Below are 144179 nucleotides of genomic sequence, written 5' to 3'. Positions count from 1 at the left end.
AGTAGTTTGGGTTTGGTGGTGCCATGGGTGGGCTTCCCTCCCATAGGTGTGAAAAATACTTCACATCATTCAGAGCATCAAATTCAATGACTTCACTAAAATTTTCAGCATCACAGACTTCCTCTTCAGCAGTGAGTTTTGTTATCTCATCCAGCATTTCCTGCAGTTGTCTCCGTACCTCCATGTTTTTCTCTTTAGCTGTGATGTCCGAAACATTCTGATGCACAAACACACAGCTGGGATTCAGTCTGACTTTTTTCATTCTCAGGAAGGCCCGAACAACAGACTCAAGAATGTCCTGCATTTCAGCTGGATTTTCTCCAAAGATGTTGATCAATGTATGGTTTACAAGACCAACAACAAATGTGGCCAATTCATTGTCATGATTTCTTGTTGATCTTCTAGCCGGTTCTAAAGCATGAAGACCCTCGGTATCAACAACCAGAATATAGTCAAAGCTCATCTGTGCTTTCATCTCACTTGACACTTTGATCAGATGCATGAAAGCTCCTCTGGTGCATCTGCCAGCACTGACAGCAAACTGGAGTCCAAACATGGCATTCAGCATGGTGGATTTTCCAGTGCTCTGAAATCCTAAAACTGACAGCACAAAGACTCTCTGGTTTCCCAGGGCCTTGATGAGTTCATCTAGAACAGCAGAGATCCAGTCCAGAGGAACATAAGCAATATCTCCATCCATCAGCTCCAGTGGGAAACCAGAGATCATCATCTCTGCTGCAAGACTTGTGAAAGAAGAGAAGTCAATCTGCAGGTCTTTCTTGTTCTTCTTCACTGATGAACATGATTCATAGATCTGACCGATCTCCCTCTTGATGTGCTCCAAACCAAAGGATGCAGCTTGGAGTTCCTTAGATATTCCCTCAAGTTCAGCTGTCAGTTGTTCATACTTATCACAATTTTTTTTTAATTTTACAACTGTTGACCACTTTTCATCATATTTGTGAAGAAGACCAGAAATTTCCTTTGATGTATATTCATTCAGGAGGATTCCAAGCCATTTAAGAAAATACATCTTGCTAGCAGCAAGTGAATTTATGTGATTAATAAAGAGATTTATGAACTCACTGATGTCATAATCATGCTGTTGTTGACGGATTTCCATCATTTCTGACTTAGTTTTGACTTAGTTCTTTTTCTATGTTGTCTGCTTGAGGTTGATGTAGTTCTTTGTTCTTCTGACACCACTGATGCCACAGTCTCCCCTGATGAGGCAGAAGTGATTCTTTGATTTCTGACAGATCTACCTTCTTCAGTAAACTCATCATCTGCTCTGCAGCTTCTTTTCCTTTCCTGCAGTCATCATCATCTTCCTCATCTACTCTGATGTCTGAGTGTTTGGACACATCTTCAAGTCTGAAAGTGGAAGATGATCCAGTAGGTAAAAGACAACTCTCTATAGCTTTTCTAAGTTCTTCAGATACATCTGACTGATTTCTGCCTTTCAAACCAATCTTGAATTTTCCTTTCCGTGTCTCATTGAGAGTTGAAAAATCCTCAGTAAAAATACAAATGAGTGGCTTTCTGTTACTGTACAGGCTTTGGATTATTGTTGTGCTTTTGTCATTCCTGCGAATTTGTGGTAGAAGAACAACATTGACCGAGGCCATTTCAGTGAGGATCTGCAGCTGTTTCTCATGGACTTCTGCATCACCATGTAGATTACAGAAAGCAACACAGTCTGTGAATTTGTTATCACATGTTTCAGATGGGCAGAACCAAGCGATCTCCACCACTCCATCCATCAGGACTCTGGTTTTGCTGCTGCCTGGGCAGTTTCTGTGGAAGAACGTGTTGTGTTTCTCATTGATCAGACTGTTCATCAGCTGAGACTTGGATGAGGACACAGAGCCAAACCTAAAAAAAGACACCAATGGAGTTTGTGCTTTATAGACCGGATGGGTTTCACTGATGTTGGCGTTTCTCATTTTCCAGCTTTTGTTGATTTGTCTAAATGTCCAGAGAGGGAAGTTAATCTCTTGTGTGAACGGGTCAGGAACAAGCAGAGGCAGAGCATACTGACACTGGGACAGTTTAGTCACCATCAGCTGCTTTAGGAAACTATCAGCACAATGAAACACAGCCATCTGAACATCCATCGGGTGAACGGGGTCGGTTTGACTTGTTACTTCATTACTGCAAGACATTTCTGAGAAAAAATCACAGTCATCTTCATTTGGGTCACTATCTGATTGTTGTGTATGAACCTGTACATCAGCTTTATTAATGTATCTTGCTTTGTAGTTCATCATCAGTAGTTTTTGTAGGAAAGTCTGAATCTGCTCCTTTTCAGCACAGGATTCATGAGACTGCAATGAATATTCATTTAACTGAAGAACATCTGCAAGTCTCAGTTTATCGTGTGTGCTTTGAAGATGAAGTCTGTGAAATAGATTCTGTATTTCTTCTCTTTCACTGATTTCCTGGTTCAGATACTGAGCTGGTCTGATCATTCCAAAGGCTTTGTTTTCCCCCTGTAAATAAATAAATAAATAAATAAATAGACAGTGCCATTCTAAATTAACAAGGGTAATCACAACACTAGATTTTTTGAGGAATTGTTATTTCACTTTATTGCAACACATCTTCAAAGTCTTTAAAATTAGGACTATTAAAGTAATAGGAACCTGTATGTATGTATGTATGTATGTATGTATATTTATTTATTTATTTGTTTATTTATTTATTTAACCCTAGAAAAGAGGGTTTCATTTAATGTCACATTTTATATCATCTGGACTTAAGTAAAACATATTCTAAGAAATGTTTGTAATACTTGTTATATTTTTGATTTATTAGTTGTATCTCCCAGGCATTGTACATTGCCCTATTAGGGTATAAAAACAGCCCAAGTCATGAATAATTCTATGATTTTTTTGATGCAAACAAATGTGTAATATTCAAAACATGCTGTATGTATGACATGCCTAAGTGTCCTAAAATTGAGAAACGGAAATTTCTTGTATTTTTTTTTTTTTTTACATTTCTGAACGGTCTCATCTTCATTCTCAGGGGTGTGCGATTCCACCCCTTAAGGTCCACTATCCTGCAAGGTTTAGCTCCATACCTAAACAATCATATAATGTAATTTATGTAACAACATATTATTTTTATGTTTCCCTGAAGACTTTAGTTAGATTTTTCAGATGTGTTTGATCAGTGCCCTGGCCCTGGAATGTGATTTTTACTGGGGGCGATCCACTCCCCTTGATGCAATTCATAATCCCGTCCACCCCCATCCTACCCCTCCGAGAGATTTTATTTATCAATGGGTTTCCTCTTGTATTGTATGTGATGTCTGTGATTACTGTGTAGTTTCTTTATTTATAGACTAACAGCTGATTTGCATTGTTTTGCTGAAAAAAGTAAGATTAATATACGTCTACTTTCTAGAATTTCTGAATGTCCAGCCCCATGGCCATACATGGTTAAACTGACAAAACAAGCAAAGAAAATTTGAACCAAGGCATGTAACCCCCATACTCCAAACAACCTTAACTATAATAATGATAACAGTATTGGATGAAAAATACTTCTTCGTGCCTCCCACAAAAGACTAAATAATATGTATCCCATGGTGCACATTGCCTGTTTAAGGGTTAAAAATGTTTTAAATATTGCATGGTTTATCCAAGATTCAGTGTTAAATAAGTATAAATTATTATTACATTCCAAACATTATTATTTGGAAAATAGCATTAGCATGTTAAAAACCTGGTGTCCAACATGCAATTTCTCTAAATGACACATTTTGGCTGCCTTTTCCAAGCACAAAGTTTGTGAAATAAAGACTTATTCTGCCATGATGCATAAGCATCATGGTCATTACTACAACATGGGATATTTGTTTCAATAATGAGAAACCATGCCACAGTGAAGAGGAAAGATTTCTTTTTCAGTATTTAAATGGTGGTGGTGGTGGTAGTGGTAGTGGTAGTGGAGTACAGTGCATCCGGAAAGTATTTACAACACTTTTCCCATTTTTTTCTTCACATTTTGTTATGCTCCAGCCTTAATCTAAAATGGATTAAATTCAACATTTTCTGATGGAGAGAAGGGAGATGTGTGTTGTATGACGACATATGGGGGATCATACTTGGGAGCCCAATCACCTCTGAGAATATCAGAAAAGGCGAATGAAATTAGCGTGTGAAATCTGCATCCGAAGCCACGCCTGCACGTGGGCATTTAAGACTGGCGTGTGCAGATAACACTTCTGCATTGTTCTGAGGAGCCGAGGTAGCGTTTTGGCATGTCAGCAGTCAATACATGGCTGTGACCGGAGGGACACAGGTCTCTGTTCCCTCCAACAGGGAACGAGGGGTTACCATAGGTAACCAGGATGTTCCCTTTCTGTTGTTCACTAAGACGTGTGTCATATGACGACATATGGGGGTCTCTATACTAAACGCCACAACCCTACTTCTTAAAAAGGAGTGCTACTCACCTAGTAAGAGGTCACTGCAGTTGTGGCCTCTTCTGATTCTTTAGAAAGGCATAAGCATATAGCTTTGAAGAATAACACCTGGTTGATAACATTGGGACACATTCTCTTCCTCACAGGGAGAGGAATGCTACAGAACCACACCCTGTTCGAATGGAGATGACGTGTGGAAATACACCTAGAAACTCACCAGTGGGGAGTACTGACCTAGGGGAATCTCTGTGGTGGGCTCCAGCAAAGGGGAAGGCTACCAATTCCACAGAGACCAATGACAGAGCCAGTTCTGTTGCGGGGAAGACGCTGGGTTCACTAAAGGAGAACTGGACAGTGGGAACACAACGTATGGGGTGGCCACTAGGGCATCCAAAACATACAGAGTATTAGCCACATTACAAGGGCTCATGGAAAGGGGCAGCAGCTCGAGTAATGGGCTTGGTAAAGAGTTTCTCTGCCAAACTCAACTATCATGCTAATTGGAATAGAGGCCTAGGGTTCACCATACCGGGGAACTGAACTAGACAAAAGAGCGTACTTTGTCACCTGGTCAGGCGCTGCACAACCACTACACCCAGCCAGTTGTCAAGGTTTTACTTCTGGGAATCCAGAAGGAGACCCATTAATGGCCACATTGTTCAGAAATGCCATTATTGATGCCATGCCACAACCAGTAAAAAGCAAACTAGAGGACGTAGTTGGCTTAAACTCCAAAACACATAAAGAGTTTTGTGACCATGTAGTACACGCAGTGGAACAATATCAACGAAATGAACAAAAATTTAAAAATCAAGAAAAAGAACTGCAGAAAAAATAACAAAAATAAAAAAAAAGATTCAAGCCACAGTAAAGGGAGATGCAGTGGAACAAATGACAGTAGTAAATACTGCAAGTGCTTCACCATCAGCAGTTCAACTGACACAACCACCAGCAGTTCAAATGACTCCACCTGCTAGAATCCCTCCAAATGCATGTCAGACCCTGACACCTATTATCCACATCTATGCACAACAGCCGGGAATGATGCAAAGAGAAAGGAAAATGGTCCAAGTAAACCAGACAGGCAAGGGCAAATCTGCACAATGGTCTGAAGAATGCTGGATATGTGGTCAGCTGGGGCACAAAAGTAAGAGATGCCCTTTTGGTTCATGGACACAGCCAGTCGTGATGGGAAGGGGAGGCTGGCACCAGCCTTTTTGGAGTCCATCACAAGGCCCAACATATGGCATGGTAAATCATTGGGGAGGTTCAAAGCAAGGGTATTAGAGAGGCCCAGAGAATCCTATAGGGGAGAGTCAGATTCCAGTGTTAACAACCAATGCTAATGATGAACCAATGTTGCAAAATAAAATAGAAGGTAAATCTGCATTCATGATGATCGATACAGGAGCAGTTCATACTTGTGTTAATTCAAATTATGCTTCACATCTCCCCATGTCTGGAAAATTTGTAAAGACAATAGGATTCTCGGGACAAATGCAGCTGATACCGATGACTGCTCCAGTGTGCCTACAAGCCAAAACCAAAAGTGTGACCATACCTATCCTAGTATCAAATGAAACTCCTGTTAATTTATTAGGAAGAAATGCGTTATGCAAGCTGGGTTTGCAAATAAGGTGTTCTCCAAATGGAGTTTATATAGATATGCAGGGACTAGAAACTCAAATGATGATGATTTCAGAACCAACAGCTAATGTATATTGGTTAGGACAAATAGAAGATGATGAAGAGCAAATAATGGATAAATAAGGAAAATTCATTGAAGCACAAATTCCAGAGGCTCGATTACCAAAGACAAAATTTCATTGTACCATGATATATGATCCTGACAAAGATAATGATAAAGAAAAAAACTGGCAAGAAAAGACAAAAGAGCAAAAAATAGAAATGACTTCAGAATATATCATAGTTGGAAAGAAGGGAGCGGCTATGGAAATAAATGAAAATTAATTCATAAAAAATTGGTTCAATATACCAAATTTTGTTCCACATGTATCCTTATATGTAGGAACAGATTGGGAAACAAAAGATTTAGGACCAATGATGCAAAAAGCTAAACAGTGCCAGTGGAAAACAACAATTAATCCATTAATTCTTCACTCTACAGACAAAAATTATATTAAAATTTGATGTAACACCATATTAATAGGTGTCCCTCAGGAAGTTGTTGTTAATTATAAAATACAAACACAAATGATGACAATTCCTAAAATAGAAGAAATTACCAATAGTGAATTGTTTAAAGACATGGAAAGTCAGGTCCCGCCTGAGTTATGGTCTCAGTAGACACAGATGTAAAATGATGTAAAATCTGCAAATCCTATAGAAGTACAACTCAAACCTAGAATATGCCTGCCGAGAAAATGGCAATATCCTTTACGACCTGAAGCTGAAGCCGGCATAAGAAACACTGTTGAAGGTTTAGTAAAGGCAAGAGTTTTAATTGAAACAACTAGTTATTGTAACACTCCAATTGCTCCTATTATAAAAGCTGATAAATCTAAATGGCGTCTTGTTCATGATCTACAAGCAGTTAATGAAATAGTGGAAGACTGGACAGCAGATGTTCCAAATCCACACACACTGCTGACAAATGTTCCTTCTGATGCTAAATATTTCACGGTAATTGACCTGTGCTCAGTGTTTTTTAGTGTTCCATTAGCAGAAGAAAGTAGAATAGTATTTATTTACATTTACATATGCTGGAAAACAGTATACTTATACTAGAATGCCTCAAGGGTATAAACATTCACCACATATATTTAATAAATTACTCCGGGCAGATTTAGAAGATCCAATGATTGATAGTACCTTATTACAATATTTGGATGATTTAATGATTTGCTCGGCAACTTTAGAGCAATGCCACAAAGATTCTATCAAAGTTCTCACCAAATTGGCCCAAGGAGGCCATAAAGTATCTAAAAGTAAATTACATTATTGCCAACTACAAGTTGAATATCTAGGAAGGCTAATTGTATTTGGGACAAAGGCTATAGCCCCAACACATTTGGAAGGCATAAACAAAATACCATTACCACAAACAGTAGGCCAAATGATGACATTCTTAGGAATGGTAGGTTTTAATGCAGACTGGATAGAGAATTATGCCATAAAAATTGCACAGTTACGAGAAATTATGAAACAAGCAGGATTGGACAATTTAAGCAGCGCTTTGAACTGGACTACAGATGCCATGATAGCATTTGAATCCATAAAAAAGGAATTATAGAGGGCACCTGTACTCACACATCCAGCTGTATCAGTACATCACACATATCAGCTGTATTAATGCAAGAAACCTGCAGTGGAAGGAAAAAGCAGCCTATAGCTTATTATAGTACAAAGCTAGATAATGTAGCGCAAGGTTATCCACCCTGTTATCAACAAGGCCTGGCAGCAGTTCATTATGCTTATGACAAAGCATCTACAATAACAATGGGATATCCTGTAACAATTTACACACATCACAAAACTGTGGAATTAACAGAGCAAGGAAAATTTGTTCTGACTCCAGCCCGTATTTTGGTGTATTCCACATTACTCACATATCCAATGTTATAATTAAACGTTGTAATACAGTAAACCCTGCTGAATTGATTCCTTTGAAGTTTTGAAGGGGAACCACATGATTGTGTAGCCAATGCCCTAGCCTTTACTAGACTACGACCAGATCTTGAATCCACACCAATTTCTGAGGCAGAAGTGACTTATTTTGTAGATGGTTCCAGCTTTAAAGATCATTTAGGAACTCATACAGGATATGCAGTTATAAGAAAAGATCAAGATAAATTTGTACCTGTAATCTTTCAACACTGTGTGCAACCTTGTTCGGCTCAATTAGCTGAGCTAAAAGCTCTTACAATTGCCTGTCAATTAGCAAAAAGACAGACTGCAAATATTTTTACTGATTCAGCCTATGCTCATGGTGTATGCCATCTATTTGGAGCAGTATGGAAACAAAGAGGTTTCAGAAAGACAGATGGAACTCCAATTCAACATGCAGACCAAATAATTCAGTTAATTTCTGCAATGACGCTACCTAAACGATTAGCAGTCATCAAGTGTCAAGTGCCTTGCATTAATGAGTTATTGTATGCAAACTAACAGAAGTACGTATTTAACACTACATGAAATGCTTACGGGTCAACCCATGCCTGCGCCATGTTGTAGGGGTCCTTATAAAGGACCTCCGCTTGAACAATTGCATATGGAACTTAGAGCCTATATGAGGAAACTAACTGCACAACACACAGCTATCTATTTACAGGAAACAAGGAAGCATCAGCCTAAGGAGGAAATTGATGCGGCGTGCCCTATTGTTTCAGGTGACCTAGTGTATCTAAGAGTGTTCAGAAGAAAGTGGAAGTTTTCAGCCCTCAGTTGAACCCGGTAGTGGCATTGATTTAATGCAGGAAGAACAAGAATGGGATGAACAGCAAAAAATATAGAGACAAAATAGACATGTTGTAAATCATAACCATAACATCAGTAATGTGAAAACGAGCAATTTAGATATCCTATGGGAAAAGGCAGAAGAAAATAATTGGTGTAAAATAAATAAATGGGTAAATTATACCGCAGAAAAAGAGAAATAGGAAAACTGCATAGTCTGCTTTGAAGCAAAACAAATTTTATATATTGTACCAATCAGGGTTGGGGCCATTCATGAATTGAATTGAGAATGAATGGTAAATTCCAATTCACTTCCTGGAATGGAATTGGAATTGGAATTGCATACAGCTGACAGGAAATGGAATTGGAATTGAATTGGAATGTCAGGAAACAGAAATGAAATCAAATAAATTCCACTAAATTCCACTTGAGATATTTAGGCCTGAGAGATGCAATCTTAGCGATGTCAAATTTCAGGAAATGACGATAATTCGATGCAATAAATAGTGAATGAAATACATGAATGAACATGACTATTGAGACATATATTATGTGGTAATCATATATTGAATGTATAGTACATCCAGAAACTTATCACCACTGTCATTCAATTATTAATTCATAATGTACAGTTCTCATTTTTATTTACTTGCATTTGATCAACTCTATTTCATACATTACTTGGTATTTGTAAAGCATCATAACTAAAGTTCAAATGTATGTCTCTAAATGCAATCACAAATAAATGCTCAGAAACAGCAATAAACAGAATTCAGTGGAATTTCCCTGAATTGAATTCCACTTCCTGTAATTCCAATTCCATTTCCTTCTTTGAATTGTAATTGTTGAGTTCATTCCTGAATTGACCCCAACCCTGGTACTGTCACAGTTCTGTCTGTTTACATTCTTAGTTTCTCCCATTGTCTCCCCCCCGTCGATCTGTCTACTTTGGTTTAGCCCCTGTTAGCGTTATCTGGTTCACCTGTCTGTCATTATTAGTTAGCCTTTATAAATCTGTCTTTGTCATGAGTTCCCGGTCGGTCTGTATTGTTGATTTGAGTTTCTGTGTGTGTGGATATCGCTCGGTGTTCCTGCCTGTTCCTCTTGAAAATAATTAAAATAAGATTTGTTTCGTACGTTGTATCCTGTCTTCCATCCAGCACCAGCAACCGTAACAGAAAGACCGACCCAAACTGTTTTTTCCGGCATCTTCCCCTGCGTTTATTTTTCCGTTTTTTCCCTCAGTGTTTTTGTTTTTTGATTATTATTATGGATCCTACCGTTCTCCTCATCCTCCTGAAGCAGGGGGAACGCTCTCTCGAGGACCACACCCGTGATTACATCTTCCTGGCAGAACACTCCCACTTTCCGGATAGCAGCCTATGCAAGTTCTACTACGCCGGACTTAACACCACCACCAAGGCGCTGCTATCTGGGGAGGGTCCTCAAGAGAGCCTGCCGGAGTACATCGAGTGGGTGCTGGCGTCCTGTGGATCGTTGTGGACCATCGGCATCATCGAGGAGGACGTCATCCCCACTCTAGACCCACAGCCCAGCCAACCAGCACCCCGACATGCGGAGTTTGAGCCCGAGCCCACCGTGGATGACGAGCCAGAGCCACGAGCGACAGAGCTAAAGATCGCTACAGAGCCAGAGCCCTACACGTCCGATCAGGTGCGAGAGCCGGCTACATCTACCGTGACGGGGGAGTGCAACATGGAGCAAGTGAGGGCTATGGAGAGCCCTGCCCACTGCACCACTGCTGGGGGTGAGCTGGAAGATAACTCTGGGGACTTAATTGATTTTTCTACGGAAGTTCTAGAAAATGACTCTGGGGATTTAATAGACTTCTTTACAGAAATATCTACCTGTCACGTTATGCCTGCCTGTATGGAATCCCCACCCACCCTCCCTCTTCTGCCTACGTCAACGTCTGTCTGGCCACCGCTGTCCCCTGACAGCCCCGCTGCTCACCCTCAGCCCACCACCTGTGCAGTGGGCTCGCCGCGGGTCTGCCAGCTTCCATCGGCGTCATGGCTGGAGGATCCCTCAGCTCCGCCTTCAGCCTCAGAGTCCAGAACTCCGCCTCGGCCCTCCGACCCTGCGGCTCCACCACGGCTCTCAGCGCCCTTGTCTCCATCGTCGCCCATCGGTCCACCAGCTCCACCGGGCTCCCTCATCTCTTCGGCTCCGCCCTGGTCGGTCGTCATCCCTCCGTCACCTCAGGACTCTGTTCCTCCGGCTGCGCCTCGTCACTCCGTCCCACCGGCTCCTAAGGACTCCTCCCTCCCTCCGGCAAAGCCTCCATCCTCTGTCGCTCCGGCTCCGCCGCGGACCTCCGGATCTCCGCCTACGCCTTGGTCGCCAGAGCCTAGGGCTCCGCCTTGGCCCTCCGGATCCTCGGTGTCGCCCTGTATCTTCAGCTCTCCGTCTCCACCTCGGGCTCCTCCACCAGCTGCTCTGCCTCTGTCGGTCGGCCCATGGAGTCGTCAGCCCTTCTTCCACCATGCCTCCTCCCTCCATCGGCTCCACCGTGGGTCATCATGGCTGCGTTCTGGGTCCTGCTAGGTTCCTCCTGCTCCGGGTCCCTCATGTTTCCTCCCTGGCTCCTGCCCCCAATCGTCACTGCCTTGGACTTTGTTTTTTGCCCTTATCACTCTGTTTTTTGTCCCCCTTCCGGGGTTCCATCCTCCGCCGAAGCCTCCTCCCACATGGACTCTGTTTTTCTGCTGTTTTTTCGCCCCTCTTGTCTGTTTTGTTTTTTGTTTTCACAGTAATGTCACAGTTCTGTCTGTTTACATTCTTAGTTTCTCCCATTGTCTCCCCCCGTCGATCTGTCTACTTTGGTTTAGTCCCTGTTAGCGTTATCTGGTTCACCTGTCTGTCATTATTAGTTAGCCTTTATAAATCTGTCTTTGTCATGAGTTCCCGGTCGGTCTGTATTGTTGATTTGAGTTTCTGTGTGTGTGGATATCGCTCTGTGTTCCTGTCTGTTCCTCTTGAAAGTAATTAAAATAAGATTTGTTTCATACATTGTATCCTGTCTTCCATCCAGCACCAGCAACCGTAACAGGTACCAATACCCATTCACAGTTCCAGTTGTAGAATATTTCATGACGAATGGTTTGAAAAGTGTCCAGGACTATCAAATGTCATGGGGTTAGATGTAGTAAAATTGGGAGGCAAATGCTTCATAGAAAGAGGCAGAGAGATAAATGTTTTTAGAAACTGTACCCAAAAAAATGGCATTTTGCCCATACTGGTGCCAGTTTCTCAAATCCACAACAAACTACAGGTTAGCAACTGAATTACAGTGCTATTTAGTGATAAAGGAAGGTCCACCACCTATATTTGATGAAATTGATATTGCATTGGCAGATATATGGTGGATGTGTGGACCAGAATATGGCCTCTTGTCAACATTACCAGAAAACTGGTCAGGATTATGTACTAGGGTTATGCTAACACATGGGGAGAATATTATCAAGAATGGCTGAATAAACTAAATTTACAAACACTGGATGAATGTTCCAGCACCTCGACGGAGGACGAATAAGATGAGATGAGCCATACTCTGGGTGTATGTGCTAGCCTAACCTCTCCCCAAGAGTGGCCCTCTACGATGCACAAAGTATCTGGGTTGAAGACATCTTATGCATACTGTGTTTTGAATTGAATGTGTGTGATATATAGTATAGGTACTGACAAAGTTAGTTAATGATCATACCCCCAACAACATGTTCAAAAAGTTGGGGAATCAGAATCTTTTACTCCCTTCTATCACAAATCCAACACCAATCAAGAGGGGAGATGTTTGGTTCTGATCTCCTCTGGGGTGTGACTGCATAAATTAGGTCCTTGGTAAAGAATCTGTGTGATTTAATTTAGTCACTAGGGTGTTAAAACTAGGATATCTAATTTATGAAATAACGCTCTGGGAAAAGTTAGGGAAGTGGGACTTAATTAAGCCCCAGAGGGGGGAGGAATGAAGAAGATTTTCACTGAACTTCATTCAATATAATATATAGAATTATGCCTATTCATAAGAGAAAACTATTCTACTATTATCTACTAGTTATCATCTGACTGTGTGCTGAGGAAGCAGTAAGTAACCTATTTAAAGCTTGAAAAACACAGAGACATGGAAAGAACCTGATCAGGAGCTGGAAATACATGACAGCTATTGATCAACCTTCAGGAACTTATATATTGTAAAAAGCCTTGTACCAAAATACAGCAATGCATATATGGTATGCTGTACACAGCTATAGAAGTATATATATGAGTGTGAAAAACATATTCTGGAGTTACCTGTGTAAACTCGACTTTGTTGCCTGCTCAATAAAGTCTTACTGGCTTCAAAACCTCTTCAGAGCAATTTATTTTGAACAAGGAAAATTCTACAACACCCTCAACTCTCACCACCGTGGCCTCAGTCACCATGGGACTGATGTTGCTCTCCAATGTTTCTTTGAAAAAACATACAAAACCCACAACTGTAATGCCCTGATGGTCATGCTCTCACAGTGAGAAAATGAACCGCCCACGAAAGCTGCTTCTGCATGGGTTTGACTCAAAGAACACAGCGATCATGCCCATAGGAGGGAAAGAGAAAGAGCATGGCACTCAAATGGACATGGATGGAACGGCATCTTTATAATGAAGCGAGCCGCCGTGTAATAGTTTTTTAGAGGAAATTCACTCTCTCAGTAGGTAATTAGCTCTTTTAGAAACCACCGAAACACCCAGGGAAACACTCTCACACTTAACTATGCAAACTTAAAAGAGGCCACTGCATGTGCTGTAAAGCCAGTGATGAAAGGGACACTCACTTCTCATATAAAGAGAAGCGTGCACTCCCCCCGAAGAACAAAGCTGAAGTGCAATCTGCACGCACCAGCCTTAAATACCTGCATGTTCGGGCATCGCTTTGCATACAGAGTTCACACACAAATTTCATTTGCAATTCACTGGCCTTTTGTAATATTCTTAGAGATGATTGGGCTCCCAAGAATGATCCCCCATATGTCGTCATATGACACACAATGTAGTGAATGTCAGAAAGGGAATGGCTGTGCACCTTTGCTCCTCATCCAACCTGATGGAGCTCAAGAGGTACTGCCCAAAAAAGGTGTGCTGAGCTGACCCATAACATGCCTTACTGTCAATAAACTTTTGAAATTACTGAGTACTGATCAGGACACACACAAAATAAGGAGTGAAATTCGTTGATACTATTAGGCAATTATATTAATTATTTTTTACTTCAAATTTGGCGATTATTCGGTTAAAGCCCATGTTAAATGTTCACATGCGAAGTTTACCTTAATTGTACTTGACTGAATCAGAGTCACCAAAGTAATTTGCGTTTCATATTAAAGGAATCTCAATTTTCCAGCCCCAATAAAATCATATTTTAATAACAATCACCCTTTTTTTGTGTGTGATTGTCTAAAAGCTTTTCTTTGGAACACTCACCTTTAATGAATCATCGATTTCAGGCAACTTATTTTCTCCTTTATATTCTTCTTCCCTCTTTATTTGTCTTCTTTCTAGATCATTTTTAATCATTTGCTCATTGAATTTGAGATGGCTCCCAAATGTGATGTTTTCAGTCCAAACTGAAGATTTTCTTTCTATCACCAATTTTTCATCATTGGAATTTTCACCTAAACCTGAAAAAGAAAATAATTTTAGTTTAGTTACATGACAGTATTAATAAATATTAATAAATAATGATTGTTTTCTAAGGAAGTGGTCTACAGCCACGTTCCTGGGGAACATATCAGAGAGAATACAGGACAAACTTTACTGGCCTGAAATAGTGGTGGATTCACAGACATTTTGATAAAATACACATCACCTCAAGAACTATCAATGTGATCTCATGAGTATTCATATATTTTTACGTAAAGTGTGGATCCACTTGTTTAAAAATTATACATTCCAATGGTCTCATACAGACTCACAAAATGTGAAAAACATAATTGCTCCTGTGGCAACAGGTACATTGTGACGTAGTCAATGACACATCCAGAGACGTTGGATCCATTTGCAACAGCTTTATTATAACAGGCAGAGTAAACAGGTGAGGTTCAACAACGGCAGACTGGTGTGGTGAAGATAATCCCAGAGGGTAAACGAAAGTTCGTGCAAAAGGTCGGGGCAGGCGGCGATCAAAGGAGTTAATCCGATAAACGAACGAGGGTCGACAAAGGGCAGGCAGCAAAGGTTCACACACACGAGAAACAGTCCGGTTGGCAACGGGTAGGCAGTCCGTGAAAAGAACGCTCAGGATTGCTAGCATGACTAAACAAAACTTTGTGAGGGAAACGCCGGCAGAGCACTCCTAAAATGGCCGCTGAGGGGAAGTGAACCCGGCCGACCTGGAAACGGAAGTGAGTGACCCAGGTACGGGGTGATGGGAAATGTAGTGAACTAAAAGTCCGGAGAAGGTTCCCGCTGACGGCGGTTGGAGGGAGCCACAGAGGCCGCGCTTGTGACAGAGCCTGTGGGTGGTAACCCGAAGTGAGACTGACGTTGACTCAGGAGGCGGAAGAAGCTTGTCCACAGTCGAGAGGTGAACTGGGGCCCATGATCTGATATGATGTCCTCTTGTAGCCCGTAGAATCTAAACACTGAGTTACATAGAGCTTCCGCCGTCTCCATGGCGGTGGGTAGTTTGGGGAGAGGGATGAGACGGCAGCCCTTGGAAAATTGGTCCATGACCGTAAGGATGGTGGTGTGACCGTGGGAGGAGAGGACACTTAGGTACGGGTAGGGGCTGCAGAAGGCCGGCAGGCAGTTGGCGAGGAACCTTGGTCGTGTTGCAAACGGAGCAGTTCTTGATGAAGGTGATGGTGTCAGGGCGTAAGGATGGCCACCAAAAACGGTTGTTAAGTAAGTGGAGTGTGGCCTCAATTCCTGGGTGACTGGAACTCGGAGTAGAGTGCACCTCAGTCAGAACTCGCGAGCGTAGATTGAGGGGGACATAGGTGAGGTTCTTGTGGTCCGTCAGCACGGTGAACGGATGTTGGGCACCCTCGAGCCAGTGCCGCCACTCCTCGAGAGCAAGTTTGATCGCCAGTAACTCCCGATTACCCACGTCATAATTTCTCTCTGCTGTGGTCAGCCTGGGGGAGAAGTAAGCGCAGGGGTAGGTCTTGGGTGGCTGGCTCTGTCGCTGTGAAAGCACCGCCCCTACGCCGGTACTGGAAGCGTCTACCTCCATGAGGAAAGGTATGTCGGGGTCCGGGTGATGAAGGATGGGAGCCGTCGTGAACCTCTGTCGGAGGTCGCAGAAGGCCTGGATGGTAGGTGGAGACCAGGTAAGACGGGAGTTGCCCCTCTTGACCATAGACGAGAGAGGGGCTGCCACAGTGCTGAAACCTCGGATGAAGCGACGGTAGAAGTTGGCGAACCCCAGGAACCGCTGGAGCTCTTTGAGGGTCGTGGGGTGTGGCCAGTTACGAACTGCGTCGACCTTCTTCTCGTCCATGGCGACACCCTCGGGGCTGATGATATAGCCTAGGAAGGCTATCTTCTCCTGATGGAACTCGCATTTCTCCTCCTTGGCGTAGAGCTGGTGCTTAATGAGACGCTGCAGGACTGCCCTGACATGCTGACATGCTACCCGGTATTCATAGTGGCCGGAAGCAGTCGAGAAGGCCGTCTTTCACTCGTCCCCCTCACGAATTCTGATGAGATTGTAGGCAGAACGTAAGTCCAATTTTGTGTAGATCTTGGCCGTTCGTAGCTGTTCCAAGGCTGGGGGAACGAGTGGGAGTGGGTAACAATACTTGATTGTTACGTCGTTGAGTGCGCGGTAGTCGATGCAAGGACGTAGGCCTCCGTCCTTCTTCTTGACAAAGAAAAATCCAGCCGAAGCGGGCGAGGTGGAGGGATGGATGAAACCCTTAGCTAGTTCCTCCTGGATGTAGGTATTCATGGCCTCCGATTCGGGCTGGGAGAGTGGGTAGACGCGACCCCTGGGTGGAGAAGATCCCGGAATGAGGTCAATGGCGCAGTCTCCTCAGACGGTGAGGTGGCAGTTGGCTGGCTCTGGTCTGGCCTCGATCAGGTCCTGATACTCGACGGGTATGGTAATACTGGGTGTGAGAAGTGTAGGGGCGGCGGAAGACCTGGTGGCTGGTTAAGCGCAGTGCTGCCGGCAGTGGGGTGACCAGTGGGTGATGGTGCCCTGAGCCCAGGAAATAGTTGGTTCGTGCTGGTTTAGCCAGGGGTAGCCCAGGATGAGAGGTGATTGTGGTGAAGAGATGATGAAGAAGCGGATGGTCTCCTGATGAGAGGGTTCGATGAGGAGAGTCAGGTCATTGATGGTGTGGTCGATCCGCCCGGAGCCTAGCGGTCGCCCATCGAGGGCGGCCACTGCCACAGGAGGGGCACAAGAGAGGATGGGAAGACGGTTAGTGACGGCAAAGTCAGAGTCAATGAAATTCCCGGCAGCGCCGGAATCTATCAAGGCAGTGGTTCTAACTGGAACACCTTCAATTATTAGCGTCACTGGTATCTCATATCGATTCAGATGAGAACTGTCATTACTCACCGAGGTGGGTGGGCGGGCGGGGTGGCCGAGTGGGACAGTTGGCCCTGATGTGTCCAGCCAGACCACAGTAAAGGCACAGGTTGCCTCATAGCCGTCTCTCCCTCTCCTCCACGGTCAGTTTAGTGGCTCCCAGTTGCATGGGTTCGGGGACAGCCTCGGCGGCGAGCAAGGTTTGGGGCATGGAAGTAAAGGGTCGACTGGACTTACGGGCTCGCATTACGTTGTCGATCTGGATGGAGAGATCGATGTACTGATCCAAGGTAAGACCCTCATCTCTACAAGCCAGCTCCACCTGAAGATCTGGATGTAGACCTCTGCGGTAGTGGAGCTTGAGGGGCCCATCATTCCATCCGCTCTGAGCAGCGAGCGTGCGGAAATCAAGGGCATAGTCTGCTGCGGTCCGTCGGCCCTGATGCAGCTTGACGATCTGTTCCCCCGCCTCTCCGCTCTCAGAGCTGGGTTGGAAAACCTCCTTGAAGTGTTGGAGGAAAGTGGCGAATGACAGAAAGGCAGGCTGGTCCAGACTCCAGACGGCAGTGGCCCAACCTAATGCTCTCCCGGAGAGGAGGGAACACACAAAGGCAATCTTGCTCTCATCAGTGGGGTACAAATGTGGCTGCTGGTTCACAAAGAGAGTACACTGTAGAAGAAACCCCTTACACTTAGCTGCCGTACCGTCAAACTTCTCTGGGAAGGCGAGACGTGGGCTGGCGGTAACCGCTTGAGCCCCTGGTGGTGGCGTGGTCACGGGAGGCGCAGCGGGTGAGGCGGTTACCTGCAGACCTTGTAATGCCCGAACGAGCTGCTCCGTGAGACTGGTGAGCCGGTCCAACTGCTGTTGTTGTATCGTCAGGACTGTGGCTTGAGCTGAAAGCTCCGACGTGATCTGGTCGACTGTTGCTGGATCCGTAGGCGGCAAAGTTTTCTGTGACGTAGTCAATGACACATCCGGAGACGTTGGATCCATTTGCAACAGCTTTATTATAACAGGCAGAGTAAACAGGCGAGGTTCAACAACGGCAGACTGGTGTGGCGAAGATAAACGAAAGTCCGCGCAAAAGGTCGGGGCAGACGGCGATCAAAGGAGTTAATCCGATAAACGAACGAGGGTCGACAAAGGGCAGGCAGCAAAGGTTCACACACACGAGAAACAGTCCGGTTGGCAACGGGTAGGCAGTCCGTGAAAAGAATGCTCAGGATTGCTAGCATGACTAAACAAAACTTCGCGAGGGAAACGCCGGCAGAGTGCTCTTAAAATGGCCACCGAGGGGAAGTGAACCCGGCCGACCCGGAACCGGAAGTGAGCGACCCAGGTGATGGGAAATGTAGTGAACTAAAAGTCCGGAGAAGGTTCCCGCTGACGGCGGTTAGAGGGAGCCACAGAGGCCGTGCTTGTGACATAAATAAAGGCTAGCTAGCATGTTAGTTTAGCATAGTATCAAAACATTATATCTATAATATATATCATAAACATTATATGAACCATGTTTTTGCTCCAACCCCATTCAAAACTTCTGTTGATTGTGTTGGAAATAATTCCTTTATGTGAACCGATGTGGCTTCATATTACAGTGTACAGACATGAGGCAGAAATATCTTTTTACATAAATATGCACCAAAATGATGCTTAAAAGGACTTATAAATGAACATCAGTCCATTGCATAACTCTTTTTAATAACTATTGAATAGCTTAAGGAGCACCACCCAACAAAGTTTCCTGAAGGATTTGTGTTTGGTATGTATGATTTTGGAAATTTATGCTTTAAACATTTCTATCATTCAAAAATCACATACAAATTATACTCTGCAAGAGCGGGAAAATTCTGACCATGTGACTGATAAGATAACATGTTGATTTATGTTTTGGGAGGAGAAACATAGCAATACCTAAGTTAAGACAACATTTTATTGGTCAAGACCCTATTTGGGATGTGTCCAAAATCTTAATTTAAAAACTCAGGACACCATAAAATTTTGCTTTGAGTAAGGGCTCTTAGCCATTGCTTTTAATCATGCTTTTAGCTATTGGTCTTAGCCATCGCTCCTAGCCATGCTTTTTATTTTGTGCTTTTTGCCATCACTTGTGCTGCTGCTTTTTGCATTCTTTGAACACTTCCTTGCTTGTATGGCAGCCATTCCTCTAAAACGAAAACATGAGGAGATCGTCAAATTTCTTTCTTTTGCTTTAATCTTTTCTTTCCGTTGAGAGTTTTGTGTTCTACGTTAAGTTTTGCCGCTAAGCTGTGTCTCAGACTTTGTGCCCGCCTCAAAACTTCAACCAGCGTACATGACTCCATCAGAGGGAATCCCTTAACACAAAGGCAACACAACTACAACCTCCAGATTCTAGCTGAACTGGTGCATTTAATATAAAGTTTAATAAACTCATTGAGAAGGGTTGATTAGATGATTGATGGTTGTTCAGGTTTAAGCAATTGCAATTGCTATAAACCTGGGATTTCATATTTTTTTACTCTTCTAAACTCATTCTTTTCTCACTTTCTGCACCTGTGTGAATGTGTGTGTTTATGTGTTAGATTAGTTTATATGTCTTAGATTTATCCAATAAAGCCTTATTTATATTGAAGAGAAGTATCTTGTGTTTTGTGCTCACAAGTTAATGTCTTAAGCTGCTGATCTCATTACAGTGCAAATAAATAGTGTTTTAATTATATTATGGATAGTATTACCCATTGCAGAGTTGATGTTATATGGCTTGTTCCATGAATCGCTGGCAGAGTCAGTGATAAGCCGTAGAACAGAGATTCTGTTCAGACTTCCTATAAAACCCTAAATGATTCCCCTTGAGGTAAATTGACCTGTTTCCCTTACAGTTAATTAAACCACAAGTAAACATAGTTTTAATCATAACAACTATCTGAAGATTTTATCATGGTAATGGATATGACAATGTTAATATATTTGGTCTTGGCGAAATAGATCTGCTACGCTGCTGTAGGTTATTTCTGTTGTTGTAGATTATTGCTGCTGCTGCAAAGCAAGTACAAGAACTTGCTACCGCCAATGCATACACCAGTGCTGTGAGTATTTAAGACATACTGCTGCTGCACAAGTTACCTATATAATAACCCGTAGCAGATCTATACTGGTGGAGCAGGGAAAGGTAGAGGGTTTCAGAGGAACTCTGAAAGCATGCTGAGAATCACTCTAGTAAATGCTAAACCATTCAATGTGTAGCAGTAAGCTCATTGACTAGTTTACTATCTATTTTAGTTTAGTTAGTTTACTAGCTATATACTACTAGCCCACTTTTTATTTCTCAAAAAGTATACAGGTCTCTGTACCAATAAAACTTCTTGCAAGCTTCATATCTTAACTAGGGATGTAACGATTACCGGTTTGATGATAAATCATGATAAAATTTCCCACGGTTAGTATTACCATTTCATATTTTAATTATCATTAAAACTGTATTTGATTACCACGATTTGAACAACTGATGATAAATAAACACTGTGCAGCATAAAGCACAGTTTTATGCACAATCTCATTTGCAAACAGCACGTGGAATAACATTTAATTTTGTGTGAAAAGACATTCGTTTAAAGCAGTGGTTTTCAAACCGGTCCTGGAAGTACCCTTGCCCTGCACATTTTGTATGTCTCCCTTACCAGACACACTCAATTCATGTTGTGCAGTTTCTACTAACGAGCTGATGAGTAGAATCAGGTGTGTTAGATGAGGGAGACATACAAAATGTGTTGGGCAGGCGTGCTTCCAGGACCAGTTTGAAAACCACTGATTTAAAGCAATAAGCTTTAATGCATTATTGTATGAGAGGGTGCAAGCACGAATGTCTCAGCTTGCAGCTGGCTACCTCTCCCATGTATATAGTGATCATGGCTCTGCGCTCCCTCAGATATTACATGTGCGCCCTCAAACTTTGTCCTGTGTATGTGCGAAGAAGTGCTTATTGTAAACAGGTATTTTTTTGTTTTATTTAGTGAAGCGCAACCCTCATAGAAAGAATGTGTGCATAATGTATTTGCAGTCTGTGCTTTTCACTAAGCAATTGGGGGTTAGGCACCCACTGGCAGAAGCATAAATCTGGAATTATAATGAAAATACGAATGAATTAATTATATGAATGTACCTCTGAAGGTTCGGACTGTCTTCAGAAAAGATTTGATGGCATTTTGTTTTCATCTTCACTCCATGTACAATAAACTAAAGTCTAAAGTAGTGTTCCTAATCGCAATGCTCCTTTATCCACGAAGTTCACAGGAAACAGCTGTAATTCAGCTTTTCCATAAGCGCCATCTAGTGTCATACAGTGGATTTACAGAGACTTTATTTAAGGGATTTATTAAATTAAGCTTTAAAAATGGCTTGTTTGGATCTGACGTGCATGGTGACAACACCTGGGCACAAACATCTGCATAAACACTGCCATAGCTTAACAACTGATCACTTTAAATACGCTGAATGGGAGTGGTTCGTTATGTCAAAAGCAAACAGAAATTGCAGTCACTGCCGCTATCTTGTCTACACTGGATACAGTATACAGTTCACTTTCTGACACAGTCCTCATGCTTAAGTCTGTTGTCAATAGGAAAAATGGAATGAAAGAACATTCGTTTTGACACATTAGGTTTAAAAAACCTGTTTCAAAGGATTGTTTGGAGTTCTGGGTATGTTGTGTTGTAAATGAGGCACAGTGTCAGGGAGAGCTCACAAAGAAAAGTGGTACTAGATCTGACTGCAGCTTCCATCACTTTGTCTGGAATTGATCCTTTTATTTATTTTGTCAAACCACTCACATGCAATACCATTATTTTCTATGAAATGACGTTAGCAAATCATAACAGTGACTGATTACTGAGAAGGACCTGCCCCTTAAAAACAGGTTGTTTGGACAGAGGGTCAGAATGAGGGTGAAAATAATAATTGTTCCACATATTTACTTTTTTTTTGTTTGTTTGTTTTTGCAAAGAAACTTTATTAACATTAAAGAAAACCTCAAGGAACATGTTAAAGGGGTCATCGGATGCCCATTTTCCACAAGTTGATATGATTCTTTAGGGTCTTAATGAAAAGTCTATAAAATACTTTGGTTAAAAATTCTCAATGGTTGTGTAAAACAACACCCTTTTTACCTTGTCAAAATCAGCTCTGCAAAAATCATCCCATTCTGGTCAAGGCTGCTTTAAATGTTAATGAGCTCTGCTCACCCCGCCCCTCTCTTCTCTCTGTGGAGTGACGAGCCTGTTTACTGTATCCGCATTTAGCCGCTAAACTTGCTAAGTAGCACATTATAAGTAAAGGCGATCGCAAAGATTCATAAAAAACCCTTATACTCATTTCTGCTGTAAGTGAAGTTGGATCACGAATGATTCACGCAAACAAAGACAGATATATGTAGATTGGGAGGCGCATTCCCTTCACAAACAAACATAATCCACTGAATCTTCAGTGACTCAGATGTCGGGAGTAAATGACGACCACTATGTTCATTATTACATCTAGCAACACAACACCTCAATCATTCAATCAGAGATATTCTTGTCTAACTTACATCCCTGCTCCAGCATCGAAACAGAGGTTGGACTGTTACAGCTGATCTGAGGTAAAACACTCATGTCAATCAACTATCATGGGAGCGGCCTCTGTTGGTGTGACGCCACACAGACAGGCATCTGAGAACGGCTGGATTTGAAAAAGGGGATATTATTTTTACAGATTAATTAAAAACCACTGCATGGATTTTTATCATTATAGGGTAGATTTGTACATACACTGCCAACACACATTAATGTTCAAACAATATGAAAAAGTGAACTTAGCATCCGATGACCCTTTAAAATGATTTAAAAATCCATGTCATAACTCCTTACAGTTTTTTTTTTTTTTTTTTTTTTTGTGACTTGAGTGAACTTAACAGTCCTTGTTTCAGTTTCTTTTCTGAAATGATTCAAAACAAGAATAATGTAGTAATGTAAAACAGAAAACAGGCATTATTGATAGATTGTCTGACTCAATTCACCTAATTTAAGAAAACAGAAGAAAATCTAATATTTATTTAGTTTATGAATAGGATGAATTGCCAAATGTACAAGAATTTGTACAAGTAATTTGATTCTATAATTATTAGTTATTGGACATCAGACAAAAACAACATATGAAACAACAAGACATCAAAAGTATTCTTACCAATGTTCTGACATTTGCTGTCTTCTCTCTGTCTAAATGCAGTTTTGTACATCTCTCCCGTGTAGCACTGCAGTTTATTCTCCTTAAATAGATGGTCAATCTTTTTCATCTTTTTTTTTCATCTGTTTTTTTATCTCTGATTGGTCGTTCATCCTCTTGCTGCAGATGTGATATCTTCTGCCACATTTCTCCAGCAGCTCTGAAAGAGGGGTTTTCTCCATATCATCTTTTATAGTGTCACACTCTTCTTTTCTCTCATAGGTAAAGAGAATCATCACAAACTGAAGAACGTTGTCACCAAATGCTCTTTGTAGCCATTCCAGACCCATTTTATCAGCATCTGTTAACTGATCCATTCTTACAACATAGATGAAGGCATTGATTTTTTCATTAACTAGTTGACCAATGCAGTCCACACTGCTTGGGTAAAGTTCATCCGCGTGTAAGCCGGTCATGTTGATCACAGAGACGTGATATTTTGATATCTTCATCTGAACGATCCTGGATATTTCTACATTTTCTTTTAGTAGAATGTTTTCTTGTCCAAAATGGACTGCTGAAGTGTTTCCAGTTAATACAATGGTTAGATTGGGAAATACACTATCTAGAATAAACAACAAAAACTGCTGTTAAACACATCATAAGCAACATAAGAATAAGGCTCATTAAAAAAAACTTTCCTTACCTATGCTCTTTACTGATGAATCAGAGTCACACAGTTCAGGCGATTCACTAATGTCTGCTTCACCATCAGGTTTGGAACTACTCGCTTCTGCTCCAGGCTGTTCGTTAACCAAAAGAAAGATTAATTAACATAATCTGAAAGGACCGTTTATACCTTTATACAGTAGAGTGCTCTTTGAGGAGTTTTTATTTTATTGTGGCCCAAGTTTGTTTCTTCACTGACTTTGTATCTGAATCTGTGTTTTTGTGATCAGAGTTTTCTGCCTTTTGTGTTTATTTAGATTCAGTAAGGTCATCTACCTCTAGATTTGACATGTGTTGAGTTTGGTTGATGTCCTCTTTGCTGTTCTGTCCTTCTATGAATGGAAAACAGTCTGTCTCTGGAGATGCACCCAGGATATTGTCTAGATTTGGATCTGTCATTTTATTGCTGGGCACTAGAGTAAATAAAAAAAAAAAAAACGAAACAAATCAAGACTTGCACAACACAACATGCTAGTAGTATTAGAGGACTTGCACCTGTGAAAATGTTAGGTTCCTTTCTGATCTCCCACTGGAGAGAATCAACCCGAAAGTGGAGGAAATGCTACAAAATTGTCTCAAATCTATGTTTTGCATGCATGTTATACTTACCTAGCTCTCCTACAAATTTAGGACTACAACATTGCTTTCTTAGGTTCTTAGGTTGTAAGTCTAATGAACAAGAATGCACACAATGTTTCTATATGTCCATATACCTTGTACCCGTTAAAATTGTATAGCCTACTGTCAGGTTTTACTAAAGACGTGCCGTGATGAATTAGCGCTGAAAAGGCATGGACACAGTTATTTTGCACCTGACTTTATTGAATATGAATTTGTAAGAGTTTCCATTTCAGACACAAATTTGAAAACATTTTACTAATGTTTGTGCTCGTCAAATTACTGGCATTTCACCCATAAAAAGCATGTTATAAACTATTGTGCTTGGAATGACTGCAATTATTGTTGCTAGGAGAAGGCACTGGAGAGAACAGAGAGCATGTGGTAGAATGGAGAGGATTTTTTCCACATGTGTTAATTTATTTGGAATACCAGAAGAACACATTATCTGAACATATTGTTTGCCAAGCCATGTTCTTTTTTATTTGCTTCAGGAAATAAAAGATGACTTGGATCCCTCAACTAGGAGTCGTTGCGCAAAACCAGGTCTATCAAAGCTTCTAGCAAACCATCGCCGGTTACTGTCATAACCTCAGTTCCCAGAGAGCGGGAACAAGACATTGCAGGGCTCTGCATTTGGGAACTGGTCTCCTTCCAAACCTTCCTTAAATGATGTTTGATAACAAAGTTCGGGAGGAGCATGATCAGATAATCAACTGATTTGGCACAGGTGCAACTCGTCTAGCTAGCACAAGTCATATATAAGCACACAGCCGACTTACCTCCATCATTCGACTGTTTTTTCGGCATCCCCCCCTCCACCCCAACTCCTCACTCTTAATCTATCCTCATCCTATACTTGGGATGGGGGGGAGTTCTTTGGGTTCGGGCCATATTCCGGGCTCGGAGCCCTCCCCCAGGACAGCACGCCAAAATATGCTTACTGTTTACTCAACCAGATTAGATGTGAGGGTGAACTCGTGAAGTCCTATTCGCTCCCACCAGTCCAATTGACCGTGCAATTGTCACGAAGTATGCAAACAGCATGCAAATACTGATTAGCTCGAGAGGCAGTATAAAATGCAGAGCACACAATAATTGCGTCAGAATCTGATATCGAACGATGGTCTGCTGGTCGAGCAGCAAACATGGCCAGTGTTGCCAAGTCCACAATTTTCCGGCGGAATTGGGCTACTTTGCCAATGTTGCCGTGGGTTGTTTTTGATGTCCGCGGGTTGAAGCATGACGTTATTGGGGTCGCTTGAAATACGAATTTACCAGCGGAACCCTGACAAAAAATGTGTTTTATCCCCCAGAACACGATTTTTAACAGGGGAACCCCCTCAAACGCGATTAGGCTAGTTTTGGGCTACTTTTGAGGAGCAATTTGGCAGGTTTTGTTGTGAAAACCTCGCAACCCTGAGCACAGCGAACTCTGCAATGTCTCGTTCCCGCTTTAAATCCACGGACGCAAACCAATCCCCAGGGCGGATCTGTTTCAGCGTTATCATCCTGAACATACACTTGCAAGGTGCTCTGTTGATGGGCCTCAGGTCCAGGATCGGACGGAGTCCTCTGTCTCCCTTGGGCACCACAAAATAACGGCTGTAAAACCCGCTCTCCAGCTTGCTCAGAGGGACTCTCTCAATCCCCATTGAAATGGAGCAGTCTGCATCTGAACTGAAGAAAATATCCATGCTCTATCACCCTGAGCACCCAGCGCAAGATTCCTGGAATAGCTTTCCATGCGCCCAGGAAATGACGTGGCAGGCTTGCTGGTGGCAGTGGGCCTCAACCCGAAGATGCCACGAGCCACATTCTGACAAGTCCTCAGCACGCACATTGGCAAATTTGCACAGTGCACGGAGTCAGACTCCTCTAGAGCCACCCTGTGTTCCATTTGGAAGGTCCATCAGATGTACCCTTCAAAATCTTTCATTCCGAAGTGCCCTTTGAAGTGGCCAGTTTTGAGCACTTTGGTTTGGAACGACCCTTTAATATAGCGGCCATGATTGTTTTCAATATATTGTTGAAGGGGAAGCTCGAAGGGGATCTTCATTTTTTGGCCTCCGGTTCTTTTCAACGTACTGTGGCTTCTTTATTTCTTTATTCTTTACTTGCGACTATGATGATTTGCGTTGTGCTTGGTATATTGTGTTGGCCGATATGTAAATGAGATGTTGGGTCTGTGTTCTTTAATTTGTGCATTGTTAGTAAATCACCCGCAGAAATTTCCCCTCCCATCGGTGCTGTTTTGGAATAGTGCTCTTATGCTAATTTGCAGTGTTTAGTAAAACTGGCCCATAGAGGTAATCACTTTTTTCCATTCAGGGACAGTTCAGTATCACTAACTTGAACTATACATGAAAACTGTTCATGTGTCAAGGAAGGTTGACATGCACTTTGCATTTAAATGCATATAAATATGTATTAACTCAGAAAGTAAGGAAGGAAGTAAATAAATAAATAAATAAATAATGGTGAATGAAATTGGAGGAAAGAAAGTTCACTTTGACAAACAGTAGCGAACAAATAAATATTTGTAAATGATAAAAAGTATTACTAACTAGATTCTATTTAATATTGAAAGTTAACAGGTGCAGCATGTTTTATTATGGCAACAACATTTTGTCCTACTTTGTTCTTACTTCCTTAACGAACTTTGAACTGACCATTTGAACTGAGCTGTGTATGTCATGTTTTTTAATGTATTAGAGACATTTAAGAATGTTATGCTTATCAGTTAACATCAAATTAAAACGTATTATATGCAAATAATACAAAAAAAAATCCATGCTTGGTTAGTAAGCTTTAAAATTTTTAATTCAATATTTAATAACTCATATTTACTATTAAATTAATTTAGATACTGGTGCTCTTTATAACTCGAGAGTTTTTGAAATAATTGTTGTTTTGTATCTCACCTGTGTTGTCCGTAAAAGTCCTGTTGAGGTTTTGTTATCTGTTCAGTCTTCAGTTTTCTGATAACCTTCTCTGATCCTTTGGTTGTCTCCATTTATTTTCCTAAAGAAGAATAAAGTGATTTTAAGACTGACAGAAAATGTTTATTGCTGGTTTCATTACACCAGCAATTCATTCAGATAATTAAATTTTAACAAAACATATTTTTTTAAAATCTGAAACACATAGTTTAAACAAAACCAAATTAATATTTGTTTTCTAGAGGTAAAAGACAGTTGTCTACAGACAACGCAGGTGAGTTATTAAATATTTAATTAAACGTATACGTGTTTTTGCTCGGCACTTCCAATGTCATATTAGAAACCTTAAAAAAGAGTTCATAAGAAATATGATACAACCTGCATGACTTCTCCCATCCCTTAGTCTAAGAAAAGAAAACAACATCTGTGTATTGTAAGTCATATCACCTCATCGCAGAAGTTCACATGAGAATGTTTCAGTGATCAGTGTTTAACTAGGGGTTAAAGTTCTTCCTCATAGAATAAAGTGTGGTTGTTAATCTTTAAGCGGGAACATTCCTCATATTGTCTTGTATTCTATTATTTGGCTGCAAATAACAAGATCCATGTGTATGCTTATATGCAAAATAAGTAAAATAACACAGTGAAGTGCACAGTGATGTCAGCCTGAGTACTTGTTGAGTAATGAGTCTTTGGCAATTGTCGGCAAATAATTCATTAACCTAAAAATTTATACTACACAAATTGTATTTTTGTCACTCAAGGTATTTATTCACAAAATATAAAAAGTAATATGATATGGGTAGTTCACAAAAATAAATAAATAAATCAATAAACAAGACAAATGCATATATACCAATAAAACAAAATGGTTTCAAATAAAGTACAACATCTGAAAATTATGCAATGACTGGCAAAATTGAATATGAGCACAAAGTCCAAGAAATTTCACTGTATAGATATTTTAACAGGAAAAACAGCATTTCATTTGTAAAATGTAAAGTAATCAATTTCAGCTAGTGATTCATTTAGTTTCCGAATTCTGTGACTCACCAAATTATATAACACTGGTGCACTTAAATCGATGCATCATAGAAAACAAGGTTTAACAAATCTCACACCTAACAAACAGCATTATGGTCAGTTCACACTAGTTGGGTCAGTGTGTTCCCCCAGCTGAGAGTACAGCAGTGTGAATTGGCTTGTAGGTGCTCATTTAACATCAACAATGATTGTTATAAGTATAACATGAGTCTCTTACATTCACAGTGCTCAGTACTTTTTTTTTTTAATTGTTAAATTAAAAATTGGGTCTCATTATATGACGACATAAATACATTAACTTAATCTCCAGAGCTGCTGTTAGAATCACTTCATGTGAATTTTACGGTTTCATTTGAGAAAATTAGCATCATATTATAGTGTATCCATACAAAATCTAACCGGCAACCTGTCAAAATAAAAGTATGGTTTAACATGTAACAGAAATGTATTAGTCTTGTATTACTTTAGTACAGTAGGCCTATAATGTAGGTGTTTATATATATTCCTATTTCTGGCAAATTTAAATATTACAACAAAATTAACCACCTAATTGTAGAAAAAAAAAATTCTACAATTATTATTACATTTTTTAAACAGAATATTCACACACATTTTCTTCCATGTATTAATTTTAACAGATAAACCTTTGGCAACAAATAAAAGGGTTTGATTTTCATCTAATTCAAAATAAATACATGGTTAATGCCTTTATTAAATTATTAGAAAAATTAAAACACAAGAATTTCTGAAAAAAAGAAAAGAAAATGACTGTAGGGCCCTATTGTTCAAAATGTTAAAATTGAGATTTTGGAATTATTTTTTCACTGAAATAAATGTACAGAGAGTAAAGAGTAAAGTAACTGTTACCAAAAAAAGTACTGTACCGTACCATTAACTAAACAACAATAATCGATAAGTGGATTATTAGATTTGAATATACTGTATCAATTAAATGAGCAAAGACAACTGAAAGTAAGGATTCACATTACTTTTAAGACCTTTAGATATTGCTCATGTTATCTACTCAGTCACTGAACTGCGAAGGTTGCGAAGGTTTTGCAAGGTTGTATTTGGGTACCTTCATGACATTTTTAAAACGTCTTATTCCAACGTGCATATTACATTATTTTAACACCTGAATAAAACATCCCCCCGAAAGTTGCAGTTTGGTCTGGTTTCATTTTCGTAGTAGAGAAACATGATATTTATGTTTTTTGACTACTTAAAGAAAACGTACCAGGTTGGTATTTTTACAACGTTTCTAAAACGTTTTATTTTGGTTACATTATTTTTACACACTTTTTAACCACAAATGCTCATCTTATCTAGCTCTACGATGCGCATGCATACTCTGCACACTCCGGTTCAACACAGATATGTGTTGAATGTCGAAAAACATCCCTTCTTATTTTCTCTTCAAACTTCCTACATCACTGAAGAAGCACCGACCAAGTGTTTACAAAGTGAACATGCAAAGAAGATCACACGACTTTTCCAAAAAAAGGATTTTTTAGAGCTGTGATTCTCAATTCCAGTCCTCGGGAACCCTTGCTCTGCACATTTTGCATGTCTCCATTATTTAAAACACCTGACTGAGATCAACAGCTCGTTAGTTCAGTTCATGGATCTCTCTCCTAATGAGCTGATGATCTTAATGAAATAATCATGATGAAATAAAGGCCTTAAGGTCAAACTGTGTGTTTGTTTATGAATTTGGCATACAGAAGAAAGTACTGGAAAAGATGCCACAGGATGAGAGAGTGCAGAACTAGATAATGCGTAGACAGCTTATTAAAATCCTAAAATGTATCCTTGCAACCTTAGGAAAGTTATTATCTTCTGAAAAACAGTCTAGCAGGTGGTTTTCTACAATGAAAGAAAGCATTATGAAAACTCATAAACAACTGTGGAAAAGTACTGGGGATGATGTATTAATAAGTGATCTGTTTGCTCATTGGACAGTGACCAATAACAAAATAGTACAAAGATGCTAGCCTAGAAAGAGAACAATTCAGATGTTTTGCAGGCATCTCGGCTTTGTTGTCTCCTTGCAATAACGTCTAATTTTGACTTCTGAAACTCTGACTCTTGAGCATTATTTTACAAGACAGACAGGCAGATTTGCCACAACAATCTCAATCAGGATTAAATAAGGGAGACATGCAAAATAAGCAGAGCAGGGGTTGTCCAGGACCGGCATTGAGAACCACTGGTTTAGAGCACTTTGAAGCTGCACTCAAACTGCATTTTGGAAGTTCAAACTCACGGGCACTGTTGAAGTCCACTACTGTCACGCTGCTGTGTGCGGGGAATAAGGAGTAGGAACAAGGAGATCAGGAACATACATTTATTTAAATAATCCACACTTGAAACAGGAACGAACAGGAACAGCAGGGAATCCACACGCATACACAACAAAAAAGACTTTCAATGACAATACAAGAACCGACACCCAAACGGGGAACTCAACCAAACTTAAATACACAGACTAATCAGAGGGAGACAGGTGAGAATGATTAAATAGTGATGTAATAATTGAAGATGGAACAGGAAAGACTAAATAAGGGCATACATGGGGAAAACAGAAAACAGTCCACAGGGATGTGACAACTACACTGTAAAAAAAACAATTTGTTGAGTCAGTTTAAAATAATTTGTAACCTGGCTGCCTTAAAATTTTAAGTTCAGTCAACTCAAAAAAAGTTTATTCAACTTGAAATGTTAAATTATACTAAGTGACAACTTAGATATTTGAGTTGAATCAACTTAACATTTTAAGGCAGCTGGGTTACTTACCCATCTGTTAAGTTTAGCAAACACAAATATCTAAGTTGTTACTTAGTACAACTTAATATTTCAAGTTGACTAAACTTATTTTAGTTGACTGAACTTAAAATTTTAAGGCAGCAGGGTAACAAATTATTTTAAGCTGACTCAACAAATTATGTTTTTTTATTTTTTTACAGTGTATATGGACAAAATTCCTGAAACCTTGCTCCTGGAGATTTACCATCCTAAAAAGTTCAGCTCCAACCCTCATCAAACACACCCAAACCAGCTAATTAATCTCTTAGGTACCACTTGATAATTACAGACAGCTGTGTTGGAGCAAGGTTGGAACTAAAGTCTGCAGGTAGGTAGATCTTCAGGAACAGAGTTGGGCACCCCTGGTGCACATTTATAATAAAATACGGGGAAGCTGAATGTTTGAATTTGACTGGCTAGTGAAAGTTCTGAAGGCATGCATTATTTTCAGGGAAATGCACAGTGAATGGAATTCCAGGCAGCTCTTGACCGCATTACATGTCCATATCACTGCACCACATGATTTCAGTTATTTCAAAGGTCCTTAACACCTAACACAGCAAATTAACCAAAACCCACAACTAGACTGGCCAAATAAATAAATACAGTAAACTTAAAAAGTACATGACATTTCTCACAAGTGAGTCAACAACGGCGCTGTTCATGAAGAAAATGAACTTTCACTCTTAGTAGAGACACTGCTGCTGAACACTTTTGAGAGCTGCACCGACTCAGAGGTAATTCATGAGCTTGATCTCTCTCTCTCTCTCGCTCTCTTTCTTTCTCTTTCCGTCTGTCTGCCTGCCTTTCTGTCTGTCTGTCTAAACTTCATTATTAACTGCATTATACTGCTATCAATGGCTCAAACTTCATTACTAGGTCTAAAATGACGTTTTGGAATTAGCAAAGGAGGCATTGGATGAGCTGCGTAAGAAATTAATCCTGCTCACAACAGCATTTTAAGGACCAAAGCCGGATGAATGCCTTGAAATATATCATCTGATCAATGTCTTTTGGTGTGGTAACTGTTGTATAAGTGGAATAATTGACTTCGGTCTCAAGTGTGCATTATTTTCAAAGAATTCATACATCATCGAACAAGCATTTGGCATTATGAAGACCAGGTGGAGAGCCATCTTCCTCCACGCCCTGGAGGTGAATACTTCTTTTGTCCCGGATGTTGTTATAGCATGTTCAGTATAACTAAAATGTTAAAACACAATAAATACAATTAGTGCTGGGCAACGAGTAATCCAAAAGTAAAGTTTTGTGCACATTTCTGTGTGAACTGTATATATGTTGTTTATATTTTATAATAATATTTATAATATATATATATATATATATATATAGATATAGATAGATAGATGTAAATACATGTAAATATTTTCAAAATGTATATTGTATGTGTGTCTTTAATTTTCTTTAATCATTGCTCAGCAGTAAATTAAATAAGATCTCAGATGTATATAAGAACAACTTTTTACATGTCATCCTTTTCCATAATTAATTTGATATTCAATTGCACTTTAATGTAGAATAAAGCAAATTCTAGTTACTTAAGCTACTTATATAATTGCTTTTTCTTTATTTTCTTCATCATGTGAACATACAAAATTCTATTCATCCATCCACCCATTCTTATGCAAAGAAAAAGGTGGATCAAAACACATGTATTGTCAGGCTGGGTGTTGTGCGAGGGAATGAGGAGCAGACGAGAAAGTCCAATGCACGCAAGTTTATTAAATAATCCACAAGTAGGCGCCGGCTTGAACTTGCAACTTGGCTCGACTCAGGAGATGCAGCTGCCACTTGACTTGACTCAGAAGATGCAGTTGCAATGTGACTTGACTCAGGAAACGCAGCTGCAACTTGACTTGATTCAGGAGACGCAGCTGGAACTTTACTTGACTCGGGAAATGCAGCTGTAACTTTAATTGACTCCGGAGACGCAACTGCAACTTGACTTGACTCGGGAAACGCAGCCGTCACTTGCCTTGACTCAGTAGACGCGGCTGCAACATGACTAGACTTAGGAGACGCAGCTGCAACGTGACTTGACTCAGGTGACGCAGCTGCAACTTGACTTGGGAAACGCAGCTGCAACTCGGATCTTTGATGCTCGTACAGACACTAGTGGTGGGTCTAGCACGCTGGCCATCATGATCGGCCGTGACCTAGGAGGGCTGGCCGTGGGCGGCGTCCGAGTGCCGGCCGTGGGCGCCGGGCTGACGTTGAGGGAGGAGTTATGTAGAGCAGAAGGGAGCGAGGGAAGACCGGACAGAGCGGGCTCGTCGGAACAGTATGTGGAGGAGGCTGGCTGGTGGTGAGCTGGAGCGGCCACGTGTTCTCTAATGGGGGGAAGATTAGAATCTTCCACATCGACATAGAAATTGGAATGACTACGGGCTAGGACAAGGTTGAGAAATTCTGCAACAGGTTTGCAGCGATCCTCAAAAGATATCGAACTGAGTAGCTGGCTATCATTTAGCCCCATTAGAAAACTTGTGTTAATCATGGTATCGTTCCAACTCACCAGATGGCAAATGTCCAAAAATTCCTTCACATATTGCTCCAACGGCCTCCCTGCCCGCCGAATGCTCATAATCCTCTCCTCAGCGTCCATGTTGTTGTTGGTCGTTGATTCTGTCACGCCGGGTGTTGTGTGAGGGAATGAGGAGCAGACGAGAAAGTCCAATGCACGCAAGTTTATTAAATAATCCACAAGTAGGCAGGAACAAATGGGAACAGCGGGGAAATCCAAAAACCAACCAACGTACATGAACGAAAACAGATTGACAATACAATCACCGACAAACTAAACATGACTCAACCAAACTTAAATACACATAACCAACCATTCAGGGGAAGACAATGAGACAATGACGTATAAACAAGAAACGGAAACAGAAGGACCAAATATGGGCATACAAGGGAAACAACAGACAAAAACAGCCCAAAGGGTCTGACATGTATATAAATGCATGTATGCAAATACCTTGTATTTTTTCTTTAGGTTGTCCCACTTTTTACAAGCTTGAAGAGGTGTCACTTTTTCCTGGAGACCAATCTCCTGAAGAAACATAGTGCAATTAAAAGCACATTGATAATCTAACCTTGTAATATCTCACAAAGACAAATCTTTTGAACAAGTAAATAAGCTAGTTTGTTTCAAACATGATGTATTTTGAGTTGAATTTTACCTCTGTACATCACAACATAAGGCAATGGTAAGTCATACAGTAAAGACTTTTTACATACGCACCACAAATAATGTAAGATTAACGTTGACATTTACAATTTTTAACAACACTTTTGGTCAAAAACTAATTTCCACCCATTTAAAGCACTGTTTTTGTGCCCGTGAAAGCCGTGTCATTTTCAGCCCTGGCTCTTATGAAAGCTGCTGTATCCGCAGACAACCCCTTTAAATAATTAAAAAAAAAAAAACATAAAAGCGATGACCAAACAAATATTTAACAACTACAATACTTATTTCTCACTAGAAATGCAATCAAAAGTTAGCCCCTCCCCTCGATGACGCTGATGCACATGCACAGGATTGTGGGAAATCAAAGGCAGAGAACGATACATCTATCCTGTTAGAGCTTTCGGACACAGCCTCTGTCTGCCTGGCACCTTTACAATTAAATTTGATACCTTGACTAGCTTCCCAGAAATGACAACACTACCCAGCTTCCTCTTGGTGCTCTAAATCTCCCCACTGATATAACCCTTTGTTTTTATGTAGCCAATGCTTAATAAGCACACTTTAAACACTCACCATGTGTTTTTTCCCGTCTCTGATTCAGTTGTGGTGGTCTCCATTCTGTCTTTGTTGATGGTGGTTTCATCTTTTTGAAGAAAACGGAGTAAGCAAAAGAGATTTTTTTTAGCAGTTTAGAAAATTATTCATAATTTGATACTACTTAGTTGGCTAATATGTGCTTGTGTTTAGGGTTGGAACCACTATTTGGTCCTCGTAAAAGTCACTCACATCATTTCTCTTGCCTATTTTTCCTACATCCAATGCATTTAAGTTAAAAACTGACTGCTTACTGCCTAATTAATGCTGGGCAATGATTAATCTCGATTAATTGCATCCAAAATAAAATTGTAATTGTTGCCCAGCAGTATGCCTAATATAACCCACCCTTCACTGGTGCCACTTTAATGATATAATAAATGTTTTAATGCTTTTAATGCTTTGACTGATCAGTGTAGTTGTTAGAGTGCTATGTCAATAACTTTTTGGACTGACAGTTTATGCTCACTTCCTCACATTTACTGCTCAAATGGTTTCAAAGTAGAAAGTCATTGGTAAAATGATACTGGTCAAGTGGTATACAAATGTCAGCTTCTTTTATCAAAGCAAGTTTTAAAGAGTTTTAAGTAACATAAATGTAGTTTCCTTGCACGCGATCACTTTCAATGTCACGTTGATACCGATGAATTGGAAATCTTGCTGGAGAGACCAATCTACTTCAAGTGTAAACTAAATGAGCCAATGCACATTGGCATGCGATAATTGCATCTAGCTGCCGCTCGTCGCAGCACAAGCACAAGTAGGCAGTAGGTGAAATGCATACTCAGCTTTTCGCTTCAGAGCCAAGCATTTTTTTTTTCGTTCTGCTCCTGACTGCTTCGGTAAAAATCAGATCAAGTCAACACACTTTTTGGGAAGGTGGTCGTTTCCCTTTTTGAGTGGTTGCACACATCAAAGTTTGATCACATTAGCCGGTTCTGTCTACACTGCACTGGCTCCCTATTAAACATTGTATAGATTTTAAAATCTTGCTAATTACTTATAAAGCCCTGAATGGTTTAGCTCCCCAGTACCTGAGCGAGCTCTTATCGCATTATAGTCCCTCACGTCCGCTGCGTTCTCAAAACTCTGGCAATTTGATAATACCTAGAATATCAAAATCTACCACGGGCGGCAGATCATTTTCTTATTTAGCGCCCAAACTCTGGAACAATCTACCCAACACTGTTCGGGACACAGACACACTAGGTCAGTTTAAATCTAGATTAAAGACCCATCTCTTTAACCTTGCTTACACATAACACAACAACATATTCCTATAATTCAAATCCGTCAAAGGATAGTTAGGCTGCATTAATTAGGTCAACCGGAACCGGAAACACTTCCCATAATACCCAATGTACTCGGTGCATCGTCAGAAGAATGGCATCTATGCTAATATTACTTTCTGTTTCTTTCTTATTCCAAGGTCACCTTAACCACCAGATCCAGTCCGTATCCAGATCAGATGGTCACTGCAGTCCCCCGGATCCAGTCCGAACCCAGCCCAGACGGTGGATCAGCACCTAGAGACGACCTCTACAGCACTGAATGTCAGCGGAGACCACATCAACTAGATGAGCCCCAGAGACGGATCCCCAGTGAAGACCTCGTCACTTAGACGGCCGTCGGCACAAGACCACAGGAACCAGATGAGTCCTCTGCGTCTGGCCAGAGGAGAACTGGCCCCTCCAGCTGAGCCTGGTATCTCCCAAGGTTTTTTTTTCTCCATTTGTCACCGATGGAGTTTTGGTTACTTGCCGCTGTCGCCTCTGGCTTGCTTAGTTGGGGACATTTTCTCTTTACACAATATTGTATTTTATTTTATTGTATTTGATTAACTGCCTTTACCTGAAAATTGAGTGTTTATTGTTGCCCGTTTGCATTGTTGATGTACTATTTCCTATTTAATACTGTACAGCCCTGACACAATTCTGTATTGTTAAAGGTGGTATATACATAAAGGTGACTTGACATCAAACTGCAAAACCCTCTGTTTGTGTTGCAGGCTACCATCTCCCCTGTGTGCTTCAGCACACTAAAAGAGCAATCCTAAAAGAGTATTCACGTTGTGTCTGTACCAACTCAATGTTACATCTTTGTAAACATGATGTTGCGTCTGGGTACAGTCGCCTGGGTGGTCTTATGGTGACAGTGAGGAATTCCTCTCCAAGGAACCAAACTCCCAGGGCTCCTCACTCCACAAGCACTCCGCAGCCAGTGAAACTGCCCAAGCAACGGGCTGGCCCTCTCCAGGGGTACCACTCGTATCATTGGTAATGACTGGATGTCAATCGCTGCATCAGAGAGTGAGCCAGAACTGTCTGGAGAGGATGATCCTGCTGCCTTCTAGGTGGTTGGCAATACCTGATACAGATCCAGAAATGGTGGCTATGCCACAGAGTCCCAAACCCTCAAGGATGGATGATTGGTTTCTTGGGGTGGTTCGCGCTGGTTATAAGGGCCCCACCCTGGTACCTTTCCTCTTACCTTTGTGGTGGAGCTTTTACTGCCAGAAACCGTCAGGGAGGCTCCTCCTCCCTCACCTCTCTCAATGGCGGGGCAGCGAGGGGGTATACAGAGGTCCCTCCCGTGGAGCGGTCGGTAGCGAAGCAATTGTGTCCTAGTGCCGCTTCCACCTGGTGGGACAAGTCGTGCCTCGCCTCCTGGGCCTGTAAGTACTTGTCTCTTCTGACCGGCAGTGCTTATGTGGCCTGCAGAGAAGCTGTCTCTGCCCTACACGCTATGGCGTTATTGCAGATCCAACAGGTAAAAGCACTGAAGGACCTGCACGAGGGAGGTCGAGGGTGGTGCACGACATGGAGGTCCTAAGGGAACTACGGACTGCAACTGATCTCGTGCTTCGTGCGACAAAGGTCACTGTGCTATCTTTGGGTCGTGCAATGTCCACGCTGGTGATCCAGGAGCGCCAACTCTGCCTGTGTCTGGCTGACATGAGGAATACCGATAAGATAATGTTTCTAAACGCCTTGAGAACTTCACCCAGCAGTCCTCGTCTGCACAGAAGCAGACTGAGGCCATTAAGCACATCCTGCCCCAGTGATCAGCTGCTGCCTCCACCCAGCTGCAGTGCTTTGGCCAGCTTGTCACCCCCGCACAGCCTCCAGCTAAGCAATGCTGTGGAGCCGATCGCAAGGCAGCCGCCTCGCCCATTCAGGCCACTGCTAAACCAGGCGGCAAGCGGAAGAGCAAGAGACCCTGAGACAGGGTCACATAATTAAGTTAATTCATTCATGTCCGCCTGACCATCAGATTTGGATTACTCCCTTCTCTAGACTGCTCATTATCTTTAAGAAAGATGAATGATCATAATCTCATAGAGCAGGATTTCTCAACCTTTTTTATGCTGGGGCCCACCTCCTTCTCCGGTCAATTTTGCAAGGCCCCCCCTATGCCTGATATTTCCTCTAAATGTGTTTATTTTTAAACCTTTTTATTAACCAAAACATTTGTTTTGCCTTTTTATTCTTCTACTGCATGTTATAAAAAAAATACAATACAAACAAACCTTAAATTAAAGCTATACTTTTTAACTTAAAAGAAAACCCTCTGCTCACTCCATATATTTTAATATATATTCAGATTTAAAGCCCTTTTTCAAATCAAGCCATTCTCAGATGCCTGTCGGTGCGCCGTCACACCGACAGAGGCCGCTCCCACGATAGTTGATTGACATGAGCTCTCACCTCAGACCAGCTGTCACAGTCCAGTAACTTCTCATGTTTCGATGCTGGAGCAGGGATGTAAGTTAGACAAGAATATCTCCGATTGAGCGATTGAGGTGTTGTGTTGCTGGATGTAATAATGAACATAGTGGTCGTCATTTACTCCTGACATCTGAGCTGCTGAAGATGCAGTGGATTACATTTGTTTGTGAAGGGAATGCACCTCCCGATCTACATATATCCGTCTATGTTCGCACAAATCATTTGTGATCCAGCTTCACTTACAGCAGAAGGGAGTATAAGCTTTTTTTATGAATCTTTGCGCCTTTCCTTATAACGTCGTAGTTAGGAAGTTTAGCGGCTAAACGCGGCTAAATGCAGCTAAATGCAGCTAAATGCGGCTAATGTAAACAAGATCGTCACTCCACAGAGAGAAGAGAGGGGCGGGGTGAGCAGAGCTCATTTGCATTTAAAGGAACAACCCCTTAGAATGAGATTATTTTTGAAGAGCTAATTTTGACAAGGTAAAAAGGGTGTTGTTTTACAAAACCATTGAGAATTTTTAATCAAAGTATATTAGAGACTTTTCATTAAGACCCTAAAGAATCATATCAACTTGTGGAAAATGGGCATCCTGATGGGAAATGGGCTGGGATTGTTTAGAGCCCTTTGAAGCTGCATTTAAACTACATTTTGGAGGTTTAAACTTGGAGGCACCATTGAAGTCCACTATATGTAGATAATTCCTGAAATGTTTTCCCTTAAGAAACATAATTTCTTTACGACTGAAGAAAGAAAATCATGAACATCTTGGGTGACAAAAGGGTGAGTAAATTATCTGTAAATTTTTGTTCTGGAAGTGAACTACTCCTTTAATGACTTGGAGAGGATCTGCAAAGAGGAGTGGGACAAAATCCCTCCGGAGATGTGTGCAAACCTGGTGGCTAACTACAAGAAACGTCTGAGCTCTGTGATTGCCAACAATGGTTTTGTCACCAAGTACTAAGTCATGCTTTGCGAAAGGGTAAACTTACTTCACTCAATAAAATGCAAATCAATGTATAACTTTTTTAAATGCCTTTTTTCTGGATTTGTGTGTGTGTGCGTGTGTGTTATTCTGTCTCTCACTGTTTAAATAAACCTACCCTTAAAATTATAGACTGATCATATATTTGTCCCTCACAGTATAATTCCTGTGTTTTTGCGTTGTATATTTCCATTGCATATAACAAACACCAAATAAAATGCTCATAAGAAGTATGATACAACCTGCATGATTATTTCTCCCATTTCTTAGTCGAAGAAAAGAAGACATCTGTGTGTAGAAGTCAGATCATATCAAAATGTATCAGAATGCAGTTTTAGCCTCAATGCACCATTAAAACAAAGAAATCTTGATTTTTTTGGTATTATGCCACGCTAAAACTTGCACAAATTTGCATTCATATATATATATATATATATATATATATATAATTCATTTATAAACCTAAAGCCATGAACATCTGCCCACTCAGATTGTACCAGTATAAAGCCTAACAGAGAAATGTTTAATGTTTAAATTTCTGTCTAAAAGGGGCTTTACTGATTGTTTGGAGTGATGGTGCCTGTAAATTTTCTGTCTTTTATGTTCAAAGCTCCTAAGGGCTTTTAAAAGACTTTTATTAATTACTGAAAATGTCAGACAAATTCTCAAAGGTACAATACTGATATGTTTTGAGGTTTTAATCATCATCTTAAAGATCAACAGAGAATAGCTCACCCAAAAGTTTTGTTTTGTTTTGTTTTGTTTTAAGTACAATTAATGCATTTGACTCAAACCTAATAGACACGGACTGGAAGTTTAATATGTGAAGATATTTTGTATCATTCATTATATTAGTAAATATGACATTTATTCATCAGAATACACACTGACATTTTGATTTGTATAATAAAATAATATAACAGCTTCGCCTGCTTTAACGACTAAGTGTCTACAACGATCAAAAGTGCGTTTTAATAGACTAAGCAAAGCGTTTTCCCAAATATTTAATATATTTACGCAAACGTAGTTAAACCTAAGGTACCAAATTATTTGCTGCACGTGAATCTCTGCTCAACTGATTGATGACGTCATTGATGTTCACGTACATTCCACGTCAACGTCGCTAGCTTCTCTTGATAGTCAGAGAGGTAAGAATATTTTTTCGTATTTTATGCATAAATGATCATATATTTTGCACCACACGAACGTTATTAACATTACTAATTGAAGCATTTAACGATTAATAAACTTTAATGTTGTTAAGAAGCGCCACAGCAGGCAGAAACAACATTTTCAGTTGCCTGTAGCATTAACTGCGCAAAAGGATTAGCTTAAACTTACAAACTTTTATAATACATCCAATATAAAGGCCAGCGAAATGTCTATTTTACGATTTATATCGCTTTAAAAGTCTCACCTGTCCTGTAACTTTAGTATCTTCCGTTAACTCCTGCGAATGTGCTGTTTATAGTTCAGTGTGGTGCTTCTGCAGTTATACATGGATAAACACTTCATTAATTATTAAAAACAGTCATCTGATTGGTCAAACTTGGACGTTTTACTGGTTTTGATGTTTTTACTCCGGTAGGTGGCAACAAATGACCGTCTTGAAGTTGTGACAGTCAATCATTCATTCAACCGATTCGTTCAAACGGCCGAACGAGTCATTGAATCAGTGACTCGACAGTTTTGTTCAAAAACAACGATTCATTGAAGAGATTCAGGAGTGAGTTCAAGTGCTGCTCGGCTCTGCGGTGGTTCTGCTGTGGCTTTGTTTGGAAAACAGACAAAGTGACGCAATATTGTGTCTAAAATGTAAGTTACTCCATATTAACTTGTTTATTTGTTATCGTGTTGTCTGCTTGTTGTTCCATTACCTTCTCAAGAACGACACAAGTTGTCATTGTTGCTAGTTCGTGCTGGTTCATTGTGTTTTTAGTAATGGAGGCTTTGGATATTTTTAAATAGCAGTGGCAAACCCTGTGGGAGTTTGATTTTACTTTAACTGTTGACTTTTTTCCCCAGCAGGTTTCTTAAATACTCCTAATTTGCCGTGATTCAGCAAATTGTCCTGGTCTGTACTTACGCCATTGGTTGAACCAGAATTTGACAGCAAGCAATTTGTGAGTGCTTCATTTGGGCTATTTGGATGGGTGATGGCATATATGTCAACAAATAATACAAATCTGACTGACCTTTAAAACAACAACAAAAAAGATTATTTACAGAAGTGATCTTCTTTGTGCAAACATAAGTTATCCCCTACACTCACTAGCTGAATTACTCTCTTTTGCAAGTGTAATTTCTTGTAGGATTATCATATAATTGTCTGTTTAGTCTTTTTACATAAATTAGAAATTGCAGAATTTGTGATGTGATTTCTTTCTCAAATTACCTTAAGTCGTTCAGAGCATCCTAATAAAACGGTTTATGCTTATTGTGTTATTTTCATGAGATGTATACTGTTTCACAGCACTGTACACTGACTGTACATTTGCTGTCATGTTGATGTCTTGTAATTAATACTGAATGAGCTTTTTAAAGCATTTTAGCTTATTCTTATTCACTCTTTTGCAGGCTTTGCAGTGGAAATTGAAGAAATGTTAGAAATACAAATAATCAAGGTAAAGCACGACATAACAGTTGTTTCTATCATGCATGAAGCAATCAGTATTGTTTTAGTATCATTAATATTAATATTAGTTTTGAATTTGTTTTTAAAATAGTTTAAATTTATTAAAGTTGATTTTAAAGTTATTTTATTTTTGTCATTTTTATCTTTTTTTCTAGTGTTTATATGGTTTTAGTAATTTTTATTTCAGATTTATTTATTGTAGTACATATTCATGTTAAAGAATATGAAAATGAGAAATGATAGCAGTTAAATTTTCTTTCTTTTTTTAAGTAAAATTATTTTAGAAATAAGTAAAGTGAGTTTTAAATATAAAATAAATGTTTTTATGCTTTTAGTTAGTTATAATAACCCTGGTAGTAAGGCTCTTGTTGGGATGTGAAATATGTAACACTATTAATTGTTTGCAAAAAAAAAAAGGCTGGGTGACATTTTCAAAATAATTTTTGATGAGATTTAGTGTATTTGCACTGAAGTGGCTTTTTCCAAGTTTTACAGTAGGCAGAAATGTTTGTCAGTAGTGCAGCACAGTATTGGCTTATTTCTAATACTACTTATTTATCAAATTTTGGGTCGTTCGCAAAAAAAAAAAACAGTTCTTTTAATATGAACTCTAAACTTTGCATTTTTTTTTCTTCACATTTTCATTTACTTGTACATTACATGAGTTATGGTTAACAAATGCTCAGCACATGTAGCGCACAGTCGCCACTTTCAAAATGTCATAATGTCATCAGAGAAACCATTGAGGATTAATGCTGTTTTTGTCTTCGTAGACATATTAAAAAAGAAAGCAATCTTCCTTTTGTGTGTGTGGTTTTTTTTATGTGTACAGTATATGGTAATAAAAACACAAAAAGCTGACAAGAAGCGCTTTTAAAACAAAAATGTAATAAATATTCATTCTACTCCTCCAGTCGTAAATAACACACACTCTATCTCTGTTTTGTGTCAGATTGAAGATCCCGGATGTCTGTGGGCTCGAGTTCTGAAAGGACCAGGCGTTCAACCGGACAGTCCAGAGGAATATGAGAACCTGAAAGTGAAAATGAACCTCTTCTACCATAAAGTCAACCTGGATGTTCAAAAACTAAAGCCTGCTGAACTGAAGGAGGGGCTGGTATGTCATAACAGAACATATGGATATACAGTTGAGGTCAAAAGATTACATACACCTTGCAGAATTTGCAAATGTTAATTATTTTACCAAAATAAGAGAGATCATACATGATGCATGTTATGTTTTATATAGTACCGACCTGAATAAGATATTTCACATAAAAGATGTTTACATATAGTCCACAAGAGAAAATAATAGTTGAATTTCTAAAAATGACCCCGTTCAAAAGTTTACGTACACTTAATGTGTTGTTACCTGAATGATCCACAGCTGTGTTTTGTTTGCTTTTTAAAGTGATAGTTGTTCTTGAGTCCCTTGTTTGTCCTGAACAGTTAAAATTCCCACTTTTCTTCAGAAAAATACTTCATGTCCCTCAAATTCTTTTGGTTTTTCAGTATATTTGTGTATTTAAACCCTTTCCGACTGAAAAGGGGGAGGACAACTGAAGACAACTGAGTGAACCTTCTGAAATAGTTGCATTTGAGTCCATCAGTTGTCCTCAGTGTGAAAAGATGGATCTCAAAATCATAGTCATTGCTGGAAGGGGTTCAGTTACACAGAAATGCTGAAAAAACAGAATTTGTGGGACCTGAAGGATTTTTCTGAAGAACAGCAGCAGTTTAACTCGTGAACAATTATCACTAAACAAAAAAACAAACAAAAAAGAAACACAGCTGTGGATAACACAGCATTAAGAATCAAGCATATATAAACCTTTGAAAGGGGTCATTGTTATAAATTTAACTTATTTTCTCTTGTGGACTATATGTAAACATCTTTTATGTGATATCTCATTCAGGTCGGTACTAAATAAACAGTAACATGCTTTTGTATGATCCCTCTTATTGTGGTAAAATAATTAACATTTTGCAGATTCTACAAGGTGTATATAAATTTTTGATCTCGACTGTGTATTTATAAGGGCAATGTTTTATACAGAATATTTGGGTAGTTGACGTAATACTTCTAAGAGATTGATCTGTCCCGTGACGTAACATGCTGGTCTAGTTGGGGCTTAAAAAAATCTACTATGACTTAAAATTAATTTACTAACTTAAAATGAAGCAATGAAGGAAAACAATTGATTAAAAACATACAAAAAGAAGTCCACTTCCAAAACAAAGATTCACATATAATATAGACACCTTTTCATCCAAGATGTTTTTGTCTTTCTTTCTTCAGTCATTAAGAAATTGCTTTTTGAGGAAATATTTCAGCATTTTTCTCCATATAATGGACTGATATGGTGCCCTGAGTTTGAACTTTTAAATGCGGCTTCAAATGATCACAAATGCTGTTGTAAATGATCCCAGTTGAAGAAGGATCTTATCTAGTGAAACGATTGGTTGTTTTCATAGAAATAATACAGTTTAAATACTTTTTAATCTCAAATGCTTGTCTTGCCTTTCTTTTCATGAATTAGGGTATGTTGAAAAACTCCAATTGTATTTTCATTTCAAAATCATCCTACATCACTGCAGAAGTACTAACCCAGTCTTTGCAAAGTGTACATGGTAAAAATGGTAAAAAGGAGTTTGAAGTTGAGGGAGATGGGAGTTTTTCAACATACACTAACTGTCATGAACTGGAACAAAAACAGTCCAGGCAGAGCAAGACAAGATGAGCAAGACTAAAGTATATCAATTTTGTTTTTTTGTTTTTTATTAAAATATCCGATCGTTTCGCTAGATAAGACCCTTCTTACTCGGCTGGGATCATTTACAACTACATTTGGGATCATTTGAAGCTGCATTTAAACTGCATTTTGGAAGTTCAAAATCATGGCACCATATCAGTCCATTATATGGAAAAAAATCCTGAAATGTTTTCCTCAAAAAACATAATTTCTGTACGAAAGACATGAACATCTTGGACTACAAGGGGGTGAGTACATTATTTGTAAATTGTTGTTCTGGAAGTGGACTTCTCCTTTAAAAGGGATGACCATTTTTGTCATTTAAAATTTGTTTTTGTATAAATATTGAACTGAAATGTTGATGTTCATTTAAAATGGAAAAAAGAGAGTGTTTTGAGAGAGTATATTTGATATTTACAGGTGTTTTTTCCAGATATTGGTCCTGTAAGTTTCCTGTCTCCTCTCTCAGGTGTGTGTGGTGTTCAGTCTGGCTCTGAAGAGTTGGTGTCGAGCTGTAGTTGAGTCTGTCTTTCAGGGGACCGTAGACACTCAGGCCTGGTGCTTGTTAGTAGATCACGGAGATCGAATCATCGTTGGAGCAGATGAGTATGGGGAATTTTGTAGTTCCTATCTGATAAAGCACAATTGTCACAAAACTTAATTCCACATTACATTTGTACTTGGATTCATAGAGAGTTTATGTCTACTTTTTTATAATGCATAAGTAAATTTACTTTCAGTGTACGAACTCCTCTTGAGAAGTTCCTGCAGCTTCCTTTCAGAGTCAGACGCTTTAAATTGGCAGGAATTTGTCCGATGACTCTTCAGGTGCCCATCTCTGAAAACACAGCAGAGCTTGTGTAAGTTAAATCTCCTGAAGAAACCTTTTTTCATCACTTTGTTTCTCACATGCATTCTGAGCCACTGTTTGTATGTGTCTCCATCTCAGTCCATCTTCAACATGGGACAGCTCTGCTACAAAATACCTGCACAATCTATTACAAGGTAGTAAGAAGTAAAGTGTGCTTTGGTTATTCCAGATCATGTTTCCTGTGAGTATTTAGTGATTTTTGAGGCTTTGATTGTTTTTTAGTGTCAACTCTGGTTGAAGCCGTCCTGTGTGAAACACAAGCTGGCTTCTGTGCCATTGAACTCTACTTGACTATCAATAATACAAAGGTAAAATATGTTCACATGACATTGTCAACCTCAAAACACAGTTTTTTAACAAGTGAGATTGCAGGTGTTTCAGGTTAAATGTTAAGTGTCAGTTCACTGTCTTTGTGTAGATCTGTGTGAACCATGAGCTCGTGGCGAAGAAGTTTGCCTGTTTCATGAGTGAGAAATCCAGTACGCTGAAAGGGAACAGAAATGGAGATCGTGCTCCTGTCAGCCTGGCATGGGACATTTACTCCAGCCCTCAGCAGCTCTTAGAAATGAAAGGGTGCTGTCCTGTCAAAGCTCCACCACCAGATATTCTCATCAGAAAAGAGCAGAACGATGATCCACAAGATCAAGGTAAATAGTGAATAAATATATGCATATATGGACATCTAACTTATATTATTATGGCTTAATTTTGAATTAAATTACAAAATACACCAACTATATCACATATTAGCAATAGCTGAGCTAGGACAATTTTCAGAGATACAGTTGAGGTCAGAAGTTTACATACACCGTGCAGAATCTGCAAAAAGGTAATTATCATGTCAAAATAAGAGGGATCATACAAAATGCATGTTATTTTTTTATTTAGTACCGACCTGAATTTATTTAATACTGAAAGACGCTTACATATAGTCCACAAGAGTAGTAGTTGAATTTATAAAAATGACTGTGTTCAAAAGTTTACATACACTTGATTCTTAATACTATGTTGTTTCCTGAATGAGCCACAGCTGTGTTTTTTTGTTTAGTGATAGTTGTTCATGAGTCCTTGTTTGTCCAGAACAGTTTAACTGCCTGCTGTTCTTCAGAAAAATCCTTCAGGTCGCACAAATTCCTTGGTTTTTCAGTATATTTGTGTATTTGAACCTTTTCAAACAGTGACTGTATGATTATAAGATCCATCTTTTCAACTGAGGACAACTGAGGGACTCCCATGCAACTATTACAGAAGGTTCAAACACTCATTGATACAGAAGAAATTTGCATGTTTCCCAGACGACAAGATAAGTTAAATTTACCCTGCTCTTCAAGTGCAAAAAGTTTACACCCCTCAGCTCTTAATGCAGTGTTTCCCCTTCTGGAGCATCTCAACCTTCTGTAATAGTTGCATGTGAGTCCCTCAGTTGTCTTCAAAGTGAAAAGATGGATCTTAAAATCATACAGTATACAGTCATTGTTGGAAAGGGTTCAAATACACAAAAATGCTGAAAAACCCACAAAAAGAATTTGTGGGAGCTGAAGGATTTTTCTGAAGAGCAGACAGTTTAAGTGTTCAGGACAAACAAGGGACTCATGAACAACTATCACTAAACCAAAAAACACAGCTGTGGATCATTCAGGAACAACACAGTATTAAGAATAAAGTGTATGTAAACTTTTGAACAGGGTCATTTTTATAAATTCAACTATTATTTTCTCTTGAGGACTACATGTAAACATCTTTTATGTGAACTATCTCATTCAGGTCAGTACTAAATAAAAAAATAACATGCATTTTGAATGTTCCCTCTTATGTCGGTAAAATAATTAACATTTTGCAGATTCTGCAAGAATCTTTTTTTTTTTTCTATTAAATAATTAATCACACCAAATTTAATTTGTTTTTCATTCAGAAACAGTAGTATTTTCTCATTCAGAGAAGCAGAAACCACAAGAGTCAGAGGAAGCATTCATGCCATCTCAGGTTAACCCTCAAGTCTCAAAATTGACCCGCAATGCTGGAACCGATACCGTAAGTGTCTGTTTATAGTGCTATTGAATTGTGTGTGTGTGTGTGTGTGTGTGTGTGTGTGTGTGTGTGTCTCTGCCAGTTAAACTTTAATTTCTGTGGTTTGATTCAGATTGGCAGAGGATGGCGCATCAGAGCCGAAGCCACGGACATATTCACAGATAAACACTGTGGTCAGACTGATGCACAAAAGCTTCAGTAAGATTTTTCCTTCTAACTTAATAGCTCATAGCTCATATATAAAGGAGTTTTTGATTGAATTAGCATTTTCGTTAAGTCAGTCTAAACTGAAATATGTGACCCTGGACCACAAAACCAGTCTTATGTAGCATGGGTCTATTTATAGCAATATCCAAAAATAAATTGTATGGGTCAGAATGGTCCATTTTTCTTATATGCCAAAAATCATTAGGGTTTTAAGTAAATATCATGTTCCATGAAGGTAATTAGTAAATTTCCTACCATATTCCTACCATGCATTGCTAAGAACTTCATCTAGACAAATTTAAAGGCAATGTCTTTTTTTTTTTTTTTTTCTCACCCTCAGATTCCTGAGTTTTCAAATAGTTGTATCTCAGCCAAATATTGTCCTATCCTTATAAACCATGCATCAATAGAAAGCTTATTTATTTTTATCCTTTAGATGATGTATAAATCTCAGTTTCAAAAAATTAACCCTTATGACTGGTTTTGTGATCAAGGGTCACATATATGAAGTAATTCAGATGACTTGCCAGCAGTAGTTTAGTAAACAGTATGACGTCAGGTATGACGTTAAGTAATTAAGTTACTTGTTTTCCTTTCACAGATACATGAAGTTAAACGCACTTTTACATTCAAAGCAGATTCCTCAAGTAAGCACTGATGTGTCTTTCAAAGTTTTGTTTTATTGCTAATAACATTTCCAGATGGCTATTTTTGTATCTTCTGAAATTAAAGTAAACTTGCAAATAATGGTCAGAAAATGAGTGACTGTGAAATAAAACACTTAATATTTTCAGTCTGTTGAAGAGAAGCAGTACAGTTCTGATCAAACTGACAATAGCAGCAGCGTTTCAACACCAGCTGCAGGTTCACCATCACGGTAGGACCAAACACACTTTTATTTTTTTTAAGGTGGCAGCACTGTTTGCGAACATAAGTGTGTCCGATTGCCGTCAAGTGAATCTGAAACCAGCCTGATTATACTTACTTGAGACTGAGTCATTCTGCAACCCACCTGGTTGATATGAAAATGTGGTTTTCCTTGTGTGTCTTCATAGTGCGAGTGACTCCTCAGAAGAGCAGAAAGTGGCAGCTGTCTCACAAGAGCCCAGTCTTGAAGATCAACTGACCTCTTCTAGGTAGGTTTTACATTACTTCTAAACTTTAATTGCCTCTTGGGGCTAAAACATGTTTGTCAGTCATATTCATTTGATCTTGTACACCACATCTTTTTCACCTATTCACCCTTTTTTAATTTTTTTTAATTGTGGACAGACTCATGCAGTTTCTGAACCCTGATCCACTCAATCCAGAACAGGAGTCTCTTGATGCCAAAGTAAGAGCCTCATTGTTCGCTTTCTGTATTTTGTAATTTTTTAGATCTTAAATGTATTTGGTATTTATTTTCGCCTGTACTGTTTCACAGGTTGTACGCTGTGATCCGGGTCACTCAGGAGTTTTAGTGCACGCCGCCCTTCGTGTTGAACCCTGCAGTAACCTCACACGTGCACCCATCAGTGAAAAATTCAGAAAGGTTAATCAACATGCATATAAAAACACTCACTGCAAAATTTCTATTGCAAAATGCTATGAAAGTCAGTCCAACTCAATTAACTTCTTGCTGTTAGTGTTTAGAAATGGAAAAAATATGAGGTGTAATTGGACAGCTGTATGAATGTTACTTTGCCTGTTGTATCTGGTTGTTTTTGTTTTATTTTTAGTTCCTGTTGTGGAGGAAATATAATGGACCAAATGTAGCAGAGAGTTACTGCTGGCCCGCTGTGGCACGAGGTTTTGATACGGTACTGGTATCGCACAGCGGTGACAATCCTCTGTCCTACATTCCTCCTCTGCTGATGCTCTTACAGACGGTTTCTGTCGTCTCCAGTCTCGCTGCTCGCGCTGGGGTGAGATTCACTGCTCTGTTGTAGATAAGAGAAGAATAAAGTTGCACATCACTTGGCGATCCAGTCACACGTATCTAATACGCATGTAAAAGGTGGTCAGTGCATTTGTATCACATTTGTAGACAACATTAATGCCAAAATGAGGCTTTTTAAATGTATGCCAGGGTTCATACAAGGTGCTTAAAGTACTTGAATTTGACTTTTAAAAATTTAAGGCTTGGAAAACCCTTGAAAATAGCAATATTCCTGAAGAGGTATTTGAAAAGTGCTTGAATTATTGACAGACAATGTATCTGTGAAACAATAAGCATTTAATTTTGTCAATAAGCACATACTGTTTCACACAAAATTCACGCAATTTTCACGCAAAACCTTTTTCACTTATTTCAGTAATGTCAGAAAACAATCAAGCTAAGCAAGTATTAGTATTGAGAGTGTTGTGCAAACATGGCTGAGGACCAGTTGAACCAAATCAATTGAGTCATTTATGCTGAAACTGCTATGAATACTTAAAAACTCTTGACTTTGATTATTCATTTCAAGTGATCCAACTAGCAAAAAATTGATTCAATTAAAAGAGCCATTCATTTTCGAATTTTAACATCACTTGTAACGATTTTAAAATGCACGTAGTGATGGGTGAAACTGAGCTTTTCAAAACTTGGAATCAGTTGAACGATTGCGTCACAAAATTATTCACTGTTTCGAAGCGCTTCAATTGGATCGTGTATCACAAATCATTTGTTTCAGGTCGGGACTTCACATTCAAAACGCATTATCCCTTTTTCACTTATTTCAGTTTATGTCAGAAAACAATTGAGCTAAGCAAGTAGTAGTACTGACAGTGTCAGTGTTGTGTAAACATGGCAAATGTGAAGAGAAACAGTTGAACCAAATCAGTGGAGTCATTTGTGCTGGAACCGCTCCAATTGAATCAAACTTGTGACTTCGATCATTCATTTCAAGCGATTCACTAGCAAAAACCAGATCCAATTAAAAGAACCATTCATTTTCGAGTTTCGATATTGCTTTAAACGATTTTAAAAAGCACATAGTGATGGGTGAAACTGAGCTTTTCGAAACTCCAAAGCGTCGCAAAATGATTCACTGTTTCGAAGCGTTTCGATTGGATCGCGAATCATTTGTTTCACATCGGGACTTCAAATCGCATGTCGCAAATCATTTGATTTAGATCGGAAAGGGTTTGTGAATCATTTCGTGAATTGAATGATTTAAATCAAATGATTTGCGATTCACTATTTGAAATCCTGTGTCCTGATCTGAAATAATGGTTAAGGAATCATTATTCAGATCGGGACTTTGGAGCGTGGATCATGCATCATTTGACCTAGATCGGATTTTCGGTGTGGGTTTGTGAATCATTTGATTCAGTTTAGGACTTTGGAGAGCATATGGCGAATCATTTGTATTTCAAAATTTTCAAAGTAATTTCGAGAATCTTTTTTTCCCAGATTTTTTTTCCTAAATAGTAGAAAACATCAAACAATTAAGGCAGTACAGTTATAAAAACAAAACAAAAAAATACACAATTGAAAATCCCTTAAGAACATTAACCTTGGCTTTACTACAGTAAAAGTGTAGTGTACTTTGTAATACTTTAGTATTAATACTTTGCATGTGCTTCACTTTATTTTATTGCTATTGCTATCTAATTGTATTGCTAGTTTGTGTTATTAGTGTATTTTTATTTATGTTTATTTTTTTATTTATTTTTTATTTGTATTGTTTTTTAGAATGTGAAAGAGAAGTCCTTGAAAATCAAAAAAAAGTAGTGTTTTGAAAAGTGCTTGAAAAATCTGTAATTCAGTTTTACAGTATCTGTACGAACCCTAGTTTGGAAAAGCCCCATGCCAATCATATAACATCGAGTGATGCTAAAACAAGGGTTTTAAATTTTGCAGACTTAATATGGCTTAGAAAGAAAATATGGTGTAATTTGATGTGGTACTTTTGGAAAAGCCTACACTGTTTATGCGCAAGACTCACTTTACTTTTACTGATCTGGTCCCAGTTTTGCTGCCACATCTTCAGTTTCTCTCTGTGCGCAGCCCATAGCAGTGATCCTTTGTCCGGGCTGGGAGAAGGTTCAGACAGTGCTGGAGCTCCTGGAGGACAGTAAAGCAACTTACAACCTCCATCCCACCAGTGTGCTGCTGGGTGTGGACCAGGAGGAGCCCAAAAAATTCAAGATCCAGAGGAACTGTGAGTGTTCATCTGTTTTACTCCAATTATGCAGATTTTTATCTCATTTGCTGTGTCTTTCTTTGGGGTGTTAAAGGTCAGTTGCTGGTGACAACACCATTTACCATGACGAGGCTGCTGGATGCTCAGTGCTTCCTGTTCTTGAGACTGTGTCACCTGGTGCTGGATGAGGCTGATGTGCTTTATTCACAAGCACCTGAGCAGGTGATACAATAGAAGATTCGTAGCATTTGATACCTACTGTGAATATGTTTTGACCGGCTTTTTGTTCTTTATCTCTTTGTGAAGATGTCTGTAATCCTGAAGCACTTCCAGAAGGTGGTCTCTGGAGAGGAGAGGTCCAGGTGCCCCAGGCAGATCATTGCGGTGGGCAGCCGCTGGAGCGCTGGGATAGAGGGTCTGGTCAGAGAACACATGATTTACCCTTCCATCATCATAACCGTGATGGAGGAGGCAGCTCTGTACGGCAGAGTACATCAGGTCAGTCCGCAGAAATGAAGTTATTTCTCTACTGCCTTCTGTGAGCTTTGACTTCCTGTCTGTGTTTTACATTCAGAGGGTTCAGTTGTGTTTGGACTGTGATAAGATCTCCGTTCTGCTCAGTTCGCTGGACTTCCACCCGCCCAAACCCCAGAAAACCCTCATCATTACTAACTCTGCTGAGGAGACGGAGCATGTGTATAAGGTACAGAATTCCACCAATCACAGTGAAGGATGAGTCATGATCCACCAATCAGATTTAAGAATGTAATCCACCATAATCTAAATGTAGCTCTCATGCTTAACATTATAATTTTAATATAATTTAATGAGAGGTTGTCGATTTTCGTCTGGCAGTTTAAATGTGTACTAGTTGACATTATGGCAATATTTTGAGCCACTAATGCCTTGATGCTGATTGGCTCCTGCTTCTGATGGATTTTTTCTGTCATTCAGGCTGTGGTCAACACTGCTGTGTTTACACTGAAAGCTCATGAAGATCTGACAGATCAGTTTGACTTTGTCATTGATCAGTGGAGAAAAGACATCGGCCATGGAACGCAAGTCATTCTGGGTACGTATTTGTAATGTGACATTTCAGCTGTCAAACTTAATCTGTTTCTGGTTTTAAGTTGTTTTCTCTTGGTTTATTTCAGCTGACAATTTTTGGTTCATTTTTGGAACATTTAATGTAAATGTTCTCTTTAGGTTACCTCTGTTATCCTTTATTTGCTCTACATCAATTATTGAACTATATGGGCCATTGGAAACATGATTTTTTGTTTTTCTTTCCCCCCATACATTTTGTATGTATGCAAATTGTATAATATCCAAGGTACACATTTCTAGTAATTGTGCAATTAATTCTCATATTGTGTTTTCAGAAAGTTTGGGAAATATTTGTCTTCTCCCAAAATTGTCAGTACTGAAACGGTAATATATAATATAATAAGAAGGATGGTACTTATCTATTAAGATTTTGTTTACATCTTTTTTATAAATATATTTTTTCCTATTTTATTAAAGTTTTCAGAGGTAAATCAATAACAATTGCAATTTTAATATTTCAAGTGTAATTTATGAGATTTGTTGTATTTTTAATCAAATTTTTCTTTGTAAAAAGCATAAAGGTAATCATACTGATTTCAAGGTTAAGGATTCATTAGTTTAAATATACATTGAACCAAAAACTATCATAATATCTTAGTTGATAATTCAATATACTTTTATGTTTGACAAAACATCCGATGTTCCAGTTGTGTCTGCACATTTTCGGTAGTGAATGTGTATTGGTAGCGGCCACATCACATTACTGAATTGTAACCCACATGCTAAAATGGTATAACTGTACTAAAATTTAGTTCCCCCCCCAAAAAAAGGATTTAAAGAGGTTTCCTTTTGTCACTACTAAATAATTAGGACTTTTCGGTAGTGACAGTTTTAGATACTTTTGAACCTAGCTTAAAGATGCTAATCAGCACTTGGTTAGCTAGAACAGTTCTGAACAGTGGTACGCATATAAAAGCTAAATGTTATGAAGCAACACCCAAAAAATTGTGCTTAATTGCAGAAAAAAAGCTGTTTGATACTGATGTTCTTTAAAGTTGCACACATATTTTTCATACCTTGTAGCTATGAGAGAGAAGGACACACATGAATATTTCCTGATCAGAAAAGTAGGACTAAAACATACACTGTTTCTGTAGTGACATGAAAATGCGGAAGTTTCATAATAAATAAAATAGAAAATATATTTTTTTAACTTCACTTTTTTACAGAATCGAAAAGCTATATTTTAAAAACATCAATGGAATAAAATTCAAAAATTATTTCAATATCACTTTCATAAGTTGAAATTTAGTGGTTAGGGTTCGGAAAATCACACCACCCAATTGAAAGGATCCATAAAATGATGATTTTATATATATTAAGCTTACTAATATTTTAAATGTTATTGTGGATTTCAATAGATAATAGAATGATCGTAGTAAACATCTAAGATTTGAATACTTAAATACTATTTAAATGTGTTTTTTGGTTGTGGGACAGCAGTTTGCCTGCAATATTTTGGGAAGGTTAATTCATGTTTTGAAAAAAGATTACCTAAAACATAATCAAACAGAACCATGTGTTAATATTACAGAGCATTCTGTGTTTGCTGTCTTCTTTTTCCCTGAACTCTCCTTTCTCCTTTAGTTACTACCAATGACTGCCTTAAGGCTCTCGGTATCCGGGACGCCATGTGTGTGGTGCATTATGGGTTTCCCACCTCCCCGAAGCTCTTCGGCAGCCGCCTGTTCTGCCTGTCGGAGAATTTCAGAAACCTTTCAGATGCGGTACCTGTTCTGATTCATTTTTGTTTTTAAAAAAAATTTTTTTTGGACGTTTGTGAAGTTGATTAAATTATAATAGAAAGGGATGTGAAGTTTGCTTCATGACGTCCCGTACAGGATCATGCCGAGAGCTCCTCTCCTGCGGCTCAGTCCGTGTTGCTGCTGTCAGAGCAAAACGCCCGTCACGTGTGTGGAGTCCTGCGATACGTGAGGAGAACCGGTGCTCTTCTGCCCCCTGAGCTGCTACAGTTTGCTCTGGGCGTCCAGCAAGCCAAAGAGGAGCAAAAGACAGACAGACCCCTCTGCACCTCGCTCAAGAGCTTCGGCTTCTGCAGGTTTCTGCTTCATTGTAGTAGTTCCACCAGGTGTTATTAGTGTTAAATGCAAGTAGTTATTTGTTAAAGAAAAAAAAGTACTACATCACTTCTAAATAGGGATGCACTGATGTGTCGGCCGCCTATATTTGTCAGCCGTTTTTTGATTATTTTAAAGCCATCGACATATCGGAAATAGCATGAAAAGGGCGGATAGCTATGGATTAATAATTAACTGCATGGATACAATGATGAGTTGCATGTCAGTTTTGTTTACTTCACACACGCGTGACACTCGCAGTGTTTTTAGCCTCTGCCGCCTCAATATATGAGTATATGAACACATGAACATAATCTCTAGAACTGCTCTGAGAGTCATTTCATGAGCATTTTACCGTTTCTTTTGCGAAAAAAAATATCATCATATGATGAAGACCCTAAAGGTCTTCACAGCAACCCGTCAAAATAAACGTTTGGTTTAACTTGACAGTCAGAAAAATATACTACACCATAGTACGGCCTATGCAAATGTGACGCTGGCGCATTTAACGTGTAAAATGCCAGCGCTCAGCTGTTTATTCATCATAGTAAGTTGCAATGACAATGCACCAACATTTATTTATCTGAGGATATGTCACGAACTGCCAAGCATTAGGCCTGCATTTAAGTGAAAATGAATGGCTGAATGGCAGGTAGCCTAATATGCAGCTTTTTGTGTGTTTGAAACCATTAAAAATGGCAGAATACTGTAACACAGATTCACACAAGGTCACATCACAAACCTACAGTGCATCTGTGAACGGAGAAAACAGATTAAAACTATATAGGCTACATTAAAAGGCATGTATAGGCCTGTACACAAAATATATTGAAATAATGGATTAGCAAAACGAAAGACAAAATTGTGCTGAGTTTCAGATCATAGTAATGTGCTCCAAAGTTCATGGAAAGGAAACTGAGATGGCAGAAAGATGTTTTCTTTTTTTTGCAAAAGCTTTACATTTTGAATGATGTTTTGCTTCTATCTTTATGGGCAACCAGCGTTGGTATGACCATAAATTACGGAGTAACGGTTGCATTGCGTCGACGCCTCACGTGCACGCACAACATATTTTTGCTAACTTGACATTGCAGCCTGTTAATTATCAAAATACAGTTAAAGAAATATAAAAAGTTACACTGCTCAATTTTAAATAGTGCTGTAGTACAGTCTGTGCCATTTAGTGGGGGAAGGATGATGTTTTACATCAATAATGCGAGTAAAGAGCAAAGCCTATACAGTAGTTTACATAATAAATAACATTTTAACATCCAGATATGTCACGAATATGGAAACATTTGAATTCATGCAGAGTGAGAGAGGTAGGCTTCAATATTGCTTTTAAATTAATTCTTTTTGGCTTGGGGTTTATATAAACCTCTAAATATAACTTTAGAGGTTTTGTTGTGGAGAGAAGGGAAATAAAATAGCCTAATTGTGTTTGTAAATGTTTTGCTTTATTTACCAGTATTTTAGCCTATGTTGTCTCTTAGTGTAGTAATAAAATGCGATGTACAAGCTTTTAATTTATGCTGGTTTTTCCTCTCAAAATGCTTATACGAGTAGCGTTGTTGTTGTTGTTGTTGTTGTTGTTGTTGTTGTTGTTTTTTTAATCATACTGCAAACATTTTTAAATGCCTTGGAAAAAAATACTTTAGTGTCTTTAAAGGAGAAGTCCAATTTACAACAACAATTTACAGATAATGTACTCACCCCCTTGTCATCCAAAATGTTCATGTCTTTCTTCATTCGTAAGAAATTATGTTTCTGAAATTATGAGATTAAAAAGTATTTAAATTGTTGTTGTTGTTTTTTTTTTTTTTATTAAAATAGCCGATCATTTCGCTAGATAAGACCCTTCTTTCTCAGCTGGGATCGTTTACAACTGCATTTGGGATCATTCGAAGCCGCATTTAAACTGCAATTTTGGGAGTTCAAACTCGGGGCACCATATCAGTCCATTATATGAAGAAAAATCCTGATGTTTTCCTCAAAAAACAATTTTTTTACGACTGAAGACAGAAAAACATGAACATCTTGGATGACAAGGGGGTGAGTACATTATCTGTAAATTGTTGATCTGGAAATGGACTTCTCGTTTAAAGCGTTGACAGTTTTGGTAGTTTTGGGCAAAATCTAGAAAAGATTATGCTATTGGCTATGACTAAATGCAAAATAGGCTACCTGATCAAGATCCTCTTTGTGTTTTTTTTTTTTTTTTGTTTGTTTGTTTGTTTGTTTTTTTCCCCCATTTAAGCCCTGCTTTATGCAATTGACCGATATCAGTATCGGAATCGGCCAATAGTTGTTTGTTAGAATCTGTATGGGTATTGGCCCAAAAAAATCCTATCGGTGCACCCCTACTTTTAAACATACAGTCCATGTTAAAAAAAATTTATTCTTCCCTTTTTACAGAGACACCATAGTTTGTCCAGACAGGCACATGATCAACAAATCCCTGGATCATCCAAAGCACCCTGACTCTGGGACTATCATGGTTGGTTAAAAGAACATTAAAATAACTTGTAACATATCTGGTTTTGGGCTCTATGATTTCTGAGATGGGGAAAACACATCTGAAATTCAGTCATAAGACAAGCAGTATAACAAAAGTAGGGCTGTACAACAACCCAGTTCAAATTGTGATATGGGTTAATCTTAAAAAATGCTGATGTAAAAATGAAGTCACATTACATGTGAATCGTTCTGCATGTGTGAATGAATGAGAGAGACAGTTTCATCTACCACACATGCTCAAGCACATGGGACTGGTGTTTTTTCATGTTTTGATTTACAGTAAATGTAAAATAATGTAAGCCTCTCATATAGCACTTCATTTGATAATGTAAGGGAATTAAAAAATAAAGGAGAAAAAAATAAATGCTACTTTCTAGTTACAATTTCATGCCACAGAATAGCTTTTCAAAATTTGTGATTTGAGATCATGTCATAATTTTCAATAACACTAAATATTAATTCTGCACCTTTTGATGATGTCACAGTTTTCCTTCTAGTGGTTAACCGTTTGTCTTATTCGACTTTCAAAAGGTTTTGCCGCTGTGCATAAAGTCAGCAAATGTGTACTCTGGCCGCATCGTGAGCCAGAAAGATGATCCTTATGAGACTCTTGCTGCTGAAATGAACTCACACTATGCCAGTGAGAGACGCTGTGCTGTGGAAGTGCTGAAGGGAGAACTTTACGCTGTACAAGAGGAGAACGTCTATAACCGGTAATGGCTCAGACGCCCTCTAGTGGGACACTTCACAATACACATCAATATTGAAACCTTTACTGTAGATTTTAGTTTATAGTTTACATGCAGTATCTTTCAAATGTTTGGATAAATAATGCTTCTTGCGCAGCAAATCAGCATTAGAATGATTTCTGGAGAATAATGTGACCGGTGTAATGATGCTAAGAATTTAGCTTTGTACCACAGGATTAAATTACATTTTAACATATATTAATAAAATAGTAAATTGTTGTTTTAAATTGTAAAAATATTTCACATTACTGTTTTACTACATTTTTGATTAGGAGTCCACTTCCAGAACAAAAATGTACAGATAATGTACTCACCCTCTTGTCTTCCAAGATGTTCATGTCTTTCTTTCTTCAACCGTAAAGAAATTGTTTTTTGAGGAATTGGACTGATATGGTGCCCAGAGTTTGAACTTCCAAAATGTAATTTAAATGCAGCTTCAAAAGATCCCAAATGCGGTTGTAAACGATCCCCATCGAGGAAGAAGGGTCTTATCTAGCGAAAAAATCGGTTATTTTCATTTAAAAAAATACAATTTAAATACTTTTTAATGTCAAACACTTTGCTTGTCTTGCTTTGCCTGAACTCGTGTATTCTAGCTCAAGACAGATCCAATGGTATTGGACAGATTCCAATTTTGTATTTTCTCCCTCAACTTCAAAAATCATTTCAAGATCATCCTACATCGCTGCAGAAGTACTGACAGAGTCTTTGCAAAGTGAACATGCAAAGAAGATCAAACACCCTTAACAAAAAAGATAAAACAGTGATATAAGACGATTTTGAAGTTGAGGGAGAACATGAGATGGGAGTTTTTTTTTTCAACATACCCTAACTGTACTGAACCGGAACAAAAACAGTCCAGGCAGAGTAAGACAAGATGAGCGTTTGACATTAAGAAGTATATAAATTGTATTATTTTTATGAAAATAACTGATCGTTTGGCTAGATAAGACCCTTCTTCCTCGGCTGGGATTGTTTACAACCACATTTGGGATCGTTTGAAGCCGCATTTAAACTGCATTTTGAAAGTTCAAACTTGGGGCACCATATCAGTCCATTATATGGAAAAAAAATCCTGAAATGTTTTCCTCAAAAAACATAATTTCTTTGTGACTGAAGAAAGAAAGACATGAACATTTTGGATGACAAGGATTGAGTACATTACTGTCAATTTTTGCTCTTGGTAAGCAAAACACAGTTCTTTCAAACACATTTGAAAGTTTACAGAGCCAAAACTTTTATGTGTGTAAATAAATTACATGTAGAAAATCGGAAATTTAAGTTAATGGCAAGTAATTGATTGTATATCATTCTAGGGTGCGTGTGATTGAAGTGCCGGAAAAAGGAGAGCAGCTGTTCAGCAGCGTCACCGCCTGTTTCATAGATGAGGGCCGCACACAGGAAGTGAAATCACATCAGCTACTCCAACTTCCTGCTCAGTTCCAAAATTTGCCAGGCCAGGCTGTGGAGTTCATCCTGTGCAGAGCCCAGCCCGTCGATGGGGAGGTGGACTGGAACCCAAAGGTCTCAACAGTCCTACTGAAAGAAAACATTTCTTCAATTTGTTGTTTCTTCAAATAAATGTTAAAAAACAAAAATGTCTTTTCAGGTGACCAGAGCCATTAGTCAGAAAATCAAAGGGAAGCTGCATCAGGCCAGGGTTGTGATGAGTGTGGGAGATACTGTCTGGGTTGATCCTATGGTAGGTGTTTAAGACGATTTGCGTCAGAGACCTTGCAAGATTATGCTGGTCCAGTCTAAAGACGTTCTAGCGCTCTATTCTGCATTTGTTTTCATCACACAGGTGCGTATGACACGTGTTCCTGGTCTGAAGACCTACATTAATGAGTATAATGTCCATGCTGAGATCTTGGCCTCTGGGTTTGGTGTGAATAATCCTCAGCACGTGGACCTGCTGAAGAGAGTTTTCCAGGGAGACGAGAACGCAAACACACTCCAGCACTTGCCAGATGACAGGTTTATTACTAATGTTCAGATCAGTCTGTTTTAATGCTTTATCTTAAAGCTGCATTCCATAACTTTACATAGTCAATTAGTGTTCAAAACTACGTCCTTACTTCAGCCAGATTCAGCTTGTAATAATTATAGATGCACCGATCGACTGACCAGGGGTCGATTCCGAGCCGGTCGATTCTGACGTCACACTTACGCAAACTGATAATGTATTTGTGTTGTGCCAAATGAGGTTTGCGCAGCCTGAGTGGGTATGTGAGAGGGACTCTCATGACTCTCTAGGATGAATTGACATGGTAGCGTAAATGACAGTGTTAATGTATTTGGTCTTGGCGAATAGATCTGCTACTCTTCTGCTGCTGCAGAGCAAGTACCGAGACTTGCTACTGCCAATACATCCACAACATGCTGCTGTGAGCATGTAAGAAATACTACTGCTACACATATAACATACTTGGAGTAACCCCCATAGCCTACATGAATCACCTCATAGCAGATCTAGACAGGTGGAGCTGGGGAAGGTGGAGGGTTTCTGAAGCAAGCTGCAAACTGCTACAGCAAGCACTAGTCATATATTTGAATGTTGAGCAGCGAGCTCATTGGCTACTGATACATGAGAGAACCAGTCAGCTGTGCAATAGGGCTGTGCAAATCAGTACAAAGCACTCACTACAAAGAGCCGAAATTCACTGACAAGCCGCGCAATATCGCGTTCATTATCGCCTGCGATAATGAATGCGATATTGCGCGGCTTGTCAGTGAATTTCGGCTCTTTCGGCTCTTTGTAGTGAGTGCCGCTCCATAATGAATGCGTCTGACTGCACGTGATGGAAATTTACGACTAATCACGGAACCGGCATTACTGAAGAGATGCGCATCATAATCGCATGCGATTATTTGCACAGCCCTACTGTGCAATGTGATAATGATGTCATTAGATCAGGTTGAGTTAGACCTATGGGACTGCGCCATCTTAGAGTTTCATGCCAGAGCTCTGTATTTATAATGTATGATTTAGGTAAGCAACATTGCATAGAGATTCTCCCAATATTAACATATTTGCAATGTGACCATGATTTTATACCAGGGGTCACCAAAATTGTTCCTGGAGGGCCGGTGTCCTGCAGAGTTTACCTTCAACTTTCCTCAACACACCTGCCTGGAAGTTTCAAGTATACCTAGTAAGACCTTGATTAGCTGGTTCAGGTGTGTTTGATTAGGGTTGGAGCTAAACTCTGCAGGGACTGGTGACCACTGTTTTATACAGTAATTCAATAAACAAGACGTTAAAATTAAGTGACTTACATTTTAGACACAATATTGACAGTTTTTGCTGAATTTCATTGAGGAAAATAGTTCAAAGCCACTGCAGAACTGTTGAGTGTTTGCGAGCAACACAGCAGTGTTTCGGGACTGAATAAATCCGTTTTGAGTCAATGATTCAGTAACTCAATCATAAAGACCTCGTTTCTGAAAGACTCGAATGAATGAATGACTAAATGATTTGTTTATTTAAACCGGCATTTATCGGCACCTACTGGTGGCTCGGTTCCGTATTTAAAAGTATTGCATTTTTCCCAACATTTCTTTTTTAAAGTTTAAAAAATATTTAAAACATTAATCTTTTAAAAATTATTTATGCATTTGATGTTTTGTGATGTTATGCATTTATGGTACCTCAGCTTCATCAAACAGTCTTTGTAAATGCATCTAATGCCACTTGAGATGCAGCTTCTGTGTTTCCTGCAGTGGAAAGATTGAGTTTGTTGATACTGATTTAATCTGAGTGGTAACTTTGCAGCTTCTTATTATTCTAACTGATTTCGCTTGTATAAGTTTGTTTTGGGAGTTCGAAACTGCTTGCCAGAGCAAACTTTCCAGAAATGTTCATTCCAGCTGCAAAACATCTTTGTACTACCATTGGTAATCCTCCGCCTACCAAGCTTTCTTTCATGCTAAACTCTTCTCTGGGTTCATTTCGTCTATGGAATCCTTGGGGGTGAGATGACCATGGGTAAAAACATGAACACAGTGGAGAGCTGCTTTATAATAGCATAACAAATTGTGCTTCTGATGAAATGAGACACTGACACTGTTTTTCATGTTTAATACTGCTGATTGCTTTTAAGCTATATATTGAATAAAGTGCCATGTAAATACACATGACTTCACGGGACTGCTAATTGGCAGAGCTCATGCAAACATACCAATATTGCTGATCAGATTTTAGAATAAGTTCTAAGGAACATTAAATTGCTTTGTGAGGTTAAAATATTTTTTTTCAGTGACATTCGAATGGTGTGACAGAACAGTTCGTCATTCTGAGTTAACTTTGCGATTGTTAAATTGAATTGCCTTTGGTAGTTTTCGCATTCGTTATTATGCAGAATCAGAGAATTTCAAGCACAGCTTGTCAGTGAAGTACGGTTTTGTGATCAGTAGTACATCTTCACCCGAAGGCCAGAAGGCGCTCTTGCGCTGAAACTGCAGATATGCTCAGCAGAAGAAAGGTATTGCACATCGTTCCAGGAAATCCCTATAGCTGTAGCTGAATAAACAGAAAATTGAACTGCTTTCATTGATTCAAAGTGACTAATAAACATATGACTATCACAATGTATGGTTTATCTGAGTTGTTCTTATTATAATTTTCATTATAATAAAGTGTATTTATAATGCAGTGCTAATCGACATAGCCTTTATCACTGCTTAGAATACTCTGAAATATGTTGCCTGCCTTATTCTGTGTAAGAAGCCACATCATCTCAGAGATGGATTTATTTCAAACATTCGACTGATGTTATGAAGCGAGTTTGGAGTAAAACATCTTATTAAATGTGGTATTTTACAAATACATGTTATAACGATTTCAAAATTGCTGTGCTTTCAGATGGAGCAGCATTTACTACACAGAACCATACTTCACTGACAAAAACCAGACGATTTGATTAATCATGTAGCTTTATTTTGGACATATTTCCAAGATGTAGTTTCTGTAATTCCAAAGTACAGTGAATATACACACCTTAAAACAATAAATTCATCCATGCTGAGGAGCCATGCCAATGCACAACCCACGTAAAGAACAGAATTATACAAATAGCTGCAATTGCACGTTTTGAACAGAGATGGTGACAAAAACACTTATGGACTGCAGCTTTAAGGGTTGAATTGGTGATGAATTGTTGAGATCACATTTTACAATAGAAAGGAATAGAAATATGTAATTTGAGTCAAGAAAATCAAACCTATTTTTAGGTGCATTAAGACGTTTTTCATTGTTGTGGTAATTCTTTGTTGCTGTTATTTAATGGTTATTTTCATTAGTATAGTTTTTAAACTAAAAATGTAAAATCACTGCACTAAAAATAATACTTGGGTGCACAGATCAATAAAAATCGTGATGACTTCAAATTTTAAAGAAACATCCTCACTCACATATGTATTTCTTAATGATTTGTAGATTTTATTTTACAAAAAGCCCATGGATTGGTTTTGCCACTTGGCCTTCCTCAGTGAATCATTCCATGACGAAATATAGAGGTCACACTGCATCGAATCATGCTTAAAGGGGAAACTCTTCTTCCGAATACTGAAGACTATATAAGTCAGTGCTGAATGCCATTTTATCAGAATCTTTCTCCTTCAACACAAAGACCACCTCCTCGCTGCACTCCAGAGATGAAGAGTGAAGAAGGCACATGCAGGACACTGCTGCACGAGTCAGACGAGGCTGTGTCACGCTGAGGCAGCACTCGTGGAGACGGTGTGCTCTCACTGCGAGAGCATGAGTCTTTCTTTGATATGCTCACGGATTCAGTGAAGGCGGTCCTGCCTCTCGCATTCCCCCATTTCTCTTCTCCCAGGAGCCTTGGATGAAGAAACAGCAGAGTCAAAGAGATGAGTGGACAGATTTGAGCAAGCTCATGCCAGCACAAGGCCCACATGGCCTGCCCTCCCCACAGCGACATGATTCCTCGGTGGTCTTCTCCCAAGAGGATCAGTGGCCTTCAGCTGAAGCAAGCAGTATGGTCACCTTTGGAGGATCTGGAGAGGATGCTGCCAATGACTCTATGTCACTGACGTCCTCTAATCCAGAGGATTGTTCAGGCTCTGTGGACGACCCCAGCTTCCTTCCGCCCAAAATCTGGCGGTGCACGGCCCAGTGTGGATAGCGAGCTCATCCGCATCCTCACAAAGGCTTGGAGTGGCCGGCCCCAGAAGAGCCCACCCGCAGTCACCTGGATGAACGGTATCTGCCAGGGCGCCGCCAGCGAGCCCCCCGTCAGAGACCTGCACCATTCTTTCCAGAAGTTCATGATGAGCTCACCAAGTCATGGCGTGCCCTCTATTCAGTCTGCATCCACTCAGACAGGCTGGCTCAGCACTTCACACTATGGCAGTCCTCCAAGTTTTCCAGGCCAAACTCCTTCAAGCCACGAACGAGTCTGGCCCAGATCCAGCGACTTTCAGGGAGCTGCGCAGCGCAACTGACCTGGCACTGCGTGCCACAAAGACAACAGCTCAGGCAATCGGTAGGTCAGTAGCCAGTTTGGTGGTTCTTGAGTGCCACCTCTGGTTAAACCTGACAGAGATCAAGAACGCAGACAGGACTGCCTTCCTCGACTCCCCAGTCTCCCCCACTGGCCTGTTTGGACCCACTGTTGACAGTCTTGTGGAACGCTTCACTGCAGCTCAGAAGTCATCGCAGACCATGCACCACTTCCAGCCTAAGCACTCAAGCTCAAGTCGCCACAAGGCTCTGCCAACTCAACAGCCTGCAAAGTCTGCTCCTTTGCCCGCTCGGCCTCAGTCCAAGCCAGAGCCTAAGCTCAGACAGCAATGTCAGCCTACCAAGCGCCAGGGCCCCCGCCCCATCTTAATCTGTCAGGAGAGAAGAGGAGAGGACTAAGTCCCGCAGAAGTCAGACTTACCTTGAAGAAGTCTCGCATTTGTCTTCCAATCCCCCATTCAGTTCTGGGTGTTGGAGGCTTTGTTCACTGTGTCAAGAATTGTGGCAGACTCACTTTGCACATGCCCAAGCAAACTGCCACTGTGATAGCGGACCCATTGGATTATAAAGAGTACTTCTCCTCTTCACAAAATTGTGAAGAGGACTCCATGCAGCAACCTGCCGTCCGATAAACTCAGAACCCTTCCCACTCAGCTGCAGACTTGGGAAGCCATCCTGGGTGTGTCAAGTTGGGTTCTACCAACTATAGAATGAGACTCCTTTATTTCGCTCGCAGACCTCCCAGTCTCAGGGGTGTGGTCCAGAATTTGGTTCAGGACAACAGTGCTCATGTTCTTGCTCCGAAGTGCAGTGTCTACTGGTGAAGTGACCCATCAAAACGGTCCTGCCAGAGAACAGCGAGTAAAGCTTTTAAAGCTGTTTTTTCTCGTCCGAAACAATGATTGTGGGCTAGGGTCAATCCTCTGTCTGAGGCTCCTGAATCGCACTTAATGAAGCAGCCATTCAGGATCCTCACATAGATTTACCCAGGGTACTTATCAGTGGATCTGAAAGATCCTTACTCTTATATTCTCATTACAGACACTTACCAACTTACTGTATCAGTATCAGTATGGAGTTTCCCCCACTAAGCGTGATTCAACGCAAGGGAACAAAGATTACGTTAGTGATCATAGGGATTATGTGTCAAGAAAAACAAACATTTTGGGTATATTAAGAGTTTTTGTTGCTATTTTTCATTGCTTTTGTTTTTAAAGAATTAGTTCACGTACAGAATAAACATTTTTTGATGATTTTCTTGATGACCCCCGTGTCATCCAAGATGTTGATGTCTTTCTTTCTTGCGTCGAAACGAAACAAAGGTTTTTGAGGAAAACATTCCAGGATTCAGTGCAGCTTCAAAACACTCGCTTTGTAAACACTTGGTACTTCTGCCTATGTCATGCGTCACGTTTCCAACGTGACTAACCAAAAATGCTTGTCTTTCATGGACATAAAGTATATATTTTTCAGAAAATGACCAATCGTTTCGCTGGATAAGACCCTTGTTCCTCAGCTGGGATTGTGTAGAGCCCTTTGAAGCTGCATTGAAACTGGAATTTGGACCTTCAACACTTTGGCTCTCATTGAAGTCCACTATATGGAGAAAAATGCTGAAATGTTTTCCTCAAAAAGCATAATTTCTTTTCGACGGAAGAAAAAAAGACATGAACATCTTGAATGACATGGGGGTGAGTATATATTCAGGAAATATTCATTCTATTAATGAAGTAATCCTTTAAAAATAGTACTATGATGTATAATTTTAAATATATGTGCTTTCATTTTGTTATACTACTTATATGTAAATATTAGTATTGTAATTCTAATATAATATTTCAGAGTGGAAATGAATTTTCCAGTGTTTAAAACAATTTGTCTCATGCACACCCTTTATTTATTTATTTTATTTTATTTTATTTTTTATGACAGAGTTGAGGTTACAGATGATGATCTGACCAGTAAGATGAAGGATTTATGCAGTGGTCATAATGCCATGGAGTTCAACCAGACTCCCATCAGCCCCCAAAACAACAGTGCTGGCTTGTGTAATGGAGACCTGCAGGACACTGTTGATGATGATAACGATGATGATTCTTCAGAGGGAAGGATGAATTTCATGAGGTTAGTACATTTAACTGATGTATTTTTAAAAAAATCACCTGAATGTATTTTAGAATGTCTTATCTTAAATGTCTGTTATGCCAAGATTATGACTGAGTTATTTAGCCTAAAGGAGAAATCCACTTCCAGAACAACAGTTCTGATCTTCAGTCGTAAAGAAATTGTTGAGGAAAACATTTCAGGATTTTTCTCCATATAATGGACTGATATGGTGCCCCGAGTTTGAACTTCCAAAATGCAGTTTAAATGCGGCTTCAAACGATCCCAAATGCGGTGGTAAATGATCCCAGCCGAGGAAGAAGGGTTATTTTCATAAAAATAATAAAATATACTTTTTAATGTCAAACGCTCGTCTTGTCTTACTCTGCCTGAACTGTTTTTTTCTGGTTCATGACAGTGTATGTTGAAAAACTCCCATCTCAACTTCAAAATCGTCTTATATCGCTGTTTAATCTTTTTGTTAAGGGTGTTTGATCTTCTTTGCATGTTCACTTTGGAAAGACTGTGTCGGTACTTCTGCAGTGAAGTGGGATGATTTTGAAATGATTTTTGAAGTTGAGGAAGAAAATACGTTTGGAGTTTTTCGACATACCCTAACTGTCTTGAGCCAGAATACACAGAGTTTAGGGAGAGAAAGACAAGACGAGCGTTTGACAATTCAAAAAGTATTTAAATTTTATTTCTTTCATGAAAATAACCGGTCGTTTCCCTAGATAAGACCCTTCTTCCTTGGCTGGGATCGCTTACAACCGCATTTGTGATTGTTTGAAGCCGAATTTAAACTACATTTTGGAAGTTTAAACTCGGGGCACCATATCAGTCCATTATATGGAGAAAAATCCTGAAATGTTTTCCTCAAAAAACATAATTTCTTTGCGACTGAAAAAAGAAAGACATTAACATCTTGGATGACAAGGGGGTGAGTACATTGTCTGTAAATTTTTTTTCTGGAAGTGAACTTCTCCTTTAAAGACCAGCCACACTACTCAAAACGTTTTCAGTTAAATTTATTTATTTGTCTCAAATTATGTACATACTGACTTTAGGCTGCATGATACATTGGGCACAGATGCTTTTAGTCTTTTTATTTTATGGTTTTCACTACATACAGCAAAATATAACATCTGTAATTCTGCTAATCTTCCATTCGCACTGTTGCAGTATTTTTTGCAAAGTATGCATGGAGAAATCTTTTGACATGAAATTCACAAGTTTTGATGCTGACTTATTTAAGGCAACCAGTGATTTGTTTGTCATCAGGCTGCATTTGTCTTTATCATGAAAATCATATTGTTTCACTGTTTTGATTGTTTCACTGGTTTGTAATACAGAAACTCACTTTCTCATTGTTTTTCCTTTTTAGCCCTGATCTGAATGGATTCTCATCTCCAAACCAGACCAGATCTGCCAGCTCTGAAACAGGCATGTTTATTCACATGTAAGGAATAGTTTGAAGTGAACTATTCCCATTTATAATAACACTTGATTTTTACCCACATTGATTATGTAGACAAAGATGAAGCCTTGAACATCAACAAATTACAGACAGTCACTGAACCACAGAGTTTCCACAAGCCAGCCTCTTTCTCATTCCAGCCTACTAGGTGAGTTTTTAATATTCTATAAAGTATGTTCATATTTAGCTATACTATGTCTAAATGTATTCTGATTATTGTTCTTATCTGTTAATAGTGTTTCTTGTGTAGTTTTCACCCACAGATCAAATGGTTCCAGAGGGGCGAGTTGGTCACGGTCTACATAAAGCTCATCAGTCCAGTGATGCAGAAGTGTGAATTCTACTCAGACACTGTTGTTTACAGGTCACATGATTATAAAGCGTCCGTTTGTTCAGTCATTTATTAATGTTAACATTTCATGCTAGAAAAGAAACTTACAGCCATACGGCCTGTATTTTCTTAATTTGATAGGACAGCTAAATAAATGTGCATTGATTTTCATATATATTTTACGGGAATATTCATTTGTTTTAATCTCAGTGGGTACGTGAATGACCGGCACTACTATGCGAAGCTCGAGCTGTCCGGTGACATCATGGCAGAGGAGTGCTCATGGGAAATGAAGTGCAATGAGCCTGTGATGAAGCTGAAGAAAAAGGACAAACGGGACTGGAGAACACTTCTCAAACACAAGGCATAGTCTACATCGTATTAAAATGTGATAATATTAGACCAGAGAAAGTTTTGAATGCAGTACATTAATTTGGATGCAGTACATTAATGCTGTATTATTATAATTTGATTTGTGATGAATATTTTTTAAATGTTGTCTGGTCTTGTCTGTTTTTTCACAGAGTCCATTTGTCAGCTATGAATTTGACTACATTGATGAGACTCGTGTATCTTCAGTAAACGGTGAGGAATTCATATGCAATTGATTGATTTAACCTTCCTGAGATGATTTTTGATTGAGCCATAATTTGCTGAAGTACTAACAATAAAAATATGCAGTTTTATTTTAGGTTTTTTAGATCTTATTTACCCCTTCCTTTAGTCAGGGTTCGTACAAGGTGCTTGAAGTGCTTTTTTTTTTTTTTTTGGAAAACCCTTGAAAATAGCAATGTACCTGAAGAGGTACTTGAAAAGTGCTTGAATTATTAAAAGACAATGTATTTTAAGTTAATGTCATAAAACTAGCAAGCCGGATCAGTAGTAGTACTGACAATTCACTGAGTAAACGATAAACTGCTTTCACTGAAGACACGAAAAGAGGAACAGATGAAACAAATCAGTTGAGTCATTTATGCTGGAATCGCTTTGATTCAAAATCATGACTTTGTTTATTCATTAGATTGGGACTTTAGAGAGCGTATCACAAATCATTTGATCGCAACAGGTTTGCGAATCATTTTGTGAATTGAATGATTCAAATCACTCAAATCAATACATGATTTGAAGGCCAATCTAAATCAAATGATTGGTGGTCAACGTTCCGAGTCCTGATCTGAAATGATGGTTCGCGAGTCATTATTCAGATTGGGACTTCAGAGTGTGGATTGGGAATCATTTGATTTATATTGCGACTTTGGAGCAGGTTTGCGAATCATTTTATTCAGATCAAAACTTCGCTGTGCGTTCGCTAATCATTTGATTCAGTTTGGGGCTTCAGAGCACGTATGGCGAATCACTAGATTTAGATTGGGACTTTAGTGCGGGTTTGTGAATCATTTGACTTGGATCAGGACTTCCAATCCTGTATCGCTAATTATATGATTTACATCAGAACAGTTTTGTAAATCATTTCTTAAATGAATGATTCAAACCAAATGATTCACGATTTGATGTTCCCGATCTAAGTCAAATGATTCTCGATCCACATTCCAAGTCCTGATCTGAAACAATGGTTCGCAAATCATTATTCAGATTGGGACTTCTGAGCATTGATCGCGAATCATTTGATTCAGATCGGGACTTCGGTGTGGGTTCGCTGATCATTTGATTCAGTTTGGGACTTCAAAGCACGTATGGCGAATCATTTGATTTAGATCAGGACTTCAGTGTGGGTTTGTGAATCAGTTGACTTAGATCAGGACTTTCAATCGTGTATCGCAAATCATTTGATTTACATGAACAGGTTTGTAAATCATTCCACAAATCATGAAATGATTCAACTCAAATGATTCACAATTTTAAGTCCTGATCTAAATCGAATGATTCGCCATCCACATTCCAAGTCCTGATCTGAAATGTGGGTTTGCAAATCATTATTCAGATCGGAACTTCAGAGCATCGATCGCAAATCATTTGATTCAGATCGGGACTTTGGTGTGGGTTCGCTAATCATTTGATTCAGTTTGGGACTTCAGAGTGTGTATGACAAATCATTTGATTTAGATTGGGACTTCAGTGTGGGTTTGTGAATCAGTTGACTTAGATCAGGACTTCTAATCGTGTATCGCAAATCATTTGATTTACATCAGAACAGTTTTGTGAATCATTTCTTAAATTGAATGATTCAAACCGAATCTAAGTCAGATGATTCTCGATCCACGTTCCAAAGCCTGATCTGAAATGTTGGTTCGGAAATCACTATTCAGATTGGGACTTTGGAGCATCGATCGCATATCTTTTGATTCAGATCGGGACTTTGGTGTGGGTTCACTAATCAAATGATTCACGATTTTAGGTCCTAATCTAAATCAAATGATTCACCATCCGCGTTCCAAGTCCTGATCATCGATCGCGAATCATTTGATTCAGATCGGGACTTCTGTGTGTATTCGCTAATCATTTGATTCAGTTTATCACAAACTTTTGATTAAGTCTATCACAAAGCATTTGATTTACATCAGAACAGGTTCTTGAATCATTTCACAAATCAAATAATTCAAATCAAATGATTCACGATTTTAAGTCCTGATCTAAATCAAATGATTCGCCAGCCATGTTTTAAGTCCTGATCTGAAATGTTGGTCCGCAAATCATTATCCAGATTGGGACTTCGGAGCATCAATCGCAAATCATTTGATTCAGATCAGGACTTCCGTGTGGATTCGCTAATCGTTTGATTCAGTTTGGAGTTTCAGTGTGGGTTTGTGAATCAGTTGATTTGGATCAGGACTTCCAGTTGTGTATCGCAAATTATTTGATTTACATCAGAACAGTTTTGTGAATCATTTCTTAAGTCAAATTATTCAAGTCAAATGATTCACAATTTTAGGTCCTGATCTAAATCAAATGATTCTTGATCCATGTTCTGGGTCCTGATCTGAAATGTTGGTTCGCAAATCATTATTCAGATTGGGACTTTTGATTCTGTTTGGGACTTGAAGCAAAGGAATACATTGGAGAGTTACTGTGAAATAAGAGATTTGATTTAAAACTTTACTTTCAGCAAAGGTAACACTGCATTTTTTTTTCTGTCATTTCGATGAATGTTGTTTGGTTCAGGCCACTTGTTCCTGGCTGAAGTGGGAGAGGAGGGCTATTACGTCAGCTCTGAGAGCGCCAGCGACAGTGACTGAACAGGACGGATCCCAAATACAGAACTCTTCTCTGGTACATTAATTATAATAATTAACATCCGCCTCAACATCAGTTTCTTTTCATTGTCCAATTAATAATGATGATAATAATAATAATAATAAATTTTCAATATTTGCGTTGATGTTACGCCATGTCTTTAAATGGCTTTCTTGGGTTTTGCTAGTTTTGTTAACAAAATGTCTAGTTTTGTGAATGAAGTGTTTATTGATTGCAGTGCATATAGTGCAAAGTGTTTTAGTTTGTTCTTTCATATGATATTTAAGTTTTTTGTGGATTTCATAAATTACTACACACTGTGCAACCAAAATATAATTTAGCATGTTCTTTATGAAGCAATAAAGTGATACCAAGCAAACAGTTTCATGGTTTGTGAACTTAAAGTAGCAATGAGTTTCACTCATATTTAAGTACAATAAAAGGTTCATGCTATGAAAATGATAAAATATACAAGAATCTGCATTCAAAGGCTCAGAATAAACACACATTACATACACATATATACATATTCGCCATACTCTACATTTTTGAGCCGGAGTACACAGACGATGAACTTAGACGTGATTTGTAGTGGTGATGGGAAGTTCGGATCATTTTACCGACTCAGACCTTAGAGTCTTGTTCAGCAAAACGAACAAATCTTTGAGTCATTTCGTTCATTTTAGCAAAATTAAAATGTTACGTGTTACTTCCCTAACACATCTACTGCTTACACAAACGTTGATCACACTACAAACAAGACAAAACTATAATGCTATAAGAAACAGAAAAGATTAATTCATTGTTTTTCTGTTTAGTCTATGATTAGCTCACCTCACCTCTTATCTGACAAGTTTTCAGGTTTGAGTCGTTCATTCATCATGTGACAGCCCCATAAGATGAACGAACGACTCGAAACAGGTGAACTAATTCCAATACAGAACCTAATAGACGACTCGTTCTTCCAGAGTCACATTAAAGATTCGTTCAAAATGAACAAATCGTACAAGAACGACTCATTACTAATTCGTAGCATCATGGACGCGCATCCCAGAGCCTGTGCTACACCAGCTTTTGCCCTTAAAAGGTATACAAATTTTTATTTTCCAAATTTTTATGACAGATCGTTTCGCTAGATAAGACCCTTCTTCCTTGGCTGGGATCATTTAGAGCCTTTGAAGCTGCATTTAAACTACATTTTGGAAGTTCAAAATCAGGGCACCATTGAAGTCCATTATACAGAGAAAAATGCTGACATGTTTTCCTCAAAAACCATAATTTCTTTACGACTGAAGACAGAAAGACATGAACATCTTGGATGACAAGGGGGTGAGTACATTATTTGTAAATTGTTGCTCTGGAAGTTGGACTTCTCCTTTAAATGCTGGGGAAAACTTTTCAAAAGATGTGACGAAGAGTCTGCAGATGTCTGTGGGTTGCAGACTCACTGCTGTGATTGCATGCAATGGATTTACAACTAAATATTGGCTTTCGAACTATTACATTTGCTTTAAGTTCAGTTGACCCAATCAGGGCCGGCCCTGGCCAATTTGCTGCCCTAGGCAAGATTTTACCTGGCGCCCCTTGCCTCAATCATTGTGTTCAAACATTCACACACAAACTGCCTAGCTAAATATTTCAAAAGTGCATCCGAAGAGAGAAATGGAGGAGTATGTCTGACTATTGTGTTACATTTTATTATTAAAAAAAGATGATAATAGTGAAATGGTAACACACACAGGTAAGGTATCATTTGGTAACATTAATGAATGTAATAACTAAGTTGAACTAACAATGAACAAAACATTTCTAACAGTATTTATTGTTTTTGTTAATTTTTTTTTTTTTTTTTTTCCAGTGAAATTATAAAAATATAGGTGCTGCATAAGTCACATTATAAATAAACACAAACAGCACAAATAATTACATCTGGTATTCCTGCACAAAACTAGTACAGTTTTGTTTGAACACTTCACTAGCACATTACTGTTTAATCTTAAAAATAAATTTGAAGTGTTCTACTAAACTACAGCCCTTTATAACGTTATCACCACGAATGTACATCCTTAAGTGAATTTTACATAAAATGTTGCTATTTTTAATAATCCCAGTTATATACAAACATTATTAAATTAGCTAATTCAAATTAAAAATACCATAAATACCCAAATACTACACAACTATAGCTAAAAATATTATCAAAACTTGTTATATGTTATACATGATATATACACACATATATATGTATATATACAGTGGGTACGGAAAGTATTCAGACCCCCTTAAATTTTTCACTCTTTGTTATATTGCAGCCATTTGCTAAAATCATTTAAGTCCATTTTTTTTCCTCATTAATGTACACACAGCACCCCATATTGACAGAAAAACACTAAAAAAGAAAAACTGAAATATCATTATTATTGATATATATATATATATATATATATATATATTATATTATATTATATATATATTTTTATATATATATAAAAAAAGAAAGAAAAAAAAAGATATAAATAATAAGTACATAAATAAATAAACAGATCACATAACAATAAACATACTTTTCTCTCAAAACAAATTACCAAATAAAATTTATACAAAAAAAAAACAAAGATTGAGCATACATCCAAAGATTTAGGTGCATTTTTGCTACATGAGGTAGATAATGATTTAAAATAGATTGCAAGCAAAATAATTAAATTGCAGAGAAAGTAAACATTTTCATATTGCTTCTCAAAAGTAAAAATTCCCAAACATCCTTAAAGAAAAGCTCAAAGTCATTGTGTATGAAGTTTACAGTGAACTGGTAAATCATTCAGCTGAACTGTGTCTTGTTCAATTCATGCAATAAACGCGTGTCCACTGCTGCGCTGTGGGCTGTGACTAATTTCATGTGCAATGCAGACAAAATTACAATTTAAATACAGAAATGTATCATTTTTTTTTTTTAAATAAAGCTTTATATTATGATAAAGCTACTGTGTAAGACCTTTATATCCTACAGTCATGGCGAAATTATAGGTTCCTCCACTCTAAAAAAAAAAAAAAATACAATAAGAAAATAACAAGAATCGAAAACAACAATGAGGAATCGATTCTTGGAATTAAATCTCATCGATTCCAGAACCAGGAATCGGACTCAGTTCCAAAATTTTCAGAATCGAACAGCTGAATAGTTGTTTTTGTGGCACAGTGTTTTTTTTATTTATTTTTTTTTTTTTTTTTGTAATATTATACATTTTTGTTTAGTGATAGTTGTTCATGAGTCACTTGTTTGTCCTGAACAGTTAAACTGCTGCTGTTCTTCAGAAAAATCCTTAAGGTCCTTTCAAACAGTGACTTTGTGATTTTGAGATCCATCTTATCAAACTAAGGACAACTGAGAGACTCATATGCAACTATTACAGAAGGTTCAAACACTCACTGATGCTCCAGAAGGAAACACAACGCATTAAGAGACGGGGGTCTCAGAATGAACAGAATGAGTGTGTACATTGTGTACCGTGTATGTTGTGTACATTTTTCTTATTTTGCCTAAATACCATATTTTTGTCATTTAGCACTGCCCTTCAGAAGCTACAGAAGATACTTACATGTTTCCTAGAAGATAAAATCAGTGAAATTTACCCTTATCTTCAAATTCCAAAAGTTTTCACCCCCCAATGCATTGTGTTTCCTTCTGGAACATCAGTGAGTGTTTGAATCGAACAGCCGAATAGTTGTTTTTGTGGCACAGTGTTTTTTTTGTAATATTATAAATTCATAGCATTGAAGTAGTATTGGTAATAAAAAAAAAAAAAATGTCTAAACCAATATTTATGCTCACATCAGAAACTGTTTAAGTGCCGTCCTTTTCATTTGGTAAAATGTATGTGTTGAAACAGCTAATAATAAAATGTGACATTCTGTAGTTTTGTCTTTTAATCATATTTGCAGATTTCTTGACTACACACCAAACAAAGCGATTTTGTCTTTACTGTCCCAATACTTAAGGAGGGCACTGTACATTTGTATAATCAAGCAGTTCTGAATGTCCAAACATGACCCTGAAAACTGGTTTTGAATGGAGAAAGGCTTTGTGAGCCACTCAGCGCCACCTTGAGGATGAGGCGATTCCCACATGATTTACACAACCAATGAAATCATTAGAATGAGTTGTGGGCGGGGTTTGCGCTTGAAAAAAGCACGCCCTCACTCTATGCGCTGCACACAAGGACCCAAAGTCGCCTTTTCCTGCCTGGTCAAAGTAAATACATTTTGGCCTGTGGATATATATATCCCATTAGGAATTATAACGAACAAACCATATTTAATCAATCAATTTATTCATTCCTTCATGTGTAATAATAATAATATCAAAACGAAAGAAACACTTTGGAAATTGTTATCAGGCATCACGCGGAGGCAGCCTGTGGGGTCATGTTGGTGGAAATGTCATTCAGTGGAGCAGTTACTCAACTCATGGACAGCAGCGGTTCGGTGAGGTTGTCGTGAGGGATTCGGGCTGAAGTGTGGCTCATGGCGGGGCTGCTCTCCGCGGCTGCTGCTTCCGTGCGCTGCGGATCCAGAGCTTTATTCCGCTTCAACGCTGGAGCTGTGGGGAGAATCACTGCTGCTCATCCGCGGGTACGAGAGACACAGAGGACATGTGTTTATATTTCATCACACTCACTGATTTTATTATATCACGTGTTTTCACCCTTATGGTGTTGGTCTGATTTGTCTTATGTATAAGATTTCTATTTATCTATCATCTATCTGATTTATGTAGTTATGTATGTATGGATTGTTATGCATGTATATGATGTCATACATCAGTCATACACATACGTGACACTTGTCTATGATGTAACAAAAGTGACTGTGTCATGATGAGTAAGCTTGAACTGCTCTATCTACAGCTGAAGTCAACAAAATGCATGTTATTTTTATTTAGTACTGACCTGAATAAGATATTTCACATAAAATAATTTCACATACAGTCCATAAGAGAAAATAATAGTTAATACTGTTTCCTGAATGATCCACAGCTGTGTTGTTTTGTTTAGTGATAGTTGTTCATGAGTCCCTTGTTTGTCCTGAACAGTTAAACTGCTGCTGTTCTTCAGAAAAATGCTTAAGGTCCCACAAATTCTTGGTTTTTCAGCATTTTTGTGGATTTGAAGCCTTTCAAACAGTGACTTTGTGATTTTGAGATCCATCTTATCAAACTAAGGACAACTGAGGGACTCATATGCAACTATTACAGAAGATTCAACTGCTCACTCATGCTCTAGAAGAAAACACGGTGCATTAAGAGATGGGGGTGAAAACTTTTGAACAGAGTGAAGTTGTGTACATTTTTCTTATTTTGCCTAAAATATTATATTTTTGTCATTTAGTACTGGCCATCAGAAGCTACAGAAGATGCTTACTTGTGTCCCAGAAGACAAAATCAGTGAAATTTACCCTTATCTTCAAATTCCAAAACTTTTCACCCCCCGAATCACAATGCGTTGTGTTTCATTCTGGAGCATCAGTGAGCGTTTGAACCTTCTGTAATAGTTGCATATGAGTCCCTCAGTTGTCCACAGTGTGAAAAGGTGGATCTCAAAATCATACGGTCATTGTTGGAAAGGGTTCAAATACACAAAAATGCTGGAAAAGCAAAGAATTTGAGGGACCTGGAAGATTTTTCTGAAGAACAGCAGCAGTTTAACTGTTCAGGACAAACAAGAGACTCATGAACAACTATCACTAAACAAAAAAAAAACACAGCTGTGGATCATTCAGGAACAACACAGTATTAAGAATCAAGTGTATGTAAACTTTTGAACAGGGTTATTTTTATAAATTCAACTATTATTTTCTCTTATGGACTGTATGTAAATGTCTTTTATGTGAAATATCTCATTCAGGTCAGTACTAAATAAAAAAAATAATATGCATTTTCTATGATTCTATGATTATTTTGGCAAATACTTGTTGACTTCAACTGTATAAGTTTTATGTATGACTCATATTTCCTTCCTTCTTTTTTTTTTTTTTTTTTTCTCAGTTTTTAGCTCTGAACCGCTTTAAACCAGTATCATCCATTGGGAAACATTACACATTCCCGCTCTTGTCTTATTCCACTGATGCACCTAAAGGTAAGATATGACCAGATGTGTGACAGTATTGGTTTTTACTTAAATCGTAATTTACAGACTGTCTTGTAATTCTCAGATGGTAAAGGAAGCGGACCAGAGCAGCGACCTGGAGGAGGAGGAAGAGGAAGGAAAGGAGGGAGAAAAGACTGGAAGAGTCGATTATTACAGGTAAATTTAGTTTTATTTTTAGCATTATCTTTATGAAAAATGATGGCAGTAATATTAAACCATGCATGGTTTTTTATTATTATTATGTCTCTCAGGGAGATGTACCGTGGGACGATAAGGATTTTCGCTATATTTTGATCACACTGGGAGGTGTTGCGTCTGTACTGCTGTACCTCTACCTCAGAGATCCAGGCAGAGAGATTACCTGGAAGGATTTTGTCCATCGATACCTGGACAGAGGACTGGTGAGAATATGTGGCATCTGAATGGAAAATATACTGTCTCAGTAGCCTATAGATGTACAAAGATTGTGTTGTCTGCCTTTTCTTCTAAATAATGAACACATTTCAAAGGTCTTCAGGGGTCACAGCACACAGTGAAGTGCAATTGTCTAATTTTTCCACACAGGTTGACCGTTTAGAGGTGGTGAACAAACAGTTTGTCAGGGTCATCCTGGTCCCCGGGGCCGACAGCTCTGAAGGAGTGAGTTATGATCATGTATGATTATAAGTAAACTAGCTTATATTTTTGTGGAATGGCACTAATATGTTGTTGTTCGCCTTCAGAGCTACGTGTGGTTTAACATCGGCAGTGTGGACACATTTGAGAGGAATCTAGAAGCTGCTCACTATGAGCTGGGTCTGGAGCCGTCCCATAGAGCAGCGGTCGTCTACACCTCTGAGAGTGATGGGTGAGTCTGTCTAGCCTGTATGTTTTATTATTGTATATATTATTTTCATTTCACATAAAACTACTGTTGACAAAAATGTTATGTTGTTAAAAGAAGTCTCTTATGAGCACCAAGGCTGCATTTGTTTGATGAAAAATACAATAAAAACAGTAATATTGTAGAAATCATATGAATTGTTTTCTGTGTGAATACATATTTTAAAGTCGAATTTATTCCTGTGATGCAAAGCTGAATTTTCAGCATAATTTCATCAGTTTTCAGTGTCACACGATCCTTCAAAAATCACTCTAATATGCTGATTTGCTCTTCAAGAAACATTTCTTCTTATTAATAATGTTAAAACAGTTTTGCTGCTTCATATTTTTGTGGAAACTGATACATTTTTTTTTCAGGTTTTTTTTATTTTTTTCAGGAATATTTTCTGAATAGAATGTTTAAAAGAACAGTGTTTATTTGAAATATATGCATTCTTAATATTATTAAAGTTAAGTGCTGGGCATTTTACTTTAAAAAAGTAATTAGGTATAGTAACTAGTTACTTCTCACAAATATATATATATATATATATATATATATATATATATATATATATATAATGAAATTAATTAAATAAAATGAATTAAATTTTAATTTTACTTACCAGTCTAATATTAAATATCTGATATACTATTATATAGTAAAAAAAAAAATTCATCGAAGTTGTCTTAAGACAAAAATGGGTATTGTTTTAGTTTTAGGACAACTTTGTAAGGTTTTGATCCACTTTAAATGTTGACTACTATGCATACATAGTTTTTTAAATATCTGAAAGTACATTTAGCATCAGTCAGTCAAGCATCATAATATGACATTATGATAATTTAGATAACAAAACTACGAATTCTACTACTAATAACAATATAAAATGCACTAAGGATTAATGAGCTGCTGGGTTCATGAATATTGATCACATTGTCTGCTTTCGCTCAAACTGATTGGCTGAAATCAAAATAGGGACAATAATAGGTGAGCGCCAGCCAATGGGATTGCAGCTTGCTCATTAGTTCCGCCTACTACCTGAGAAATCGGCAGTTCTTAAATGCGGAAGAATTTCAGAGGAACTCCGTTGTTTTGACAGGAAAATACAGCGAAGAATATTGTTTACATGTAGCGCGTCAGTTCTGCATGATACATAAGTCTCTCTCGCTCTGTATCTTTCTTTGCGTGTGTGTGAGACAAAGCAACGTCTAATCTTGTGCCTTGAGTTTATGATTCATCAAATATATAGTTACGCTGCGCATCCATTAAGATTCACTAAAATAAAAATTATAATAAGGATAAAGTATATTTATAATGCAATGCTAATCGACATAGCCTTTATAATACTATAAAATAGTATGATTTCTGCCTCATTCTGTGATATGAAGCCACGTCTGATCGCAAAAGGTTATTTCAAACACTTGACTATGTTATGAAGTTAATTTGGAGAAAAAGCATGCCAATAAATGGTATCTTTGTTGGACGACAGGTTTGGAAACAGGCTCATACACATGCAAAACTGCATCGCACACTTGCTACTAGTACAGTTAATGTTATTCAAGGCTCAGACTGTTTTTTTGTGGCACTGCACTGTGGCACAGTTTTGGCCAAACCAGTTCCAGATTGGAGCTCCTCATTTGGTGATTTACTAGTTTCACGTCCGCCTTCAGCATGTCACGCTGCTCTGTGGCACACAGAAATATGTCAGCAACTAGACTAATTCTTATAGTGGGGAAAATTTTTACCGGTATATCGCAAACGATAAGATATCACCCATCCCTACTGTTACTGCACAGCGCTGCAAGATCCAGCAAGAAGTGTTTGAATTCGTTGCAGAACGAATAAGGTTGCTGTGAGAACTAGTGAGATAAATTCAAATTCTGCACAGAATTCTGTTATAAACAAATCAAACAGCGCTGACGTATGTCAAAAAACCAGAAGTAGTAACGCTAATGCATGGTGGTGTTGCAGAAATATTTGAATGTTATTACATTAATTTCAGGGTTTGTACCTTTTAAGAGAAATTTAAGCACTTTTCAATAACTTTCAAGCATTTCACACAACTATTTCCAGCACTTTAAAGCTCTAAAATGATCCGATTTGAATGTCATTTTTAATGGGATGACCAAAATACTCTTTGTGGTAAACAAACACATGTAAAATTCAAAAATAAATACATTAAAGGAGAAGTTCACTTCCAGAACAAAAATTTACAGATAATGTACTCAACAAGATGTTTGTGTCTTTCTTTCTTTAGTCGATAAAGAAATTATGCTTCTTGAGGAAAACATGTCAGAAATTCTGTCCATGTAATGGACTTCACTGGTGCTCCCAAGTTCAAACTACCAAAATGTAGTTTAAATGCAGCTTCAAATGGCTCTAAATGATCCCAGCTGAGGAAGAAGGGTCTTATCTAGCGAAACGATTTTGCGTTTTGAAACAAATTGACAATTTGAATACTTTTTAACCTCAAACTCTCATCTTAAGTCTGCGTAAACTCTGTTTTTTTCCCGGATCAATATGGTCACTACAGTCAGGGTATCTTGTTTTCTTCCCCAACTTCAAAGTCATCCTATATCTCTGCAGAAGTGCCAACCCAGTGTTTACAAAGTGTTTCAACAATTTTGATGTTGAAGAGGAAAGTGAGACGGGAGTTTCTCAACATACCCTAACTGTATTGACCCGAATTACACAGACTACGCATGTGCATCACAGAGATGAGACAAGACGAGCATTTGAGGTTAAAAAGTATATAAATTGTCAGTTTGTTTTGAAAATGACAGATCGTTTCGCTAGATTAGACCCTTCTTTCTCAGCTGGGATTGTTTAGAGCCATTTAAAGCTGCATTTACACTGCACTTTGGATGCTCAAACTTGCGGGCACCACTGAAGTCCACTATATGGAGAACATTTCTGAAATGTTTTCCTCAAGAAGCATAATTTCTTGACTGAAGGAACAAAGACATGAACATCTCGGATGACAAGGAGGTGAGTACATTATCTGTACATTTTTGTTCTGGAAGTGAACTTCTCCTTTAAATCATCATTATAACCAGCAGATGGCGGCAGAGGAGCTACTTATTGGCCTATTAGTCATTCATTTCTACTTTTTGCCTTATGTAATAAAATATAAAATCATCAAGAAATCAGATTTTGTCAGTTTTACACTGTGTATGAAGATAAGTCACAAAGTGCTTTGGGAAACACAAACTTTTCTTTAATTTGTGACTAAATCACACATAATCACTGAAGTTGGTCAGTTCCATATAATACTATATTACAATAATGGTACTTTTATTAAGAGTAAAATATATATATTTTCTGTATACAAATTAGATTTGGCACATGTTACTGTTGTTAAAAGTAAATTTAGTATGTTTCCCAACTCAAGCTTAGCACTTTACTGTCAAATCTGTATAACTATGAAATAAACAAGACATGAACATGTAATAATATTAGTAACTGCACTTATTAATGCAAAACAATAGAAATTTTATGACGAAATTATCTATATTTTTAATACTCCCACACACCACCCCCCAGGGGCCACCAAATCTGCTCCTGGCACCACCATCTGTACAACTTAGAGGTGCTGCTGCCACTGCTCTTAAATGCCCTGTGATCATTTTTAAGTTTTTCATGACTGTTAATTATGTTATACTTTAAAGGAGAAGTCCACTTCCAGAACAAAAATGTGAAGATAATTTACTCACCCCCTTATCATCCAAGATGTTCATGTCTTTCTTTATTTTTTGAGGAAAACATTTCAGGATTTCTCTCAATATATCATGGAAACCCAGGAAATTTCTTGTTCGGCGGGGAAAGAGTTTTGCTTAACGCAAACTCAGAAGATGATGCAAACCTGTAATAATTAAAGATGTTAAATAATACAAATATCCTTTATCCATTTTATTAACTGGTATGTTTGCTGCTGATCTTCGATGATCCAGTTCAACCATTTGAATAAGCAAAAATCACTTTAGATTAGTGGTGTGACGAGACACTTATCCCACGAGAACGAGACAAGATTTTTCTTAAGAAATCCTCAATGATGAAATGCATAGGGAAAATAGTCTTTTGTTTAAATGAAAAAGACAAAATGCAAAAAAATGTAGGTGCATTTTGAACTTTATGAAATGAAACTTTCATTTTAATGAATTATATGCAGTAATAAACATTTAAACAAGAGCTTCACGATTCTGGATAGATTAAGAATCCCAGTTGTTTTAATAAATTGGAGACCATGATTCTCATGATTCTGGAGAAAAAAAGTTCTCACAAACTGTCATTGCTTAAGTCTTATTAAGTTATTACATCTTCGTCTTTCTCCAGATCTTTTCTGATGAGTTTCATTCCCACCCTGCTTTTAATTGGATTCTTGCTTTTCACTCTGCGCCGTGGGCCAATGGGAGGAGGGATGGGCGGAGGAAGGGGCGGGCCCTTCAGCATGAGCGAATCAACCGCCAAGATGTTGAAGGACAATATCGAAGTCAAGTTCAAGGATGTGGCTGGATGCGAAGAAGCCAAGGTGGAGATCATGGAGTTTGTCAATTTCCTCAAGAACCCACAACAATACCAGGATTTGGGTGCTAAGATCCCTAAGGTACGACCTTCCAGAAGGAAATCAGCTGAAGATTATTGGCAGAGCGTTATTATTAATGAATGTCCTTCTGAAATGCTTCTTTAGGGTGCTGTGCTGTCAGGTCCTCCAGGAACGGGTAAAACACTGCTGGCTAAAGCTACTGCCGGAGAGGCAAACGTTCCCTTCATTACAGTCAACGGTTCAGAGTTTCTGGAGATGTTTGTTGGAGTTGGTCCGGCCAGAGTAAGTTTGAACAGCTGATTTCCAATGATTGTAAATTTCAGTAAATAATTGCATAAAATCCCCCCTCTTTGTGGTTTTCACTAGGTGAGAGACATGTTTGCTATGGCGAGGAAGAACGCCCCGTGCATCCTCTTTATTGATGAGATTGATGCTGTGGGGAGGAAAAGGGGCGGGGGAAATTTTGGTGGCCAGAGTGAACAGGAAAACACACTCAATCAACTGTTGGTGGAAATGGATGGTAAGCAGTCCAAGGTTTAATTAAAACGTCATAGGAGAAATTAAAATAGTGGAAATGACTTGTACTGAAAGTAGCGCTGTCAAAAACAAATTTACCTGCCCTGTCGGCCGTTATACTGTGCTTGTAGCACACGCACTCAGTGGAGAGACGAGTCTGTTTACTTTAGCCGCTAAACTTGCTAACTAGCACATTATTAGGAAAGGCGATCGCAGAGATTCATAAAAAACCTTATACTGCAGTGGTTTTAATTAATCTCTAAAAATAATATCCCCTTTTTCAAATCGAGCCATTCTCAAATCCCTGTCATTTTGGCATCACACCAACAGAGGACACTTCCACGATAGTTGATTGACATGAGCGTCTTACCTCAGATCAGCCGTAACAGTCTGACCTCTTTGTTTCGATGCTGGAGCAGGGATGTAAGTTAGACAAGAATATCTCCGAAAGAGCGATTGAGGTGTTGTGCTGCTGGATGTAATAATGAACATAGTGGTCGTCATTTACTCCCGACATCTGAGCCACTGAAGATGCAGTGGATTACTGTTTGTTTGTGAAGGCAATGCACCTCCCGATCTACATATATCCGTCTGTGTTCACGCGAATCACTCGTGATCCAGCTTCACTTACAGCAGAAGTGAGTGTAAGGGTTTTTTAATAAATCTCTGCGATCGCATTTCCTAATAATGTGCTAGTTAGCAAGTTTAGCGGCTAAACGTGGCTAAAGTAAACAGGCTCGTCAGTCCACAGAGAGAAGAGAGGGGCGGGGCGAGCAGAGCTCATTTGCATTTAAAGGAACAACCCCTTAGAATGAGATGATTTTTGCAGAGTTTATTTAGACAAGATAAAAAGGGTGTTGTTTTACACAACCATTGAGAATTTTTAATCAAAGTATATTAGAGACTTTTCATTAAGACCCTAAAGAATCATATCAACTTGTGGAAAATGGGCATCCGATGACCCCTTTAATCGACAGCATTAATTGAAAGTTATGGAACTTGGAAAACTCTTAATAGTTTAATTTGTACAGATGACATCTTGTATTTAATCAAAAAAATCTTTTGAAGATGTCAAATAACTGTTTTTGTTTTTACAGGTTTCAATACAAGTACAAATGTTGTAGTTCTGGCTGGTACAAACAGACCGGATGTCCTTGACCCTGCACTGATGAGACCAGGGAGGTTTGACAGACAGATTTACTTGGGTAAGAACTGTCCCCTTCACTTCAGTGCCACAGAACATATATAATATGTAGTAGTCAAGAGATATAACACTTATATGTGATATGTAGCATTTTTAATTATCAGCATGGGCTGCTCAGCTTTTTTTTTTTTTTCTTTTCTGTTTGGCCACTAAATTTTGACACCACTGAGGATATCATCAACTGAATGTCTTATTTTTTTAATGTTACTAGTATTTATTAAGAAAATAGGATTTCCAGAGTGCACTGTTAGTTACTGTTCTTTCATTTACAGTACAACATTTTTTGACAATAAGATTTTTAATGTTTTTTTCTCTTGTGCTCACCAATCCTCCATTTATTCGATCCAAAGTACAGCAAAAGCAATAATATTGTGAAATGTTTTTACTATTTAAAATAACTGCTTTCTATTTAAATATATTTTAAAATATAATTTATTCTTGTGATTTCAAAGCTGAATTTTCAGCATCATTACTCCAGTCACATGAAACATGAAAGATTTTAATATTCTGATTTGCTTCTCAAAAAAACATTTATTAATATTATGTTGAAGTCAGATGAGTAGAATTTTTCTTTGATGAATAGAAGGTTCAGAAGAACAGGATTTAGCTTAAATAGAAATCTTTTGCAACATTTTTTTTCTCAAAAAAAAAAAAAATGCTCCAAGACTTCCTTCTGTGTAAAATGTTACGAAAGCTTTTTATTTCAGATAAATGCTGATGCTTGGATCCTAAAAATAACAAATAAATAAAAAGTTCCTTGAGCAGCAAATCAGCATATTAGAATGATTTCTGAAGGATCATGTGACACTGAAGACTGGAGTAATGATGCTAAAAAATCAGCTTTGAAATCACAGAATAAATTACATTTTAAAAAATATTCAGATAGAAAAGAGTTATTTTAAATAGTAAAAATATTTCACAGTATTACTGCTTTTGCTGTGCTTTGGATCAAATAAATGCAGACTTTCAAAACATAAAATGCAGACTTTCAGACATAAAAAATCTTACTGTTCAAAAACTTTGGACTGGTAGTGTAGTAAAAAAACAAATTCTTTATTCTAAAAAAAGTCTATAGTAAGACTACAGAATCAAGATGTTGCTATGTAAAGTTTATTTATTCTGTTTTTTTTTTCATAATAATTTTTAATATTTACTTCTAATTCAGTAAACATATTATGTCAAATAAATATAAAATTCATTGCAGCAAGTGTCATTTACTATCTTCAAAACTGAGTTGACTGCAAATAATATTCATGTATATGCAATCTTAATATCTAATCCTCAATCAAACCTTCAGGACCTCCTGATATTAAGGGTCGAGCATCCATATTCAAAGTGCATCTGCGGCCCCTCAAACTGGACCCCGGTCTGGACCGGGATAGCATTGCTAGAAAAATGGCAGCTGCTACACCTGGATTTACTGGTGAGTGAGATGATGATTTAGTTAGACACTCATTTTCCTGTTGAACAAAATAAATGTGCAAACCACAGCAGAAAAATTATACGTTGTATGATAATTATAGATTTGAAATTCATGTTTAGGCTGATGTGATTAAGTAATCATAAGTGGTGCCATAATATTGCTGTGTTATTGCTATATAAAGACCCTCATTTTTCTCTCCAGGTGCTGATATTGCAAATGTCTGTAATGAAGCAGCTCTCATTGCTGCTCGGCATCTGAATGAATTCATCAATGTTAAGCACTTTGAGCAGGCCATCGACAGAGTCATCGGAGGTAAGCGAACGAGCGTAGAATTGCAGCACATCCTACTAACAATCATGTACATGTTCAGATCTGTAAGCTGTGTTAGCAACGTCAGCAGTGACCTGTGGTGTACCTCAGGGTTCAGTCCTGGGTCCCATTCTGTTTCTTATCTACATGCTTCCTTCCGTTAGATAACGCTAAGTAGGAATATTGACTTTATTCATTCGTTCCATTTTAGTGGTGCTGAAGCTTTCCATATGTGGTTTCTTGAGTTGGGTTATGCAGTTTTAACTATACTTAGTAATTTCATATTTTGTGCTCACGTATTACAGGTCTGGAGAAGAAGACTCAAGTTTTACAGCCCACTGAGAAAAAGACTGTAGCCTATCATGAAGCAGGACATGCTGTAGTGGGCTGGTTTCTCCAACATGCTGACCCTTTGCTCAAGGTGATTCATTGTAGCTACAGTTGAAGTCAAAAGTTTACATACACCTTGCAGAATCTGCAAAATGTTAATTTATTTTACCAAAATAAGAGGGATTAAAATGCATGTTGTTTTTTATTTAGTACTGACCTGAATAAGATATTGCACATAAAAGATGTTTACATATAGTCCACAAGAGAAAATAATAGTTGATTTTATAAAAATGAACCTGTTCAAAAGTTTACACACACTTGATTCTTAATACTGTGATACTGTGTTGTTCCTGAATGATCCACAGCTGTGTTTTTTTTTTTTTTTTTTTTTTTTTTTTTTTTAGTGATAGTTGTTCATGAGTCTCTTGTTTGTCCTGAACAGTTAAACTGCTGCTGTTCTTCAGAAAAATCCTTCAGGTCTCACAAATTTCTTTGGTTTTTCAGCATTTTTGTGTTTTTGAACCCTTTTCAACAATGACTGTATGATTTTGAGATCCATCTTTTTCACTGAGGACAACTGAGGGACTCACATGCAACTATTACAGAAGGTTCAAACACTCACTGATGATCCAGAAGGAAACACGATGCATTAAGAGAATGGGGTGAAAACTTTTGAACAGAATGAAGATGTGTAGGATATAATAGGGCTAAAAGCGTCCCGGGGTAAAAGGCGCATTTGATATTATTTTCGTCTTAACCACTAGATGGCACAAAAAGGTGGCGTAGCACTTTCCAAAACATCCGCTTTTTAAGATGCACATGTGTATTTGATCCTTGATGCGACTGCGGGCTGCAGCGCAAAGTTGATTCTGTGCTAATATTTCTAATATTTGATATGTTGTAGATTTAAGTAGCTAAATTTAATGCATAGAGAATTGCTCAAATTAATGCATAGGTCTTCTTTATGATTTTCAGTTTTGTTTAAGATAATTAAAGCAACCGTTTTTAAATAACAAAAGAATATGTAAAAGTACGGTATTTGGGGTAAAAAGGCACGCAGTAATTAACATGATAATCAATAGAAGGCTGACTTTTCCATTTGTTGACATGACATTGTTAGATTCAGATGGTAAATATCATATATTATGTTGGGTGTCCATCTTAGAAATAATCACCATGTTTAGAATGAAACCATCATATTTAAATGCTATTTAACATGCTATTTATAATATCATATAATAAAATATAATTTGTTGTTACTACTGTAAATCTATATTAAATTATTATGGGATCTCATTCAGTGCTTTCAGAATCTTTACATTTTTAAATGATTTTGTTTTTGTATTTTAAAATATATCTTTTATATTAACATATTTTAATGACAGTATATTTATTGCACAAAAATATTTTATTTAAGTAGAAAATAGTACAGACTTTGCTAAAGTGATTGTTTTGAACAAGTATTAACTTAAACATTATTAAAAAAAACATTATTTTAGTTAAAGTATTTGTATCTATACTGTGTGCCTTTTACCCACATATGGGGTAAAAGGCCCCCCTTGCCACCTCATTCATTTATGAGATTTTTTTAACAAAATAAACAACTTGTATGATTTATTTTCACACAAAACCTGTTGTTCCATAAATTTTCAATACAAACGTATGTATTTTTCTGCAATCATATTCTCCGGGCACAGTGAAAAGCACATTTCTTTTGTTTGTATCGTACGTTTTTCTTATTCTGCCTGAATATCATATTTTGATTTTCATTTCGTACTGACCTTCAGAAGCTACGGAAGATACTTACATGTTTCCCAGAAGACAAAATAAGTTAAATTTATCCTGATCTTAAAATTCCAAAAGTTTTCACCCCCGTCTCTTAATGCATTGTGTTTTCTTCTGGAGCATCAGTGAGTGTGTGAACCTTCTGTAATAGTTGCATATGAGTCCCTCAGTTGTCCTCAGTATCAAAAGATGGATCTCAAAATCATACAGTCCGTGTTGAAAAGGGTTCAAATACATAAAAATGCTGAAAAACCAAATAATTTGTGGGAGCTGAAGGATTTTTCTGAAGAACAGCAGACAGTTTAACTGTTCAGGACAAACAGGGGACTCATGAACAACTATCACTAAACGTACATTCATCTGTGAATTGTTTTTGTTAAATTTATTGGATTTTTTCACTCATTCCCTAATTGTATGTTCCAGGTTTCCATAATTCCAAGAGGGAAAGGCCTGGGCTATGCACAGTACCTTCCAAAAGAGCAGTATTTATATACTCGGGAGCAGCTATTTGACAGGATGTGTATGATGCTTGGTGGACGCGTGGCTGAGCAGGTGTTTTTTGACAGGATCACGACTGGGGCTCATGACGACCTTAAGAAGGTCACACAGTCGGCATATGCTCAGGTAGAGAGATTGTACTTGCTTTGTATCAAAAATTCAGTAGTTTAGTGTGCTACGGCATTTGTTATAGCCATATAATGTTTTTGTTTTTTTTTTTAAAGCAGAATCTTTTATCAAAATGTGCAAAACAATACTTACAGGAACAATCCATTTGGAGTTGAGCTGAAGCTAATAATTATTTTGTGAATCTGCTAACAATCTAATGACTTTTAAAGTGATTCTTCAACTGTTCTAGCAGTAATTTAGTCATTAATCAAAATAGTGGTGATACCAGTTGATTGCTACTTGTGGGTTTGAACCTTCACTATCAGTCAAAAGTTTTTGAACAGTAAGATTTTTAATGTTTTTTCTCTGCTCACCAAGCCTACATTTATTTGATCCAAACTACAGCAAAAACAGTAAAAATGTGAAATATTTCTGTTATTTAAAATAACTGTTTTCTTTTTGAATATATTTTAAAATGTAATTTATTCCTGTGATTTCAAAGCTGAATTTGTAGCATTATTACTCCAGTCACATGATCCTTCAGAAATCATTCTAATATTCTGATTTGCTGCTCAAAGCACATTTATTTTTATTATTACTAATAGTATTATTATTATTATTATTATTATTATTATTATTATGTTGAAAACATCTGAGTAGAATTTTTTTCAGGATTCTTTGATGAATAGAAAGTGTAGAAGAACAGCATTTGTCTGAAATAGAAATCATTTGTAACATTTAAAAATGTCTTTATCATCATTTTTTATCATTTTAAAAGCATCATGGTTAGATAAAAGTATTAATTTCTATAATTTCTTTCCCCACCAAAAAATTAATTACTGACTCCAAACTTTTAAGTGGTATAGTGTATAATGTTACAAAAGCTATATTTCTATTCATCAAAGAATCCTGAAAAAAAAAAAGTACTCAACTGTTTTAAATATTGATAATAATAATAAAAAATAATATGATTTCTGAAGGATCATGTGACACTGAAGACTGGAGTAATGATGCTGAAAATGTAGCTTTGATAAGGGGAATAAATTACATTTTAAATAGTAAAAATATTTCAGAATATTACTGTTCTTGCTGTACTTTGAATCAAATAAAAAAAACGTAAAAAATCTTTTGACCGGTAGTGTATACTGTTTTGATCGCAAGACAGATTTTTATATTTGACAGTTTTGTTTCCCTACTTTTCCTTTATAGATTGTGCAGTTTGGCATGAGCGAGAAAGTGGGGCAGGTGTCATTTGATCTGCCCCGGCAGGGTGAGATGGTCCTGGAGAAGCCCTACAGTGAGGCTACGGCAGAACTCATTGATGAGGAGGTCAGAGATCTGATCGACCGGGCCTTTAAGAGAACACTGGATCTCGTCACTGAGAAACGAGAGCAGGTGGAAATGGTGAGAACAGCCTGATGCTGTTTTATCCTGGAAAACCAGAGATATCAGAACTAGTGACCTATGGAGTACCTCAGGGCTCAGTCCTTGGTCCTGTTATTTTTCTCATTTTCTTGCTTCGTTTCTTTAAATCAGGCAAAGTAGTGGTATAACCTTCAACAGTTTTGTTGAGCTCACTCGGATCTACCTTAAATTAAAGTTTATAGTTCATACTATCTCTGATTTGAGTGAAGCTAAGCTTTCAAAATGGCTTTGTTTTAGAGGCTTGAGGGGAAAATTGTCAATTGGTGATGAAAAACGCAACCATTTTATTGGAGAATTTAATTCTTACATTTATAGTCCAGCTTATGAAATGTCAGCTTATGAATACAACTGATCTATTGTTAACATTGGGTAAATTATGCAGGGTTCATACAAGGTGCTTAAAGTGGATTTGACTTAAAAATGTGAAATTTAAAGCCTGGAAAACCATTGAAAATAGCAATATTCCTGAAGGGGTACTTTAAGGTGCTTGAATTGTTGAAAGAAAAGGTATCTATGACATAATTGTTGAATTTTTTTCAATATACACTTATCTTTTCACACAAAATTCACAGTAGCGAGCGAAACCAGTAGTACTGACAATTCACTGGGAAAATGGTAAAGCGCTTTTGCTGAAGACGTGAAAAGAGGAACAGATGAACCAAATCAATTGAGTCATTTATGTGGGAACTGCTTCAGTTGATTCAAACTTGTGATTTTAATCATTCCTTTCAAGCGATTCACTAGCAGAAGCCAGATCAAATTAAAAGAGCCATTAATTTCCATTCATTTGCTGGTAATGATTTGAAAAAGCACATAGTGATGGGTGAAACTTTTTGAAACTCCAAATCAGTTAAACCAAATCATCACAAAATGATTCGCTGTTTCGTAGCACTTCAACTGGATCAGGTAATGCAAGTGATTTGTTTCACATTGGGACTCGCAAATGATCGCAAATCATTTGATTTAGATCGCGACTTCAGATCATTTGATTTAGATCAAAACAGGTTTATGAATCATTTTGTGAATTGAATTATTTAAATCAGTTTATTTGCGATACATGATTAAAAGTCCCGATCTAAGTCAAATGATTCGTGCTCTGAGTCCAGATAATCGTTATTCAGATTCATGGATTATAAATCATTTGATTCAGATTAGGACTTCGGAGCGCATATCGCAGTTCATTTGATTTAGATTGGAATAGGTTCATGAATCATTTTGTGAATTTGAATTATTTAAATCAGTTTATTTGCAATACATGATTTAAGTCAAATGATTCGCGCTCTGAGTCCCGATAATTGTTATTCAGATTCATGGATTATAAATCATTTGAATTAGATTGAACCTTTAAAGCAGATTCACAAATCTTTTGCATTAGATCTAAGGAAGCGCAAATCATTTGATTCAGTTCGGGACTTCGTAAATCGGAATGGGTTCATGAATCATTTTGTGAATTAAATGATTTAAATCAATTCATTTGCGATACGCGATGTAAAGTCACGATCTAAACTGATTTACGATACACAAAGTTCCAATCTAATTCAGTTGATTTGCTCTCCACAGATCGGGATTCAGATAGAGTGCAGATAGCGAATCATTTAATTCAGTTCAGGACTTCTGAGCATGTGTAGTGAATTTTGTTTCAGATGAGGATTTCGGAGTGGTTTCACAAATCTTTTTTTCTGATTTTTCTGAAAGAAGAAAGTATACACAAATACAAATTCCTTTAAGAAAAGCATAATTCTAATACTTTAGTAGTAAGCCTTTACATTTTTTACTTTACTTTTTTTTTTTTTCATTTTGCTTAGTATATTTTCATTTATGTATTTCTTTTTTAGAATTTGAAAGAGAAGACATTGATAAGTGAGATCTCTGATTGAAGTCCTTGAAAATCAAAGAAGTAGTGCTTGAAAAGTCCTTGGAACTCCTTTCATTTTACAGTATCTGTACGAACCCTGATTATGAGCAGTGTAAAACATAAAGCAAGATAACCCAGGATTCTGTTTTTCCAGGGTTTTGAAAAACTATTTCAAGTGTGAAAAGTTGCAAAGTGACCATCTCTGTTTTTGTGAATAGGTTGGTAAGCGTTTGCTGGAAAAAGAAGTTCTAGACAAAGCTGATATGATCGAGTTGCTTGGGCCCAGGCCATTTGAGGAGAAGTCCACATATGAGGAGTTTGTCGAGGGCACTGGAAGCTTTGAGGAAGATACCAGTCTTCCAGAGGGGTTGAAGGACTGGAACCAAGAGAGAAGAGAAGCCCACGAAGAACCTCCAGCTTCAAAGGAACAACAAGCTGCTTGAAATAAACACAGTCCTCGAAATAATTTCCACCTGCCTCTGACACTTGCCTTACTGTGGAAACCCAGTGGGAAAGCAAAGTCGTCTTGGCTTAAAAGAGGAAGATTGTGAATTTTGTTGGTATTTGCATTTCACTTCCCTTGTTAATTCGAAGCAAGGGATTTTACTGTATTTGAAATGCCTTAATCTGTGCATTATGTGGGCATAAACAATGCCTGATAAACTTGACACCATGAACTCTTTATGCCAGATCAACAATTTAGAATGATCTTAGTCCTTTTTTTATCCTTCTATTTCTGCCCTTATATCATAAACTAAGTTCTGTCCTTTTATCCTCTCTTCCTCAATAGGGGAAGAAAAAAAATGTATATTTGTACAACTCCCATTTGTGTGTTCTAGGAAAAAAATGTTTTGAAAGTGAAATTGTTATTATTTAATTAAATTAAAGGAGTTTCATACATAGTTTTTCCTTAAGGTCTTCTATGCTAGTCAAGGCTTCTTGCATAATTTGTTTCATGACCGGTTTACAGCTTTTCCCTGACTCTTAGAATTAATTGGGTCAATTTTTGCAGCTTAAAAACCTGGTAGATCCTAGTATACATATGAATTTACCACTTCTCCATGGTTATATTTACCGTTTCCAATCTGTATAACAGGCGAAAACCTATTCTAACTCTTAAAATGGTTAAATTATATTGCATCTCCAGGCAACATATAGTCTACACTGACATCAGCAGAAGTAGGGCATAGCTAGATGATTTATCACACTTCCCCTTCCAACCATTCTGTTCATAAGGGACGCTCCCATTTTAGATGGGTGAGATTTAGCCAAGTAGTATCCAGAATCAGTGCTATCTGCATGTATGATGATAAACCACTGAGCTACAAATCTTACTATTATTTGTGGTTGTTACCAAACTATAAAAGAGTATTGAAGCCCAGTTTATGTTTGTGGATATTGTTTACAAAAGGCTTCTCCTCAGACAAAAGCAGCGTTTGTTGAGGCGTTCTTTAGTCCGAAAGGCGAACCTCTTAAGCTGCACATCACGTGCAGGCTTCTGTATCATGCTTTGGTGTCTGCATGACCAGTGCTGACCACATAATCTATTAAATTAAATTGTACCATGCTGTCTCCATTTATAGCTAATTGAGAGGGTGTTGTGTCACAGGACCTGCTTTCTACAGTAATAGATACATGGAAAAAGAAAAAGAGGAAAAACAATCTGATCATTGACATTTCACATTTATTCCTGTTAGATTTTGTCCTCCTTGATTTGGCAGACTTGTTAATGGTTCTGGTAGTTTGTACATTTCTTCTCCGATGTGACCCTGTGTATAGATCATGCTTGACATCATTGAACCCTGTAATAACCCTGGTGACACATACAGTACAACTTTTTGATCAAGTCCAGAAATTTGTACAGTAGAATTTTACTCATAGGGATTTGCATTTGGACTTCCAACCCAATAGCGTTTTTCTCTTTTAGGATAATATGTGGAGCAGGCATATTTTCCTGCTGTGCACCGGTGATCACAACTGAGGACTTTGAATTGAATGTTGTCTTGACGTGAAATTATTAATAACATTTAATTATACAGAGTGGTTAAAAACATATTGCTAAAAGATAATTCTCCCTTTCATCCATTCAAGTGCAACTTTAAGTGCAGTACTCATTACGTTAGGCCAGAAACATATTCTACACAAGTCAGAATGCTTGTGTGGTCCTGCTGTACATGCTTCATGTGCGTTCTTGTATTACTGTGGCTGTAACAAATCTCAGTTCTCAAAGGGGGGTGATAATTACCGAGTTGGTCAGGGGTGCCCAAACTCGGTCCTGGAGGGCCGGTGTCCTGCAGAGTTTAGCTCCAACTTGCCTCAACACACCTGCCGGGAAGTATGCCTAGTAAGACCTTGATAAGCTCGTTCAGGTGTGTACTTGGGGTCGGAGCTAAAATCTGCAGGACACCAGCCCTGCAGAACCGAGTTTGGACACCCCTGAAGTTGGTCAAAATTAAAATGACACGTTCAGCAGTATACCTTTTAAACCGGGGGTGTCCAGTCCTGCTCCTGGAGGGCCACTGTCCTGCAGAGTTTAGCTCCAACCTCAATTAGGCACACCTGAATCAGCTAATCATGGTCTTACTAGGTGTACTAGAAACTTCCAGGCAGGTGTGTTGAGGCAAGTTGAAGCTAAACTCTGCAGGACAGTGGCCCTCCTGGACCAATTTTGGACACCCCTGCTTTAAACTCATGTACCAACATGAGTAGTATTTCCTTACACATCATGGTTGGAGGCACACCAACAGTACCAACAACTTTTGGATGTATCCCTTATCTGACCTGTCCATTGAGGTCTTGCAGTCTCTACTAAGGAGTTTAATCAGGTGTATTTCATTGAGAGTTTGCTGCTGATGGTGTGCCTCCAGCAACAGGGATGGGAAACACTGCCTTAAGACTGCTTATGCAGCGTTATCCAATCCTATCCGATGTGTTAGGGCAGGTTGGAGCTGAAGTCCCAGAGGAAGATGATCTCAAGAATGGACTCCACTGGTTTATGCTAATACTAGCACAACACCATCTTGTTGGCAATAATGGGAATCCAGTGCAATATGCTGCAATATTAATTCTTCTCTGATCATTTCTGAAACACGAAGATGTATGAAATCAGTCTCGTGTAGCTCAACGTTTTTGCGTTCATGTACTTGCGTAGGGTATGTTTTAGGCCTTAGGCATGAAATTTTTTTACAAGATATTTTACTTTGTTTCTGGGTCTTCCTCTTTTCATGCAGAACCTCCTCAAAGGACACTTTTGTTGGGAATTCTTGTAACTTCTCTCTGTCCCTCTGTATTGCCATGTCTTGAACTATCCTGTAGGTTCTCTGAAAATGTCTTATCACAGTTGCTGCATTGACACATTGCACTGTTCCTTAAACAGTTCCTTGAAGATTCAAATCACTGTGGAATTCCTCAGTTGCTCCTTCGATTCACATTGCTTGAGCCAGTGTTGTCCATAATGCTACATCATGCTTCAAGTTCTCCATATGCAGTAGTCACATGGAGAAGACTGAAAGTGACTCGGTCCCAAAGAGGCGTCCCAAAATCCTAGTTGGATGAAGTTTGTTCCTTCTTGATGAAGAGTCTACGCTTACCCCAGCTTGTTTGAGCTCTCTTCTTGTCCATAATGGACAAAGGGATTGCATTATCTTTAGGTGGGATCACTGTGTCTTTTGATCCCAAGAGTTCCTCATCTTCTTGCTTGAGAAGGAACCTCTCCACTCTCCGCTCAAGGGCTTTGTTTTCTCCCTAAGCCCCTGTAGCTGCCCCTGACTCAAGGCTGCTGGGATTGAGAGCGTTCTATCTTCAACATTGGCTCTGTGTTTTCGGAGTCACTGTGGTGTTTTCGATCTCTCGGCTGCTGTTCTCCTTTTCCACCGCGGGTCCAGGAGGGCGAGCGGACGTAACCGCTGTGTGGAAATCTAGGTAATGGTGGCTGCTGGCGATCTGCGGGGTGAACTTACAAAACCAACCAATGAAAAACACCTTCATAACCACTGGTTAACCATTTTAAACAATTTGGAGGTAATAGTTCTGTTCCAGAACCTAGTCAGATGCCTGCTACAATAGCATTTTAAGGTACCATAGGTCCACTCTTGAACGCTGTTCCAACAGGTAGGCAGCAAAATTTAGAAGTTGCATTCTAACCCACCTAAGTACTTTTCACATTCTCAGAAGAATTTAATGCAGGGGTCACCAGAACCGGTCCTGGAGGGCCGGTGTCCCTGCAGAGTTTAGATCCAACCATAATCAAACACACCTGAACCAGCTAATCAAGGTCTTACTAGGTATACTTGAAATTTCCAGGCAGGTGTGTTGAGGAAAGTTGGAGGTAAACTCTGCAGGACACCGGCCCTCCAGGAACAAGTTTGGTGACCCCTGATTTAACGCAACTCTTGATAAAAGTATCCTTTACCTCCATATGAAAAACATTATGGGACAGAGGTCTCCAACCCTGCTCCTGGAAAGCTACCATCCTGCAGATTTCAGCTCCAACCCCAATCAAACACACCTGAACCAGCAAATCAAGGTGTTCAGGGTTACTCGATAATTACAGAGAGGTGTGTTGGAGCAAGGTTGAAACAAAAGTCTGCAGGACAGTAGCTCTCTAGGAGCATGGTTGGAGATCCCTTGTATAGGGGTAGCCAACTCTGCTTCTGGAGGGCTACCATCCTGCAGAATTTAGTTTTACCTCTAAGCAAACACACCTAAACCACCTATCAATTACAGGTAGGTGTATTGGAGCAAGGATGGAAATTAAGTTTGCAGGAGAGTAGCCCACCAGAAGCAGGGTTGACTTTCACCTACATTAGTAGGCAGCATCATGAAAGGGCGGTTTTAGTCACACTAGGTGATCTTTGACGCCCAAATAATGGTTTGTTTGACTAGCGTGATCACGCCGAACCACGCCCGGGTTCATTTAGCCATCCCTGGCTTGTTTGGATGAGGTGGGCCAGAGCATGGTTCAGTTGGGTTTGGGTGTAGTGTGAGCGTTAACCTCACCCAAGTGTGGAACTTCTGATACATGCAGCATGATTGTGTGAACATTTCTGAGCTGCAAAAGTGATATTTCTGTTAAGAAATATATTGTGAGAGGGCCGTGTGTCACTGTGTCCCAAACAACTCACAAAGTTAAAATGATGGACTCCATTGTGCTGAGCGAGAGGTGCCTTCCCAAAAGCAACTATGCTCTCAAGTTCGGTCGTTACAAATAGAGTTCAATGGAACTTATGACCAACAATGCTTTTGGGAAACACACCCCTGGTTACTTTAAAACAGTTGCATCATAAAAACGTAGGTGTGTTTCTAGCCCGGAGCGTAAAGTGCAATGTGAGTCCAGGTCAGCGTGGGAGTGGGCAAGGGGGACAATTACACTCGGGCTCGGTTCAAGGCAACCGTGCCTAGTGTGAGTACACTCATGGGCAAGGGGTGTCCAGCCTGCTCCTGGATGGCCACCATCCTGCAGAGTTAATCACCATCTAATCACATAATTTTCAAGATCACTAGAAACGTTCAGCCAGGTATTTTTGTGGCAACTTGGAGCTGAACTTCAAGGGTGTTGATTCCTGGGAACCAGGAGAGTTTTGAGCGGAGTGCCCATAAAGGTGGCCACAGCCTCCCCTGGGTGTGAGTGATCAGTCACTGACCTGCTGCCCATGAAACACCATTTACACCAGTCACTTGAGGTTCCATGATGCTGTTTTGAAGAACTGCTGCCAGTATAGGCAGTACACAGCAAAACGGCTCACTAGGTTTTGGAACAGAGCTTATATGAGTCATGTCTGTTTGACTCCTCAACATGCTGCCTTTAGGGATGTTCACACTGACAGGGTTTGCAGTAAAAAAAGAGCATCCGGATGTCATTCATTTTCAATGCGACTCAGCAGTCCAAGTCCACATGAGCAACAGACATTGTAGGTGTTTAGTTAAAGTTTAGTTTCCTGCATAGTGATGCAGTGAGGTGACTAACAAGCCTACTAACAAGCAAAAATACCCCTCAGTCTTCATTTTAAGTACTGACGAATTTGGGGTCTAGACAAATGTTATTCACATCACTTGGAGACCAGGGAGCGTAACATTTAAGCGGCATGTTCTGGTTAATTCTAATCTGAATTGCTCAGAATCCCACTGACATTGCCTCATCGTTTAAATATTTAATATGTACACATTTGTGCACTTCAGCTCAGAGCTTAATCAAATAATAATGTGCTCACTGTAGATTTCCATGGAATCACTGAACTCTGCCAGCAGCCAAGTACCCAACATTTTCTACTTTAAAATGTTATCCATCTGTTTTGTCTTGCTTCACAGTGAGCATTCAGTCATAGATAATAGAGTGCTGCAGGAATGAGTCCTGAAACACAGAAATTAGTTAGCATTTTTGCACATCCGGTTTGAATGTTAAATGACTGAAATAAGGCCTGCAGTTAACACAAGCTCAATATATTTAATATAGAAGATAAACTATAAAAGTAATAACCCACTTGTCATTTTTTACTTCTCTTGAAAAAAGTGGTTATTAACAAATTGCTAATGGGACTCTAGAGTTTGTCAGGAACATTAAACATCATCATGCTTAACAGGAAAGCTCAAAAACTCACTAGTGTGCTTTTACAGCGTTGTTGGGTTAATGCTCATGGTTTTGCAAACTGTTATGTCTCAAAGACCTAAAGTTGTTGGCAGTGACACATGACATTTCGGTAATGCAGCTGTGCCATAGTTCATTTATAGCCTAACTTTATTTGGGCTTGTTAGCTTTTTCGCAGAGTTTATTTTCTGCAGTAATCCAAAAGGCCGTGGGAAAATCCTGTTGATTTCTTGTCGAGGGAACCAGGGGAATGCTAACTTCCGGGTTAGCCTACAAAAATATGTCATCATCCCTGCAGCACTCTATTTCTCCCGCTTTAATTTTGAAATGAGATTCTGAAGAATATTTAGAGGACTGGATGATTTAATTTTTTACGACAACATTTTCTGAAATTACGAAATTAAAGTCGTAATATTTTGAGAATAAATTTGAAATTACAAGAATAAATTCTAAATATTTAGAGAATAAAGACAAAATTACAAGAATAAAGTCAGAATGTTTAGAGAAAGTCTAAATGTGTTGAGAATAAAGTCGAAATTTTGAGAATAAAGTCAAAATGTTTTGAGAATAATCAAAATTTTGAGAATAAGGTCCAAATGTTTCGAAAATGAAGTTGAAATTACCAGAATAAAGTCAAAATGTTTAGAGAATAAAAACTAAATTTCTAGAATAAAATCGAAATGTTTCGAGAATAAAGTTGAAGTATTGCAAGAAAAAAGTCAAAATTATGAGGATGAAGTCAATGTTTAGAGAATAAAAACTGAATTTTGAGAACAAAGTCAATGTTTTGGGAATAAAGTCTAAATTAGGAGAATAAAGTCAAAATTTCATGAATAAAGTCAAAATGTTTCGAGAATAACGTTGAAATATTTCGAGAATAAAGTCAAAATTTCAAGAGTAAAGTTAAAATGTTTTGACAATAAAGTCAAACTATTTCAAGAATAAAGTTGAAATATTTCGAGAATAAAGTCAAAATGTTTCAAAAATAAAAACAAAATTTTGAGAATAGTCAATGTTTTGAGAATAAAGTTGAAATGAGAATAAAGTCAAAATGTTCAGAGAATAAAAAAAAATTGAGAATAAAGTCTAAATTTTGAGAATAAAGTCAAAATGTTTAGAGAACAAAAACAAAATTTCAAGAATAAAGTCAAAATGTTTTGAGAATAAAGTCAAATTTTTAAAAAGTCGAAATACTATTAAAAATATTATGAATTTAATCTTGCAATCTTAGATTTTTTATTTTGAAACGTGGCACTAAAACACTGTTGCACATTTTAAAGCTCCTGGTAAAAATGTGAGAGCTGACTCACTTGCTGGGGAATCTGTATGGTTCTCCTCGTCTGAATCAGCAAACACCTCCCCCAGCTCCTGGTCAGACATGTCAGTGAGCTCCGTCAGGTCCAGGAGGTCAAAGTGGACCTCCAGAGAGGACACACTGCTGAGAGGCTCTGAGATCAGGCAGAAGAAAGCAGAATGACACTGCATTACTATGACCAGAGTACTGGTTAAGAGCATTTTAACGATATTCGCAATTGCACGATCTTTCTTGCACAAAATGTCACTTCTTATTTTGAGTTTTTAACTGGGATGCAATATGTGCTCTTGACAGGTCACCGCTTCACTCACGTCGTTTCTCTGCGATCAGCACCTGGCTGCCATGATGTGCCGGGGTACCAACGTGCTCTCCTGAGGCATTGTGGGACGCCTCGCTGGTGAGACTGGCAGAGCTGGAGGACTTCAGAAGCTTCTGGAACTCTCGGTCTCTAAGTGGCTCTACAAAAAGAAAAAAAAGACATTTTATAGAGCAGGGGTTCTAAACTCTGGCTCTCAAGGTCGACATTCCTGTAGAGTTTAGCTCCAACCTTGATCAAACTCACACACCTGTAACTTTCTAGTGATACTGAAGAACTGAAGCTTGTTCAAGTGTGTCAGGACTGGAGCTCAACTCTGCAGGAAAGTCAACCTTGATGTTGAGGACCCTGTTATCGAGCATAAATGTTTTGCCCATACTGAATTAGCTGTCAGAATATTAGTGAGTTCTGTGTGGGAGCCAGATCATTGCTATACAGTTGACAAGGTATTCTAAGTAGTTGTTAGCATGTTGTTATATGGTTGCTAGGGTGTTCTGGGTGGTGGCCAGGGAATTTATTTATGTAGCTGATAAGATGTTCTAAGTGGCTGTTAGAGCATTGCTACAGTAGGCAGTTGCTAGGGTGTTCTAGATGGTTGTTAGCACATTGCTGTGTGGTTGCTAGCATGTTGTTATCCTGTGTTTATATGGTGTGTTGTAATGATATTGCTAGGGTGTTCTAGATGTTGCTAGCATGTTGCTATGGTGTGTTGCTGTGATGTGTCGTTATGGTGTTGCAAGGTGTTCTAGATGGTTGTTAGCACATTGCTATGTGGTTGCTAGCATGTTTTTATAGTGCTTTGCTATGTTATGTTGTTATGGTGTTGTAGGGTGTTCTAGATGGTTGTTAGCACATTGCTATGTGGTTGTTAGCATGTTGCTATGCCATGTTCTTATGGTGTATTGTTATGGTGTTGCTAGGGTGTTTTAGATGGTTGTTAGGACACCCTATGTGGTTGCTAGCATGTTGTTATCCTGTGTTCATATGGTGTTGCTAGGGTGTTTTAGATGGTTGTTAACACACTGCTATGTGGTTGCTAGCATGTTATTATAGTGTGTTGCTATGGTGTGCTGTTGTGTTGTAGGGTGTCTCTAGATGTTGTTAGCACATTGCTATGTGGTTGCTAGCATGTTGTTATGGTGCGTAACTATGGTGTGTTGTTATGGTGTTGCTAGGGTGTTCTAGATGGTTGTTAGCACACCCTATGTGGTAGGGATGGGACGATAAATCGTTGCAATGCGAATCGAGAAATGATTCAGCATCGATTCGTGATTCTCCAAACATACTCTTCTTCATGAGGGTTCGAGTGTGCAGATAAAAACTAGATTAGAGCGCCATCTGCTGTTAAAATCTAAGCTCAGAATCGATTCCAAAGAGAATGGTGATGCATTCAGAAGATCTCAGAATTGATCCACGAATCAATGTATTGTCCCATCCCTACTATGTGGTTGCTAACATGTTGTTATCCCGTATTCATATGGTGTATTGTTATGGTGTTGCTCGGGTGTTTTAGATGTGATTGCTAGTATGTTGTTACAGTGTTGCTAGTGTGTATTGCTATGAAGTTGTTAAGTGGTCATTAATGAATTTCTAGAGTATGCAGTTGCTGTTCTGGATGGTTAGCACATTGCTAAGTGGTTGCTAAGATGTTCTGAGTTGTTGTCAGTGCACTGCTATGGAATTGTAAGGGTGTTTTCAACATTTGTTAGCATGTTGCTACAAAGTCATTATGGTGTTCCTGGTGGTTGTTAACACATTACTTGCTAGGTTCGATTTTGTGCTAGTCTGAGCATTGCTATGTGGTTACTCTGGTGTTCTCAATCACAGTTTAGCTCTTCGTCTACAGCCGATCTCTTGCTTTCCATGTCGCGTTCTCTAATGGGGTTTGCCAGCGGTTGCCAAAGAAGTGAAACAGAAGATGCTTGTGTGTTCCCTGGGTGTTTAAAGAGCTTCCAGCCCTCTATTGATTTCTTGCGGCAGTAGTCAAAGCAGACAAGCGTTTTATATCGTTGAAGGCAGTTCAATTACACACATGGGACAAGAAAACAAGTGGACCACTGAATCTACCCATGTCGTTTTAGAACCTGTATCTCTCAAATTTTTCAGCAAAACACGTCCTGCAAGCCTCTAAGGCTTGTCTTTTATATATATTAAAGACAAGCCTTAGAGGCTGTTCACAAGAATATTTTCTGATATACAGCTTGTGCTTTGTGTGGTTTGGCGAGGCCCATTTCTTGTAGTAGCAGTTCGGGCTGCATTGACTGTGGACTCACAAAAATATAAAGGCAATTACAGAATTGACATACAGTTTAGAAATCATGACTAATTGTGTTAAATCATTTCATGTACATTTTTTAACATTAAATTAAATTAACAAATAAATAACCTAAAAAGCACATTTTGTGACAAAGGCAGCAGGAGACTGCATTCAGTACCTCAGAACACTATTAACAGATCCATCCAATTTATCAGTGCATAAACTTATTTTTCACTTCCGTAGCATGTTTTGTCCCACATCTCAAGAATCCATGATGTGATGATACAGACTTTTCCAGCTGCGGCCGTTCTCCGCAGTCTGCAGGTCATCCCTCCCTACCTCACACCTCTCATTAGCCCACACACAGCAGATTCCGCCAGCTTGTTCTCTTTATGTGCGTGCCAGTCATGCAAATATTGGTGCGTGGATTGGGGTATATTTGCTTATTCCAAAAGGCTCTCAATCTAAACCATACAAGCCGAGATGAACTACATTTTTAGCAGCACCCAGTGGTACCCAACTCCCATTGTCCCAAAGCAACCGCTGCAAAAGATGCAACTCAATGTCAAATTTTCAAAAAGGGTCGCATCCAAAAATCCTCACGCTCATGACCTTTGTCGTTTATTCACATCGCAGTTCTAGTAATCGTTCGACAATTCATAAGCTATAATTCATAAGCCACCACCCTAAATGTATCCAAGTTGCTCTGCCTTTTCCCATGTGCATAAATGCAAGCTGCCAGCCGCTGAGCACTACCGGCTTCCTCTGACTGCCTGCTTTGTCTGTGCATTCAAGAAAAAAAGACATGGTGGCAGCTCTTACAGCGGGCTATTGAATTCAGCGGTAGTGCGCGTTTAAATGCATCATAGCGTGCCGGCTGAAGAAATGTTTGCGCTTACCTGCAGCACCAGAGTCTGCCTGAGCCTCCATTAAGACTATTGTAGCAGCCGGTGCAATGCTGTTTGGCGTCGCAGCCGGGATTAGAGGGAGCGCCTCCTGCCTCGTGTACGCGCTCTATCTCTTTCTGGCTACTCGATTTCTCTCTCTCTCTCTCTCTCTCTCTCTCTCTCTATCTCTCTCTCTCTTCCCCACCCTGACATGCACAGTCACACATTCGCTCCCATTGTCACTGCAGCACACACAGTGACACATAAAGAGTCCCACTGGAGAGAAACGCAGTCAGCCAGTACACAACTGCTACACTGCATGACACACCAAAACAGGGGGAAGAGAGGGAGGGAGGGAGGGTGGTGCCCGTAGACAATAAAAAGGATTTATATGGGAGGCAGAGGTCTAGTGATCTAACACAGTTTTGGCAATGATATGAAGTAAGGGAAAAAAGAGGCGTATCTGTGTATAGGTGATTATAATCCATAATTGTTCATTTAAAAAAGGTTACATTGATCAAACAGTCATTAGCTAGTGGTTGTAGTAGATAAAGGCCAGGAAAATAGGCTGAATACAAATGCTGCTAGCATGTGGTTCCATTAAAGTTGCTCTGGTAGTAACTACTCCAGTACTCAAGGGGGCAATAGAGTGACTTTCAAATGTCTTTTGTGTCATTATTCAGGTAGTCTCACATAGCTTCAAAAGGACTGGACTCCATTGTATCTTTTATTGGGCAGGCACCCATGAGGTCGTCTGTCCAACACGTAAAGCAACCAATCACAGTTTTTGTTTAACATCTGGCCTGCAAAGAGTAAATCATTCAACAACACTGTCTTCGGTCATCAAGAATGTAAGCTGTGGAAAATCCAGCATACTTTTGAAAATCTTGATAAGTTTCTTGATGAGTACTCAACAGCTTGGAGTCTCCAAACTCGGTCCTGGAAGGCCAGTGTCCTACAGAGTTTAGCTCCGACCCTAAGTCCTAGCTAAACTCTGCAGGACACCGGCCCTCCAGTACCGAGTTTGGAAACCTCTGGTTTATAGCTTCATAGCGTCTGGCGTCATGGCAGCTTTGTTTCCAGACGGACTGTTAAAGAATGCGACCACAGACTGTAAAAAAAAGATGGATAATATGTCCCTACTTCCTTCCACTGTAGAAAAGTGAAGCCAAAATGTTCCAGTTATGGCCAGTGTCATCTTGCACCAATGACGTCATTTGGCACCCGAGTCTGTGCTGTAACGATCATGAGCTGGAGCTGCGTTATCAAAGTCCCACCCAAACTCCTGCAGAGCCAATTACAAGCACACAAACTTGACGCCACTCTTAGTGTTTATAGCATTAAATAACTAACAAAAATGTATTAGAGTGTGATAAGAAGTTCCAAAAATGCTGGAATCCATCTTGGGGAAAAATTAATTTTAAACTCCCAGAGTATACTTTGTTTTTGTATACTTACAGTTGTGAATGTAGGTGGTCAACACATGCGCTCTAGAAAGCTTTTTCTATGTCCAGTGTCTGTTTATGTTTCTCCAGAAGTTATGACCAATAAAAAATCTTTTTGTAGTCTTTTATTGTGCTCCTGCTACTTTGTTGTTGTTCTGTGTTTTTAGTTTTGTTTTCTACTGTTAAACGGTAGCCCAGGCCAGTGCTGCCACCTTGTGGAACAACTGATTAGTGCAAAACAAATCCAATGCACATGTGAGTACAAGTACAAGTAAGTGCAGTTACGGTACATTAAAGCAGGGCGTCAGCGTGAACGTTTGATGGAGGGTGTGGCTGAAGCATAGTGACAACAGCCAATCACATAACCTTTCTGGTGCTGCATGAACGTGATTGGCTAGTGTCTGCACTAGTATATTTGCATAAGGCGATCTGATTGGCTGACGCCTGCGTTGCTACTTGAAAAGTTAATGCGTTTTCGACTTCTGCCACGAGCAACGCTAGTGACACAACACAATGGACCTTGGCAACGCTTGACGTCACTCCATTCAAAGTTAACAAGAGACATTGACGTTGACGCCCCATGTGAATACACCGTTACAAAAATCAGGTGGTGCGGTACAGTACGCGTGTAATATTCTGATGACGAAATTCTTGTCATGCGCACTGTACGCAAACCTTCAAGTGTAATTCAATTTTTTTAGTTTGCCTCATGCCCCATTCGTTTACATGGAGAGGGCAGGCTTTTTGACCTATACTGCAGCCAACCACCAGATGGCGATCAAAATGTTTTGGCTTCACTGATCAGGATGTGAATGCAACCTGAATTCAACACACGTCTCCAAGAAATCCTGTCAGATGTCTACTCTGAAACTCCCGAAGTGTTTCCAATTTTTTGTACCTTACGCATCAGATGTTCAGTTAGCGGTCTGTGGGTATGATGTCTGAGGCTGATGCTATTCACGTAGCTAACACTATAAAATCAATGTTAACTAAAGGCCTAGGTATACATCATTTTCCATGTTCTGCTCCATCTTGGGCAATGTGTGCAAACCTAGTGGACCTTACCTTTCAAATGCTCAAATCGCTTGGACATTCGCATTTTTTCCCCCAAACTCTGAAATGCAGCTGATACAGATTTCATTTTTCACTGCCTCCATAATGCTGAAACAAATACTAATCCTTGTTTATTTCCTAAACCGTAACCTTAACCTCAGTAGAGTATTGGCAGTGCATCCTGATAGCATTAGTCTCAAACTGGTCCGTCCAAGATATTCTCAATTCTGAACTCAATACGTGAAGTCTGAATGTTTCTTGACAGGTGATTGAGTTTATCAATGAAATTGGCTGTGGAGAGGGGTTTACTAATTGGACCATTGATTTTATGATGAATGAGAGAAATTGCAATGCCCAACACAAGTCCTGCCATCCAAAGAGTCAATTGACCAAAATCAGAACTTGGACTTTATGATTACTTTATGGAGTTTTTGATATTTGATGACAGCATCATGCGGCTGCTGTTGGTTGGCCTGATTGAAAATAGCTGTTTAAGTGCATTTCCAAGATGGCCGCCAAGCGAACTGCCTTGTCCTGTAAGATTTCGACAACATTTCCTGTGAACGGTCATAACAGTAGTTGGCCTAAAAAAGAAAACTGACCTTAGAAGACATAGGTTTACGTCACTAGTTGCCCCCTTGTGGCAGTGCTGAGAATGCAATGTGTACATGCAGTACTGTAAGTTACATTGTGAATTAGACTCTGTATGAAACAGTATGAAACAATACAAAAAAACATATTCAATTAAATACAATACAATTAAGTCTCTATAAGAGTTATCATTCACATGATATGACTTTGTGCTTATGTTTCAAAGTTAGATGGCTAACTACAATTAAATTGTTGAAGCTGACTTACTGTTGCTATAATCCAATTAAAGAGATCCATTTTAAAGAGGAATTATTGTTTGTTTTTGTTGATTGAGACAGATCTATTCTGGGCTCAGTCTGTTACTGTACTTGTTTTTAGGTATGCCAAGGCTGATTCACACAGGTATGTGCTGCCAAATTGGATTAACATCAGCAGATTTCTTAGCTGAGCAGGGAAGCTCTTCCATCTGTTGATGAGCAATCCAGAACTGTCACCATATTTGCCTTAAAAAGCACATTAATATGTTGTCATTAAAGCCATTTACTTTATACATTTATACCTGATTTTGTTGTTGCATTTATAAAAAAAAAAAAAAATCAAATAAATTACACACTTTTTTCTCGTTTGCTCCTTCATGCCATGTCATTCATGCTGTCATAGCTAAACATCCTGGATTTCAGATTTGTTTCATATGCCTCAAACAAAAACCACTGGTTATGCTGTGGGGCTTACTGTACAGAACACAATGTGTTCGCTTCACACAGGCTCTAATTTATGGATGTGTGCTATAAAATCACTCATACCATCAATAAAAATTCTGCCTACTCAGGTCCATTAAAGTCTATTACGTTAACATGAAAAGGCATTTACAAGCCATTTTACTTCTGTAACATCTTCCATGACAAATTTCCCAGTGAGACATTCAATGAGAGAGAGAGAAAGAGAAATCTAAGACTTGATTATGTCCATCAGAAACTGATTAGATTGTGGCTGAAATGCCTGGTTGATGGTTCATTTTAGTGCCATTTTAGTGGCATCGATGTTACTGGTTAAGCCAAAACCATTAAAATAAATAAATAAAGAAATAAACTGACTCAGTTTGCTAATGGTGCAAATCATACGCTTCCCAAATCAGAAATCAGCCACAAAAATAAACCTGCTGTATCTGCACTATCCACCGTTTTCCTAATAAACCTACTGATTATGGGAGGTACTTCCAGTTTGGGGAAGTTCCACCCACAAAGACTGAAACAAATAGTTTTAAATAATAAGGTTGCGCTACAAGTAATCCTTATCTTTCAGTTTGGCTGAATAGCTCTATAGAGTGTTTTCACGATATGTCGCCAATCGGTCAATCATTGTCATTTTGGTCTGTACTAATCGGTCAGACCAGAAAAAAAAATTCGGAGTACTGTAGACTGCCAAAACTTATTTGTGGTTTTCGTGACGTTTGTGTTTGGCCAAACTAAACCAGGATTTCCAGGGCAAGAATGTTGACAGCATTGGTGTTTGTTCTTATCATTTCCGGTCAGGTAGGTGAAATATTAGGCTAATATCTTAATTCGTACTTCTTGTATGTACTTTAGTTTGTCAAAATATTGCTCCCTTTCCTGCTTACTAAGTCCTTCTCTATATGATTTAACAGCTTCCACACGTTTCTTCTATGGTTTAGACAGCATACATTAGCAGAACAACGTATTCAGTAGTACATTAACCATGCAATCCATGCTGTTGTTTACATCCAAGTATCGCCAATATGGCTGCGTATCCGGGTAAATGACGAAACTGTGACCCTCTATACTGTATTTTCTAGGGCTGTCCTCGATTAATCATTTTTCTGGTCGACTAGTAGTCATTCATTATAAGCATTAGTTGACTGTTAGTCAACCGTATAAATCATAATAATGAACCTTTATTTGCCATTCATAGCCTCATAAGCGCTCAAGCGCACACAAAAAAGCTTGCCACAGCACACTGGAAGATATAATAATTATGAATGTGTCAGGGAAAAAATAGTAAGGAGACTGCATTAAAGGAGAAGTTCACTTCCAGAACAAAGATTGACAGATAATGAACTCACCCCCTTGTCATCCAAGATGTTCATGTCTTTCTTTCTTCAGGCGTAAAGAAATTATGTTTTTTGAGGAAAACATTTCTGCATTTTTTCTCCATATAATGGACTTCTATGGTGCCTGCGAGTTTGAACTTCCAAAATGCAGTTTAAATGCAGTTTCAAACGATCCCAAATGCGGTTGTAAACAATCCCAGTTGAGGAAGAAGGGACTTATCTAGCGAAACGATTGGTTATTTTCATTAAAGAAAATACAATTTTAAATACTTTTTAATCTCAAACGCTCGTCTTGTCTTTCTCTCCCTGAACTCTGTGTATTCTGACTCAAGACAGTTAGGGTATGTTGAAAACTCTGAATGTATTTTTTCCCTCAGCTTCAAAAATCATTTCAAAATCATACAGAAGCACCGACCCAGTCTTTGCAAAGTGAACATGCAAAGAAGATCAAACACCCTTAACAAAAATGGTAAAACAGCAATATAGGACAATTTTGAAGTTGAGGGAGAACATGAGATGGGAGTTTTTTGACAAACCCTAACTGTCACGAACCATAAGACAAGACAGCAGAGTAAAACAAGACGAGCGTTTGACAATAAAAAGTATATAAATTGTATTATTTTTATGAAAATAGCGATTGTTATGATAGGACCCTTCTTTCTCAGCTGGGATCATTTACAACCGCATTTGGGATCGTTTGAAGCTCCATTTAAACTGCATTTTGGAAGTTCAAGGGGCACCATATCAGTCCATTATATGGAGAAAAATCCTGAAATGTTTTCCTCAAAAAATATAATTTCTTAACGACTGAAGAAAGAAAGACATGAACATCTTGGATGACAAGGGGGTAAGTACATTATATGTGAAACTTTGTTTTGGAAGTGGACTTCTCCCCTAATGTTTTAATAATTTATTGATAAACTAGTGCTTTCTTTGTTTGGCAACACTGCATGTTTTTATACAAATTACATAATCTGAGAATATTTGTTTTCTATTTTGTTTTTGAATTGGTTCATTTAAAAGCAGACATTTCACTATCTATAGATATATTGTTCATGTCTGCAAGGCAAGCATACACAGAGTTTCGAATTTTCTGGCGCTCAAGTTCACAGAGACCGAGATGGCAGAAAGCGCATCCTGTTTGCTTTAATTATTTTACAAAAGCGCAACGTTTTGTTGTTATTGTGAGTACACACAAATAAATGTAGAGTCTTTACAGATTCGAAAGATGTATGACTTTTATCTGTATGATCAAAATTGCTGGTGTATTTTAAGAGCAAGGGACTGCACTGGTGCCTCCATCTGTCATGCAGTGACACTACTGTTCAGCTTCCACACTCTGCACAGACACTTGAATAGCACATTTTTCTTGGTTAACATTAGATTGAGCTGCCATGTAAAGTTGCTACTACACACATCTTTCAGATGAAAAGCCATATTTGAGGTCGATGGATGATAGGCCAGTGTTTGAATGTCCTGCCCGATGTACTATATTACCACTGTTAACGATCTATCAGTCGTAGACTGTGACTTTGTCACTTCCTGTGAATTTTTTTCTGCGACTAAGCAACTAATAAAAGTCTGGTCGACCAAGCCTCTTCTCGTCAACTAATACTATTAGGGGTCATCCCTAATATTTTCCTTCATGTCCTATTTTCAGACATCAGAATAACATTGGTATTTCAATGTGACATGGTATAACAAGTATATCTTTGGCTGTCAAAATGATGTAAATGACTTTGCAATATTTTATATATTTAATATTTATAGATGTTTTTTAATTGTTAGCATTTTTTTGTGATAAGACAGTTAAGTATTGACAGGGAGTGAAGTGGAAGAGAGAGAAGTGCCGGTCTGCGTGTCGGGACTCGAACTTGGGACGGCCGAAGCGCAATTGTGCTATATGTCAGCGCACTGCCCACAAGGTTATTGGCATAAATAACATTTTTAATTAAGGGAATGCATGTTACTCAGACATTCATTGCTACAGTGGTACTTCATTGTAGTATTTGAAAATGCTTTTTACTACGTTCATAAGGCAAATCTGTGGTTTGTTTACAGCCTAATGTAACCTAAAATGAGTCCCATAATTCGCACAAAGCGTCATGAGGCGTAGAAATAAAGGTGGACAGTTGAATCTTGTCAGAACATTAGTGTGGTTTTATGATGTTCACCTGATAGCCAGCAGCTACTGCAAAAACAACGATGATTCAATTTTTATTGGAGGACTCATAGGTTAAAAATGATTACTAAAAATTGCCCTAATTTAAAAACAGGTGCTAAAACCACTGCTAGCAAAAAGTAAACATCTTTTGCCTCTTTGTTTGTCATAGACAAACTCTCTCATAATCTCACATATTTCTAGTCATCGCCGTTAAAATGACACTATTTCCCAGAGCAGCTGGTTATTCAAGTGTGGCAGTGGCGCTTTCAAGTTTTCTGAAAGAACTCCCACGACTTTCTCTCTCACCGTGGGCGCTTTGTCAGATTTTGTTCCCCTTTTTTCGCTGTGGGAGATTTTTTCAGAGAAATTCAAAAGAAAATGTGCACTTCATCCCTCTGTTTGCTACTTCGCTCGATTACAGCGACAGACAGGAGCGACAGATGATATACAGCCGAGCTGACCTCATTACATCCACCTCTGACCGCGTCAGTGATATCATTAGGGGAAGAGCCGAAAACAGGATCCAGGCCCCATCACTCATGACAGAGTGCTTTATTCACTTCAGTTCATTTTATAACACTCACAGACTACTTCAACATGGCTTTGCATTAACCCTTTAACTGTCACCGTCCCACCTGTGGGACGCTTGGCGCTCTTTTTTTCGCTGTCCTTTTTCTCTATCAAATATTTTAGCAATCATCACAAATTATATATGAAAGCTTAGAAGCCCAAGAATCATCCTATGAAAACCATTTTGAAATCGTACATTGTGTTACCATGGAAATGATACTGTAAAATCTTTTGGCAGTCTCCTCCCCCTTAGCAGCGGTGTCAAGTGTCAAATTACTAAATGCATTATGGTCTTTCAGAATCCAAACTTTTTATGATCTTGACAAAAAACATGTCATTGGAAAGGTCTGAGTCTCAGGATTTCATATTTGGTGGTTATAGAAATTAGACGTTTGTGAAAGAAAAATGCATTTTAAAATGTTTTATAGAGTTTGTATGGCACCCGGTGGCTGTTTGTGGTATAACGCCCTAAACAAACTTTTACAGGAACCTCGATTTTTTTCATATCAACTTCAAATTTGGAACATAACTTATTTAGACATAAGGCTTCAAATTGATATCAAATTTAGGGGAAAACCTGCTATGTAAAATATGTATTTTATATAAAATATAATAAAAATGGTACAGTGCATTTTCTTTTTAGTAAATTTAAACTTCTATAACTTATTTTGAAAAAATTCCACATATGGCATAATCTGCTGACTGTATTCCTCAAAAAGAGACCAACGTTAGATCTGTATTCCAAAGTGTTCATGAATTGCAACAAATTAAGTTCGGATAGTGCACTTTCAAGCCTATTTTAAAAAATGGGGGGTGACAGTTAAAGGGTTAATAAAGTGTGTTTAATTGCAGGAACTTTAATAATAATTAATGTATCGTTTTACTATAACTAAACTGAACTGAGTAGAAAAAAAAAGTAATTTGACAGACCAAACTCTAACAAGCGCATAGTTCCAGTCGAACAATAATAATGCCAGATACAGTCGAATTCGTGCGCATGCGCAGAAAGGGGGGAGGAGTCGCTGAAAAAAGGTGAATGGCTCTTATGGCTGGCTAGCTAATCAGATGGAAAAAAACATATTAAAACGTTCCCGAGTGTGACTTTTACCACAGTACATGTGCTGTAAAGCCTCCATAAGGATTTTATGATTGAAAGCATCTCTGTTGGCGTTTGCGTTGCTCTTTAAGCTGAGAGCGTTAAGAGTCGTTTCCTCTGATCTCATGAGGTTTTAGCATGCTAGCATGCCCTCTGATTTTATATCTCTCCTGAGCGCCGATATCGACCCCAGTTCTCCTAAATCGCTCTATTCCAAAGGTAAGAAGGCGTTTTTATAATACCAAATCCTTTCTTCATTCATTCAGAGCTGATTTCGTCTTTACATTGACGTTGGTTGTGCATAAATATGAGGAATTGCTAACGTCACTTAGCACGAGTGGAGCGCACACGCTAGCGGTGTGTATTTATAAACGTGTGTATATGTCTGATGCCCATATGTATGAGTCAGTGTGAGTCTGTGTGTGTGTCTATATATAAATGCGTGTGTGTGTGTGTGTGTTTAAGTGTGTGTGTGAGAGAGGGAGGGAGTGGGTGTGTGTTTGTTTACCTTTACACACATTTTAAGTGGCTCGTGGCTCCGAGACAACCAAGGTTTGTTGTCTAACACCAAAAACTATTTCAGACACACACTGCAGGTGTTTTATGTTCACTGGCTTTTATGTGCAGTAAATGTTGGACTGGTGCCATGGTAGATATAGCTGATCCTCAGCTATTATAATTAATATTTCATCTGCCAATTACAAAACATTCAGCTTGACAGTTAACATGTTGACATGTCATGTTAGAAGGTAAGCACATAATTGGCTGATATGGCCGTATGATGTTCCTGTGTTGATAGGATGTGAACAGACTGAAAGTTTGTGGCTTATGTACAATAAGCCCGTTATTTGTGACCTTAATGATTTAAGATGGATACAATTACAGTCAGCTTGCGGTAAGCCACTGGGAAGTGGATAACATCCTTTTTTGGGTTTACATGCAGATTATAAATTGAATTATTTTTATCAAACATATTAAACATGCAGTACTGTTGTTACTCGTCCAGTGTTTTGCGATACAGACTTGGATGACACTTTAAATCATGCATTTTGGTGAGTAGAGGCATGCTGTTACTTTTATAAGTGACTTTTTTTGTCTTAGGACAGGAAAACGTTAAAAAGTCTCATTGACTTTTTCTTTGTTTTTTGTTTTTTTGCTTTTACGAAGCAGCCTTAAGCCTATTTACACTGAAAACGATTACTAATACCAGTAACTAGAGGGCATTTACACGTTGTTTTCAATTAAAACTGGAAAGTTTTTTTTTTAATGCATTTTTTTTATGGCTGTTAATTTAAAAAACGCAACCTGTTAAAAACAGGTTCCAGAATGCAAGTTTTTGAAAACAATAGGTTGTCTTTTCTAGGGCTGTTATGATTACTCGATTCAATTCGAGTGTCAAGTAACCAGCAAAATACTGGAAGTGGTGCATTTCACAGACAAGAATCCGTGAAATGCATTTTTTTGGTTAAATTACATTTTATTACTCAAAAAGTCTAATTAACTAAAATTATTAAAAATTATCAATTTAATATTAATTTATTAAAAGTCACGTGCACTTTAGTGTGTGTGTAATAAATGAAACCGTGCGTCTGCAAAATTCACACACACATTCAAACTCCATCTCTGCATGTTGTTTATTGTAACATTCAACTGGAAATGCAGTGTGTGCAATTTCATCAGATTTGTAAGGTAAATAATTTATAAGCCTAACACAGGACAAAACATCAATATCTTTCCTAATATGCTAACTGCTCCTCGCTATTTCAAAATAAAAGCTCGAACCCTCACTTTGAGTTTACACGTTTGATTTTCACATTCAAGAAATTACAGTGGCTGTGGTATTTCTGTCATAAATAAATTCCTAATTATTAAAGATTCAGATTCAAATTTTGAAATTCAAATTTCAAGATTTGAATTCAAATTTCAGCCGATATTTTTAAACTTATTTTAGCCTATAAACGATGACGATATCAATATGTTTCCTTTTGTTTGGAAACAAAGACTTCTCCTGTGTGGAAGTTCTAAGCAAATTAATTTTAAATTTTAATTTTGGTGAGTTTTTAACAAGAATTTATTTGTTAAAATTAAACAGTAATGAAGTCCTTTTACAATGACAGTACATTGAAGCTTTGAAAATAACTTTAAATAAACTGTATATCGATCGCTGCATTTTTTTTTTTCAGAAAGACATTTAACACTTTAAGCATTTCATTAACATTTTTTTAACTTAACATTTTAAGTTAAAAACAGTTGTAAAAATTCTAAAAATCTTGTAGAGCTCATAATATGTTGTAAAAAAAAGTAACATTTCACATTAATGAATAAATCAGTATATATAAAATTATTTAATTTATAAGTGTCATGTTTGTGTTTTTTTTTTTTTTTTTAAATTCATGTAAGCTATAGCTTCTGCCCTTTAAATCAAAACATGCATGGTTAATTTATGACAAACTACTGCTTTATTTAATTAGAAACACAGTCTAAATGTCGCTTGTGTATTTTAATTTCTTTTTTTTTATGTAGGTCAACAGCGCCCCCCTAGGACCCTTATTAGATTAAATGCAGTGATCTAATAATTTAATCTAATAATTTTTCACATGCCAATATTTATATTTAAAGCCATTATCAGCCGATTCCGATATTGATCCGATAATATTGTGCATCCCTAATTCAGGCCATTGGCGCCCTCTGCAGTTATTTGTTATAATACATAATGTACATTAGCTCTATTGTTTATTAACAGATTTGTTTAATAATTTAATTATTATTGCTTCATTGCTATTATATATGTATTTTAAGTAATTTCAAAGAATTTAAATTTTTTTTTTATCTCAAATTAATTATTATCATCTGAGTACTCGATTGATCATCAGAATAATCGACAGATTACTCGATTACCAAAATAATTGTTATGCCAATGGAAGATAACACTTTTATGTTAACGTTTATTGTAAGCATACACTGCAGTTATGTTGTCTGTCTCTTTAAATATTCAAGCTCTTTAAATTCACGTGGGTTCTGATTGTTATACATTTTTATCATTCCATCACCTGGAAAAAAAACTTTTGGTCAGCAGCATCACATGCAGTTTGTGCACCAAGAAGTATTCTCGTAGCTTTATAACATTACAGTTGAACAAATGTCACATGGACTATTTTAATGATGTCCTTACTTCATTTTTGGGCCTTGAACGTGTCAGTTGCGTTGCTGTCTATGCAGAGCCAGAAAGCTCTCGGATTTCAACAAAATGATCTTAATTTGTGTTCCGAAGATGAACAAAGGTCTTGCGGGTTTGGAACACAACCTACCACACGCATGTGCACTACCTAGTGGACCATTGTATTGTGCTGAACGTTCACACACGAGTCCAGGCGGACACTAAAATGGCAGCGCAACGGAAAAGAGAACAGAACCCCTCTTTGTTAAAAACAAAACAAAAACTGTTGCATTTTCAGCATGCAAATGTTGATGCAACACCCTGAAACCCACTTGCAAACCACACTTTTCTTCATTCAATTACAAAATCTGGTGTATTTACAGTTTTCAAGCTCTTTGACATGAGTCACATGGTAGCGCTTGGTCTTTTGTGTTCATTTAACTTGACTTGACTTTGTAGTGAAGGACATGTTTAATAGTTCCTTCTAGGAATTGCTTTGTAGATAATTGTTTTCATTATGTGGCGCCACCTGCGTTTGGTGAAGTTTTACAAAGCCAGCGCTTGTGAAGATGAAGTGTGTAATTATTCTGACACTTTGGCCTCCTTTCCAGCTCTAAGAGAAGTTTTCCTGTCCTTTCGGATTTAATCCCTGCAATATAAAGCACCGGCCAGGCCGAGGAGAGTCGGACCATCCCATTATCTCTTTGTCGTCCGGGGATGCATAGTGTTAAAATAGCAGGAATGCAGAACATGTGGTATGCAGACCTGCTGACCGCGGCTTCGGTTTCACTACAGGCACCAGCGCTTTTATTTACAAAGCATTTCTGTAGGGGAGTGTTGATTCAGGCTCTGATTTCCATCTCCATGTGTTTGTCCACTTTGTGTCTCGGTGCCAAAACGCTACAATGATCCTGAAATTGTTCTGTGAATAATGGCCCGTTCACACCAAGGACAGCAACTGTAACAATAACTATAAAGTATTAATTCTAGGAGAACAGCGAGGTCCACATTACAGCTGTAAGGTTGATGATACAGAGGAACGTTATCGTTGGAATCACTTTCAGAACATTTTTTCCAGCTGATGGATGATAAAAACATCCACAGGCAATCAGAATCAATCCTGCTTTAAAGAGCACAAGCATTTAAAGTGAACTGAATGAACTGCAGCGCATACTTAAAATAAACATTATCATTTGTTGGTGTCAATGGTCACAATTTTGACATGCTTAACCTTCAGAAAATATTGTTTTTCTACCTAGAATGTGGCCCATTTTTTGCAACTTGTCTCGTAGTTTGAAATCATCTCTTAATGTGATTTCTAAGTTTATGCCCAATTACTATTTTACTTTGAGAAAACAGGAAATAGACTTCCATTAACTACCCTAATTTTTATGTGAGCTGGTTTATAGCAACATTAATAAACATAGAAATATCTAGAATGTATTCATTAAATTAAGTTAATATGACAGAACAGGTAAAAGGGTTTATCTGGATGGGACAAAATGTTGATTTGTAGTAAAATAAACTTTTTAAAAAATATTTATTTATTAAAGATTTAGTAGCACAATTTTATGCTATAGTTTTTTTTTTTTAATAAACAAATAAATATATATATATATATACACTACCGTTCAAAAGTTTGGGGTCAGTAAGACTTGTAATAGTCTTTAAAGAAGTCTCTTATGCTCATCAAGGCTGCATTTATTTGATTAAAAATATAGAAAAAAAAACAGTAATATTGCAGAATGTTTTTACAATATAAAATAATGTTTTTTATTTTAACATACTTTAAAATAGAATTTATTCCTGTGATGAAAAGCTGAATTTTTATCAGCTGTTACTCCAGTCTTAAGTGTCACATGATCCTTCAGAAATCATTCTAATATGCGGATTTATTATTAGAATGATCATTGTTGGATAATATCAACAGTTGTGCTGCCAAATATTTTTTGGAACCTGTAATTTTTTTTTTTTCAGGATTCTTTCATGAATAACAAGTTTAAAAAGTACAGTGTTTATTCAAAATATAAATATTTTATAACAATGTAAATTATTTATTATTAACTTTTAATAAACTTTTAATTATTAACTTAATACATCCTTGGTGAATAAAAGTATTAATTTCTTAAAAAAAAAACAAAAAAAAAACAATAAAAATGTACTGACCCCAAACTTTTGAACGGTAGTGTGTGTATATATATATATATATACACATATATATATATATATATATATATACATACATATATATATATACATATATATATATATATACATATGTGTGTATATATATATATATATATATATATGTGTATATATATATATATATATATATATATATATACATATAGTGAAAATAATTCACTCTGTAATGATTCTGTGGTTTATGAAAACCATTTCCGCCACTGAATAAAAAAATAAAAAGGTTATTGCAACTTTTTATCTGACAGTTCTGATTTTTTTCTCAGAATTGCATGATACAGATTCACAATTGTGAATTATAAAGTCAGAATTGTGAGATATAAACTCTTTTCATGCAAATTTTCATGCAAATGCGAGTTTGTATCTCACAATTCTTTTTTTTTTATCACAATTGTGAGTTTATATCTCAATTCGAACTTTTTTCATGCAATGAATTGTGAGATATGAACTCATAATTGCTAGAAATAAAGTCAGAATTGCAACTCTGAATTTTCTCGCAAATGCGAGTTTGTATTTCACAATTCTGACTTTTTTATGCAATTATGACTTTTCTCGCAAATGCACATTTGTATTTTGCAATTCTGTTTTTTTTTTACGCAATTATGACTTTTCTCAGAATTGTGAGATATAAACTTTTTCTCAGAACTGTAACTATATTACTCAGAATTGCATGATATAAACTCACAATAGAAATAAAGTCAGAATTGCAAAATAAAAACAATTGTGAAATATAAATTTGCATAAGCGATAACCTCGCATAAACCTGCAATTCTGAGAAGAAAAGTCACAATTGACTTTCTCAGAACTGCGACTATATTTTTCAGATTTGCATTTGAGTTTATATCTCACAGTTCTGACTTCACTTCACTATCACTTGCAATTGTGAGTTTATATCTTATTCTGAAAAAAAAAGTCAGAATTGTGAGAGAAAAAATTGCAATTACCTTTCTTTTATTTTTTATTCAGTCAAGGAAAAGGGCTTCCATAACGATTTGCTTTAAATAATGTTATTGTATCAAATGCTAATTATTCTTTTACATACCTTTTTTTTTTCACACAAAATGAAGCAACAAACATTTTTTTTTTTTTCATTTAGTGTGAACCAATCTATATTTAGCAAAGATAGCAGTCATAAATTGTCAGAAGCATACCGTGTATACAGAAATAAGCCCCTGAGAATAAAAGCTGTATTGTTGTGTTATGGGAAGTAACTCTGCTGTTGTTTGTCCCAGTCTCTATCAAGCGTTTACAGGTAATGTGAGAGAAGCCGTCATGGTAATATCACTTCCCTATCAACAGCGCTGTAATCATCAACATGCTAAACGAGACTCACAGGCATCGTGGGACGGAGTGTCCCCAGATGAAGCTCTGGGAATCATAAACGCCTCCTCTGCTTATTAAATATCTGCTGCTGCGCATGAAAGAGGCCGTGCCCAGTGTTAATATGATATGATATAACTATATGTACTGGACCTGCAGCGTTGCATACAAGATCATGCAGATTTCTAACTGCTGACAATATTTTGGTGAAATTGTATATATCTTTTTAATTGGCAGCAGTAAATCATGTTTGCCGTACAGCTTTATATGGGCCTTTCTTCAGAATTGGTGCAATCTGCTGTCCCACAACCAATAAACACATTTAAAAAGCATTTAAGTATTCAAATCTTAGATGTTTACTAAGATCCTTCTATTATATGTTTAAACCCACAATAATATTTAAAATATTAGTAAGCTTAATATATATAAAATCATCATTTAGTGGGTACTTGCAGTTGCAGTTGCAGTTAACCCTTTTCTCCTAAATTTCAACTTATTAAAATGATATTGAAATCATTTTTGCATTTTATTCCACTGTAGTTGATACAAGTATCTATTTGATTCTTGTAAAAAGTGAAGCTAAAAAAAAAATTTGAAAAATAAATATAGATATATTTTATATTTTCTTTGTAATTTATGAAACTTTATGTAAAAAAATGCGTTCTGCATTTTCTTGTCTCTACCAAAACAGTATATGTTTTAGTTCATTGGCTGAGACTGATTTTAACTACACCCCTACATTTACGATCAGGAAATATTACTGTGTCATTCTCTCATAACTACATGGTGTGAGTAGATAGGCCTAATCATTTTGAGGTAAATGTTCAAAAGTCTGAAAATCTGTGTGTGACTTTAAGGAACGTCACTACCGAACACCTTTTTTGTTTTTTGTTTTTTTTAAGTAATGAAACACTTTTTTGGGTGTTGTTCCACAACATTTAGTTTTTATACGTGTACAACTGTTCAGAACTGTGCTAGCTAACCTTGCGCTTTGAGCTAGGTTTAAATGTATCTATAAATGTCACTACCGTAACAGTCACGATTAAAACATTTGCTGAAGTTTCGGTAGTGACATCTTTGTTTTTTGTGTGTTATCCAATAAAATTTTGTTTTTATGTGTGTAAAACTGTTCAGTACTTTGCTAGCTAACCATGTGCTGATTAGCATCTTTGAGCTAGGTTCAAAAATATCTAAAATTGTCACTACCGAAACAGTCACGACCAAAACATTTGGTGAAGTTTCGGTAGTGACATCTTTATTTTTTTTGCGTACAACTATTCTGTACTTTGCTAGCTAACCACGTGCTGATTAGCATCTTTGAGCTAGGTTCAAAATGATCTAAAGTACCGTAACAGTCACGACCAAAACATTTGGTGAAGTTTCGGTAGTAATATTTTTGTGTTTTTTTGTGTGTTATTCCATACATCTTAGTTTTTATGTGTGTAGAACTGTTCAGAACTGTGCTAGCCAACCATGTGCTTTGAGCTAGGTTTAAAAGTATCTAAAATTGTGACTACCGAAACTGTTAAATCATCTTTGTTTCGGAAGTGACAAAAGGGAACACATAATTTTTTATTCAGGGGAAATAAGCGAAATTTTAGTGCAGATATGCAATTTTTTTTTTTTAGTATTTTAGTGTGTGGGTTAAAATTCTGTAATGTGATGTGGTCACTACCAAAGCATTACTGATGTTTTGTCAAAAATAAAGTATATATAATATATATATATATATATAATATCTGGTTTAATGTATAGTCAAACTAATGAGTATGATCAACTTTTTGCCTTTTACAAAGAAAAATGGATTCAAAAAGCAACAAATCTCACTTAAAATATTGTTAAAATTGTAATTATTGATTTAGCTGTTAGTGGTTTAGCTGCTTTTTTAATAAAATGGCAAAAAATATATTTGTAGATGCAAACAAAATCTTAATAGGTCAATATAACCATTTTATTAAATTATATGTTATTGTGTTTCGGTAGTGACACATTTGGAGGAAAAATATTCCAGAACTTTCTGATAATACAGTATGTATATGTTATGTTTTTTTTTTTTTTTCAGTTCTAGTTATTTTAGTACATCAAATGAATCTAAATTAAAATGAAAAATGTTGTCTTGGCAACTAGCTGAAATAAAGTGTCTTATTTAATTGTGTTATTTAAAATAATGATTTTTTTATGGTTTTAATTTTAGTTTCAGTTTATTTAAAACATACACAGTATCATTATTGGGTGACGTTATGCATTGCACATAACATTTTATTTATTTATAAATGTTCTTGTGCTTTTGGGGAAATGTTTTAGGATTAATAATGAATATAAAATTTGCACATTTTGTGATGGTAGTTATTCACACTGTCAGTTGCTGCTAGTCATGTGATAACATGATAATAACTCGCTCTACGCAATTCACATACTGTAATTTAATGGGCACACACCAATATTTTTATGTCTTGTTCATGCATATTTATCAAACCTGGATTTAGTCAAATGGAAATGTTGCTTCTTGCATGCTGCAGGATTTTATCATTGCTCAAGATTTTATTGTTCTTTGTCAGTACGTCTTAGTACAAGTTAGTACATCTTCACCTCACCCTGACACTCTTCTCTCTCACATTTTCTGTGCATTTCAGAGTCAGTGTATGACCTGCTCCCTAAAGAGCTGCAGTTGCCCTCAGTCGTACAGCAGGACAACCCCACCATGAGCCAGAAGAGCGGTGGAGAGGCCGGACCTCCCCCTCCGGCTGCCCTGGCCTCAGGTAGGACGCTTTTCTCGTCGCTCTTGCCTTCGCTGTCTTATTTTAGTCATCTTTTTGTTCAAGCTAGAAAGACTCTCCTAATTGGTTTTGCTCAGTCCTGTGTGCGCAATGTTCAGGTGACTTCCTGTGAAGCTTAACTACTTCTTCTCTTTAGTGGCGTGGCGTTATCTTGTTTTAAATGAGTTATTTTTCTTTTTTTTCTTCTTTTTTCTGTCTCAGCTTATGGGTTTGTACACTTTCCTTTTTAGTGCTGCTGACCTGTGCTTCCTGTTTCACTTGATATCATGCTTTTTCGAAACCCATCTGCACGTCCTGACCTTTCTAGGTTTTTTTTTTTTTCTTTACAGTTTTTTTTTTTTTTTTTTTCTCTTTTTGCTGTTTAGATCATTTCAGATTTTGCAGACAAACTCATTTCAAGTGTCTTACTTGACCTGTCCCATTTAAACCTGTTAAAAGAGCTTCCTGTTATTGCTGTCAGTGGGGTAGAGTTATTTCCTGACCATGTTCTGGAGTCTGAAGAGCATGTTATGGTTGAAGCCAGTCAAGGCAATATAAACAGCATTTACTGGCTGACAGCGGTCCTTAGTGCATTAGGTGACATCTGTGGAAAAAAATAAAATAAAATCATAAGAAGTTATTTATCATCTTTGTCTAAAGTTATATTGGCATGAGGCCTAATTTGGGGCTTTTCTATTAATGTTTTTGCTTCTTTTTTGGAGGCCTTTGCTTCTCTCAACTAATGATAAAATTGCTTTTTATCAGAGTAGGGCTGGGCAATATAGCTAAAAAAAAACACACAATCTTAAATGTTTATATAATATCTCAAATATTGTTTATGTATACATTTGGTCTAGAAACTAAACAAAAATACTAAGGTCTTTTTCAATGTTGTCAATCAAATTCAATACAAAGTATTTAAATATAATCATAAATGCTTTCCATAATTAGGGGTTCAAGCGTGTAGCGCTAAAACCCTGTTTTAGTCAGAGATCTCCTTAAAACTAATCGTGCAGACCAAATAGTAGGTTGTAGACACTTGAAAGTTGGAGGGATGGTAGTGCTCACACCGCCTACAATGTGACCAAGAATCGCCCCAATCGGGCTGACGGGGGCGCTACAGCAATCAAAAGTACAAAATTGCTCGTAACTCCTAAACCGTCAGTCGCAGGCTCAAATGTCTTTTCGGGTATTTCGCATTTTTTAAAAAACCTACTTTTGTGAACTACTCTTAGGTTTCGCTCGATCTGAACCAAACAGGAAGATTCTCTGGAGAGTGACTATCAATAATTATCAAAAAAGTTTAACTTTCGACTTGCCGCAAAGGGGCGGGGCCACTTTTAGCAAAAAGCATATAACTCCTGAATGGAATAAGATATCTTTCCCAAACTCTGAACACTTATGTAGACCTCAGTGTAAGGTTACAGGAAAAAAATCACAAAGCTTGGAGACTTGGTGGCGCTATAAGAGGGAAAAACATAAAAATGGCTATAACTGTGCAACCATTTGTCCTATTAACATTAAAATCGCTGTGCGCGGTCTTGGTCCAAAGTTTCACAAGTGTATATTGGGATATTTGTGTACAGTCATGGCCAGAAATATCGGCACCCTTGCAATTCTGTCAGAGAAGCAAGACTTCTCTCAGAAAATTGTTCCAATTGCAAATGTTTTGGTATTCACGTGCTTATTGTTTTTGTTTGCACCATAACAACACAAAAAAACAGAAGAAAAGTTAAACTTGATAAAATTTCGCACAGAACTCAAAAATGGACTGGACAAAATTATTGGCACCTTGTCAAAACTTGTAAGAAGTAATTGCTTTTCAAGCATGTGATGCTCCTGTAATTTGTATTTAGACACACCTTTGGCAAGTTACAGGTGTGGGCAATATAGTAATCACACTTGCAACCAGTTAAAATTGAGAAAAGTTGACTCAATGTTTGTGTTGTGTGTCACACTGAGCATGGAGAAAAGAAAGAAGTGTAAAGAGATGTCTGTGGATTTGAGAGAAAAAATTGTGGAAAAACATGGACAATCTCAAGGCTACAAGTCCATCTCCAGAGATCTTAATGTTCCTGTGTCCACTGTGCACAATATCATCAAGAGGTTTACAGCCCATGGCACTGTAGCTAACCTCCCTGGACATGGACGGAAGAGCAAAATTAATGAAAAATTACAATGAAGGATTGTTCAAATGGTGGATAAAGAACCCTGATTAACTTCCAAACAAATTCAAGCTGATCTGCAGACACAGGGTACAACAGTGTCAGCTCACACTATCCGTCGCCATCTGAGTGAAAAGGGACATTATGGTAGGAGACCCAGGAGGACACCACTGCTGACACAAAGGCATAAAAAAGCAAGACTGGAGTTTGCCAAACTTATGTGACAAAACGAAAATCCTTCTGCGAGAACATACTGTGGACAGATGAGACAAAAGTAGAGCTTTTTGGTAAAGGACATCATGGCACTGTTTACAGAAAAAGAAATTATGCCTTTAAAGAAAAGAACACAGTCCCTACAGTCAAACATGGTGGAGGTTCAAAGATGTTTTGGGGTTGCTTTGCTGCTTCTGGCACTGGATGCCTTGACTGCGTGAACGGTATCATGAAATCTGATGATTACCAAATTTTGGGGCGCAACGTAGTGGCCAGTGTCAGAAAGCTGCGTCTCCACCAGAGATCATGGGTCTTCCAGCAGGACAATGACCCGAAACACACTTCAAAAAACACTCAGAAATGGTTTCAAACAAAGCGCTGGAGAGTTCAGAAATGGCCAGTGATGAGTCCAGATCTGAATCCCATAGAGCACCTGTGGAGAGATCTCAAAACAGCAGTTTAGGAGAGGGCATCCTTCAAATCTGAATGACCTGGAGCAGTTTACAAAAGAAGAGTGGTCCAAAATTCCAGTAGAGAGGTGTAAGAAACTCATTCGTGGTCACAGGAAGCGATTGATTTCAGTTATTTTTATGATACCAAATATTAGGTTAAGGGTGCCAATAATTTTGTCCAGTGCATTTTTTGGGTTCTGTGTGGAATTGTATCAGATTGTACTTTTCTTCTCTGTTTTTTTTGTGTTGTTCCAATGCAAAAACAAAAAAAAAAAAAACATGTGAGTACCAAAACATTTGCAACTGCAAGAATTTTCTGAGAGAAGTGTTGCATTTTCTGACAGAATTGCAAGGGTGCTGATATTTTTGGCCATGACTGTATCTCAAAAAACATGGCTGCCATTGCCGATGCAGTTTGAGCACCTGTTAGACAAGGTTAATGAAGGGCGATTGAAATGAAACTCAGTGGGCCTGTTTGACTCACAGCCCTAAAGGTCTGAGAGAAACATGACAGAAATTGGTGTGATATTGCATTTTTCCAGGGCGTAAATGATTGTACGTCATGCAGTTTTTCGTACGTATGATATCATATTTCATATCATATGATAGACCTCCTTGTTCCGAACAGCTTTGCTTCTAGAACCTCTGGAGTCAATCATGTAGTTTGTTAAATGATTGAGAAAATGTCAAAATTGTACAAAATTTTCTTTGGACTCTCTAGGTCAATAATTATCAAAAAAAAAAGTACCCTAAATCCTATAAAGCCTAAAGAAAATCTCAAAACTTCATGAAACCCAGTGAGCACATGAGACGGGTAATTCTAAGCAAGCATGCAAAGTTTTAAGGAGATCGGACCACAGCTAGTGCTGTAACAGTTAAAAAGGCTTAAAATAAACACTGTATTTCAATGGTAAATGACCTGGATTTGGCAAAAATGCTTTTTTTAATCATTGATTTAGCTGGACACAGCCTTACTACATAATACGTAATGTAGTTTTCCTTATACACTCACATGCCTTAAGTGCTTGAACCCCGGTAATCGCTTCTTGCATCAGTATAGTTTTTTATTAATTGAAAAAAAGAGAATGTTTAATAATATCTACTTAAATGCACCAGTATAAGAATGCATATTAACAGCATAATGCATAATAAATCTCAATATTTAGAGTGGAGATGACATCATTAGTAATTCTTAGCTATTTGTAATTAAAATCTTTAATCAGACTGTAATAATACAATTTTGATAGCTGTTTCACTTGAAAATTCACGTCTGAGTTATGCCGACAACAACATATATTTGCATTAAAACATGTAACGAATTAAAAATCCACTGCTGCACAAGAATGTGAATATTACTTTTAATTTAAATTAATTTGCAGAAATCAAACTGTTGTTTTAAATTAGAGAAAACATCTTGTTTTATTGCTTTGTTAAAGTCATGACATTTGCAGTTTTGCTTCAGTCAACAAAATGACATTAAATATATCGCCCAGTCCTAATTTAAAGGCAATACTGTGATTGCAAGTATGTTTGCAAGTAGCCAGGTTAACGTTACACTACTTCCTGTTTTGACAGGAAGCTGAGGGATCTTTAAGTGAAGCAGCCCAGACAAATATCAGTGTTTTTGCAGCAATAAATTTGAGGTAAAACAATCAACCAAAAGCAAATCCACCACCAAATTAGGACAGTGAGAAAACCAATTCTTGATTCTGTACGAGAACTGGCCCATTAAATTTGTAATCTTAAAAACCAGATGTTTTTATGAATATTATGATTTTGCTCAAATGATTCTGACCAAAAATTTGCTGATATCTACATTGGATGACCAGCACTTATTGTTTATTCGCTGTCATTTGTCGTTTTTATTCCAGGGAGTTCCCTCTGAATCAGGGAGAGTCTGCATATAAAATGGTCTGCAGTTCTCTGCTTCGTAGGTCAGAAGCTTGTTTATTCTGTCTCCATGGCTACGTTCAGTCCCAACCAAATCGTCCAATTGGCATGCATTAGTCGACACCTCAGAATTGTCATTGTGCAATATTATTTGTCTAAGAGAGGCTGTTTTGAATACATCAGCTCTGGGTTACCCAATTTGCCCAATTGGCATGCATTAGTCTTATTGGCCAATCTAATTTGGCTTTTTTAAAATAGATCATCACTGGGTTATGCAGAAGTGACAACAAATGCTCTGTATACCCCTTACGCATGTTTATTTTTTTGGCTTTTTTATGATAGGACTAGCTATTGGGCCACTACTGAGATTCTACAATTTTCCAAACAAGAGTTAATATATATATATAAAAAAGAAATAAGGGATTGGATAATGTAATTAGGCCTACTTTAATTAGCGATTTAATATTAACAAGACATTCAAAAACAGATAGCAGTCGAGTTTCACTGCTTGATCGGGACTGCTAGCCAGATTTGCACGGACGAGTTTTATTAACGTTCTGCATTGTGCACACTACAGATGCTGCTGCCACTTGCGCCGCTGCCTCCTCCCCTGGAGGACTCAGCAGTACACTTCCTTCCTGTCCCAGCATGCTCTCTGCTACTTCAGCCCAAGAGCAGGCTTCCAGGCTGCACGGCGGTCCCGCCGCAGAGGGGATGCCGGAGCGAATGGGTGTGGAGCCTGGATCGGTGGTGGCTATCAGTGCGGTAGACACTGTCGGAGCCACGCAGAGCCAGGCGACCCCCTCCAAGCGGCGGACCGTCCTGAGCATCTCTCCACCTCCGGAGGACCTGCTGGATGACAGTCGGATGTCCTGCCAGGATGATCTGCTTCCCAACCAGGACTCGGAGCAGAGCGGCAGCATGTGGATGGACGACTCCGTGTCCAACTTCAGCATGGGCAGCAGCAATTCGTACAACGACAATACTGAAGTGCCCAGAAAGTCTCGGAAGAGAACTCCTCGACAGCGGCCGGGGCCCAAGCCCGCGGCCCGGGACGAAGCCGGCATGGACGTGTTCGACGCGGATAGCGCTAAAGCGCCGCACTTTGTTCTTTCACAGCTGGGTTCGGACGCCAAAGTCACACCCAAAGTGAGGTTGGTGACCTTGTCATTTTTGACCTTAAAAATTACTAAATGAAACTCATCATGGAACTGTATGTCAATTCTTTTTTTTCTTTCAAATGTAAATTTGTGTCCCAGTCACATTTTCTTGGTTAAATAAACATAACTTACACTAACAGAAAAAGAAGAAAGAAAAAAATTCTATTTTAGATTTTTAGATTAACAATGTAATCAGTATTCTATTTATTAAAGGAGAAGTCCACTTCCAAAACAAAGATTTACATATAATGTTCTCACCCCCTTGTCATCCAAGATGTTTATGTCGTTCTTTTTTGAGGAAAACATTTCTGCATTTTTCTCCATATAATAGACTGATATGGTGCCCTGAAAAGGCAGTTTAAATGCAGATTCAATCGATCCCAGTCGAGGAAGAAGGGTCTTATCTAGCAAAACGATCAGTTATTTTCATTAAAAATATACAATTTAAATACTTTTTAATCTCAAACATTCGTCTTGTCTTTCTCTCCCTGAACTCTGTGTATTCTGACTCAAGACAGTTAAATTTTGTCGAAAACTCCAATCATATTTTCTCCCTCATCTTCAAAAATCATTTCAAAATCATCCTACATCGCTGCAGAAGTACCAGCCCCGTCTTTGCAAAGTGAACATGCAAAGAAGATCAAACACCCTTAACAAAAAAGGTAAAACAGCGATATAGGACGATTTTGAAGTTGAGGGAGAACATGAGATGGGACAAACACAGTCCAGGCAGAGCAAGACAAGGCGAGTGTTTGGCATTAAAAAGTATATAAATTGTATTATTTTTATTAAAATAACCGATCATTACACTAGATACAGTGATAATTTTGACAGGCATTTTTGATTTAGTCTTAGTCTTTATCTTGAGACTGAAATGCTTAATAGTCTTAGTCACATTTTAGTCATTTGAGTCTTTCGTAGTTTTAGTCTAGTTTTAGTCGACGAAAAGTCATTGCATTTTTGACAACTTTTAGTCATTACTTTTAGTCACACTGCAGTTACCAACATTTATTTTGGTAGCTATTTTAGTCTTCAAACAAAAATAATCATTAATACTTTAGACCAAATCAAAGCTTATGATAAATTTAAATCAAGAATTGAATTTGGGAATAAATGATGACAGTTTTCTCTTTTGGGTGAACTGTCGCTTTAACAGTATGGAAAAAGGAGTTCTTATTATTATATGTGTACTTCTATTGTGTTCATTTATATATATATATATATATATATATATATATATATATATTTATCAGAGGTATCAAACTCAGTTTTGTTCCAACCTTGCTCCAACACACACACAATGCAGTTTTTAATTAAGCCTAAGGGGACTTGATTAGTTGGATCAGGTGTGTTTAATTAGGATTGCATCAAAACTCTGCAGGGGTGCGGCCCTCCTGGACCAGAGTTTGACACCCCAATATATATATCAGGGGTGTCAAAGTCTGGTCCTGGATCTTATTGTGCCTCTTTTTCAAAAATTATAAATATATATATATATATATATATATATATATATATATATATATATATATAGAGCTCATTTTTCAGATACAGTAAGTTTAATTAACATGTAGGCTATACATTTATTTAACATCTTTTGGTTAACATTAATGATAGATAGGTATTTAATTAGGAATGCTGTCCCTTTAAGACAGAAGGCATACATGCAATACTGACACATTCAGTTTTTACCCACCTGTTTATGTTTACTTAAGCCATAACTTACATAATTTACATGAGTTACTCACATTTGGTCTACTGTGTGTGCATTTGAGTACTGAGAACCAATCGTGCACTGTCTGAGAACAGAAGAAGTGGAGCCTGCGCGAGAGAAAGAGCACTTCTGGTGTGTCTATCAACGTGATTCTGCCTATCATTAACTTTAAGTTACATCTGGTGATTCTGTCCCTAACCCTTCAGGTGCTGAGGCCATTGTTTCAGATCCCTATAGCCTATCCCTGTAGCCTATCTCTCCATTATGGCTGCCATACTGAGACTAGACATGCAAACGCCCCTTACCCAGTTGCAATCTAATGAGACGCACATTTTGAAAGAGGACAGTTAGCCTATAGGATGTATTTTCAATGTCCGGTAGTCCTCAAATAACATTCTTGTCCCATATCGTCTTGTTAACGAAGAGACGGCATACGTTTCGTCATACTTTTTATCATCAGATATTGGTTTTAGCTAATAGTTTCTCATCTTCGTCACTTTTGTAAGTTCAAAATCAGGGCACCATATCAGTCCATTATATGGAGAAAAATGCTGAAATGTTTTCCTTAAAAAACATAATTTCTTTACGACTGAAGAAAGAAAGACATGAACATCTTGGATGACAACGGGGTGAGTAAATTATCTGTAAATTGTTGTTTTGGAAGTGGACTTCTCCTTTAAATCCAAGTATGCATCTCATCAAATTAGTGTTTTTAAGCATTTTACATTTATTCCAAAATAACTGGAGGCAACAACAATTGAACAATTTAAGCAGTATGTTATATTTGTGAACGTATGTTCAGCTGTTTTTTAAGGGTAAACTTTCAACTGTTTTTGAATTTTTTGGATCATCAGTCATCAAAGCTCTGTAAATATTGGGCACAGCAGGGTTCGTACAAGGTGCTTGAAGTACTTGAGTTTTTGAAATGTAAGGCCTGAAAAACCCTTGAAAACAGCAACAGTCCTGAAGAGGTACTTGAAATGTGCTTGAATTATTGATAGACAGTGTATCTAGAAAATAAGTGTTTCATTTTGTCAATAAGCACATATCTTTTGATGCAAAATTCACACAATTAAAACAAAAAAATCATACCTTTTACGATTTCAGTTAATCTTAGAAAACAATTGAGCTAAGCATGTAGTAGTACTGACAGTGTCGTGTAAACATGGCTGAAGACACAAAAAGAGGACCAGGTGAATCAAATCAATTGAGTCATTTATGCTGGAACCGCTCCGATTGATTCAAACTTGTGACTTCGATCATTCATTTCAAGCAATTCACTAGCAAAAACCAGATCAAATTAAAAAAGCCATTAATTTTCAAATTTCAACATTGCTTCTGTAACGATATAAAAAAGAACATAGTCACTGGTCAAACTGAGCTTTTCGAAAATTTGAATCAGTTAAGCCATTGTGTCCCAAAAGCATTCACTTTTTCAAAATCATGTATCACAAATCATTTGATTTAGACTGGAATGGGTTTTGTGATCAGCTGTAACAGTCCGACCTCCATTGTTTCGATGCTGGAGCAGGTATGTAAGTTAGACAAGAATATCTCCGATTGAGTGAATGAGGTGTTGTGTTGCTGGATGTAATAATGAACATAGTGGTCGCATAGTGGTCTTATTGTGACTTAACAAAGTGGTTATATCCAAGTGTGTGTTGTTTACTTTTTCAATTAGCCTTCCTGTTAACACCAATATATTGTTCATTCAGACTGATTCACAAATGCGGAAACGCACACAAACACAAGAGGCGGGATTTATCTCATGAACCAATCGCAGCCGATCATAACAAGTCATATCCAATCATATTGCGATGGAGGCATTGCCTCCTCTTACTTGACATTCCCCCATTCATTCTCAGTTACCCCCCATTAAACCCACCGAATGCTTTAGGGAGTCTGTTAAAACTCAGTGGGCTCAGGGGAGGCAAGACGGACCGGGACTTCCGCTGTAACTTCACCCGCTGGTTTTGCTGTTGGATGATGTTTCTTTTAAAAAAAAAAGTGATTTAAAAACTTTTTAACATCATGTTTTGTAATATTTGCATTGTTTTATTTTTGTACTATGAATTTTTTGAGAAGACACTGCCTCGCTTGCCTCCTCAGAGGAAATGCCCGTGCTATATGTATATGTAGTTGCTTTTTTACAGTGCATCAACATTTACTTTTTTATTGTACCTTTAGCTCCCTGGAGGTGTCAAACAATCAGAAGGGGGGGATTCTTTCCATTCAGTACCCGCAGAAGAGTGAAGGGAAGGAGCTGAAGATTTTAGTTCAGCCGGAGACGCAGCACAGAGCACGATACCTCACAGAGGGAAGTAGGGGATCTGTCAAAGACCGTACCCAGCAAGGATTTCCTACAATCAAAGTAAGAATTGAATGCGCATTATATATCTGGACAAATATGCGTTTATGGATAATACAGTTTATGTGGTAATGTTTCTAAATATTGCACATCAGTTAGAGGGAGTCAGTGAACCAGTGGTGCTCCAAGTATTTGTGGCTAACGACGCTGGACGTGTGAAGCCTCATGGGTTTTATCAAGCCTGCAGAGTGACGGGGCGCAACACAACGGCCTGTAAGGAAGTGGATATCGAGGGGACCACAGTTATTGAAGTAAACCTTGAGCCAACCAACTCTATGACTCTAGCGTAAGCATCATTTCATCTGTGGTTTCCGGTGGCAATTACAGTCTCGTTTAGTTAATATGCATTGTTAAAGTAAAATGTGATGTGTCTTGGCAGCGTGGACTGTGTTGGAATATTAAAGCTGAGGAATGCTGATGTTGAAGCTCGTATAGGAGTTGCTGGCTCCAAAAAGAAGAGCACCCGAGCTCGTTTGGCCTTCAGAGTCAACATCCCAAGAGCGGACGGATCTGTCCTAACCCTCCAGGCCCTCTCCTCTCCTATCTTATGTAGTAAGTGCAAAGGATATCAGGGTATTGATTTGATATTAAGGAGTATTAGTTTCCACATTTGTAACTGTATTGTCACATTTTCAGCTCAACCAGCTGGAGTGCCTGAAATACTTAAAAAGAGTCTTCACAGTTGCACTGTCGCAGGAGGAGAGGAAGTCTTTATCATCGGCAAGAACTTTCTCAAAGGAACCAAAGTTCTTTTTCAGGAAAATTCTACAGGTATTGCATGCATGGTGCATCTAACAAGCACTCTAATGCCCTACATGGCAATGATGCAATAGCATTGCATACTTGTGCTGCACTTTGACACATTTCAGAATGCAATGAGACATGAGTTTGCATAGCTAATATGATGAACAATCACATCTGTTTAAATGCATTTGTAGAGTATGTTTTAAACCCAAGTACATTGTTTCCTTCATGTTTTATTTTTAGATGAGAGTGGCTGGCAGGCTGAAGCAGAAATTGACATGGAACTTTTTCATCAGGCAAGTGCAGTACATGCCTGACTGTTTTTAGTTCTGTCGTGTAATGCTTATCATTCATAAATATCTTGTCTTTTCAATGTAATTCAATCCAGAATCATCTAGTGGTGAAGGTTCCCCCATATCACGACCAGACATTGACCTCCCCAGTGTCCGTTGGGATTGCTGTAGTGACAAATGCAGGGAGAACACATGATCTACAGCCTTTTACCTACACTCCTCTAACAGGTTGGTGAAGAGAGGATATGTTTAAGATATCAACAGATAACCAGCTCGGAAGTTCATAAGAGATATTGTGAGAATGTGCTGACTGTAAGCAAAGGGTGTCATTTTTCTTCCTTGGATAGTCCTAGACACACAGTTGGGATTTTATGTTTGGGTGAGGGAGGTAAGGGGCTTGAGCAATCATTTGGGTCAAATTTTAGAGGTGTTGTTAGAGTTTTAGTGGTGGGATAGTGTTTGTCCTGTGGTTGTTTGATGTGAATCAGTTAGGTTATTCATGATGCATATTATTGGGTGAATCAAGCAAAGTTTATCTCATGAATATTAATTTGGTCATGCTTTGTAACTGTCCAGAAGAGTCCTTTTGCGTGGCATAGAATTGGTACATTTGCACCTGAATGTTGTCTGTCAGAACTGTGCTGCAGCTGCTAGTCGAAAAGATAAAAATGGACAGCAATATACGGGAGTACCTTAGGTTAGATTATATGCTGATGTTTTTGTGAATATTGCTTTCAAGTGTAGTCAATTGTTTCTTGTGAAATTTAGTTTTGATGACACTTCTTGATGAGACAATTGCAGAGTATGCAATTGCATTTCTGCACCAGTAGATGGTGCCATCATTCATTATTTTAACTCTTTTCATACAGAGAAAGTTGAAATACCAGTGAAATCAGAACTGCCAGCCACAGTCAAGGCTTGTACCTTTGAAGAGCAGATAAAAGGTGTGGCATTATTAAAAATATTGTCATATTTTGCTGCAATTGCACTTTTAATTTTTTTGATAGACTCTTTGGATCTTTAAAGTTTGAACTCATATGTTTTTGTTTACAGCAATGCAAACTGAGACCAGTTGTCTAAACAATGTCTTAATGTTACCTATGGTCAAACGAGAAGAACCTATGGAAGTTTCTTGCAATGCAGCACCTTCAGACATTTTTAAGGTACTGCCATCCTTTTTTAAATTCAGCTCCAGCTGTATCCTTGGAATCCTTTAGTTTAGGAAGTAAACCAAAGCAAAGTATTGATTTTATGAATGAAAATTCATGAAAATTAACACATTTTCTCATTTTTGCAATACAGCCTGTAGAGGCCCTTAGTTCAACCCAACAAATCTTGGAGATAAGTACTGTCCTTCCCTCTGCCACCAAGTCTTTTCCAAGCCCTGTGGCTCTTCAATCCGTCGACTCCCAACAGCCATCAGCTCAAATATTTACGACTCAAGAAACATTATCCACCATTCAGAAGCAGGACATTCCATCGCCTGCGTCGTTCCAAGTGTCCTTGTCGGAAGACACGACAGTTCTCCAGCCTGTTCCCCCTCAGGTCCCTCAACAGTTCTTGCGTGAAACCCCAGAAACTTTGTCTCCAGAAGACAGCAGTGCAGATGGAAGTGGAATGGTACTGGTGGGCATAGACTCTCGGAATCCTCCATCCCAACGGCCACAGGTTCAGGCGCTTTTGCCCCAGGATGGAGTTGCACAGCTAGAGAGAGCAGTAAGAGAGCTGCAAGCACAACAGCAGCTAAATTCTGTACTTTATAGCCCGACACCGTCTGCAGAGAGCCTTCAGCAACACGTCCAGGAAAACATGAACAGTTTAAGGTTGGGTGGAAATGAGACAACTCTAACAAACCAGCAACAGCAGCAGCAAGAGCAGAATATATTGGAGAATCTTCAGCAACAGCAACAGAAGGCACTTGTGGATCTACAACATCAACAGACAGTCCTTGAAAATTTGCAGCAACATCAGAAGGTCTTGGAAAACCTCCAGCAGCAGGCTCTTGGCAATATTCAGCAGCAGCAAACACACAAAGTTTTGGAGAATCTACAGCATCAACAGCAGCACCACCAGAAAGTCCTTGAGAATATTCAGCAACAAAGTTCTATAGTTACTCTGCAGCATCAAAAAGTTCTCGATAATCTTCAGCAGCAGCAACAGCATCAACAACATTTAGAAACTCTTCAGCATCAGGAAGTATTAGAGAACCTAAAGCAACAATTGGAGTCAGAGCTCTTGCAGACACAGATTCCAATGCAGTGCACACCTAGCTTCGCTAGTGAACAGCAGAGCTCCACACAGACTAATACTCTATCGCAGCCCTCCGAAGGCTTCCTCCAGAACCCGCCCCAGCAGCAACTGCAGCAGCAGACTGCTCTTTTCCAACAGACAGGAGGTCTTATGACCATTCAGACATCAAGTTTTCTGCAGCAGCCTCCATCTCAACCCTCACCTCCTCAGCCACTTTTTCAGGGTCATAACCCCTTGACTGAAACGCAAGACTCACAGACAGTACTCTTTGGAACCACAAAGCCACCACAAGTTCAAGCAACCTTATTTCCTGGAACCATGACAATGCTAACAAGCACCAATCTGCCCACAGATCAGCAGGCTCCTTCTGCCAGCCTGTTTATTGCGCAAAGTGTGCTGCCTAGCCAGCTATCATCTGATAGTAACCAGAACCAGCAGCAGCAACAGATAGCTTTCCTCACGCCCATGCAGACATCTGGAACAGAAGCTCAGACTGTCTCACTCTTCCAGGGACAAGCACAGTTGTCCACCCCAATGGAACAACAACAGTCTCCTCAACAACAACAGATGGCAACACCCCAACAGGCCCCTCTTTTTCCAAACATTGCCACAATATCCCCAAATCAAGCACAGCAGCAACCACAGACAGGCATATTGTTCTGTACCACAACCATTAATCCCCATGATCTGCCCCAGGCTCTGCTATTCAGTGGCCAGAACCAAGCTCCACTAGGAAGTGACCGTCTCCCAGAGAATATCTTTCAGGAGCAGCAACCCATGCAAGTTGTTCCAAGCTCTGAAAATGTTACTGTGAACAACCCTTCAAACCAACCCACCGCCTCAGCAGCCCAGCCAACTCCGAATCCATCAATTATTTTTCCACAAGCCAGTGTTGCCCAACAAGACTCGGCAGAGCCAATGTCTTTTCAAGACCAGAGCACCGTTGTGAGTGACTCGTCTGCCAGTATGCCTTCAACACGGACAGAACTTTTTCAGGACCAGCAACCTATGCAGGTTGTCCCCAGTGCCACCAGCGTAACCCCTGTCTCTCCTACGGACCAACCTTCTGTCAACATTTTTTTGCCTCAGTCAGCAATTTCAGCTCTGCAAGGTGGTGTAGGTGCTCAGGAGTTACCTCCAACTGCCACTGCGGCCACCATCTTTAGTGGACAGAGTGGTGTGGCAGTGGGCGGTCTCCAGAACACCTCATCTTCCGCCCCTCAGCAACCTCCCAGCCAACTCTTTCAGACAGCTATTGGGGGAAATCTCAGCCAACCTGGACAACCAGGACAAGCAGGCATTTTTCTTTTTGAGATTCCCAGTGGTGAGTGCAATTTAGTCAACATGCAATCAGAATTGCAGTCACACTCAAGAGATTGTCTGGAGCAGTGCTTCTCAAACCTGTCTTAGTCCCAACACTACACATTTTGTATGTATTCGTCATCGGACACAACTAATTAAAGTTTTACAGTCTCTGTAAAGTGAGCCGGTCAGTTGAATGAGGTGTTAAATAAGGAAGACAAAATGTTAAGTTGTGGTGAGTCTTCAGGACAGATTTGAGATGCACTGCTCTGGAGGTTGATTCCGGATCAAAACTGCTCTTCAGAAGTGTATTCTTTTACTTTGAGATTCCAAGTTGCAAGTGCTATTATGTCAACAGAATTGCAATTTTAGCAAATAACAGTAACACTGGGACATGCTCAGATGCTTTGGAAGGTGATTTTGTCCTTGACCTAGTCCAGGGGTGTCCAAATTTAGTTCTGGAGTTCTTAGTTCTGCCACTGTCCTGCAGAGTTCAGCTTCATCTTGCCTCAAGACACCTGCCTAGAAATTTTTAGTATGCCTAGTAGGACCTTGAATACCTTGTTCAGGTGTGTCTAAGTGGGGTCGGAGCTAAACTCTGCAGGACACCAGCCAGGAGCAGAATTGGGCATCATTGACCTTGTCCCAGTCAATAAATCTCTTAAGTGCAGGGGTGCCCAAACTCAGTCCTGGAGGGCCGGTGTCCTGTAGAATTAAGCACCAACTTGCCTCATCACACCTGCCTAAAAGTTTCTAGCATGCCTAGTAAGAACTGGATTAGCTGGTTCAGGTGTGTCTAATTGGGGTTGGAGCTAAACTCTGCAGGAAACCGGCCCTCCAAGACAGAGTTTGGGCACTGCTACTTAAGTGAGTAGTTCTCCACTGTGGAATGCAAACATTTTACAATCCAGCAAATTCCTGATGGTCTAGGCCAGGGGTGTCTAAACTCAGTCTTGAAGGGCCACTGTCCTACCTGGAAATTTCTAGTATGCTTAGTAAGACCTTGATTAGCTGATTTAGGTGTTTAATTGGGGTTGGAGCCAAATTCTGAAGGAGGCCCTCCAGGAGCAGGATTTGACATCACTGACCTAGTCCCTGTCAAAAACTCTCTTCAGTGCAGGGGAGCCCAAACTGGGTCCTGGAAGGCCAATGTCCTGCAAAGTGTAGCTCCAGCTTGCCTCAACACACCTGCCTGGAAGTTTCTAGCATGCCTAGTAAGAGCTTGATTAGCTGGTTCAGGTGTGTATAATTGGGCTCAGAACTAAACTCTGCAGGACACTGGCCCTTCAAGACCGAGTTTGGGTTCTGGCATTGGAGTAGTCCTCCACTGTGGAATGCAAATATTTTACAATCCAGCAAATTCCTGATGGTCTAGGCCAGGGGTGTCCAAACTCAAGGCCACTGTCCTGCAGAGTTTAGCTCCAGCCGTGGCTCTCCAGGAGCAGGATTGGACACCCCTGGTCTAACTTTTATTTCTCTTGCAATAATGTGCACACCTTCAGTCTACCTGAGCCTAAAAAAGCCTGTTCTCTCTTTTACTAGAATGTGGACCGCTAATGAATTCTCCTGGTCCGTCATTGTCAGATCAGCTTGTTACCATGGGCCATCCTGGATCGGATCAGTCCCAGCTTCAAACTAGTGCGCAGATTCACCCCTTACTGGACCAGTCCAACAACCTCGAAGATAAGATAGACGAACTTCTGGAACGTTTTCAGGAGCAGGGAAAGACTCTCCCTAGGGATTTCTTGGACCATTAAAGATAAGTAGTCATAAACCTCAATCCAGTAGACCACCGTCCACACTGCTTGTCGATGTTTCTTTACATCTCGTGTCTCGTGTAGGTATTATCTAATCTTGGGGGGCGTCTCACTTGGGGGGTCTTCACTTGTATCTATGTTTCTGAAAGCTTGTAATGTGTTGTTTTGGCGGGACTTGTTACGTATGGATCTCGCCACAGCTCCTTTTCTTGATGGACATAAAAGGGTCCACTTCATTGAGGCCACTGTTTGGCATGTCAACATATCATGTGACCCATTAAGCCATTAAGTATATTGGCACTTTGCTACTTTGTATTGTGTTCTCTTGACTTCCACTTGAATCTTGTCCATTTATTGCCATCATTAATCTGTTTTCCAGTAGAAACCAACCTAGTTCAACATAAATTCAAAAACTGTTGCCGTTGAGATACTAATACATTGTGAATGAATTTGAAATATATTTAGCACTTTAGGGAGCTTCTCCCTTTTAGCTTTGTAACCCATATGTGTCTACCTGGCTATCAAAGCTTTTCATGTTTTGATAGTCGTAATGCTTTTCTAAAAACGTGTTTGTGTTTCATTACTCTTCAGTGTCTCTTTTCAGATTCTAGCCTATTTTATGAGCCATGTTTTTTATGTGTTTGAACGTTTGACATGTTCATCTAATCTCTCCATTTTCACGTAACGTTTAAAGTCGAGATGCTCTGTGTGTAAATCACTCCTCCCCTTCCCCTCTCTTTTAGTTTTGTTTTATTTAATTTTATTTAAACGATCAAGAGGTCCAACTTGTAGACATGAATTCCTATCAGGGATGTGAAAATGTGCAACATTGCCGTTGAGATATGTGAACAGATTGTATTATCATCCACCAGAGCGTCTACAATGTGTGTTCGTGTGCTCGGCAGAAAGACGTGGAGCACGTTTGTACTATATAAGATGCAGCTACGTTCAACGATTTCGAATTATATGTGGTTCATGGAGATTTATTCGAATAAGCACAAGCTCGGGAAGCGGATTTGTCGTGGTGGTGCGTTTAAGAGATAGTTCAGCCGAATATGAAAATCAATATTTACGCCATTCCAAACTGGTGTGACCTTCTTTCAACTGTGGTGCTCAAAAAACATTAAACTGAAGATGTTTTTTGTCTTCGTGAGGAATGCATTGAGAGTTACCCTGGAAATTCTGGATGCGTTCCTCACGTCAGCATCTGAAAACTTGGGATATTCTGCACTTTTAACAAGTTTTTTTTGACTTGGTCATACAGATTTTGAATGGAATGACACGAGCAGGATATTTATTGCCGACGTGAACCGTCACAACTACGAGGGTGTTTTTTGGGCAGCTTAAATGGAAGTTAGGTCCATGTATTTTCTTGAGGGTTTAAGAAGGGATTGGTTTGTATTCACCTCTGCAAGTTACAATAAACCTCATCTACGATCAGAGTCGAGGCTCAGTTAAAACCAGATAAATTCCCAAGTTTTAAAACAAGCTATGATGAAGACTGCTTCATACCATCACTGCACGACAATCTCATCATACACGTTTTTAAAACGATCTTTCGGAAAACACGAAAGCTTGTATCAGTCATGCGTCCTAACTGGAAGATTTCTCTACAAGCAATGGTCAGAATGAAAAATAAATGGGTTGATGTTGACCGAATGCTGCTGCATTTTGTCATAACTGATACTAATTGGTTGTTTACATCAGTCTTGATTTAAAAAAAAAAAAGCTGTTAATTATTCGTTATAACTCATTGTCGTTGTCACACCCTCGCTGAGGAGGTCTGTTGCTCTGATATTTGATTAAATCACATTTATTTGACATTTGACTTGTTCGTAAACACATGCAGTCTTTTAAAAACCATTTTTAAGACAACATCAATGTACTCTATTCTAAGAAGCAGCTTTTGCATTGACAATATTCTCATGCAAACTTAATGTGAGGTAGTTCTATTTAAAATCTTCATAAACATCTTTGCTTTCATAAGTCAGTTATTTTTACATCACCTTCTCTTGCCTTTGTATTCTTTTAAGTATGCTTTATGTAAAATTTGCATAATTACTATTGTAAATAGTAGATTGGCTGTTTTAAGTGTGCTGTTCCTTTGTGAGGTAGCAGTTTGTTAAAAGCGTGCTCTCTTTGTAGTAAAAACATAATATCTCACCTGCAAGTGAGGCGTACATACAGTATTTTTGTAAGACTGAATTTCGAAATGTACTATGTACATTTTAAACATTTTAAAAGTGAATTGTCCCTTCTGCAGTACTGTACTTCATATGTCAATATTCAGAGCGGTGGAATGATGGTTTTTGTCCCCCATCACTGTGTTACAAAATGGAGATTGTTATTTGTTTGGTAAGTGAAATTCAATTACAAAACAATTACAAAAAGACTGGTTTTGGGTGTGGGTGAATCTCACACAGACTAATAGTGTTTTTTTTTTTTTTTTTTTTTTTCACATTCCACCCCAAAATTCTAAAGAAAAAAATCTAAATTGAGTTCTCGTTATTGTAAGACGAAACGATTCTTAATTTAAATCCTAAATGGCTGTTACAGTTGTTTTGTTAAATGACAGATTTTTGAGAGGGAAAAACTTTTTTTGATTTTGGGGTGAAATATGACTTGGATATTTCTTTGTGAGATGCATAGGCTAATGTCCTGGAACTTTGTTCCACGCAAAGCCATAAAAAATTAAAAACTCTGAAATCAGAGTGTAAGAATGTGTGTGTTTTACCTCATGCTGTAGGACATATAGATTCACACTACATCTAACCTAAGGACCAATTAAGAAGAAAAAAAAAACGTTTTCTCAAAACAAGGCAGCAAAATCAATGTCTTTTGATTATTAATCATTTGTCCATTGTGTTTTTTGGTACTGATGCTCCAGCTTACGTCAAAATCATACTGTATGTATTATGAACAAAAATATATTTCTGCACAAATCCGTCATTAACGTTTATTTCATCATATTGTGCTTTTTGATTGAAAGTACTTTGTGCCTTTGCAAGCCTTTCCTCTTACTTCTAAAGGACCTTTGTATATACTTAGATGTTGGGATTACTAGTTCTTAATCCAGAAGTAAAAGACTACCGTTTTTTTGTTTGTTTGTTTGTTTTTAATTGACATCGGTCAAATTGTCATTAACCAGTCTGTCGGTGTAGTCTCAAATACATCTGAACATTTATATCATGAAACTGCTATGCAGCCTCAACTCACTTATTTTATTTAAAATGTCGTCATTCTCATCCACTGGTGGTTAGCCTCTTGAAATTTGTACGATCAAGGTGTAAGGTTAAAGAAGGTTATTGATCTCACTGATAACTGATTTTTTTTGTTTGTTTGTTTGGCCAGGTGTTTGAAGAGTTTTTGTTAGCGAATGCTAAATTAAAAATGGTTTGAAGAGCGCTTAACCCAATCACCAGCAGTTATTTGTGCTTTTTTTTAATTTGATGTGAAAGGTGTATTTTGAATGCACTCTTTTTACACGTTTTGGAATTTCGTTTGCTTTCGTTTGATGTGATTAACGTCCAATGCTTTTAAAGTTGTCGCAGGACGGTGGTTCTCAACCCCCCTTTATTAATTATGAGTATTTTCAAAAACTGCATAACAAGTAATTAAAGAGATGATTTAAAATTGGTAATTTTTGTTCGCAGGAACAAATTTCTATAGGTTTCGGTGAAAAATAGAGTTGTCATTTTGGCACACTGCATGTGTCAATTTATTTATTGTTAACGTTTTTATAACTTGCTTTAAATAAATCATCTATTTGCCCCTTTGGAAGTTTACTGTCGCCCCCTGGTGGCCCCTGGTTGAGAACCACTGTTACAGGGATAACCGTTCACTCATGAGTGTGTAAGAATGACATTCAGTATCGTGAAGAAACGTGAACTAATGACATTTGACGTAAATAAACGTATTTTGCTTTAATCAGTACATTTGTATACTCCTGCAGTTATATTTCTGTAAGATGTGCTGCTATATGAATAAAGATAGATATGAAGTTCTTTCCCTTGTGTCTTGTATGTTTTATGGAAATTATGCACTACCAGTCAAAAGTTTTTGAACAGTAAGTCTCTTCTGCTTGACAAGCCTGCATTTAATTGATCCAAAGCACAGCAAAAACAGTAAAATTTTGAAATATTTTTACTGTTGTAGGATTACAAATTTAAGAATCTGTTGAAAATATGCTGATCCTATGTTCTGACATAGCATCACAATA

General features: G+C 38.2%; 4 protein-coding genes and 1 pseudogene across 8 annotated transcripts; 3 read left to right on the top strand and 2 right to left on the bottom strand.

Moving 5' to 3' along the window:
• Positions 1-23836, bottom strand: part of LOC127156279 (interferon-induced very large GTPase 1-like) — a 26644-nt pseudogene extending 2808 nt beyond the window's left edge.
• Positions 23837-41584: 17748 nt separating this feature from the next.
• On the top strand, positions 41585-73170 carry tdrd12 (tudor domain containing 12). Its single transcript, XM_051099095.1, has 36 exons — positions 41585-42039; positions 42253-42347; positions 42802-42848; positions 43812-43976; positions 46082-46218; positions 46353-46472; positions 46562-46617; positions 46706-46791; positions 46902-47130; positions 48396-48514; positions 48624-48709; positions 49320-49365; positions 49513-49595; positions 49774-49854; positions 49991-50051; positions 50142-50249; positions 50437-50622; positions 52692-52845; positions 52922-53049; positions 53134-53325; positions 53402-53530; positions 53782-53899; positions 55522-55661; positions 55776-55993; positions 58428-58509; positions 59061-59242; positions 60595-60802; positions 60888-60980; positions 61083-61255; positions 67698-67889; positions 69253-69311; positions 69400-69493; positions 69596-69709; positions 69887-70040; positions 70201-70261; positions 72797-73170. Exons 3-36 carry the CDS (start codon positions 42825-42827, stop codon positions 72868-72870), a joined length of 4152 nt encoding a protein of 1383 aa, XP_050955052.1. The 5' UTR covers positions 41585-42039; positions 42253-42347; positions 42802-42824; the 3' UTR covers positions 72871-73170.
• Positions 73171-77291: 4121 nt separating this feature from the next.
• afg3l1 (AFG3-like AAA ATPase 1) lies at positions 77292-94772 on the top strand. Its single transcript, XM_051098965.1, has 16 exons — positions 77292-77497; positions 78909-78999; positions 79076-79167; positions 79263-79412; positions 79576-79650; positions 79734-79858; positions 84209-84479; positions 84564-84701; positions 84786-84939; positions 86033-86140; positions 87437-87562; positions 87764-87874; positions 88177-88292; positions 90410-90610; positions 91802-91996; positions 94091-94772. Exons 1-16 carry the CDS (start codon positions 77390-77392, stop codon positions 94313-94315), a joined length of 2286 nt encoding a protein of 761 aa, XP_050954922.1. The 5' UTR covers positions 77292-77389; the 3' UTR covers positions 94316-94772.
• Positions 94773-95522: 750 nt separating this feature from the next.
• Positions 95523-105548, bottom strand: dbndd1 (dysbindin domain containing 1). Of its 2 annotated transcripts, none has more exons than XM_051098968.1 (4): positions 105243-105548; positions 102082-102228; positions 101766-101903; positions 95523-97826 (listed from the first exon to the last, which is right to left on the bottom strand). In XM_051098968.1, exons 1-4 carry the CDS (start codon positions 105271-105273, stop codon positions 97642-97644), a joined length of 501 nt encoding a protein of 166 aa, XP_050954925.1. In that variant the 5' UTR covers positions 105274-105548; the 3' UTR covers positions 95523-97641. The 2 variants fall into 2 exon arrangements, with proteins under 2 accessions (XP_050954925.1, XP_050954926.1); XM_051098969.1 differs by having other exon boundaries at positions 95524-97814.
• An 8587-nt stretch (positions 105549-114135) lies between these two features.
• On the top strand, positions 114136-143964 carry nfat5a (nuclear factor of activated T cells 5a). 4 transcript variants are annotated; one of them, XM_051098962.1, is made up of 14 exons: positions 123528-123655; positions 128058-128125; positions 128354-128416; positions 128950-129526; positions 133434-133617; positions 133710-133900; positions 133994-134166; positions 134251-134385; positions 134602-134654; positions 134747-134879; positions 135521-135595; positions 135705-135814; positions 135954-138225; positions 139746-143964. In XM_051098962.1, exons 4-14 carry the CDS (start codon positions 129021-129023, stop codon positions 139958-139960), a joined length of 4047 nt encoding a protein of 1348 aa, XP_050954919.1. In that variant the 5' UTR covers positions 123528-123655; positions 128058-128125; positions 128354-128416; positions 128950-129020; the 3' UTR covers positions 139961-143964. The 4 variants fall into 4 exon arrangements, with proteins under 4 accessions (XP_050954918.1, XP_050954919.1, XP_050954920.1 ...); XM_051098961.1 differs by lacking the exons at positions 128058-128125; positions 128354-128416 and adding an exon at positions 114136-114436 and having other exon boundaries at positions 123530-123655; XM_051098963.1 differs by lacking the exon at positions 128058-128125.
• Positions 143965-144179: the final 215 nt, after the last annotated feature.

This window comes from Labeo rohita, chromosome 25 (genome assembly GCF_022985175.1).
Source record: "Labeo rohita strain BAU-BD-2019 chromosome 25, IGBB_LRoh.1.0, whole genome shotgun sequence".
In the NCBI taxonomy this organism is placed as follows: domain Eukaryota; kingdom Metazoa; phylum Chordata; class Actinopteri; order Cypriniformes; family Cyprinidae; genus Labeo; species Labeo rohita.
This window is presented reverse-complemented; position numbering and strand designations above follow the sequence as displayed.

Coding starts and splice junctions, on each gene's coding strand:
- afg3l1 (XM_051098965.1), top strand. CDS start 77,390: ATGGCGGGGCTGCTCTCCGCGGCTGCTGCTTCCGTGCGCTGCGGATCC. Junction 79,168..79,262: donor GGAAGAGTCGATTATTACAG/GTAAATTTAGTT, acceptor TATGTCTCTCAG/GGAGATGTACCGTGGGACGA. Junction 84,480..84,563: donor TGGGTGCTAAGATCCCTAAG/GTACGACCTTCC, acceptor ATGCTTCTTTAG/GGTGCTGTGCTGTCAGGTCC.
- tdrd12 (XM_051099095.1), top strand. CDS start 42,825: ATGTTAGAAATACAAATAATCAAG. Junction 53,900..55,521: donor TGGAACGCAAGTCATTCTGG/GTACGTATTTGT, acceptor TTTCTCCTTTAG/TTACTACCAATGACTGCCTT. Junction 60,981..61,082: donor CTGTCTGGGTTGATCCTATG/GTAGGTGTTTAA, acceptor TTCATCACACAG/GTGCGTATGACACGTGTTCC.
- dbndd1 (XM_051098968.1), bottom strand. CDS start 105,273: ATGGAGGCTCAGGCAGACTCTGGTGCTGCAG. Junction 102,229..105,242: donor GGCAGACTCTGGTGCTGCAG/GTAAGCGCAAAC, acceptor TTCTTTTTGTAG/AGCCACTTAGAGACCGAGAG. Junction 97,827..101,765: donor CCATACAGATTCCCCAGCAA/GTGAGTCAGCTC, acceptor TGGTTTTGTAAG/TTCACCCCGCAGATCGCCAG.
- nfat5a (XM_051098961.1), top strand. CDS start 114,364: ATGCCCTCTGATTTTATATCTCTCCTGAGCGCCGATATCGACCCCAGT. Junction 135,815..135,953: donor CACCTTCAGACATTTTTAAG/GTACTGCCATCC, acceptor TTTGCAATACAG/CCTGTAGAGGCCCTTAGTTC. Junction 138,226..139,745: donor TCTTTTTGAGATTCCCAGTG/GTGAGTGCAATT, acceptor CTCTTTTACTAG/AATGTGGACCGCTAATGAAT.